Source organism: Chlorocebus sabaeus, chromosome X (assembly GCF_047675955.1).
Source record: "Chlorocebus sabaeus isolate Y175 chromosome X, mChlSab1.0.hap1, whole genome shotgun sequence".
NCBI lineage: Eukaryota > Metazoa > Chordata > Mammalia > Primates > Cercopithecidae > Chlorocebus > Chlorocebus sabaeus.
Window position 1 is genome coordinate 7,995,091 of NC_132933.1, and position 144,179 is coordinate 8,139,269.

Below are 144,179 nucleotides of genomic sequence, written 5' to 3' on the forward strand. Positions count from 1 at the left end.
CTTCTGACTTCCTACCCTTCTTCTGGTCTCTTCCACTTAAGACCTCTGGGTCATTTTGGACTTTTTATTGCTCATATCCAATTAGACGCCTGTTGATTTTGCTTCAAAATACTTCTCAAGCCCATTCCTCCCTTCTATTCCTGTATCAACAGTCCTGGATCAGACCCTTGTTATTTCTTCCCTTGGCTAGAAAATGGTCCCTAAATAACCTCTCAACCAATAGGGTCTCATAGTTTGAATCTACCCTGCTCATTGCAGTCAAATGATTCTTCCTACTTGAATGTCTTTTCTGGCTCCCTGAAGTCTACAAGAAAAATGATGGAAATAAATCTGCTCCCCCCATGAAGCAGTCGCTCTCTCTTTGGTGTTTTCAGTTGTTTATCTCCTTGCTTTCTTACATATCTGGCTGCATTTTTCATTTGCTTTCATGAATATTCCTCTTCTACTTGGCATCTAAGTGTTGGGTTTCCTCAGGACCTTCTTTTAGGTCTTCTTCTTTTTCCTTCTTCACTCTACACTATCTTCCCAAATGATCCCATGCACTCCCATTGCTAACTTGCCATAATATCCCGATGACTTACAAAACTACAGCTTACATGTATCTCTCTACTGATCCCCACTTAAATATCTCTGTTTGGATAACTTGAAAACGCTTAAAACTACTCATATCCAAAATTGAATGGTTATCCACCACAATCCTGCACTTTCTTCACCTTTCTCTAACCTAATCGGCAGTGATATCCTTTATCCACTTGCTCAAGTGAAAAATCTGAGTCATCCTTGATTCTTCCACATTCCTCAATCTCCATTCATTCAATCAGCAAAACCTGCCTATTCTACCTCCAAAACTACCTGCAATGGTTAGTTTTAAATGTCACCTTGGCTGGGCTATAGTGCCAAGTTATTCAAACATTAGACTAGGTATTACTTGAAGGTATTTTTTAGATAAGGTTAAATCTACAATCAACTGAATTTTTTTAACTTTTGTTTTAAGTTAAAACAAAACTTGGGGTACATATACAGGTTTGTTATATAAGTAAACTATAGATACTGGACATTAGACTTTTGTGAGATATGTGGTTTGCAAAAAATTTTTCCCATTCTGTTGATTGTCTGTTTATTCTGTTGATAGTTTCTTTTGCTCTACAGAAGGTCTTTATTTTAATAAGATCCCATTTGTCAATTTTTGCTTTTGTTGTGATTGCTTTTGGCATCTTAGTCATGAAACTTTTGCCAGTTCCTATGTCCAGAATGGTATTTCCTACGTTGTCATCCAGAGTGTTTATGGTTTGGGGTTTTACATTAAGTCTTTAATCCATCTTGTGTTAATTTTTGTATATGGTGTAATGAATGGGTGCGGTTTAAATTGATTTCAAGTTAAGGATATTACTGTTGATAATTTGGGTTGACCTTATCCAATTAGTTGAAAATTTTGGGTTTCCTTGAAGAAAAAGAAATTCTGCCTGTAGACTCCAGCATGGAGTCCTGTCTGAGTTTCCAGCATGCCAGTCTACCCTATGAATTTTGAATTTGCCAGCTCCCACAATTGCATAAGCTGATTCCTTAAATAAATCTCTGATCTAATATGTATACAATATATATTTTATACATTATATACTTTATATTTTATATATATATATACACACACACACACATACACATACACACACACACACACACACACACACACACACACACAAAATACTGGGTCTGTTTCTGTAGGGAACCCTGACTGATACACTTGATACACTATATCTCTAATTAATTCAGGGCTCTGCACTCTCTCCTCCTGTGGTCTTGCTCATTCCAATCCATTCACCACACTGAAACTCTTGTGTACTTGTAAAATTGTAAACCTGATTATGTCACTCTCTTGCTTAATATCCTTCAACTGCTGGTGATTGCCCCAACAATCCAAATTCCTTTCCCTGGTTTATGAACACTCACTTTCTCTGTACCTTGCTTACCACCCTAGCCTAAGCTCTTGCCCCCTCTCCCTCATTCATATGTTATGACCATACCAAACTTCCCCAGACTCCTGATGCTGTCTCCTGCCTTTGTACATGCTTTCTTCTTCTTTTCACGTAGCTAGCTCCTCTTCCTCCTTCAGGCCTCAACTTAAATATCATCCTCAGACCAGGTTCAATCCCCATCTTATACTTTCCAATAAGGTTTGGTTACAATATCATTAATCCTATAGTGCTTGAATATGAAAAATAATTCAGTTAGTTTAAATGAAGAGATAAATATATGCTCAATATTTACTGCCTCCTCTATGAACTGTTTGGGAGCTTTTCTGAGTCACTATGTCTTTAAGTGGCCATACATCTGCCTGGCGTTTTTTCTTTGTTTATATTGAGCTGGGATTCCTCTGTTAAGCTAAGTTGCTGCCAAACCTTGCCCCTAATTTTGTCATCCCATCAACAAGGTAGGAGAGGTAAAGAGTGCCCATTTTCCCTTATCTGGAGGTTGGCATGAGACATGAACGTGTTTAGAATAGTCCCCAATTCTTCAGGGTTTCCAAGTGTGGCTAAAGATGATGAAACTCCAAAATCTCAGTGCCTTAAAGCAGCAAAGGTTTGTTGCTTGCGCATGATACAGGCCCAACACAGGTTGGCAGGGACACTGCTGATCGTCCCTGAGACCTTTGCTGACAGAGATATCACCATTTTATGATGCTGCCGTCCCAACTTGAACTTCCAAATTGTTGTATCAGGGGAAGAGTATGCAGAGAATCAAACCATACTGCCTATTCAATGGCTCCAGTCAGAAAGGACATGTATCCTTTCCACTTCCACTTTATTATCCAAAGGAAGGTACAGGGCCATGTTTTCCCAGGGAAGTATGTACCTAGAAGAAAAAGAGAACCAGGAAATTTGGGGGGCCCTGGAAATGTCTAATACCAGTATTATTACTAATTGCTATCCATTATTGAACACAGGCCATGTGCTGAGCATTGTGCTAAGGACTTTACATTAATCCTCATAGGAACTCTGAGGTAAATGTTAGTATCTCCATTTTGGAAAGGAAACAGGTTCAGAGAAGTTTCATGAGTTGCTCAAAGCTACCATTGATATTTAAGCTGGGATCTGAACCTGTATCAACAAGACTGGCAGTCAATGCTCTCCACACACCTGGAAGGTAAGTCTGTCCCTTCTATTGCATATCCCATGCTACACTACTGCATATCTTATGCATACACTATAGTACGCAATACCCTTCTAGAACTCTGTGCTTATACAGAGTTTCGATGATGCCCTTGGCCTGGCAGAAGTGAGAGATGCATAGTTTGGGCAAACTTCTGTTCACATCTCTTGATCCAATTTAAATCATAAGCCCTCTGTGAAACCCCTCCTGACATCCCCCCACAGAATTTATTGCTCCAGCTCAGCTGCTCTCAGCTCAAGTCCAGAGCAGGGTACTCATCACATGGTTTTATTATTGTCTGTTAACTTTGTTATTTTTTCCCACTACACTGTGTCTTCTTGAAAAAGGAGGCTGTGTAACATTTCCCTCTGTATTCACGGGACACAGTGAAAATAGCTTAAGTACAGCCAGCATTGATGACACATACATGCCAGGCATGAGCCTAAGTGCTTCGCATATGCTCACTAATTTCACCCTCATACCACTTCTATGGGGTAGGGGTTATTATAAGCATCGTCCACTTTACTCATGAGAAAATTTAATTTGTAGAATGCTTAAATAACTTGCCCAAAGTCTCATAGGTAGCAAATTGCTGTGCTGGGGTTAGAATCCAGGTAGTTTAACTCCAGAGCCTAAGCACGCTTGGTTGCTCTGCTACTGCTTATGCCTTCTTTCAGCCAATATCTCAGCCTTTTCCTTCTAAACACTTTAGTGTGTATTTCCTAAAACCAAGAACATTCTCTTACATAGCCACAGTACAATCTTTGAAATTAGGAAGTTAGCATTGTCGCATTGTGTAATCTGCAGACTTTATTCATATTTGGCCAATCGTTCCAATAATGTCATTTATGATAAAAGACAACATTTTCTGGTTCAAAGTCCAATCCAGGATAATGTTACACTTAATTACCATATCTTTTTAGTATCCTTTGGCCTCAAATAGTTTCCCAGTATTTCTTTGTCTTTTATGACTTCAATAATTATGAGGAGTGCAAGCAATTTATTTTGTAAAACGTTCATATATTTGGACTTATCTGATGTTTCCATAGGATTAATTTCAGTTTATTCATTTTTTAGCAGGAACACTACAGAAGTGAGGTTGTATCCTTCTCAGTGCATCATATGAGGAGGCACATTATATCTATTTGTCTCTGTAATTGTTCTTTTATTTTATGTTAATTTTTGTCTCCCAGTGTATTTTTCTTCTGTATCCCCAGCATCAAACACGCTGCCTGACTCATGGTATACAGCCAATAAACATCAGTTGAATGAATAAATCTATTTCTCCAAAAGAAATTGTAAATCATAACCCTAATTTCTTCCCTTCCCCTTTCTCCCCACATAATAATCAGCAAGTCTCACTGATCCCATCTCCTAAATGTCATAAGAATCCCGTAATTCTTTTCCATTCTCACTACCTTAGCATTGGCTCATAATTTCAACAACCTGATCTTTCTGCCTCTAGTTTTGCCCATTTAGTCTGTCTTTGAAAGGTGAGTGGAAGAATACACTATTGTGTTATATAGAATAGGCATATGAATAGGTTTAATTGGGAGTAACGTAAAGGCCAAAGTGTTAGTAAGATGAAGTACATGGGTTCCTGTTCTTCTGGGAGATGTGCCTGCCCACTGGGACTACACATCAATTGGATTTTTCAATGGGATTTCTGGAGTTTGTGACTATGCCAAAGGAAATTGTGTAAAATAAGGAAGGTCCTAAATAATAGTACAAAGTTTAAAATAAAAACCTGTAGAGTTCTCTGAGACCTCTAGTCATGGAGCGCAGGCCAAACTATGAGAAAAAGATCCAAGGCTTAGATTGGGAGTGTTTTGGAGCCGTGTGGCTAACTCCACCAGTTGCTGAGTGATAGCTCTACTTGTATTGAAGTATTCACCCAGAATCGAGTTGACCACAATGCACATTGCCTAGTTAGTAAACAATCCAAAGTTATGCAGATGTCTAACAATCTGAGTTAGAGAGTCCACATCTTTGATAGTGAGCTCTCCAGCTGTCTCATCGGTAATCTCTCCTGGTAAGCCTTACGAAAACCTCTTGATGAGAGAAAAACCCATGTAAAATAACAACAAACTGTGTCCATAATGCTCCCAAGGAGAACCTACTGATGGTGCCAGAAGCTGAAGATATAGTCTGCGCCCACTCCTTCTTTGTTTTTTGAAGAGTTGTATGACTACCCTCAGGAAGTGGACAACCCTTTAAAGGGAAAGGCAGGGAGGCAAAGGAAGCTATCTTGACTGCACAGAAAAACTAATCCTGAAAGCGGGCAAGAGGTACACAAATGTTACTTGGAGTTGGGTCCAAGATGATCCTCTGCATTCGTTTGGCATGGACATCACAGGGGATAGACACATGAGTGTAGAAGGCCAAGGAAAATGGTGGCTGAGGCCTCTTGCCTATAGGAGCAATACTTGAGGCATCATTTGATAGTGGGATGCTAATATGGTTCCCCATAGCCAAATCCAGTTGGGAGTGACAGATATAGCTTTGTAATAGTTGGCACTAGGGGTCACTGCCTCAGACAGGTATAGTCTGTCCCTTATCTGGAATAGGAAAACAGAGAGGTTTTTTGCCCCTTGATCCTCTACTTGCTTCTCAGGGTTGAATTCGCCCCCATGCCCAACCAGTCAGGGTCTGTCAGCTACCCTCAGGAAAGAACCAGACTTTCTTTTATTTCCTAGAATGAAAATCTCTGCAGAGACCATGGGGATAACAATCCCTTTATCAAAGGCAACCTCTTAAGATCCAGGAAGATGGTTACAGCACAGAGGTGACTAATTACATGAGCATGAGAACCACAGCGGTGTTCTCAAATTGCAGACGAGGTGTGTGGCAATCCCAGATTCAGAGTTGTCTGGGGATGTGGGGGGCAGGGGAAAGGTCACCAGATGCCATTTCAATGAAAAAAGAAAAAAAGAAAAGAGCATCCAAATGTATGTTCATCCACATTTCTGTGATCCATGCAGTACAATCCTCGCAGCTATTCATCATGGTTAATGCGGGACCAAAAAAGAAGGGAATTTGGCCGGGTGTGGTGGCTTATGCCTGGAATTCTAGCACTTTGGGAGACCAAGGTAGAGAATCACTTAAGCTCAGGAGTTCAAGACCAGCCTGGGCAACAGAGTGAGACCTCATTTCTTAAAATAAAAAAGAGGGAAATTATTATTACATAATGTGGTGGCCACCAAAGTGTACCACTTCAGTCTCCTATTGTGGAGAGCATAATTGACTGACAGCCCCAGATGCTACCCTTCTGGATCCACCACTGTGTATGCACCAAGGTTGTGCTTCCTTCAGGCTACTTTCAGCCAATAATTAGCCACTAATTTAGCATAGTGGAGGTACTAATGCAAATGCAGAACGATTCTTGTAAGTAGAACTTTTTAAATAGATGACTTCAGCACTCCTCATCAACCTGGTTGAAACTTACTTGAAACTGCACTATAGTTGAGGATCTCCCTACCCAGTCCTTCTTTCTTCCCTATCCTTCATCAGTGTTAGATCTGTATCATGGTCTAAATTCTCTCTTGATGTTCTCTGGCTCCCTCCCCTTTAATCTGTCATGGACTCTCACCCCAAAATATCTTGCACATTTAATTCTGTCTTGACATCTGCTTCTCAGAGGACCTGAACTAACACATGGAATATGGCAGTATATACAGCTAATGAGAATTGTGCTAGTCAGCCTTACAGAATTTGTTCTTAAAGTGGCCAGTGTGATTGTTCCTTAAGCTGGTCATTCTAGCACTTTATTTCACCTGCTGAATGAGAGTGGAAAGAAGCATAGGAGTACCAGTGAATTCCATGCCGACAGACTCATTGGCCCATTGTTGTTTGACACTGGCCATAAATGAGTTGTCATATTGTATCATGTAAGAACATGTCAACACATGACAAAGGTAGTAAAGTCAGTCACACACTTTATGTGTGCTATCTGACTGGCACAGGTGGAAAGCAACCCCATACCTAGAGTGTATCTAAAGCAGTCAGGACCCACTATATGGCCCTACATAGGGGCGGGGGAGCCTATAAAGTAAATCTGCCAGTATGAGTTAGTTCTGACTTCTGTATGACAGCCCTTCATGATGGTTTTGTTTCTGTGGTGGGTCTAAATCTGGATTTAGTAGGTCACCATAAATAGGATGGCTCACAGGCTCAATTGACTTTCTCATTCCAAATGTTTTGCTTTTCTCAGGATGTGGCCTTTTTTAAGAGACAAATACATATGTAACTTATTAATTGAGCCTGTGGATGAGTTGCATCTGTTTCCATAGGGAGCACCACATGAGTCTGACTTTAATGGTCTCATCCTGGGTGGTCCAACGTCCTGACCTAAGAGCAAAGCCAGTAGCAGCAGCCCATGTCTACGTAAAGACATTTTCATTCAAGGAGCAGAATGTTTTATTGCCCAAAAGCACCACTTGAAGCACTTCTATTAATTATGCAGAGCAGCCAGTGCCACGGGACATCAACACTTATCATCATTATAACCAATCGCTTAGTATTCCATTGAAATTGAAGCCATCATTGAGCCAGTTGCTCAGGCAAAGCTGGAGTAAAGCTTTCTCCATACCTACTGCATAGGCAACCACTTATCCTTGCAGTTGGCTTGACTCTCAATTGGATGTACTATTTCCATTTCACATTTCTTTAGCTTGTCACACTCTGCCAATTATTAAATTATTGTCTCTCAGTTCCAAACTATCCTTCCATAATCTGCTCTGTGATGCTGGGGCTGAGACTCTGCACATCACATTTTTCCTTCACCAGCTGCTTCCTATTAGGTTCTGACAACAAGGGGTTCTAGAAGGAGACTTGAAGATGATGGTTCTTCACTCTGGTAGAAACAGTTTGTTTAGTAGCATCACTTGAATCCAATTCCCAGATTTTTCCCTCCACACCTCCACACTCTCTGAGCCAGTATCATCACGCCTCCTCAGACACCAGCGTCAGCCAGTTGGCTGGCACCCTCTCCTCAGTGGTCTAAGTCCAATCCCCATGAGGGTCTGCCTTCAAGATACCAGTACTAACTAAGCAGTGTCCCTTTCCTAAAGGTCTGGAGTTTTAATTCCATGGGCCTCTCCTTTGAGCTTTGGGTTCTCATCATACCAGCTTCATCCCTTCATTCCACCAGGCCTCAGGATGGTAGATGCTTCCTGCAGATCCTACCTCTATTACCTTAATGTTCTTGTTCTGCATTTTCAGCCCTATAATATCTGTTTAACCAATCCCTACATCAAACTCTCTGTTAAAATTAGTGGTGTGATTTCTGTTTTCCTGACTGCTCTGGGGCAGGTGGATACACTCACTGATACACTCATCTTATGAAATTTGGTTCAGTGAACCCATTGTAGAGTGGGGATGTTAGATCTGACAATCACTTCCCTTCAGTGAGACAACAGTCCCTGCCAGGGATTTATAATGGACAAATAATTGTCATTTAAAAGGCACATACCATTCAGCAGTGGAGGTATTTCCCACCGCAGTATTGGCAGTCTTTTTGCCAGGTGTATCAGATGTAAGACCTGTAATAGATACATAAAACTCCATGGGAATCAGGTTATATTTTATTGTATTGCTTCTGAGGCTTCCTGCTGTAGGGGTCTCCACTTAAATTTGGCTACCAGTCTGGTGACTATGTACAGATGCTTGAATAACATTTTGAAATGTGAGATGTGCTGCCTCTAATACCCAAAGAGGCCAAACAGATCATAGGCTTTTTCCTTTTTTTTTTTTTTTTTCGTAGTGTTTGTAAGGCCAATAGACTTTCCTTATTATGCTATGGGATGTCTCTTTGGGCTGTTCCTAATATAGCCCCCAAGACATGTAGTTGGGTGGCCTGGTTCTGGTATCTATACTCATTCAAGGGCCAGGCCACTTGTGGACACTTGTGCTTAGATTAGAGAGCATGCATTAAAGTGAGGACTACCAAAATGTCATCAATATAATGGAATGGGCTTGCCCAACCCATTACTGATAAATTGCACTTATTTGCTGGAGGAGTGTGAAATTCCCACAACAAACCAGAAATTAATGTTCTGTCAGGTGAAAGCAAAATATTTCTTCTCTTTCTGGAGAGATTTGAAGAACATTAGTAATATCTAGAGTAATTCTGTCCAATTGAAATATAATGTAAGCCACATATGTAATTTTAACTTATCTAGTGGTCATTACTAAAAAGAGTAAAAAAGAGATAGGTATAATGAATTTTCATGGCATATTTTAGTTAACCCAAGAGATTTAAAATATTTATATTTCAACAGCTAAATATAAAAAATAGAGACATTTTTCATTCTTCTTTCCAAACCAAGTCTTCAAAATCTCTTATGTATTCTACACATTCAGCACGTCTTAATTCAGATAAGCACATTTCAAGTACTCAACAGCCGTATGTGGCTTAGTGGCTTAAGAACTGGACAGCATAGCTCTAGGACATACCACATTGCCAGTAACGGCTGCAATCAGTTCAGTCATCTGTTAGTGTATCAGGCACTGTGAGTGCCATGGCGGCCACTGTTAAAATCACAATGATCCATAATGATCTGTAATCTAGGGCCAAGGACACTGGATTTGCTCACTGGTTTAACAGGGTTGTGGAATTGGAAGGTAGTGTAGCCTACCATTCCCTCCTGGCAATGCCAGTAAATCTTGTACAAGGGGAATGTTTTCTCATCTTCAGTATGTGCCAGCTTTAACTGTACAATCCCGACAGGCTTTGGAAGTGCAGGGAGTTCTGCAAATTCAATAAGACTGATTTATAGTATTCACTAAGAGAGACTGCCATGCTTGCATCCATTCAGATGCTTTGCTTTGCTGGGCTGAGGGGACTCAGCATGTCCATATCAATTGTGGAGTCTGACAAAGGGATGGTGAGTGAGCACGGTCTTATCAAAGCAGCCAACAGCATCTGCAGGAATTGTGCTGAGTCTCTTGGTTCTAAGTAAAACCAATCCCAACTCTGGCCAGGGAAATTTACTGTGGACTTTATCAGGTCCAAGAATAACAGCTTCTTGGGCTCTTGTGTTTTATTAAGTCTAGGTCTGTTAAGTCCTTCCCCTACCTATGTTCCAGGCTACATGGATTGGGACATGAAGTTAGCATCTCCTTGTAAAGGGCAGAGGAACTGGCCCTGGGCCAAGCTTGCTTTTAGTTTAAATGGACTTGGATTGAACAGCTCCCCAGAAATCGGCCTAGAAAATCAAACTCTCAGGTGACACAGAGGCCTCTGGGGGTAGGAAGTGTCTGAGAGTCTTGTTTCAGCAGTGTTAAGATGTGGTCAACTGCTTAGCTTCCTCTAAACCCTTCTACAAGGACGCAGGAGGCGTTGGAGCTTTGCTGGCCACGCAGTGGGGAAAGCTAACTGCCTCCATCTCCAAAGGTAACCCTCCCATCCAGAACCTCCTTGCATCAGCTCTCCATAGGGGGGTCCTTAATGCCTACTGTAATACCAGCGTTGTTTCCTGCATCCTTCTCTCTGCAAGCTCCTTAGAGTGATTCTACTTTTCCTATCTGTCTCCTTAGCTAGTCATCACTTTCTTCCAGACCAAGAGTCATAATGTACTGCCTGTGCGAGCCTAGGAAAAGTCTGGAGTGATGCTTTTCCCTTTTCATTTTTGCTGAGACATATTCTTTCCAGGGTCCCTTATCTCATTACCCCGCTTTGGGTGGGGCATACATCAGCTCCAAAGGATTATTTCATCCTTTACATTCTGGCAGAAGGAGCAAAGTTAGGGATGTCTCCGTATAAGAAACCATCAACTTTTCCAACATTCTCTGAATTAAGGTCATTGGGTTACTACTTATCCCAGATGCCTAGGATTTTCATGCAAGCATGCAAAAATGCCAAGTTGTCTCAAAACAGCTTTAACCTCAGTAGAGTGGGTCCACCTTGCACTCAGTTTCTCAGGAAGTCTCCTCTTGGTGGTTAGGTGAATCTGATTTCCATGAACATCCAATTCAAGAACAAGGCAGGTCCATTTGCTCCCTCCCCGTTGGTCAGCCTAGCACATTCATCTGGCAAAAGATAATCTCATGATAAACCCAAAGTGTTTGCCATTCAGCTTCACTACTTTGTGGGTGTAGCCTCTTCATCATATAAGCAATTAAAGCCTCAAGTTACTCTTGTGACCATTGCTGGGAGTCCAATTCCCTGTTAGTGTTTTTGAAACCCCACAGGATACACCTCAATTCCTCCCAAAGGCCCCTGGGTGGTACACTGCACAATGACAAGTCTCAAATCTAAAAGTTGTGGCTGTGTGCGGTGGCTCAGGCCTATAATCCCCGGACTTTGGGAGGCCAAGGCAGGGAGATCACCTGAGGTCAGGAGTTCGAGACCAGCCTGGCCAACTGGGCGAAACTGCATCTTTACAAAAAATAGAAAAATTAGTTGAGCATGATGACACGTGCCTGTAGTCCCAGCTACTAGGGAGGCTGAGGCACAAGAATCGCTTGAACCTGGGAGGCGGAGGTTACAGTGAGCTGAGATCACGCCACTGCACTCCAGCCTGGGTGACAGAGACTCTGTCTCTAAAAAAAAAAAAAAAAAAAAAAAAAAAAAAAAGTTTAGATTGCATCAACTATTCTAATGGCACTTAGGGGCTGGGGCTGAGGGTTTTCTCCCAACTTCTTTTTTCCTTAGGTCTTAAAAAGTCTGCCAGACTTGGAGTGCTAAATGATTAAATTGTCTCAATCTCCCATACACAGACTTCCCAGGATCTTTGTGGCACATGGACACCAATAAGCACCACACTAACATGCAGAGCAGAGATGTTAGCTTGGCTGGGTTTCCCATCACCAGCCCCAGCAGGGATGCTGTCCATCCCTAGTATTGCTCAGTTGATCCCTTTTGCAGTTTCCAAAAAGCCAGAGGTGAAATAAGCGGATTTTACCTCATGTTGGGCACCATTTTTGAGGTAATGGGTTATGGCAAACTGCACAAAGACACACAGAAGAAAAAGGTTTTAATGAGGGAAACTTGTCAGCAAAGGGTCAGGAAGAGACACAAGGATACCATTCTCTCATGCAAAGGCTAGAGCACTGCTGGCTGCACCCTGGGTCTGTATTCTAGGGGAAGGATTTTTCTTCCCTGTGAGTTTAACACAGAGCAAGCCTCTCCCACTAACAGAAAACTCCTTAGTATATAAAAAAATTAAAATAAAATGGATTTTCTCAGTTTCATTATGGTACATAGAAATTGAAAGAAAACTTTTTAAATGACCTCAGGTAAACAGAGAAAAAAAAGATGCTCAAGATTTAAAGTCTGGTACATTAAGCCTTATGAGCAATCAAGAGTAGCACATGGTAATGACTATTTCAGAATAACTGGTTATCAGAGGCATAGAGGTTCACAAGGCTGTTTATCGCCATGAAACTGAAACTGGCTCAAAAGGGTCAGAATCATTTTGCTGCCTCTAAAAGACGTATATTCTCAGTCACCAGGAATTCTAAGACCATGATCAGGTGAGAGAGATGGCTCTGAGAGAGCTAAGTTGAGTGTTAAGCTGGCTGCCTCCAACAGGCTGTTCATGTGTAGTGCTGAAAATTACTGTGAAACAAGGAAAATCCAAACAAGTTACTTGAGTATGGTTTCAGCCTACCCACCACTAATGATGCCCAGTTAGACAAAATGGGTAGCAAAGAACCACAAAAGTATCAGAATGAAAAACTAGAAAAGCAGAAAATAAAGAGTTATTTTTCTGGGAAAAAAGACTCATCAATGTAGAGGAAGCTAACATCATTTTGGATTCTAACACTGGGTAGAACACTGACACCGTCACCTCTCCATTTGTACCTTTTAAGCGGGTAGGCTGTGCCAGAGTTCCTTGAAGTGATTACCATAGTCAATTCCCAGGCACATTCTACCTAAAAACCTGTCATTTATTTTATTACTGAGATGTTTAAATCATTTTTGTTTTACTCCACAGACACACTTTTTTCCAAAGGGCAGGGTATGTTTATGTGTGCACAAATAGGAGTATATGTTTAATATGGTTTAGTGGCACCCTATGCAATAAATGTGTTGAAATTTTATGTCTGGGAATATGGAGAATTATTTTCAAGTATCTTCGTTTTTGCCTTTTAAGGGCTCATAAAAGATTATTTGCGACATACATTTACTTTGCACAACTTCCCCCCCCCCCCCACATCATTAGTTTTTGTCAAATGTAGAAATTTAAAACCAGGAGCAAACATCTGTCAGACTAATTTTTTGCTTTTTCATAAGTGCAACTTTTTAATAAAAATTTACATCTAGATAAACAATCTTCAGATTTTTGAAACTTTAATAAGATTTTAAAAACATCATGACTTTGAACTGAAAAACATACACGTTTAGCACACAAATATTGTAATATGAATCAACTCCAACTCCATTTGAAAACATGTGAATCAAAGTACAGTTTTAGAAGTTAGTAATTCACATTTAAGCAAGTTAGCGCCTTGCTGAATTCAGCCTTTGTAAAAAAGAGACTTAGTGCATAATGTAATGGTACACTGTGGTTTTGTACCATTTGGTTGAGTTTTTCACTTTATTAAACAAGTTCTTGAAAGTTGGTAGATAAAGGCTAACTTCCTATGACGTGAAATTTCCAATGGTAACAGTTACATTTTGTAACAGAACACTTTCTATAGATTTCTTTTCCTAGCTTAAAATTTTAAAAGCAATCATTTGTAAGGATTGCATCAACATCAGTTTAGCAGAGGAAGATCAAACTTTATTGAAACTGCTTGCATACAAAATATATTGCACTATAACCAAACAAATGTCAACATAAAATCCAATCTGTTGTCGCTAATATGTACAGAGAATATTGCCCAAGAGCAGTTACATTACAAGGTCATTCTACCTTGGTTAATTATCTACAGTATTTTAAAACCAAACAGCTTACAGATGATGTGTGCAAGGTACCAATTTCCGTTTTCAAATACTATACATTCCCAGAATAAATAACTAGAAATCAACATTAATGTTTGGCAATACTTTTTAAAAGACTTTTTAATATTTGTGAAATCATGTGCAGTTTGTTGCCATTTTTTATATGCTTGTTTGTATGCAAGGAAAAGTAACTGTAAAATGAAAATTCAAAGAAACAAACTCACAAAATACATCAGAGGCAGAACTTCAGTTTTTACGGCTCTGTACAGATTCAGTGGTACCCCTACTAGGAGTTACTTTTTAAGAAAAATATAACATCTTAGAGTGAAGGTCCTTCACATATTTTTCCTCAATAAATTTCACTAAAAAAAAAAAAAAAAAAAAAAGACTCGAAAAACCAAACCAAACCCCAACACTTCAAAAAACAAAAGAAAAAAACGTATTATTTGTTAACCGATCTTAGTCTTTTCCAATTCTGCTTATACATTAGACCATATATTTCAAAGTTTACAAAACATTTAACCTGCTTCCAATGTTTCTTAGACAAAGTACCTGTACTTCGCAGGATTGTTATGCATACATGGAAATGACCTTCCTATCTCTCCAAACTAAGCTTGAAATTAAAATATGAAAAATTTCACAAAACTTGGGGCAGACAAAATTAAAAAAAACCTCTAAGTTAAAATTGGTCATCAGGCCAAAGAGCAGGCAAATCCTACTAACTTTCGACCAGGAAGATTTATTCCTAGCTGAAAACATTTTAGCCTCTCTCAAATGAAAAGATAGTTCTTTCTTCTCCTGTCTATACAGAAAAATTACACATCTCTCTCAATAACACTATTTATCAAACTTCAGTGCAACAAAACAAAAACAAAAACAAGTCCTATTCTTTATACTGCCTAACCTGATGTTTATGTAAGGAAAAAAATATGGAAAGCATGCATTCTTCTATAAAGTACTAATGTTTGACAGGGTTTGCTACATCTTTAACATTTAGTGTTTCCAACTTATCTTCCCTGAACTCTGCATCCAAATATAATATTCCTACCTGCCAAGATATAAAAAAGGCACAGATCATACAACTTTTTTTGCTAATGAAAATGACAAATGTCACATCACACACATTTCAGGGTCCACTAAAATACTGGAAAAGTGGACCAAAACATAAACTGACACAGGACATGAAATGACATAGCATTTCATGAAGACTTCTATACGAGATAGAAAACAGAAGTCTAATATGATTACCATAAATGCCATATATTACGAAAAACTGAGAATGTACTGGTGAATTATCACCCAATGCAGGAAAATGGTTCAAATTAACAAAGAATATCACTGCTCAGTACTTTAGAAAATAAAACTAAAATCTGCCCTGAAGTGCTAAGTAGTTTTAAAAGCAATGTTTCAAATTTTAAGGTATCTTTTTGTGCAAATCTGAAAATTGTTGCTTATGGCCAATACCAAAAAATAAAAAATTCTTAGCAGAATTTGTGTTCATTTCATGCCCTGTGCCATCTTGCCTACTATTTATCTTTGGCCTAACAAAGTTTTCTAATATGGAATACGAATTACGGAAATGGTATAGGAAATATAACTTCAGAATTATGCAGTTTAGGGTACTCCATTCACGAGTGGTTGCTGACCATCCACGGTGTCTGGTTTTTCCTTCTTCTGGTTACGATCTTTACCCGTGCGCAGCCGATTACCTTCACTGGAGGTATTCTGTAATGTTTTAGTGTGGACACTCCTTTCATTATTGCAGTCAACTCTGATCTAAAACAAGTTATAGGTGTTATATACACAGACCATATCCTACTGTAATCTGTAATTGGCCTGAGAAGAAATTTAAACCTGAAGTGTAAACTCCACATGTTAAAAAGAGAAATGGAGATGAGAACAGAAGAAGTGCAAGAAATTAATGTAAGGTAGGATTCTTTATTTGGTTTATGATTTTAAAACACTCTTCTTCTTTAACTGGAACACACTGGTCATCTCACTGCATCCAAAGTTAGAGAAAAACTCACAATCCTATCATGTCTTCTTCTAAGTAGAATAAAACAGTGAGAAACAAACAGGTAAAATGAATTACTATTACTGATTACCAGAAGACATACATGCCTCTAACACTAGAGTTAAAATAAAATGAGTTATTCTCCAAAGATTGTGAAACCTAGGAAACGAGACACAAAATGTTTTCGTATTCTGGCTTTACCCTCAAATAACTCACTAACTAGACTTTAGTTTACATCTTTGTATCTATCACAGGTATGATCAAGTTTCTCTATACCGTGAGCTCCCATAGTCATACAGTAGAAAAACACAAGCTTTGGTTTCTACTGGCTTGTATTTCACTAAGAAAATTCGGATGATCCTACAACCTGAACTCTGTCTGAAGAATGGAACAGTATAAAGAAAATTGAATATAATAATTTGTGGAAGGACTGGAATCCTAGGAGAGTATAAAGATTAATATAATTTAAAAAATAGTGTTCTAAGAGCTATACAATATTTTAAGTGCCAATGCTGAATACAGCACTGTTAATTCCAGAGGTACAAATGAAAGTTAACAGTGACAAATGGAACTAAAACAACTATAAATATTGATCTACTTCAAGCACAAATGCTAAAAGCATCCCCAAATAGTTGTAATTTCAAAGTATGTTTAAGTAGCGGGTATGTGCGTGTGTTTTAAATGTCTGGTTACCAAGGATTCAGTACTTTGATTTGTATCTTTTTTTTGAGACAGTCTGGCTCTGTCACCCAGGCTGGAGTGCAGTGGCATGATCTCGGCTCACTGCAAGCTCCGCCTCCCGGGTTCACGCCATCCTCCCGCCTCAGCCTCCCGAGTAGCTGGGACTACAGGCGCATGCCGTCACACGTGGCTAATTTTTTGTATTTTTAGTAGAGACGGGGTTTCACCATGTTAGCCAGGATGGTCTCGATCTCCTGACCTTGTGATCCGCCTGCCTTGGCCTCCCAAAGTGCTGGGATTACAGGCGTGAGCCACCGTGCTCAGCTTTTTTTTTTTTTTTTTTTTTCTGAGATGGAGTTTTGCTCTTGTTGCCCAAGCTGGAGTGCAATGGCGGGATCTCAGCTCACTGCTACCTCTGCCACCTGGGTTCAAGCGATTCTCCTGCCTCAGCCTTCCAAATAGCTGAGATTACAGGTGCCCACTAACACGCCTGGCTAATTTTTTGCATTTTTAGTAGAAACAGGGTTTCACCATGTTAGCCAGGCTGGTCTCAAACTCTTGACCTCAGGTGATCAGCCTGCCTTGGCCTCCCAAAGTGCTGGGATTACAGGCGTGAGCCACCGTGCCTGGCCAGATTTGTATCCATTTTCATAACATCACCTTTTTAATTCAGTATTCCATTTCATTTAGAAATATAAATGTGCATCCTGGTTAGACTGCCAAGTTCATCAAACATGTCGATTAAAGTGGAGAATTACAAAACTGGTACATAAATATCTTATAGCTTTGTAAAAGACAGGTACATACACTAATTTGCCAATCTATCTATGTCCAAGGGATTTCTGTGCTGGTCCTTAAGAACCCATCAATAGTTAACACTCACTTTGAGCTGCTATGAATTCCAAGAAATATTCCATTGTAAACTTTGTCTTAAAAAGTATCTCTCACTAATCTTGGGTGATGGTCCCAGATGAATCCATAGTCAGGAAGGAACCCTAACTACTTGTCTTGAAAATTAAAAGTTACAGAAAAAGTAGACAACAACATGGATTCGGAGAATCAAACATTAAGGTTTGACTATCATTTGGACATATGCTAGCTATGTGACTGGGGGCAAAGGACTGAAGCTTCAGTGCACTCACCTATAAAGTGGAATAATAAAACTACCTCAGTGGGTTGCTGTAAAATTAAATGAGACAAAGCACTTGGCAAAGGTGCCTGGATGTGCTCAGGAGATAATTTTAAAATTATTTAACAATTGGTTTAGCACTGGTGACAGCCAACTGAGAAGGGATCCTCAGACTAGGTCCTGGGTGTAAATAAGCGGATGACTGACCAAGCATGGAGACTAGCTGAATATCATCAGCCCTGTCTATCATGATTATTAGTTGTGAGAGAGACATCTTCTTTTCCTTATTTTCTATTCAAAGAGAATACCCTATCCCTGTATCTCGGGGGAGCAAAGACACATAGAGCTTACTGAAGTCTCTAAGTACATCCCAGGATGTTCCTTCTCTAGGGGATTGTAGGTCTACCAACACAGTATTAAAATCATAGTGTGGCTGGGCACGGTGGTTCACGCCTGTAATCCCAGCACATTGGGAAGCCAAGGCGGGCAGATCACCTGAGGTTGGGAGTTCAAGACCGGCCTGACCAACATGGTGAAACCAGATCTATACTAAAAATACAAAAATTAGCTGGGCGTGGTAGCGGGTGCCTGTAATTCCAGCTACTCAGGAGGCCGAGGCAGGAGAATCACTTGAACCTGGGAGGCAGAGGTTGCTGTGAGCTGAGATTGCGCCATTGCACTCCAGCCTGGGCAACAAAAGCAAAACTCCGTCTCAAAAAAGTAAAAATAAATAATAAATAATAAAATCATAGTGTGTCTGTCAAGGTCTTTACTAATACTCAGACTGCATATTCTCTAGAGAAATCCCCTGATTTTTATACTTGTCACAAAGAACTAAGATTGACTACAACTGTAATGTTGAAGGTAAAATATTTCATATAAACTGGATTTGTAATCTTTGAACATGTTTTTAATAAAGTAAAATAAACTCATAAATCTCAAACTACCATATTCAAACAATTAAGATGAAAAGAGGCAGACAGGTTTTACCTGAAGGGATCCATCCGTTGTTCTTCCTTTAGCCTCTCTTGGATTACGTGGACGATTATCTGTTCGGGAGTGATCGTCGTTTCCTATGAGAATATTTTCAAAAGGTTCAACAGTTACTGAATTCTGAAACGCTTACCGGAAGTTCTTTATCCCCACATCCTCTATTTAAACCAACCATAGAATCTGAAATGTAATCAACCCCAGTGATTCCAGTTACATAATGATCAATAATCTAGCCTGCTGTCAAGTAACAGAAAATATTTCACAGGTATTATAATTCTGCATCTACAGGTCAACGTGAGTTAATGAAGTGATGCTGTTTAGACTCACAAAGGTGCTGAATTAGTTATCAGCATTTATTCATGTATCTATATGAACTATAAGGAAGGCTGCCTAATATTCTTTCTTTCTACACAAGTGGAAGGCTGATCCTTTCCTATGGTGATCAGCACAAAATGGGAGAGATGGGATCTTGATAATAGTTCATTGCATCAACAGGATTTTTCATGGAACTTCAAGACAGCTGCTACAATTCACTTTGATTTCTTAATGAAGATCTCCATACCTTTGAAGCCTCCTCCACGTCCTCTTCCTCCTTGTCCTCTTCCTCCCCCTCCACGCCGCCGTCCGTCTCCTCTGCGCAGGAAGTTCTCCCTCTCTTCCTCTGTTGGAGCTAATGACCAATCACTGAGTTCGTCTCTGTGGTCAGATTCTGTTTCAGAAGCATTTGATGCTTCAGAATTAGTTCCTATCGAGAGTTAAAAGTTATATACCATTGTCTGACTTAAAAAAAAAAAAAAGAGGTTAACAGAAGCTTCCAGAGACGTTTCAGGGGTAATCCAAAACTCTTCCCAATTTATAAGCCCACAAAGAGTATTATCACCTTCCATTTCATAAAACAAAATTTTAAACTCAAAATGAAGGGCTTTGCAATATTTGAGGTAATTTCGGTTATAAACATGTTTCATTCTCATTTTTAAAAAGGTATTTTATTAGCCACCTAAGTTCAAACCTTAATGTGCCATATCATTAAACAGCTGTGTTCCTTTAAACATCTATGCTCTCTGGAGGAAAGATTATCTACGACAGTTAAGTGTGATACCTTGATAAAACCTCTATAAAGAGAGCTCCTTTTAGCAAGATTTGGCCCAGGACAGAGGGGAATGTATATAATCTGGTCATTTCTGAGAGGGTGGCAAAGGAGGCCACCATGGCAACTGCTTCAGGGAAGGGTCTTTTGTGGGGTCACGGATTGGATCTAGCTGAAGGCAGATACACGCTTGCCTGATGTTTGGTCCACAACCTGCCCCCCCAACTCCCATTACAATAACTGATCATCAATAAAGAATTACTATAATAAACTCATTATGCCTGAAGGGGTTAATGACTTAGAGGACAGGAGTGGAGAAAAAGAGCCCCACGGTGAGGCAGAAATTCATAAGTAAAAAGAATAGACTGTTGGGAGAGGGGTTAGGGGTTAGGTTCAAGGTTGGCCTTAGGAGTAGGTAATTCTCCCCAACTCCAGAATATCAACTCTACTACCTCTCTCTTCCTCTGTTGGAGCTAATGACCAATTATAGCTTCACCATTATAGCTTCATTCCTGTGGATCTTGAAGGCTTTTCCATCTTAAAGAGTTCCTTTTTGAAATGCAAATATGCGTGAGATGGATTATATCTTATACCACCATTAGCAAGTTACAAAGTAGATACACAGTTGAGCAAGAAAGACAGTAGGCACTGGCAGGTGGGGATCAGGTTCACTGAAAGGTACTGGGAGAGAAGAAAGAAGCACGGACAGAAAAGCTGGGAAGGCAAAGAGAAACTTTGCCTACTTCTTGACTGTGCCTAGGGCTGACTTTGGCCATGCCACTGAAAATCACCTTATGAGCCACAAGAGGCAGACCCCTGATTTACACAGTCCATCCAGCAAGTATGACCAGCACATACCTGACAAAAAAATGAGCCACAGTACACAAATGAAAAAAGTTTTGACTATACAGTTATAAAATCAGGAGAGGCCTTAAAGAAGTCATCAACACACAAGGGCTTTGCAGATTTACCCCCAATCAGAGCATGAACAGAACTTGCACCTGCCCTGTGAACTCTACGTGTTTATTATCAGGTTTTTATTCTATGTCTCTTGTAACACAATTTAACCCATTGCGAACTGGAAACCATGTAGTGACAAATTGTTATAATGGGGTTCTAATGAATATTAGAGATTAGCAGCTATAAGTCTAGGAACAGATAAAGTTACTGAGTAAAATGCTTAGTTTGTACCTGAAGTATATCCAGGACCGCGTCTGCCGTGCCCCCTATTTCTGTAAGGTCTACTACCTCGACCCATTCCTTGACCATCATCAGTCACATAGCTTTTTTCCTTATCTGTACGATTTGGTGGTGGTCTAGAACTAGCTCCAATCTGTCGCAACTGCTCATCAATTTGTAATCTCTCCAAACGCAACTGGTCTACTTCCTATTTAAAATATACAAGATAACAGTAAAAATAATTTGACATTTTACTTAATAAAACCTTTCTCCTTTTCATCAGATAAAAAATATACTGGAATATTTCAATTTCAGCTCTAAATTTACAGTAACCACTGTTACACAGAATTATCAGGAAACTGAATGATCTCCTTAAAAAGAAAATCACTACAGATAACAGATTATCGATGTCGAGAATTAGAGATATAACAAAAACACTCAGCATTAAAGTTATACTGAATACAATTTAAAGTTGTCTAATTTGGCACTATTATCCAATTATTCTACTGCTAAGGCACAGATATGCTATTTTGGGGGCTTCTTCATGATAGAATATTAAATAAAACAATGCTAAACTGTATGAATACAGATAAATGACATTTAAGGTTTAACCAGTTAACCTTAAAAATCACACATTGTAAATAATCTTGATTAAAATAGATTTGCCAGTTAATACCTTAATTTACAAAGCATTGAGTTTGGGCCATCTTTTGTTTTAAAAGAACATATACTATGGTTAAGGAACAATGATTTTTTTATGAACTGAAAATGCTGACTATTCCTCATGAGGGGAAAACAAAACTATTTAATACCTGACCAGACACCTAGGTCTTACATCAGGCCTTGAAAACTTCTTAAAGACTACAACTCTGCTACAACAAGTATGAGAAACAGTACACATTCAGTTGGTAGAAATATACACCTGGGGTCCACTGACAGACCCTTACAAACAGTGCTTCCAGTATGTTGGGTTCTGTTAAAACCAGATGAAACCTCATTTCTAACCACTGTCCTCCCAATCCACTCATAAACATCTCATTTACTGGCTACAGGGAATCAGATTCATAACTACAGTAGTAGTAGGTGTCTCAGTGAAGCAGAGGTTATCATAGAGACTGTCTATATCAACAGTCATTGGAGAACCCCCTGTACAGCTAAGTTTCTAAAATCTTGGTTGTGGCAGCTTCTGGAAAAGAAAGGTCAGGTAAGGATTTGGTCAGTTTCATCTGTGCTCTGCCATCATTAGCAAGTTACATAGTTACACCAGAATCTGTTTTACATAGAATTTGAGCAAAGGAGAGACTGCAGCTGAGTGACTTCTTCCAAAGGTATAGTAATAGCTCATAGAATGGGAATATCTTGCAAAACAGAACAGTAGTCCAGGTTATCCCACTGGGGCAAAGCAGTCACCTTTTGGTGAGATGCCAGGCCCAAACAAGGGAAGTTCTGGTGATGGAAAGAATGGCAACAGGGCAGCTGCTGATAACCAAAGAAGATATTCTTGAGAATAAGTCAAAGGATCTAAGAAAGAACATCAGTCAAAAGAACAAGGGATTTGATACAATGCAATCCTAACTCTCCAGGCCTTCATAATGATTTAAGCTAAGAATATGAAGAAACACACACACAAGATTACACATAAACATACTTAAAAAAAAAATCAAAGAGGTATCCTACCCATGTAAACCTTGCTGGATGAAACCTTCCCACTTCTAATTAACTGGCCACCATAAGAATGAATGGCATGCCCAGTATTACACTTTTTCTTCCTTTCATTCTTATTTACACACAAGCAGAAATCATGTACTTTTTCTTTCAAGAAATCAGCAAAAAAAATTCTTAATGCCATAAATAAGAGTTGAAATGCTTTAAAAACATTTAATACCAGCTACATTATAATTTTGATATGTATGGATACAAATAAAACATTATGAAAATGAAGTAGATCAATTTCCATTTCATTAAATTATAGAACATTTTGGCCAAAAGGAATTTCAAGAAGCATCTAATGTAGGGAAGTGACTTGCCTAAAGTCACACATTGGCTGAAGTCTTATAAGTAAATTGCTGGATTGTCAATCCAGTGCTTTCTCCATTACACCTTGTAGCCTCCTGGTTCCTATCTTCCAGTTTGAAATTTAACGGAGGCATAACTGCATCACACTAACTAAAATGAACATTTACGAGAAGACACAAATAGTTTGTATTTTGAATAACAGTAAAGAGAAAAGTAGAGAGGGTAAACATTTAAGCAAAGAACTTCACGAAATGCTTAGATTTCCTTGATAAATGACATAAAAGGAGCAATAAAGGCAAGAGTTACAGACACAAATTTTGGCCTGGAAAAAAGCAAAATGCTAGAAAGGATCAAATGGATTAATAGGCTATGTACAAGATTGCCTAAACTGAGTGTAAGGGTTTAAGAGAAGAATAAGGGGAAATATAAAACTTTATTGAGAACTGGTATATTGGTACTTAAATTTATAAAGACTTCCATTTTTAGAAAAATTATAAGCTAAACAATGTATTTTCTCTATTATCTTTGACAAGTCATACAGTGTTTTGCACAGGCTAGAATGAGTCCTAACTGCTGAAAGATCTACTATAAAGTTTGTATATTTTAGTACAAAAGGATTAGAAGTTAAAGTTCTTTCTGTTCTCACCTTTAAATAGTTCAGGTGATAATCCAAAAGAACAGTGGCATTAGCGATGCTGTCCTTTGTTCCCACAAAAACAAATGGTACCATACCCTGAAAAAGAAATTGCAACAATGATCCTATAAAATTAATGACAGATTAATCTGAAAAATGCAAGTGACGACTAATTCCCTAGCACAGGATCTGGTGAATAGTAGGTACACAAATGTTTGCTGTAAATATAAATCAATATATGAAAACAAAAGTAGTTGATATACTACTTTATACATCTACTATGAATATGAATAGATCAATAGCAACCTCTTAAACATATCAGATTATTATAAAGACTAGTATTCAGTATTAGCAAAATCACAAAATGTATAATTCAAAATTATACAAACTTTAGCATGAGATGTATGAACAAAATTAGTAGTATAAGATGCTCTAATTCATTTACGAAAGGCCTTATCCTGATCAATTTTTTTTGTTTTTTTTGTTTGTTTTTGAGACAGGGTCTTTTTATTCTGTTGTCCAGGCTGGAGTGCAGTGGCATGATAATGGCTTGCTTTAGCCTTGACCTCCTCGGGCCCTAGGTGTTCCTCCCACCTCAGCCTCCTGAATAGCTGGGACTACACATGCATGCCACCATACCCAGCTAATTTTTGTATTTTTTGTACAGAAGGGGTTTCGCCACATTGCCCAAGTTGGTCTCGAACTCCTGGGCTCAGGCGATCTGCCTGCCTTGGCCTCCCAAAGTGTGGGGATTACAGGCATGAGCCACTGCGCCTGGCCGATCAAATTCTTTAAAAAAATCAAAATGAAATACCAAGGGTACAAAAGTAAAAAGTAAATCATTTCTGCTAACCAAGTAAAACAGTACACACAAAATACAAACAAAAACATTAGGATAAAAATGCACTGAATAATCTGTGAGACAAAAAAATAGGTACACTGACAAGCGTAAGTTTTATTAAGCCCATACACATTTCAATAATGTACTCAGAAAATTTTAAAAGGCTGAATCACAAGGAAAGTTTGAACTTCTCTCTATGGACACTACTTAACATAAGAACAGATTTTTAAAAGGCATATGCTAAATGTCTGTACTCCTAGCCCATATATATATATATAATGAGGAAAAAAAAAAACTACTTCTTGTCACAAGTTATAGGGAAACCTAGACACAATTGTGCAAATTATTAACTGGCAATTCATTTCTGCATGTTGGGTTTTTCTCCAACAAGCTTTATTTGTTACAAAGTCTTTAACTGTATTATTTCCCAAAATACCATGTGATGGAATGAATGCTACACCCTTCCCTCTGGGTCAAATATCACCAAACTAAGCTTTAAAATCCTATGTAATAGATTTAGTTAGACTGACTTTGGAGCAAATTATTTACGAATATCTTTTCTTGCAACGTTTAAACTGTTAGAGTACCCCAACGGCCACTCTAATTTAAGCACTTCACGAGTAGACCTGAATAGTAAATTAAAATGAAGAAAGGCAAGAATGGACTGATGGCCTTCAATATGGACACCAGAAAAAAGTTACTCCTTGTTCTGCGATAATGGGCTGCCCGGCAATGAGACATATCCAATCCACTTGCCGTTATAGTCCTCTTTGTAAAATGGCACCTTTGCTTTTAATCCATGAGTTCACAACATTTTTTCCATAAACAGTTCTCACGAGCTCTCCCTGCCCTCAAGAAACTTACAATGTGGTTGAGGAGATCAACAAATAAACATCTATGTTTAAGTGCTATGCTAGGGGTGAGCACATTGCAAAAACAGAAGGGGAAGGCTCTTGAACCAGCCATGGCGGTGGGGATCTTTGGCAAGTACACAAGGAAAGCTTTGTGAGGAATAAAGTCAAAATGAAGTGACAAGTGGAGGAGAAAAAGCGTTCCAGGCAGAGTAAACCTCTATATACGTCTAGAAGCAACATAAGCATGAGAATGTTCAGAGAACTCAAAGTACTTCAGTATGGCTTAAGCTTCTCTAGAGTGCAAGGGAGAAGATAATTTAGACATGATACTGGACAAGTAACTGGGAAAAGCCTTACAAGCGGCATGAAGGTGTTTAAGCTTTAACTCCGGGGCAATGGATCCACATACCCACAAACACTCCTCCCTCCAGTCCCTAATCCTGATGATCATTTGTAATCTTTCTTAACGAGGGGAATAAACATTAAAATATAAACTGAAAGTGTACTTCTCAAGGAATGTTCTCCTACCTGCCAAGCCTTGAGTTCAGGTTTCTGGGATTCCCCTGCTACAACTGATGAAGCCACTAACACCTAAAGCAGTATAAGGAATGTAAGGGATGTCATTAACTATAACAAATGATACACAGAAGCCTGAACGCAGGACTTTCACTGCAGGACTTTTAAACCGATTTCTAAATAGATTAGTTCAGAAAATTAGTTTCTAAAATATGGTTTTAAGTAGTAACTAATGCATCTAACAGAAGGTGTATTTTGAGCTACAATACCTGGAAAATTTAAAGAAAGAAGGCATGGAAAAAAGACAGCCCACTGTCAAAAGAAAAATGTGACCACTAAATGCAACCCCATTATTCTGTGTTTACAGCATAAGATTTGTCACTGTGAATAAATTGAAAAGTATGTATCACATTAATTTGTGGTATCTCATAAACTGGCAATCACATTTGAAAAAAAAAAAAAAATAGAACATAAGTAGCCTACAAGTCTAACCAGAGAAAAAAACCCAAAATACCAATTGTGACATCTGAGACAAATTTCTTTTATTGTAATTCAAAGTGACAAGTAATTCTTACCCTCTGGACTTTTGTACTGTTAGGTTGAGAAAAATGGGTGCTGTTTTCCTTTATATCTAAATGTTTTTTTTCTTCTGGGGCATTAGGTCCAACCCTTGAATTATTGGAAGGAAGGGAATTTGGTGGCATAATTTCCTTGGTAAAAAACAGAAAACACAAAAAAGAAAAGAGGGCCAATTTAAAACTTTATTTAGCTCTATTAATGTTATCAATCATATTTTTTAAAAATGTAAGTTATTATAAACAGTTTTGGTTTATAAAATTACAGAATACAAATTATATACAGAAAAAAAGATTTGACTTTAGCTAAAAGAATCTTTCAAAAAGAAAGCTAGACAATATGTGAAAATTATGGCTCTTTGAGGAGACAGTATCTTAAGAGTACTATTGCACAGAAAGGTGCATCCTCACCTCTCTACCCCATGCAAATACTTTAAAAGCTGCTACAAAAAGCATATATTTATGAAGATAAAAGGGTTATAGAATTTAAAAGTAAGGAGGATGGGGAAGAGATATTAAGCACAGAAATAAATTTAAAGCACACAGAATAAACACATATACTACACAATCCCCAAACTAAAAAAGTGAAAAGATAAAAGCCAGAAAACCTATGTTCCAATTTTGCCTTTGTCAGCAACATTAACATTTACAAAGTGCTTTAAAAAGCATTTATATATATATATTATTTTACTAAATTGTTATTAACACTTAACCCAGTGATGTATGTCTCATATTTAAAAATTTATAACTACCCATTTTAAAGATTAGGAAAAAGGAATTCAATAAAGTGACTAATCCGAACTCACAGCATTAGAGGACAGAGAGGGGCCATTATCTACAACTATGACATTAATTACAGCAGGTATGCTTGATAATCAGAATATTTGCATTTACTTTATGCACATATTAGAGGTCTTCAACATATCACATAAAAAAACTTTTACTTTTATTGGACAAGCCACAAAATATTTGTACTGGAACATACCTCTTCTTGTGGAACATTTTTCTCATTTTCAGCCTCAATCCTCACCCTCACAACTCCTGACTTATCCACAATCTCCTGAATCAGCTTTCCGTTTTTTCCTATTACTTTGCCTAAGAAATAAATAAATAAAGTTTGGTTTTAAAAACACATACCTTAAAGCAGTAAGCACAGCCCTACTGTAAACTATTACATTCATATAGATAGATATTTTTATGTGTATGTGTACGTATTGAATTGTAAGATTTCAAAACCAAAGTAGAGACTCTTTTCAACAAGATGGTTAATCTGGTTTTCTGTTTCATTAGGACATCATTGTTTAAATTCCTTTGGTCAGGTACCAGAGTCGATTAATGCTTGCAAACTGATTGGGTAATTTTGAATTTTTAAGGCAGTTCAAAGATAGCCTCTTATTTTTGCACAAAAGGGTATGCTTTAAACTTGCTGGTACTGTGGTATGTATCATTCTTTCTGCAAAGTTCTATAAAAAGAATTAAGAAAAAAGGAGAGATAATGGGAAATATATTCACTTATTCAATACTTTCCATTCTTATCTGTACCTGATTTAAACCTGCTTCTTTGTCCATGGTAAATATTTTCAGAATTCTGTATGGAAGGCACATTTATAAAAGATAATCTAAGTTCGAAAGTGGCTTAAGCAGCTATACATACATCCAAAAGGAATACAAATTCTTCAAGGTCAATGTGTTAACAGAGTATCACTCCTGTGCATTACTTATAAACTTTAGCAATGTATTAAAAAGTGAAGGGATTAGTCACAGAGTAAAAGATTAAGAAAACCCACTTTAAGATAACTCAAAACCACAATGAAAAAACTTAAAACCAGTTTAAGTATTTTTCAGTAACATCTATTAAAACTTGGGATTTCAAGTACCAGTAAAAAATAGGTACTTGATCATTTTCCTTATTTTGTAAAATTCAATCATATACATTACTGGAAAATGGCTGCTTTCATAAGCATCATCGCACATGAGTGTTAAAGCAAGACATTACAAACTTAAGAATTACTAACTCTAGAAATGTATATGTGAACTACGTCTGATTCTGAGGGCTCACCCAAGGTACCTAAGTACCCTTATATTGGCCACATCCACCAAATGCTTGCCCTCACCATCTCATCTTCCATGTTTTCCTTTTTGCCTTTAAAGGCAAAGCTCAAGGCAAAGTTGGGGGAAAAGATGGAAGCGAAAATTTGCTCTGAGCCAATGCTAGATAAGAACTCAGTGAAAAGCCTTCTCAGAAAAAATTCTTGTGGCTCTTGTAATCAGAGCATAGCTTTGACACTCTTGCTGTGTGTGGCTGCCTCATTCATCCCTAGAAACTCTTTGACTAGTCATAGAACAGAACTGACACCATTAAATCAGGATTCTTGGTCTAGGTCCTGTCGATTATTTCTGCTCCTCTATAATGAAAAGGGGAAAGGTGAGGTGAGAGAAGCTACTTGGAGTCTTCACACAGTTTGATTTTAATCTGCAACACTTATATTTTCATGAATTAATGTCAACTTTAATAAAGATCTAAGTGAGTTACCAAAATGAAAAATGAGATTTTGGGATGTTTTTATTAAGATAATGTCTTAACTATCCTAAGTACTGTGTGTTAACTATAGCAGACTGGTTATACCAATTCATTCTGAGTGAGTGAAGAATCATGAAAAGAAGATACATTAGTGCATATACTAAAGAGAGTTTGTGAAAAAGAGATCACAAATAATGTTGGTTGACTCAAACAAAACGCATGCAAAACTGATTATGACACCTCTCTAAGGATCTGCCTTGCCCAAAATCTTACATAAAATGCTTTCTGAAAATTCCCAACATTCCCAGTGTTGCAGTGGACCATCTCTAAAACAGAATTATCTCATTTTACTAACTAGAAACAACAAAACAAAAACAAGGCTGATTTACTTTAGCAGTCTTTCTGGTTATTTCTGAGATCCTCTTCTTTCCAGGTAACCACAGGTAGAATCTACTTTTAATATTTAATAGCAAATAATCCAATTCTACATTACACACTTATTTCTAAATCCCAAAGGGCAATTTACTATGATTCTGTTCTACTGAAATGGAGTTCTTTTGAATAAGCTGAAGAACAGAGTCCCCTACTGTGTCCAGAATTGTCCCCTACTATATCTTCCCATTTAATTATCACATCAACTGTATGAGATGGATAACATTATCACATTTGATAGGTAAAAAAAAGAAGTCTCAGGGGGGCTAAGACAGTGACCCACAGTCACATTGCCACCAAAGAATAAAGTAGGACTGAAATCCGGATCCAGCTCCAATGCCCAAGCACTCTCCCCACTACCATCATGCCACCTTCAAAACCAACTTTAATGAATCTGACACACAATTCTCTACTCATTTGCTATTAAAAAAAAAAAAAAAAAAAACCTACCGGCTCTTTTTCCATAAGAATTCCTAAATTTACAATAACCTTTCTAACTACAAAAGGTATGCAACTGCTTGACAAGCTGTAAAGAAGAAAATAAATATTATTCATCACCCGACTGTCTTGAGATTACCACTTTATCTTGTGCTATGCATACATTCTGTACACATACAATTGGTATGCAAGTTACCTTAGTAACATTACAAACACATTCTCCAGTTGTCTGTAGTATACAGTTGAGCTAACACTTCTGCATTATATCCCTACTATTTGTACTTTATCTTCAAGCTAATTTTCTTTGGGAGATACCATTTCTAGTGTTTGTTAATGACAAGGAAGATGTTTATGATTCTATGCTGACAAAAAAGCAGGCTAAATTAGCATCGAAACTACGTAAACAGAATGTATGAGAAGTCCTTGCTTTCTTCTTTAAAGTTTCCAAAGAAAATGTATTACTTTATATAAAATGGCCATGATCTCAAGTTTAAAAGATAAAACACATATAGGCAGTATGTCCCAATTTTATTTACAAATTAAAAACATATGTAGCTTTCTTGATAAAACTGCACCTGTTTTTGATATGTTCTACTAAAGATATCTGCAGCATTTAGGAGTATTGGTGAAGAGCTCCTAAATATTTGCTGATACTCACGATGGTGATGGTCATAAAACAGTACTCAAGTCAAAATGAAGAATTACTATTGACTTTGCAGAAAGTCCCAGAGACATTTGAAGTTTCTTCTAGCTTTGGAACTTTTTAGATTTAAGTAACCTATGTTCAGATCTTCAACCCTGAGATAATTAAAATGAATGCTATCATTTTATAGTCCCATGAGAAGGATCAAACACAATCTACTTCAAATCATAAAGCCCCCAAATATCATTCACTTTGAAAAATTATTTAATTTTAAGATATAAAAAGTATACAGTAAGGAGGCTGGGCAAGATTTACCCTTTCAGGTATTAGTAGGTTTGAATTAGAAAAGCAATCTCTTTTGAGTATCTTCTGAAAACGTAACCTTTGAACATCATACTTACCAAATAATTTTTTGTATGCTAGAAGAACAGACCATATTTCAAAGACTATGTTTCAATTAAATGATACCCTCCAGTGAGAAAAAGTGGAATTCTATCACCATAAATAAACTAAAACACACCTAAACTTTGTTTTTGTACTATATGTCAACAGATACTTCTGACTTACCTACTAAGTTCCTTGGAACTTGTATGACATCTTCAGCAAATTCGAGAAAGCTTCTAGCTTTTTTCACTGCATCCTGATCCTAATAAAAGGGGAAAAGTTTTAAGACAAAAGATTAGCTAGCTGAAATACTTGTTTTGGGGAAAAAGAAAAAAACTATGCAGCAAAGTATTTACCTCTCCATAAATATGAAATGTGCAGGTATCTTCATCTAGATCAATAGCAGTGACCCCAGGTACTTTTCTAGCTTGCTGAATATTAGCACCATGAGTACCAATAGCTAGACCCATCAGATCTTCTCTTACGATAAATTGTTCATGAAATCTCGAGGCAAGCTGTCTTGAACTCTGAAGAGAAATGCACGTCTGATAAATACACTTTATCAACTATCATGACAACTATATTGAGGCCAGCCATGTAAATTATCTTGACCCTGTATATGAGGGGTCCATAAATTATTAATAGTTTTAGTTAAAAACTAACAGGTTTTAGAAAATACCTCTCACAGCCTAAGTACTTTTTAGGTTACTAAAGGTCTATGACATTTTATGTTTTTGTTAATAGGAAAGAACTTATTGACATTTTCCAAGGTAACTGCTGAAAACTTATCTGCAAGGCTGCCTTAGTTAACCAATGACATCAACAATATAATAACTAAGAAGCAGGTCAAATGTTCCCCAATAAAAACCAGCTCACTCGGTCTGACAAACTCAATGTTACTTATTTAGGTAAAAAAAAATGTTTAAATATCATCTTTATAGAAAATTTTATTTGCTTCATTTTTATTAAAAGGTATCAGTATATATTTTCTGGAAATAGTGCTATTTTTCATTAGGTACTGTGGTCTAAACAGTCCGCTGTTGTGAAATGACATTAAAATGACACCTCCCTCAAAACCTAAGGAATCAAAAATTGTTGGTACAGTAAACTGAATAATCAAAAAATGTCAAAAATTAAAAACTTAGTAAGTAAGCATCTGAAAGCTAACATGAGACCAGAATCTGTAAGACCTTGTGATCTGGATCCACAAGTATGATGAGCACTTGTAAATATTCAGTGATGACGAAACTAAGTTACACTGACATCCCAAACTTGTGGATAATCACTGTCTTTAAATACCATTACCAAAATTTAGTGTTTAGTTCTAGCATGCCATTAATGAAAACCAAACGTATTAGTGGCTCATGTTGAAAAATGGGAATTTCTTATAGGAACATGTAAATCTCTTTAATATTAGTAGTGAACAAAGACAGACATGCAAACTAGTTTCTCATTGTTCAATAGACCTGATAATTTGAATGAATGAATATAACTAGTATAAATAATTTAAAAGTGCAATATCCATTTTTTTTAGAGTAATAAAATCTATAAAATAATTCTAGGACTTTTCAAGAAGTCATGTTTTTGGAGTCCTGGTTCATTAATCTGGTTCATTCTTTTTCATTGATAATTCACTGATAAATGGTTAGCCAAAAGTATAATAGATCATTTAAGAATAATTTCATGTTTAAGAAGAGGCATATGAGTATATTTTCATAATATTCACAATCAAAGTAAGGAGGCAGTTCTGGGCTAAAAGTTATGAGAGACTCACTAAAGAAACCACAAAATTGTGAACACAGGGACATCAAGAAAGAATGAGAGCAAAGACCAATGAAACAGCCCTCCATGGCCTTAAGAAAAAACAAAGTGGCAAAAGGAGATTAAACTATTCCTTCTTCTAAGAGTTAAGCATCATACATCAAGTTGGCAGGTGGCAAATTTCACAGGGTTTTTATAAGAACACAGTCTTGACTACCTTTTCTCTTAAAATGCAGTTTGGAACTCCTTTTTATCTTTACTATTTCAAATGTGTGGTGTTTTCCTTCTAATGAATAATGATGAGGAACTGTGGAATTTGACAGTAATATAGTAGAGCTGGCACATTCTTCTAAGATCCACTTAGTTTCTCTAGTAATGGATGGACGTACCAGATAGTTATCAATGAAAACAAATGTATGGTGATGAAAATTATTGGAGGATTAATAGAAGTAGATAAAATGCACCTTAAGAGACGAAATAGTAAGTTAGGGAAATAGCCTCTGGCGGGAATCTGAAGACAGGAGTTTTAAAGAATGACAACCAATTAGAATGAAGAAGTTCTATATCCTTTTAAACAAAGATAAACATACATAATGAAAGGAATATGATTAGATATTTAAATATTCTCTAGTATTTTTAATGACAACATGTTATATGGAAGAAGCATTGCCTCATTTTATTAGCGGCTTTGATAAACTTCTAGTAAAAGTGAAAGGACCAGAAGTCCCTTAATATACATAAGCTGCTGCTGAATTTTGAAACCTCAGGCATGGAAACTTTAGTATGATTATGCTTTGTATAATTTTCCAACTATAGAACCTAAGGAATTGTTAAGAAGCAGTAAATAAATAACAAGCTCCCCATATTCAAGTTGTAGAACGATACAGTTATCGTTCCCAGGTAGCCTTACAAGCAGTGCTAGGGAAAGTGACATACCTCCAGCTGCTTACTAGCTTCTTCATTTCTCAGTATCAGAGACAACTTAGTGCGCAGACTCCGAAAGTGCATGTCAATCAGCATATGCGCTCGCTTTGAGGTGACTTCACTGATGGACTAAATGATTTAAATTAACGACATTATTATTAAGGCAATTGCCCCAGACGAATTAAACTAAAAATAAACAACTCGAAAATGCTCACCAAAATGACAAGCTGATAATTTTCTGGATCATAAGTTACAGAAAAGGCACCAACTGCCTTTTTAAAGTCCTTATGTGCCGACTCTTTGGCACACCTAGAAATTAAAAAAAAAAAAATTTAAGTTGAATAATTACCAACTACTGACATAAATAAATGCAGATAGATTTACATGTGTAAGAATCATGGATTCATATTAAATTTGATTTACGTAAAATAAGCTATATCCATTTAGAAGCTTAGCTCCTTTTTCTGTATACCTCTGAAGTACAGCTTAGATTACCAAAGGAGACTTACTCAGGGGAACCACTCTACACTACAGGTTTCCTGATTTCAGTTACATACAAGTCAGTAGTTTTCTTAAGTCAACTATTGAAAACTTTTGGAGATAGCTACCTACAGGGTAACTGATTTCTTTCTTTTTTTCTTGTCGCAGGCCTTTTTTTTTCTCTTTTTTTAATTTTTAGTTTTTGTGGGTACATAGTAGGTATATATAGTATACATATATATACACACACACACATAGTAGGTATATATATTTATGGGGCATATGAGAGGTTTTGATACAGGCATGCAATATGAAATAAGCACATCATGGAGAATGGGGTAAGAAACTGCTAAACAACTTGAGGGAGAGAAGGAAACATGAACCAGAAGGCACAAAAATTTACACACAAACACAATCTCTAGAAAAGGGAGGATTTCTATGTATTCTGAACTGCAATTTAATGTTCAACAACATGTCCAAATCAAATGTACTGTATTCACTTGATAAAATCTGCAAAAAAAAAAAAAAATGCATCTCTTCTATAGTCTTTAATCATTATTCCAAATCAAGGATTGTAAGATGAGATGACTTTTTAAAGCTTCTTTGGCTCTACTTATTACACATTTATCTGAAAACATTTTAGGTAAAAGAGAAAAAAACAGGAGAAATTATTTAGTCTATAATTTAGTTTGTGACTTATGACAGAATTATCACATTTGTTTGATCCATTTTTATTTTTATTTTTATTTTTTTTTTTTGAGACGCAGTCTCGCTCTGTCTCCCGGGCTGGAGTGCAGTGGCCGGATCTCAGCTCACTGCAAGCTCCGCCTCCCGGGTTTACGCCATTCTCCTGCCTCAGCTTCCCGAGTAGCTGGGACTACAGGCGCCCGCCACCTCGCCCGGCTAGTTTTTTTTTTTTTTTTTGTATATTTTTAGTAGAGACGGAGTTTCACCGGGTTAGCCAGGATGGTCTTGATCTCCTGACTTCGTGATCCGCCCGTCTCGGCCTCCCAAAGTGCTGGGATTACAGGCTTGAGCCACCGCGCCCGGCCTGATCCATTTTTAAATCTTAGAATGAACAAAGTTAGTTTAGAAAACAAATGTACATTATGTACATCAGCCATGTGTGTAGCCAAGTAAGTTTAATCAAGTGCAAGGTTGCCTTGATTCTATAAGTAGGAAAAGCTAAATAAGTTTTTCCCCCACTGCTCTTGCAAACCAAACCATTTTTGCCAAAGTCCACCAAATTTAAAATCAATTTCTAGTATTTTAAAATTTATATTCTTTTAAACTAATTGCATATTACTTCCAAGTTCTCAGCATTTCTTGTGTATCAACTTACATTTGTCGTAAGTCTTCTGGCACATCCAGCTTGATCTTATGGAAAGTATCTTTTGTGGCAGGTTTGTTGGGATTAACTGATCTTAGACGTTCGATTGTGACAATTTCATTGTAAGTTGCATCACATGCTGCATATTCTATCACATAAAACTGAGAAATAAATAAAAGTCACTTCTAATTACAATTTTTAAAGTAAGAGTAAGAAGAGTAAGATGTTCTCCCTATTCAGTTATTTTAAAATAAATTATCTATGGGAAAAAATTTATAACCAACTGAAACATACTGAACACATAGTGAAAACATTTTAATTACTCAAAATTAGATATTACTTCAAAATAGAAATCCATATGGAAATGTACAACCTGGGTTTAAAAAAAGGAAATAGTATAAGAAAAAAATTTAAATAGGCATTTTCCTACCTCACCCTTTATCATCCTCACTTTAGCTAACCACCAACAGCAAGGCTCTTTTTCATTTGCTCTGGAATACACCTACACAAAAATTACAACACAGAATATTTCATGATTAACATAATTTTGAAATCTGCAGATTATCAGACAGCGAGGAAATTTTTTTAAAATGCCCCTAGGTGTCTTTAAAATCACGTCATGTATCTTTAACCAAATTGTAACCCTGTCTATGTACCCCTAGGCAGAGATACATAATCAGAAACTACCTGAGATTGCTTTGAAGCTCCTCGTAAAAATCAGTTTTCCTATATTTCTGTTCTAATTCAGCAATAGTTAGTGCTCTGAAAATAGACGCTAACACAACCACACTTTCCTTGGGTACTCAGCGAGTTACAAAAATGTATCTCAAAATGTATAAACTTATTTTTGTTTTATTCTAGTAACCAAAAATTGACTGAAAGTTACTGACCATGCCCTACTGTCTTGTTGCTTCGTCACTAAATAAGTAAGACCACTGAACATTCAGCCCACTAAGGACACCACTCTGGCATTCACATCTCCTGGAACTAAATGGACAGATCCTTGGTTACTCTCTGGTCTCCTGCTTCCTCTCCACTAAAACGGACAACTTCATGGTGGCAATCCTCTGGATATCACCTTCCTGGTCTGTCACACACTGCAGATCAGTTCTTCTAACTCATCTCTTTGGTGACCACTTTAAAGTTCACTTAAGACGTATAGCATGGAATCTTTCATGAAGACCCTAACAAATCAAGGTTAATAGGAAAAGAGACAATGGAGTATATATGGAGAGAGAGACAGAGATACTCAGAAGCAGAAAACAGAAACAGGAAAGACAAGGGAGATGAGGACATGAGGTCAAGAAAGGTACAGAGTCTAGGGGTGACAAGTGAGTAAAAGCTCGAACTTGCCTCCCTTTTACAACCAAAGTTAATGATCACACAATACAGTGACTGAATACAACTTAACATACCTTTCCCTCTTGTTTCCATCTTTCTCAACTACTCTAGCCAGAGAAATTACCTCAGCAAATTGGTGAGGTCATCCTAGCAATGGTATCTCATTGGTCCCCATTTGTCAAGTGACCAAGCAGGGGAGAAAAAGTCCCTTTCATCTCTCCATCAAATTCTGGGTACTCCTAATATAGACCAAAGACCTGGGCCTTGCCTTCAGAGAGCTTACAGTCTCCTGGGGAAGTGGACAGCTAAGTATACAAAGTGTTTCTGTTCCCTATTAAGATCCCTTGCAAAACCATGCCCAGCTGCTTAAACCTAGTAGAGATTGCTTACATTTTTGGAAAATAAATAACACTTTATCCTATGTCCACTTTAAAACTGTAGAGAGAAAAACACAGGCCTGGACATTGACAGACCTTCCCTGACTACTCTCTAAAACAGCAATCCTGCCCTATATCACCTTTCATTCTCTCGCTTTTTTTTTTTTCTTTGTTAAGACTCACATCTGTCACATTAGCTATCCTCACTGGAACGTGATTTCATCAAAGGCAGAAGATTCTGTCCTGTTTTTGCTACACCTTTACTACCTAGTGCAGCAAATAAGAATTCAAGCACCAGCCGGGCACAGTGGCTCACGCCTGTAATCCCAGAACTTTGGGAGGCTGAGGCGGGTGTATCACCTGAGGTCAGGAGTTCGAGACCAGCCTGACCAACATGGTGAAACCCCGCCTCTACTAAAAATATAAAAATTACCTGGGTGTGGTGGTGGGCACCTGTAATCCCAGCTACTCAGGAGGCCAAGGCAGGAGAATCGCTAGAACCCATGAGACAGAGGTTGCAATGAGCCAAGATTATGCCACTGCACTCCTGGGGAACAAGAGTGAGACTCCATCTCAAAAATAAAAATAAAAAAATAAAAATAAAGAACTGAAGGACAGGACTTAGAACCACTCTGCCTCACCTGCACAAATGTCTACTTAGCCACATCCTTCATACTACAAATATTCATGGAACGACAACTACTATTAACTAATAGTAAGGCATTATGTTTATTATCATGGAAAAAAGAGAGAAGCAGCTCAAAATGGAGTATGTGAAAGGATACAAAGGAGACAGGATACCACACAAACTATATGAGGCACTGTTAGTGCCTTAAATACAAAACCAATTTCTAATGGAGAAAGAAATTACAAGCACAACATTTCTGTTCACATGTTAGATCTCCATCGCACATTTTGGTCAAAGAGCTTAATGGGAAATAAGCAGGTAGTTCACGATATGCCCTATGAAAAAGAGATTTTACTAATATGTATTAACTAAAGCTTGTAGGTTTTTAAAAATACACCAAGAAGATTCACTGCTACTTAAAGAAATTCTAGTATATTACTCTTAGCATGATTTCTTTCCTGTGTAAAATTAATTTTCATAATCCATTTTGCTTACAACGGGGACACAGTTGTAAACAAACAACATATTCAAAGATTCAGAAATTAAGGGAAGGAGAAAAGAATTACTAGTGGGCAAAGGAACTTGAGGCAGTGACTTTCAAATATATGCTCTGAGTACTGCTCAAATAGCCAAATGTAAGCATCATGTATCATTTTGAATTATTAATGAGATGAGTCAGTCAAAAGCACATGTCCATTCCAACTGTAATTCTCAAAGTAATTTAAACAGTGTTAAAGACAAGGTATCAAAAAAAAAAAAAAAAAACCACACACACCACACACACAGATAAATTAAATAACCCCACTCCTTCAGTGCTAAATGACTTTATGGCAGGGAAAACTCACCTCAACTTCATCACTTTCATTTATATCTTTATTATAACCTACAGGAGGTGGGAATCTGACATCATGGAATGGAATCTGCCTTTCAGGCTGCCAGCTGTAAATAAGCAAACATACAATTATTTAACATGCTTTTCATGTTTAACTGAAACAGTGACCACTCTGCCATTAACTTTTGGTTAAGCGTGACCTCTCTTTTTCTACTTTCAAGAAGCAAAAGCTTTAAAATCATCAGTTTTTGCTAAGTGGGACATAATGGCAATATAGTAACATTTCAGCAAAGTCTGCATGCAGCACAGCAGCCTACTCCCGTTTGGAATATTTCTCTAAACACAATACAGCAATATTATGATTTTCAAAACAAGTCTTCTTTCCAATTTCAACTTCTAAGAGCTTTAAACATAAGTCCACAACAGAAATTTCCTTCAATATTTGAATATTAGTACCAGTAATTGTTAGTAATATAAACATACTTCCACTTGCAGAAGAATTTTAACCACATTCCAAGGACCACAAAAACTGTCCTCTAATTCCCAAGCAAAATGGGGCTGTCAGCATATTAGCAATTCACAACTCACTTTTCCCCCTTTAAATTTTAGATCCCACGAGGTGGTCAATTCTTGCTGTGGGTAGCTGGATGCTGATCAGTATGACGTTATCAGCATGCACTGGGATGGTGGGGTCTCCTAAACCACAGAAACCCGATGGAGACAGCCTATAGGAGTTTAAGTTGCCTATGTTTTTAAATTTAAAATGATATTAAACAACTCTGAAAGATACCAAATTATTTTTTATATCCATAAAAATACAAAATATTAGGGCACGGTGGCTCAAACCTATAATCCCAGAGCTTTGGGAGGCTGAGGTGGGAGCACTGCTTCAGGCCAGGACTTCAAGAGCAGCCTGGGCAACAAGGTAGGACCTCATCTTTACAACAAATTATTTAAAAAAATAAAATTAGGTGTGGTGGTATGTGTCTATAGTCCCAGCTACTTGGGAGGCTGAGGTGCGAGGATAGCTCAAGCTCAAGAGTTCAAGGTTACAGTGAGCGATGAGCATGCCACTGCACTCCAGCCTAGGTGACAGAGTGAGACCTTGTCTTAAAATATATATATATATTTTTATATATATAAAATATTAAAAGACAAACTTTGCAAAAACGCTGAGGATTCAACTTCCGGAGCAGTCACATCTGGGTTCTTTTTGGTGTTCTTCATTAGCAGATACTGAGATATGTTCTATGCATAATGTCGACGTTTTACCAAAGAGCTTTCTTAGTAAAATTCTATCGAGAAAAGTACTCGTTTTTGTTTAAAGAAGAGCTGTTATATAAGAGGGCAAATATTAAGTCAGAATTTGTGGAAATCTGATTAGGGCCTAAATTAACTAAACCCTCCTCTGAGTTATTATACATACTTAATAGATGTTACAGATTCATTGCTAAATTTGATTTTAAGGCATATAATAATGTATAATATAACTTCTTGGTTCCAAAGAAGAAATAATTATTTTAAGTGTATACAGATAAAAATTCAAATTCCTTATTAAAAAATGTGAAATATGAAAACAGCTTTATGCTTTATGGAAGGTTTAGGAAGCACCTAAAAACAAAGCACCTAAAACAATATGGTATCAGTAACAGGAGCTTCTTCCTGATTGAAAGGAAAGAAAGGGTAAATACAATCTGGCATTCTACAAAACACTGTTTTCGTTTTGTTTCTAACAGAAAACCAAAAAGGAAACACACAAGGAAGGGCAAAGAGATTACTTCGGTAGAGACCTATTAAATCCTATTGATGTGCTCAAACCCAGTGTTGTATCGCAAACATACTCCATGAACACAAGTTTAAAAATCAATGATCTATTTCAAACTCCCAGGATGACAAAGAGCTTGAAGAGAAACTTTCATGCACATACGGTATAGGAGATAAATAATTAGAAGGTCCAAAGAGGAAATAATTTTAAGTTTATGGTAGAAATCTGACTGAAAACCAAAAAGAAGTGATCTGATAAATCAATGTATAAACTAGACAAATTCTTAAATGCATAGAGGAAATGAGTGTTTGTTTAATACTTGAGATTATAGACTACGAAAAACTAAAAGAGTAGCAAATAAAGACAACTCTCCCTTTATGGGAAACAGCATTTACCTAGTGATGTAAGTAAACAGATAAAGTGTATAATTGTAAGAAAAAAATACCCTCCAAGTTATCAAAGATTCCTCTGTTGGTATGATGCTGTTGCCTATTGTATGGCCATGGATACATGAAACGGCAAAGAGACAAGTACTAAAACTTTTGGCTTTATGTGTTCAGGGAAAGGTATTCTATTATTCAAACTTGTATTTTGGTCTGTGATTATTAGTCCAGAGCCAGAAATAGGGTTAGATACTTTCAATCTTTTTATCTCTGTCCCCCTACATGTGTTTCAGGCATCTAAGGATACTACTTTGTGCTACTGCTAGCCAAAAGACTCTGCTAAGTTCAATTACAAAATTTGTTTTCTAGACACTGAAACACAGACCTGGTTTTAAACTATTATTTTTATTTAGAAGCAAGATGTGTGTATCTATTGCTCAGTATGCCTAGGTCACATACTACATTTTAGCAGACATAATCCACATATCATATAATTCATCAATTTAAATGTATAATTCGATGGTTTGTAGAAGGTTTACAGTTATGTGTAATAATTATCAGTCAATTTTACAACATTTTCATTGCCACATACACAAAAATCCTGTACTCTTCAGCTATGGCCTCCCTAACAGCCCCAGCACTAAGCAATCACTAATCTACTTTCTGTCTCTATAGATTTGCAGCCTGCTTTTGATATATTATTAATTTTCTTGGTACATAAGAGCCAAAAAAAAAAATAATAATAACTGTTAACCATCCATCAGAGTTTAGTAAAAATCCTAAGATCACAGCCACATCTACACTTTGACTAAGGAGTTTATATGTACTTTACAATCTTAAACAGCTACCCTGAAAATAGCCTTTATTAGCATTCAAAAAATTTAGTCAAGAGACTTGTCTTCTCCAATAAAATGTTAACATCTATACTATTGATGTTTTCATACAGTTAATATTCCTAGGCCTATGACTGTTTTTATTTCCTCATCTAGCAAAAGGGAGCAGAAAAGATCAGCTACTGTTATTGCTGAATATATGAAACACAAAAAAAATCAGATAATGGGTAAACAGGACTGTTTCCATAAAATATACTAGACAACTAAAACCATCAGTTTTAGATTTAATGTTAAAGAACTCACATACAGCTTTTTAGCAATACCCATGAATCCCTTCATTGCTATCTTTTTAAAATTTACAAATATTCCTATGCAAACTTCCAGTTACTAATACACAAGAATCTCTGGTTTCTTTCCTCACATTCAAGGTAATTAAGACGTAAGGACCAATATCATACAATAACGGACCTTCAGGTCATTAGCAGAAACAGTCATTCCATTAGTTTAATACTGAGTTGTTCAGAAACTTCTAAGTCAGTAACATGAAGATCCATTCCTGACAAGCACTCAAACTAGACTTGAATTTTTAAAAAATGACGAGTAGAATTAGCATAAAATATTAAAGAACCTCATCATTAAAATTATGTAATGAGACACTTACTTGTTTTCAAATGCAACTGTTATTGAATCTTCATGAACATCCTTTACAAATGCCTGTGTAAGAAAAAATGTTAAATTAACTTGTGAGCTTAAATATAGTTTTTGTTTCTAGTCAAATTTTACAGAGATACCAAACGTTTTATGTGTTTATGAATAAAACAGAACTTCAAATGAAGGTCAGTTTTTGAAGATCATTTACTCATTAAGCACATTTATATTGCCACCTTGTATGTGCTACACCCTAAAGACACAGATAGCTAAAACACTAAACAAGAAAAAAACTGCTGCATAGCCTTCAACATCTCAAAAAATAGACAAGTATACTGAAAATTACAATGTGGTGGTGAGTGCAAAGCTGGACGTACATTTTAGGATAGAATTACTGAAAACTAAGAAAATTGTTTCAGAACCATGTATCAGCCACATGTTGTAAACTACCTTTTTCTCCTTAAAATCTTAGAAGAATACCAATAGTCAATTATTAAATATAACCTCAAGTCTATATATATATATATATATACACACACACACAAATATACTAAACTTTCTTTAACAATCATATGCTGCAAACAACACTAAAAAGTCCAGTTACTAGAGTTGAATTAAGTTCTCAATCTCACAGGCACTTGTAGAAAAAATATATAAAGTCCAGAGGTTTAGATCTTTTAAATCTGATGACACAATTGTTAATAATCTACACAAAGACTGAACAAAATGGCCAATTATCAAGAATTCTTTAATCAGCATACTGTCCGTAATTTTACAAAATTAACCTTTTAATAGGTACAGAAAAGGAGAGTTTTTGTTTTGGACAATTAGAAGAATAGGACAAAGCATAAAGAAACCCAAAGGCTTTTTAACTTAATTCATTTTAAAAGGGCTTGGGGAGATTTAAGCTTCTTACTCAAATTTATTCTGTATGTGTTTCTCCCCTTCAGTGGTTTCTCCCTGCCTGCAGGACCACAGCCAAACTTCTTCTCCGGCCATAAAAGGCTCTACAGGAGTTGTCCTCCCCAGTCCCACCACTTCTCCAACTTTATCTTTCACATCCTTAGAGTTTGTGACCCAACAATGCTAAACTACTTGTGCCATACTCTGTAGTTTCTGGGCCTCTCTCCATTCCTTCTTTACTAGTTCTTCCCCTCTTTTTACATAGCTATCTCTTATTGTTCTTCCAGATTTCAGTTCAGATGTCATCTTCAATGGGAGAACTGAGAAGTCTAGGTTAAATTCCTGCCCTCTGCATTCTCATAGCATCCTATGCTTATCCCTACAATAAACTTACCCCACTCTATTATTATAGCCCATTTTCTCACTAACAGTAAGTTTCCTGAGGGTGGTGTCAGGTTTTACTTCATTTATGGTCATACTGCAGAGTGCCTAGTATGAACTCAGTGAGCAGTTATCAAATAGATCATTGCCTAAGAGGTTCCTATCCCAGCCTTAGGGAAAAGGTATGTGTGTGGGTGATGGCGGTAGGTTAATAAGACAAAGGAAAACATACTGAAGAAGGTGAGGTTCCTACTGACCCCTTAAAGGATAAGGAAGTATTAGGTAAACAAGAGAGGAGGATGGAGAGGCATTCCACTAAGCCTAAGGGGCAGCAGGCATAAAGGTTTAGACAGTGAGAAACAGCTGGGTTGTGGCAGAAATAATAAATCCTTTGTCAACAAAGAAGCCAAGACAATTCAATGGGGAAAGAATAGTGTTTTCAAAAAATGAAGCTGGGACAAGTGGATATCCACATGCAAAAAGAGTACGTTTCAACCTTTACCTCACACTACATTAAAAAAAAAAAAAATCAATTAATATACATCAAAGACCTAAATATAAGAGCTAAAATTATAAAACTCTTGGGAGACAACACAGTAGTAAATCCTCATGACACTGAATGTCTGATACGCATAATGGATAGTGAGACGATAACTGGTTCGGATTAAGACCATTCTCTAACTTCTGTGTCCTCAGGAAATGGCATAGTTCCTGGTATATAGAAGATGCCCGATACATGTTTTTAAAAACAAATGGTTCAATGCAGATGTCTTGTTAAACAAACATGTCTGTCTTCAAAGGCCTGAAATAAAAAGATTCTTTTAAAAAATGAAACTTCCCAAAATATCAAATTAAAGCATACGGAGTGAAGCATTAATTAGCTGCTCTTAAGAAAAACTATGGAAGCTGAGATGAGGCCCTGGAAAACACTGATAGAGAAGCAACTTAAGCAACTTAACAGAGATACCAAGCTTCTTCAATAATGCTTAAATAAATAAAAGTAAAGCTACGCTAAAAGAAAGCTTCCTTATAATATCAAGGTGGACTATAATGGCATCCATATGTTGTGCTATACCCAACGTGGCTAAATAATTATTTTTAAGTTAAGCATGGGTATATATCCTTATAGTTACTGGTTCAAAAGGGGAGAAATCAACATTTTCTTACGATTTTGATCTTGGTTATTTTTACTCAGCTATATTTAAATGAACAATATTTTCTACAGCATATTTTGAGAACTCTAGCTTAATACTGCCAATGATACTTTAGAATTATTAGATTTCATAAGGGTTCATGCCCCAGTGCTTCAAGGGATTGTCTGCTGCACTATTACTTCAACAGAGAGGCCTAATTTTGAGTTAGGTTGCAGGAACTGGTCACTCTTAGGCTCTTATTTCTATAGGTCATAAAAATTATGGAGAATGGGAAAGAGGATTCTCCTGGCCCCCATTTCTCCCTTGTCTTTACAGGATGGCTAATAACAAATTAAGTTTGGTTTTTGGGGGTGCTATTAGATTACTAACTAAAATTAAGACACCTATTAGGAAGTAACTGATCCCTTATTTACAAAGAAGGGCCAACGCTTCTGTGTTCATCCTTGTCTAAAGTTTTATAATGTTTATACATCTTGGCAGTAATTAACATTAGTTCCTTACTGTATACTACATGCTAAAAATGTTAAGTCCTTTAACCAGCTATTAGAACCCTGTTACAGCTAGGTAAAGAAATGTTCTAAGTAAATCAAGTATCTATCCAAGACTACTGCCCTTGTCTAAAACTATGCTATCTGCCATAGTAGCCACAGGTCATTTGTGACTACTTACATTAAAATTAAATAAAATTAAAATCAGTCTCCAATTCACTCTTGCCACATGTCAAGCGCTCAATAGCCACATATGGCTTAAGGGCTACTGCAGTAGACAGAACCGATTTAAAACATTTATAAATGTTGGAGACTGTTTTCAGACTCATCATAAAAGCACTATAATATCAGCCTTATTACTACATTGTTATATTTTCCTTTTTTCTCTTTGCCTAAAAGTTATTGCCCAGTTGAATCATACTTATTCACCACATTTGCTTACTTCCTAAAATCAAATATTCTCTCAAAGGAGGAAGATCTGCAAGTGCTGTGACCATTCAAAAAAAAAAAATAAGAAAGAAAGAAAGAAAAAGCTTTTGCAGGCTCTGAATGCATTTCCAGATGTAGTGTCAGAAATGGTTTGAATAATCATCGGGGCCCAAGAGGGCCACTGCCTTTGAGTTAATAAGGCTTATCTGTAAATGGATGCTTGCATGACTTTTTCAAAATCAGTCATTTTAAGTGAATACAGAAGGTATATAATACCTTTGGCTGGTGCTTTAATAAGTGGAATAAAAGAAACTCATAGGTTGCCTTTGGTCTACACTTGCGTGAAAGACAAATACCTCCTGTTAATTCTAAGGTCTTTCACTAAATCTTCATTCCAACAAGGTTCCATCTTCCTGTTTCTCATCATAGTTTTTCCAATAGCCCCCTTTGGGCTCTATCTTTCCCCTTATCCACCACTTACCCACCCACAGATACACTCATACCTTTCTTCTTTGGCCATCTCCAGAGCACTATCATTCCACCTATCACCACCTTGGAAAATTGCATTTTCCTGTGATCTCTACCTATCAGGCAAAGCTGATGTCTGTAGAGAAGGCAGGCTGAGGAGGTTCCTGAGAGGTTTCCAAAGGTAGCAAATTCAATGAATTTGAAAGAACACACAGGGGAATTAAAGTGTATTGCGTGAGGGCTAGGGCTCTTGTTGGAGTCAGTGTACTTAGTGGTTAACGGTTTTGCTGCGAATCAGACCTACGTTCGAAATCTTGGCTCTAACACGTAATAGCTGTGAGACTCTCACCAAGAAGTGATCTCTGGACCTCAGATTCCTCATCTGCAAATAAGGAACTCGACCAGTCTCCCTAAGACTGTTGTGGGTAATGAAATTACACACATGGGGGGCACCAAATAAATGAGAGCTAAAGTAGAGAGCGTCATATTTTATAAGAGATGCAGAATCATAAATGCTTTTGCATTTGGAAAATGTACATTCCAACAAAAGCACGCTTAAAAAAAAAAAACTTTAAAAATTGGGGTAGAAAAAGAAAAGAACGTTTCCACAAAGATACTTAATACTAAAAGGTTATTTAGAGTTTGGGAAGAAAAAAATGTGATGAAAATCTTGGGGTTTGAGAAAGGTGATAAAGTACAGTTTAAAAGAGATACAGGTTCTTCATCAGGGTGAATACACAGGAAATAAATCATTAAGGGGTCCCCAATTTACTGGCAACTGGGCCAAAGAGGTAATTACAACAATCATATTTACGAAAGTATGTAAAGCCTAGTGCTATCCATTCACACATTCTATTACCAGGACTGATAAAACAAAAACAGAAAGTCCATCCCTATTTGGGTAAACTCTCCCCAGCAACATCTCACATTCCCTCCCTTAGTAAAGTATCTTACAAACAGGAACCATTGCTCACAGGAGAGGATACTGTGTATTAAAGTTTCCATGTACACCCGACCAGCAATGAACACAACTACAACATCATCAGTAAGCTTCCATCATTTACTGAAGGCAGAACATGTAGTGCTATGGTAATTCTCGTTAGGAAAAACTTACAGCATTGTAAAATATCCCTCCTAAAGAAAACCTGCCGGAGGCCGGGCCCTGTGGCTCATGCCTGGAATCCCAGCACTTTGGGAGGTTGAGGCAGGTGGATAACTTGAGATCAGCCTGGCCAAGATGGCGAAACCCCATCTCTACTAAAAATACAAAAAATAGCCGGGCATGGTGGCACATGCCTGTAATCTCAGCTACCTGGAGGGCTGAAGCATGAGACTGGCTTGAACCCCAGAGGTGGAGGTTGTAGTGAACTGAGATCCCACCACTGCACTCCAGCCTGGGCAACAGTGAGACCCTGTCAAAAGAAACAAAGAAACAAACTAAAGAAACAAAGAAACGAACTAAAGAAACAAAGGAATGGAAAGGAAAGGAAAGGAAAGGAAAGGAAAGGAAAGGAAAGGAAAGGAAAGGAAAGGAAAGGAACGGAGGAAAGGAAAGAAAGGAAGGAAAGGAAAGGGAAAGGGAAAGGGAAAGGGAAAAGGAAAAGGAAAGGAAAGGAAAGGAAAGGAAAGGAAAGGGACACCAAGAAAGAAAACGTGCAGGAGACAGGATAGGGACATAAGAAATGTGATAAAAGTATGATGCAAACCCAAGGCTTCATATATAAAGCAAGTTATCATTTTGTCCCCATCCCCCCACCCCGTTGTATGGGGACACTAACAACATAAAAGAATAAACAGAGACAATAAACCTCATCAACAGTCCTTCCAACCATACCACATGTCCAGGACTTCATATAGGCATCTGCTACAAATTATGAGAAAAACACATTCTGCTTCATTCTGACCAAAAGACAACAGAGACATGTGCAAAGAAAACATTATGAAATTAGTTATTAATTTTTCTTGTGTGTATGTATTCTAACTTTTGAATACTTCAGTTTTATGAGTTCCCAATATAACAAAGGCAAATTTCCTAGCAGGGTCAAAGATTTCTAACCTTATCTTTCCTTAACAGGCATCCATATGAAGAAGTACAGTGTCAAGGTTCAAGAGCTAATAACAAGAGAAGCTGGCACATAAACTGAATTATTTCATGATGGCTTTGTATTAACAGTAAAAAGTCATAATATAACATTGTAACTATAGTTATAGGATGCTAAGGCAGTGTTATAGCACAAAATACCACAAATCAAAGACCACAATGAAATTGAAAACTGAGCAGGAAATCAAACCAATTTCTTCAAGCTAAATTTCATCATTTCAGGAATTCAGAATCCTGACCCTTAATGGCCCTGAAACTTGGTAGTTAAGTCACTTACCTAACCTCTCTGTGCATCATTTAAAGAATGAGAATAACAACAATACATCAAATAAAGTATCAGAGGTAAAGCACCTAGAACAGTGCCTGGCACCTAGAAAGTACTCATCCCCTGTTAACTATTATTATAATCACGATCCCAATCTTCTCAGGAAGCACATTCCTACAGTGGGCAGAAATCAGAAACTCCAGTAATATACCACTGAACGTTGCATCTAATTAATAATTTGGAGGTTATCAGAATATTTAATATGGAGTTAGAAAAAGCACAGTTCAAAAGGGGAAAAATGATGCAGCCACGAAGATCCTAAAAACTAAAAAGGGCAATTAGACTCTAGGAAGGAAAAAAAAATGTGGTTGACCCCAATAATTCACTTCCTCGAAGTACAGAATAACACCTTTATGCAAAGTTATCTCAAAAAACTTCAGAGAAACCATGAGTGCAAGTTTATTTACACTTTACACAAGTTGATTTATAAACTTATAAATTTACATACCTTATGCAAGTTTATTTGTAGCAAAACTGATTTTACTACATTTCAGCTATGCATCTGAAATGACACGTTAGACCACTAATATCTTCATTAAAAATATCCTTTTGATTGTACACTTCACCATATTTAGCTGCTAGCTGCCATAATACTACTAACCAAATGAAAGTCTGTCCTCAAACACTGAACTTAAAAAATAAAGTATAATCTAACAATAAAATTACAATCAAGTATAATTATACCATATTACAATAAGGAATCAGAAATCAGAGGCTGTATTTTCAGAAAACAAAAAAGGTTTGTATCTTATGTCTCCAACATGTGATTTATCCATCTTCAGTAATTTTCATACTAGTACACAAAACCTACAAATCTTAGGATTAGGGCATTCATACTGGAATGATACGCATTCTACATTTAAAATGGAGTTAATTCATTACCATTCTCAACACATCAAAACTTCTAGTCCAAAGAAAACAAATTATGTGGGGCAGATGCACCTAGAATAAAGACTTTATTTCATCATTATTCACTTGGAAAATACTTTGTAAAGATTTTATGAGGTGTAAGTCAAAGTGTCTTCATATCTTAACACCTGCAGGGCACTGTAAAGTGGTACACGTGACCAATTATTTCTAAGTCAAACAAATACCTAAGCATAAAAGTAGTGGCTCTGGTGATTGCTAAATCTAACTTTTAAGTTTTTAAGAATAAACACCAGAAGATAGAGAGATGTCCTTGGAAATATGGTGGTTATGTCAGGCAAATCAAAGTTTGAATTCAATTATACTCAAGTTGTTTGTTTAGTTTTTAAAGTTTTTCTATCAATTTGATGAACAAGGTTCCTATTTCTTTTTCCATAAATGTAACACTTCTCCACAGCAGTTCATTTTTAATTGGTTTATATTTCACATCTTTCCTGTCCATCCCACTGGACAAGTAACTCAGCTTTACTTTTTAAACTCACAGCAAAATTATAAGTCATATAAAAATTGCAAGCTTTTTTGTTACAGAAACTATTTTTCCATCAGTACAGACCATTTGAGATTTTCTTAGAAATCAAACTTAATTAAATAAACGTAACAGCAATTTATCTGACACACACTTGATCAAGTATTACATTTCTCCTCAGGGAACTAAGGGGCAACCAACCTATTCTTCATTCACCTTCAAGTTAAACAACTTCGTTACAAAACGAAACAAAAAAGGAGGAAATTAATAGCAAAATAGGAGGTATCTCTTATATTCCAGTCAGTTTGCAAGCAAAATCACTGGAGCAAATCATAAGTTGCTGGAAGAGAACAATAAGTACTTCAAGGCCATAATGTGCTACTTGCCCTCTGTGGTAAGCAAACTTTAGTGGCATCCAATCTAAGTTTATATCACAGATCAATCAAAACCTTGCTTAACCATTAACCCTTACTCACACATATATATGTATATGTATTATAGTTATTAGTGCCAGAAATCTAGTGACCAAAACCACTAATCTAGGACCCTGAACGATTCTACGCAAACTCACCAGAAGAAATTATCGATCAATGAAATTAAAACTTCGCAGAGTCAACTGAAACAATTTTATATTTATGAGAGTGTTAAGAACATAAACGTGGGGTTACCTTTTGCCTCCTTTTACAGCAAAAGGTTTTAACTCTGTGCTCAAAGTATGGAACGGTTTACATACTCTACTCATTTATGAAATATACTGATCTCCAAATGTCTTCATAAAATTGGTAAACACAGAATAAAGTCAATTGTTTATTTTCCTATAGCCAAACGTGTCCTGTTTGAAATATTCAAGTCATTCTATAACACATTTAAGAATTGTGCTGGCCACTGGTAATAGCTATTTTCCAGGCTTCCTTCCACATGCACCTTCTATTGCCAAAATACTGTAGTAAGGTGGGATATTATTTCAAGAGGTTATAGACATTCAAAAGGAAATGAGAATCTATAGATTAATAGATCTACAGCAACTACGTACCAACAAACGCACAACTGCTACATCAAATTTGTAAATCTTTTTTAAAACTGAAAGGTGTTAGTTGATCTGCAATGGTGTAACTTTATAAAGTACAATAAACCCATGAATGCCTATATAAAGCCTCAACAATTCAGTACAATTCAGTCCACTGCAACACCACAAATTCAAAGGAAATGTGGTCAAGTTCTTAGGGGCACAAAAATATTTTCGCTCAGTTAAAAAAAAAAAAAGCCCTATTTATAATATACTCTCAGTTAATTTCCTGAAGTTTCATGGCATATATTTAGGTCTTTGGAAACTTAAACATACACACAAGATTTTTAAGTAGCAGAGTTGCTAATGGTTTTAGACGCTGAAGCATGTGCATTCCTGAATTTATCCCGTTTAACAAAAAGGGGGGCGCGAATATTCACGATGATCAACTTCTTCAATGCATTGCTGGGCCATGTTCTGAAACTTTTGGTTCTAAAATCTCCTCCGAAATCCACAAAGAGAAGCCACTAAAAATCAGTTGCCATTGTGATTCGGTGCCGACTACCGCTTCTTACTACTCTTTCTTCACAGCCCTCGCCCAGAACAGTGGAGCTCTCCGAAGTCCCAATGCTAGACCGGAAAAGAGAAGCCAAAGGAGACCTGAAACCCTCTTGGCGCTGCAGGAGGCGGTCCGGCTGAAGCGTCCCCCGCTCCTCCACAACTACCCACACGTCAGGCCCGGATCCCGCTGGGAGAAGATATTTAGGAAAGGAGGAATAAGCCGTCGCCGTCACTTAGCGCCGATTTCGGCCCTTCCCGCCCGGCTCTAGTACCTGCCGCCGGCCCTCGCCCATCCCCATCTCACCCCGGCGGGGCTCGGCGCCGAAAGGGAACCCTCTCCTCGCTGATCTCTCATTCCGATAGGCGCTAGGGCCTCTCGGACTCGGAGCGGGGCTCGAGGGTCTTCCAACAGGCCCCAAGTCCAGTCCTTCCCTCCCAAACAACATCCCGCCGAGCGTGCCCTGGCACGGCGCTTGGGAAGAGGGCCCCGGGCCTGCCTCCCGCCGACACCAAGAAGAAAAGGGAGGGAAGGAAGGGCGAAGATGGGGCCTGCCCTGGAGTCAAGTACCTTGTAGAAAGCGCCATTGGAGCCCCGCACTTCCACCACCAGCTCCTCCATCTTCTCTTCAGCCCTGCTCGCGCCGGGAGCCCGCCCCCGAGAGGTGGGCTGCGGGCGCTCGCCGCCGCCGCCGCCGCCGCCGCCGCCGCCGCCGCCGCCGCCGCGCTGCCGCACGCCCCCTGGCAGCGGCGCCTCCGTCACCGCCGCCGCCCGCGCTCGCCGTCGGCCCGCCGCCCGCTCAGAGGCGGCCCTTCACCGGAAGTGAAACCGAAACGGAGCTGAGCGCCTGACTGAGGCCGAACCCTCGGCCCGCTGCGCGTGTAAACACTGAAACCCCGTCACGTGATCAACGCTGTTCCCTCCCCCAGCGGGCTCAGCCCCTCGGCCCCGCCCTCTCTCTTCAAGTGGCTTGGGAGCGAGCGCATGCGCGCTTCTGGGAACCGGCCGGGGATTCGGGTCGAACGTCAGACGCGCGGGCCGGGCGTGCGCGGGCTCGGCGGAGGGCGGGAAGGCTGAAGGGCGGTGACAGGTCGCACCGCCTCGCGAGGGTCGGAAAGCCCATCTCTGCAGAGGTGCACTCAGTGGCGTGGGAAATCAAATGCATCCGGTTATCCCAGTTCGGCCTCGCTAGGATTCCCGGGGGATGTCTGGTTTGGTTTGGTTTGTTTCAAAGTAGCGGAGAGCCCGACTGAGCGGGAGGTGGAGTGGAAGGCGAGAATAGGGGTGAAGGATTAGACAGAAGAAGACTTTGAACTAGGAACGGTGGCAACCAGGGTGACCCAGGCTTTTGTGACCTGTAGAGGCAGAGGGTGAGGAGTCACGCCCTCTCTCACCAGATTTTGGGTGGCCCTGTGGAGACACCCTGTGCCCTTTAAGGGACATGGATTGAGTCAGGACCTCAAAATGTTAGCCTTTCCTCAGACCCAGCTTTGACCCACGTACTCACCTTTCCTCAACTAATTTTCATACTTTCACTTGACCATATATTTTTGAAAAATTGGGTTAAGCACTTCAGGTTCATTTCTGCCCCTACTCTATGTGCACCCTGTACCAGAGGGTGGGGTGAACACGTGTGTAGCAGTCATGCGTCCTGTCTACAGGGGCCAATGCACCTACTTGCAACCCTTTACCTTCTACTGTGAAACAAACCTCAACTTTTTCTTATTCCTGTTTTGCACTGTGCTTATAGCTGCCTTAATCCATGTTCCCTTCGGGATGCTGGTATCCAACTGAGAAGTTTATGTACCTATCATGTGCCAGGCACTGTGCTAAGTGCTAGCGAGAAGTCGGTGAGCAAAACAGAAAAGAAAAAAAAAAAAAAGAAGAAAAGACTGCCAGCATTGAACTTAGAACCTAGCAAAGTAGATGGACATAAATCAAATTATCAGACAAGTAAATGAGGAGTTGCAGCTGTGATAAGGGATATGAAGAATAGGTGCTTCCATGATGGCGGAACATGACCCAGTCTGGGGTGGAGAAGGGGAAATGATCCCAGCTGGAATATGGCAGGTGAGAGTTAACTGGTAGCACTGCGTTCGCTGAGGCAGGATGACCTGCCTCAGGCAGTTGCCCCAGAATGAGAGGATGTTGCTGCTGGTGGAACTCCAGCTTTAAAGCAGTGGTTCTAGGGCCACATTCCTCAAGGCCATAGTAAACAGGAAAGACCTTTTGGACTAGAGTCTTTGAAGTAGTCACATGAGGCCAAGACCCCAAGAGGGCTGAAAGAGAATCTCATCAGGCTGAATGGGAGCAGAGCATTAGCTGTAACTCCAATGTATTATAGTAAAAGGGTACATATTGATTAGAATGATTATACCCCTCCAAGTGTAAGATGTTGTTCAATTTACCCAGGACTTAAAAATATGTCAACTCTTCACAACCATTTTTACTACAAGCCACACTCAACCTGTGTTGTTCCCTGAACCTGTGATGCACTTTCATCCGTTCATGTCTCTACATATCCTTCCTGGGCCCCGTAGAGGCCCTACCCCTTAAGGTTTTCAGCTGGATTCCCATTAGCTAGTTATTTTCTCTCAGGTACAGAGAGTTAATTTTGCTCTTCAATATTCAGCACATTGTCATATCAGTCCCTACAAGGTCCTTGTTTATATCATTTTATATTTTTTATATTATTTTTTCCTCATCTTCCTCAATCCCCACTCATTCTTCTAGACACAAACTGCAATGTGTTTGATAGAGATTCTTGATAATTTAAGACAGACAATATTTTGTTTATGCTTCTTGCGTTTACAGAGATGGTATTGGACTGTAAATCTCTCTTTACAACTGTTTTACTCAACACTCTGTTTTTGAGCTATACCCACATTGCTGTGTGTACACCTAGTTTGCTACTGAGTATGCCAGAAATTGTATTCATACATATCCCTACTGATCGGGCATCTAGGTTACTGCCAACTCCCTGAGGTCATACTGTGGTGAAAACCCTTGTGAATGTCTTTACAAACCTTTGCCAGAACTTATTTTGTGCTCTTGTAGAACTTTGTGCATACCTAAACTGCTTGGCATATAGCAGGGACTCAACAAATGTTGAATACCTCTACTATGATGGTTAGTGTACCAGAATAATTTATTTATATTTCTGTTTTCCTTATTGGATTATTAGTACCTTCCAGACAGGGCAAATGTCTTTTCTATTTTTGTGTCCCTGGCACATTAAAAGTGGTTGATTTCAAGGTATGTCCAATGAATGAATAAATACTTATCCTCACTGCCAGTACATACTGCCACTTAGTCTTGACCACATGACTCTCAGTCTCAGCCTCACTCTGATCTCTAGCTTTTGATATTTCTCCTTTCAAGATAGCTTACCTGAATTCAGACACTGAGCTCAGGCCTGCTCATGAGCCTGCTCATGAGCCTGCTCTTCCAAAATCCTCTCTCTCTCTCTCTCTCTCTCACACACACACACACATTCTCTCTCTCTCTCTCTCTCTCTTTCTCTCTCTCCCTGCCTCCCTCCTTTCTCTCATTACAGGCAGCTCCTGCCCTCCAGTTCATTGCTCAAGCCTAAAACTGAGACGTTTTGACCTTCTTTCACGCATCAAATCCATCAGCAAATCATTGTAGAATCCAGAATCTGTTTCTCATCATTTTCTCAACTAAAACCATAGTCCAAGCTTCCATTCTCTTACCTGCATTATGGCAACAACTTCTTTGCTGGTATCCCTGCAGTCACTGTTCACTGTGGTCCTCTCTCTGACAGTTCTCAGCACAGAAGACAGAATGACCCTGTTCAGGTGTCAATCAAGTCACTCTGCCACTCAGAATCCCCCAGTGACTCCCTACATCTCTCAGAGTAAAAGCCAGAGTCATTATTTATTCTGGCTTCAGTGCCCTATATACTATGACTTCTGTTATCTCCTCTATCTCACCTTCTGCTTTCCCCCTTCACTTCATTCCAGTGAATGAAATCTATCTAGTTCACCTAGATTTTCTCCTATGTTATCTTTCAGAAGTTTTACAGTTTTGTGTTTTGCATTTGGGTTCTACGATCCATTTTAAGTAATTTTTTTTGAAAGATATAAGGTCTGTATCTAGATTATTTTTTGCATATGAATGTCCAGTTATTCCAGCACCATTTATTGAAAAGGTCATTGTTTCTCATTCCAGTCAATGTTTTCTTTGTTGTTTCTTGAAAATACCAAATAGGTTCTGTCTGTCTCCTCTCACTAGAGTGTAAGCTCAGTGAGAACAAAGATTTCCATTTGTTTTATTCACTGCTTGTCCCCAGCGCCTACCACAGTGTCTGGAACACAGTGAATGTTTACTAAATATTACATGAATGAATGAATATGTGTTGAGGACCCGGCCAAGGTTGAGTCAGCTCTCATGCCTATATTTATCTGATATTGGAATGATGCTCCAGTGTTTCTAGCCTAGCCTTGGCCCCTGGTTTCCATTAAATTGCTGCCTGTTGTCTTCGCATTGATTTATTCTGTGCTATTTCCTGCTCCTTCGCAATTTGAGCCCTCTGAGTCTTTTTCATGCCTCAATCCCAGCTGAAATGCCTTCTGCCCTTTCCGACTCTCAAATCTTATGTATCCTTCAGGACCCAGCTAAAGTCACACTTCTTTCTTGACACTTTCTCTGACAATTTCCTTTAACCGTGACCTCTCATTCAAATGAGACATTAGAAAAAAAATAATTAATTGGCTTTATTTTTTAGAACAGTTTTAGATTGATGGAAAAATTAAGTGATAGTGGAGTTTCTATGTACTCCCTAATCTCCCCACCTCCCCTACAGTTCATCCAATTATTAACATCTTGCATTCGTATTATACATTTATTACAGCTGATGCATTATTACTAACTAAAGTCTATAGTTTACATTAAGACTCTTTGTGTTGCACAGCTCTGTGGGTTTTGAAAAAAGCATAGCATATCCACCATTAGTGGGTCAGCAGAACAGTTACACTGCACTAAAAAATTCCTTGTGTTCCACCTATTCATCTGGTCCACCTGCAACCAACCACTGGCAATCGCTGATGTTTTTACTTTCTGTAGAATTTTGCCTTTTCCATAATGTCACAGAGTTGGAATCATATAGTATGTAGTCTTTTCATACTGCTTTTTTTAAACTTAGCAATATACATTTAACATTCCTCTTTGTCTTTCATGGCTTGATAGTTTGTTTTCTTTTATTGTGCACAATATTCTACTGTATGGATATACCATGGTTTGTTTATACATTTATTTATTGAAAGACATCTTAGTTGCTTTCAGTCTTTTAAAATTATGAATAAGCTTACTGTAAACTTTCTTGTACAGGTTTTTGTATGGACATGAGTTTTCAACTCATTTAGGTAAATACCAAGGAGCATGATTGCTGGATTATATGGTAAGACTATGTTTGGCTTTATCAAAAATTACCAGATGGTCTTCCAAAGTGGCTGTAACAGTTTGCATTTTCACCAGCAATGAATGAGACTTCCTGTTACTCCACATCCTTGCCAACATTTGGTGTTGACAGTATTTTGAATTTTGGCTATTTTAATAGGTGCATAGTAGAATCTTATTGTTTTAGTTTGCAATTTCCTAATGACATATGGCATTGGGCATCTTATGCTTATTTGCCATCTATCTATCTTCTTTGATAAGGTGTCCGCTCAGATCTATTACCCATCGGGTTGTTTTTTTAATGATGATTTTTAAGTGTTCTTTATATATTTTAGATATCAGCCCTTTATCAGATTATGTATTTTGCAGATACTTTCTCCCAGACTGTGGCTTGTCTTTTCATTCATTTAACAATGTCTTTCATAGAGCAGACGTTTCTAATTAAAATATTTCAACTGTTCAATTTTTTTCATGGATCATGCTTTTAGCATTGTACCCAAAATGTCATCACCAAACACAAGTTCACCTAGATTTTCTCCTATGTTATCTTCTAGAAGTGTCACAGTTTTGTGTTTTGCATTTAGGTCTATGATCGATCCATTTTGAGTAAATTTTTGAGAAAGATATAAGGTCTGTGTCTAGATTATTTTTTTGCATATGAATATCCAGTTATTCCAGCACTGTTTGTTGAAAAGACCATTGTTTTTCCATTGAATTATTTGCTCCTTTGTCAATGATCAGTTGACTGTATTTGTATGGGTCTAATTCTGGCATCTTTATTTTGTTCCATTTATCTACAGTTGGCCCTCTGTATCCATGGGTTCTGCATCAACAGATTCAACCAACGACAGACCAAAAATATTCTTTAAAAATCCCCTAAAAATGGCCAGGAGTGATGGCTCATGCCTGTAATTTTGGCACTTTGGGAGGCCGAGGCAGGGGGATTATGAGGTCAGGAGTTTGAGACTAGCCTGGCCAACATAGTGAAGCCCCATCTCTACTAAAAATACAAAAAATTAGCTGGGCATGGTGGTGGGCACCTGTAATCCATAGTGCTCGGGAAGGTGAGGCAGGAGAATCACTTGAACCCGGGAGGCGGAGGTTGCACTGAGCCAAGACCGCACCACTGCACTCCAGCTCTGACGACAGCACAAGACTCAGTCTCAAAAAGAAAATCCCCTAGAAATAACAATATAAAAAAAAATACAAATAAAAAATCAATAAAGTGGAACAACTGTTACATAGCATTTACACTGTATTAGGTATTATATATAATCTAGAGATGATTTAAAGTATACAGGAGGAGGATATGCATAGGTTATATGCAAATACTACATCATATTGTATAAGAAACTTGAGAATCCACGGATTTTGGTATCCTTAGACATCCTGCAACCAGTTCCCCCCAGATACTGAGGAACAACTTTATTTCTCTTTTCTTTCATCAATACCCTACTGTCTTGATTACTGTAACTTTATAATAAGCCTTGAAGTAAGATAGTGTCTGTCTTCCAACTTTGTTCTTCCTCAATATTATACTGCCTATTCTGGATCTTCTGTTTTTCCATGTAGACTTTACAGTCAGTTTGTCAATATTCACTAAATAACTTGCTAGGATTTTGATTCAGATAGCGTTGAATCTATAGATCAAGTTGGGAAGAAGTGACAGCTTAACAACATTAATCTTGCTATTTATGAACATGGGATATTTCTCAATTTATTTAGATTTTTCATTTCTTTCATAAGGTGTTGAACTGGATCCTGTACATATTTTGTTAGATTTATACCTAAATATTTTGTTTTTCAGTGCTGATTTGAATGACATGTTTTTAATTTCAAATTCCAATTGTTCATTGCTGATATATAAATTTCCCTCTCATCACCGCTTTTGCTGCATCCCATAAATTTTAATAAGTTTATTTTTTCATTTTGTTCAAAATATTTTTAATATCTCTTGAAATGTCTTCTTTGATCCGTATATTATTTAGAAGTGTGTTGTTTAATCTCCAAATATTTGAGGGCATTGCCCAGCTATATTTCTAGGTTTCTAAAAATACCTACTTTGATTTTATTGTAATCTGTGAAAATATATCTTGTTTGATTTCTATTTTTTTTAATTTTTAAGGTGAATTTTATGAAACAGAATGTGGTCTATCTTGATTAATGTTCCATGTGAACATGAGAGAAATGTGTATTCTGTCTCTGTTGGATCAAATAGTCTATAAATATCAGGCCAGGTGCAGTGACTGATGCCTGTAATCCCAGTACTTTGCCAGGCTAAGGTGGGAGGATCACTTAAGGCAAGAAGTTCGAGGCCAGTCTGGCCAACATAGTGAAATGCCGAGTCTACTAAAAACACAAAAAATTAGCTGGGTGTGGTGGTGTGTTCCTGTAATCCCAGCTACTCAGGAGGCTGAGGCATGATGAGAATCGCTTGAAACCGGGAGGCAGAGGTTTGCAGTGAGCAGAGATTGCCCACTGCACTCCAAGCCTGAGCGACAGAGCGAGACACACACACACACACACACACACACACACACAAGTCTATAGATGTTGATTAGATCAAGTTGATTGATAAGGATGTTCAGTTCAACTATACCCTTACTGATTTTTTTGGCTATATGTGTAAATTACTGACAGAGTGGTGTTGAAGTCTCCAAATATGACAGTGCTTTTGTCTGTTTCTCTTTGCAGTTCTGTCTGCTTTTGCCTCATATATTTTGACACTGTTGCTAGATGGATACACAATAAGGATTTTTATGTTTTCTTGGATAATTAACACCTTTATCGGTATGTAATGCCCCTCTTTATACCCGATAATGTCCTTGTCCTGAAGTCTGCTTTGTCTGAAATTAATATAGCTACTTCAGCTTTCTTTTGATTAGTGTCATCATGGTATATCTTTTTCTATCCCTTTACTTTTAGTCTAGCTATATCTTTACATTTAAATTGGGCTTCCTGAAGACAGTACATAATTGGGTCTTTTAAAATAATTCATTCTGACAGTATTCATTTTTTAATTTATGTATTTAGACCATTCACATTTAAATTGATTATTATAATAATATAGTTAGATTCATATATACCATATTTTAACTGTTTTCCATTTATTTCACTTGTTCTTGGTTTCTTTTTTAACTTTTCCTGTTTTTCTGCCTTCTCTGGTTTTAATTGAGCATTTTATATTATTCTCCAAGAAAAGAGATCTTAGATATTGATTATAGTTTTTAAAATATAGTAGTTTCCCTAGAATTTGCAGTATATATTTACATCTAATTAAGTCCACTTTCAAATAACACTATAGTGCTTCATGGGTAGTACAGGTATCTTATTACAGAGTACTCCCAATTCCTCCCTTATGTCCCTTATAATTTTGTTATTATTCACTTCACTTATCCATATACTATAATCACCCAAAACATCATTAGTTTGAAAAAAATAGTTATATTTATTAGATCAATGAAGGTTAAGGAACATTAAAGAGTTTATTTTACGCTCATTTACTCCTTCTTGAAAGCTCTTCTTTTCTTTATGTAGATTTCAGTTTTTGACCTATGTCATTTCCTTTCTGTCCGAAAAATTTCTTTTAACATTTATTTCAAGGCAGGTCTACTGGTGACAGATTCAGCCTTTGTCTGAGAAAGCATTTCTTCTTCGCTTTTGAAGGATAATTTCACTGTATCCAGAATTCTAGTTTTTTCCTTTCAACACTTTAAATATTTCACACTACCTTCTTCTTTCTTGCATGGTTGCCAATGAGATTTCTGATGTAATTCTTATCCTTGTTCTTCCTTAGGTAAATTTCTCTTCTGTAGCTTCTTTCATGTTTCTGGTTGTCTTTAGTTTTCTGTGATTTGAACATAATATGACTAGGTGTGGCCCGGTTTTTTTTTTTTTTTAAATTTATCCTGCTTGGTGTCTTTTAAGCTTCCTGGATGTGTGGTTTGGTGTCTGTCACTGATTTTGGAAAATTATCAGCCTTTATTATTTCATATATTTCTTCTGCTTCTTTCTCTCCTACTTCTGGTATTCTCATATAAGCATATTATACCTTTAGTAATTGTTCTATAGTTCTTGGATATTTTGTTTCTTTTTTTATTTCTAAGTTTTGCATTTCAGTTTGGGAAGTGTTAAAAGAAAAACTTCATCCAAATTAAATTTAAAGGAATTTAATTGAGCAACGAATGATTGGTGAATCGGGCAGCTCCCAGAATCACAGCAAATTCACAGAGACTCCAGTGCAGGCATGTGATGGAAGATTTATAGACAAAAAGGGGAAATGACATACAGAAATCAGAAACAGAAACAACTGGATTGGTTACAGCTTGGTGTTAACTTTATTTAAACAGGGTTCAAACAATTGGCTACATTTGATTGGTCAAAACTCAGTCATTGGCACAGGTATAAACTGTGGTCAGTTTATACCTCCACTTGTTATAGTTTAAGATGTACAGAAAAACCTTTAGGCCGAACTTAAATATGTAAGGAGGCAGCTTTAGGATAAACTTGATTAACAGAAGTTTCTATTAACATATCTTCAATCTCATTGATTCTTTCCCCTGATTCTTCCCGCAGCTCTTTCCAGTCTACTGGTGAACCCATCAAAGGTATTTGTGTTTCTGTTACAGTTGTTTTCTAAAAAAATTTCTATCATTTTTAAAATTCTTTCTTGGAGATTTTTTTTCTCTCTCTCTGTTTACATTACCCATTTGTTCTTACATGTTGTCTACTTTTTCCATTAGTGCTCTAAACATATTAATTATAATTATTTTAAATTTTCTTTCTGATAATTCTAAAATCACTGTTATATTTAAGTCTGGTTCCTATGCTTGCTTTATCTTTACAGACTGTGTTTTTTCTTGCCTTTCTGCATTCCTTGCAATTTTTTGTTGAAAGTCAGGTATAATGTATTGGGTAATAGGAACTGAGGTAATTAGGTTTTAGTTTGAGTTTTTATGTTAATCAGTTAGGAGTTGGGGTGTTTAATGTTTGCTGTAGCTGTAGGTGCCAGATGCTTTAGTTCAGTATCTTTGGTTTTGTCTCCTTTGTTGTCTTTGCGTTTCCCTATCAACTTCTTCTTAAATGGTCTGGGTTTCTCAGCTCTCTCATTGTAATCTATTGCTATTATACTGGAGCACTGTTGATGCAGTGGCATGGTGTTAGGGAAGGGAAATGTTCTATAATTGATGATTAATTTTCAGATTTTTATTTGAGTTCCTGGGCTGCAATCTTCAGAATTATTTGTTAGCTTTTTTTCTCCCTTTAGGTGAGATAAGAAGGCTAGAAAGGACTAGCACCGGCTAATAGTCCCTTCCTAGGTCAGGAATGGTTCTGGAAAGGTAGTTTCTCTTGTAGGGCAGGCATTTGTTATAAAGAATATTCTGAATATATTTCAAAGTGGTTGCTTCCTGCTCCTCCTTCAGGAAACAGGAAGCAGAAATTCTCTGATCTACACTGTCAGAAAGTGGTGGGGTTCCTGAAGGCAAAACCCATGAAAGTATAGCCTTTGCCACCCATTTGTCCCCCAGGAATTTTCAACTTTCAAACTAGCCCACACCCAGTCGCAAGCAATTCACCAAAACCACAATTTAAGTTTTCCTACCTAATTGGCTCCAGTGGCTGCTGCTTCAGGAAATCTAAGTTCTGCTCTGATTCTCTGTATTCACCTATTGCTCCAGATTTGGTGCTGGCAGGTTGCCCTGGGACCTCAAATCTCTTGGTCTAAGATAAATCACTGCTTTTCTGTTTGTTCAATGTTTTGTTGTTGTTGAAAGGAGTGCCATTTCCAAGCTCTGTACATGTCAGAGCTCAATATTAGACATTTGTGTTGGAATTTCTTTCTTGGCTTGGAGTCGAGTGTCAGGACTGATATTCAGAGCCCAAACATCACCAAGAAGCCTGTACAAGTAGAAGTATTGACCCTCAAGGTCATTTTAGTATTGATTTTGTTATGAGATAATCACATTATTTTCTCTTTATCCATTGAGAACAAATAGCATGCAATCTGTCACAGTCACTGGTTTGGCTAACTTGACTTCCATGCCCAGCCTTATTTTCTCTTGCCTGCCTCTAACCTAGAGACTGGAAAACCTAAATATGCAAGTTTCCAGCCAACCCTGAAGCCACAGCGGCCACATGACTATTTTTCTTTTTTTGCAATTGTGATCTAAACGTAAGTTTACAGGGAAGTTTCTAGAAAAGCTTTTGCTTTTTTGAGAAAAGGGGACAAATTTGGCTGATGTTGTATCTTCTTTTGTAATGCCTGCCTTGGTTATGGATGTGACACCTAAAGTTAGGGAAACCTTGAGGCTGTGGTTAAGAGAATCGCAAGCCATCCTTCCACCTCACCCTCTCGAGTAGCTGGGACTACAGGTGTTCGTCACCACACCCAACTAATTTTGTATTTTTCTGTAAAGCCGGGGTTTCACCATGTTGCCCAAGATAGTCTCGAACTCCTGAGCTCAAATGATCTGCCCACTTTGGCCTCCCAAAGTGCTGGGATTACAGGCATGAGCCATTGTGTCCAGCCACCACCAGACTTATGTGAGAAAAATAAACCTCTGTTTGATTAGGTATTGCTAAAGTGGCTTTTCAATAACCTGCAGTCATATGCATTTCTGATAGAGTACCAAACCTATATGGAATCTGAGGTACAAAGCAAACAACCAGACTAATAGATAACAACTATGAAGAGCAGGCGTCAACCTGGCTACAATGAGTCATGTTGAGGCCCACCCATTCAAAGAATTAAAGCAAAGATCAGTTTCAACATTGTTGAAATTCCAAGTACTAGAGTTTTGCTGGTTGCCATTTGTTATGCACATATGTCACATGAAATGTGGAGGGGATGTTGTCTCTGTAAACTCAAAGTGCCAGTTTCATTCCTGTAATCCCAGTGGGAGGCCAAGTTAAGAAGACTGCTTGAGGCCAGGAGTTTGAGCCATGCCTAGACAACATAGTGAGACTTCCCTCTGCACCCCCCACCACTCTATAAGAAAGTAAGAAAATTAGCCTGGCATGGTGGTGCATGCCTATAGTCTCAGTTACTTAGGAGGCTGAGGTGGGAGGATCACTCCAGGTGGGGAGTTTGAGGCTACAGTGAGCTATGATCAGGCCACTGCACCCCAGCTTGGGCAACAAAGTAAGACCCTGTCTCTAAAAAAAACTTTAAGAAAGGAAAAAGAAAAAGAAAAAGCATTAAACCGAGGCATCAGTGACCAGTAACATGAGAAAATGGCAATTTTCAAGGAGGTGGGAGCCTTAGTAGTTTCCCTGAGCTGCACAGATGGATCTGAGAAATAAAAGTAAAATTCTAAGCCTTCATCTGAATGAACAGACCCCCTCTTGGCCAGGAGAACTGCAGAGAAACCTTGAAAGCTGAATTCATGGCCATGACAGGATGAGAGATTGGACACGCCTCATTGTACTCCCTCCCTCGCTAACAGTCATAGGTTTTATTTCCTAAGGGCTAAACAGAAACCAGCCCTTTCGAAAGACTACTAGATTATTGTCCCAGGTACAGAACAAAGACAAGATGAGATTAATCATTTATTTACCTCTCCCCAAGAAATTTGCTTTCTCCATTCCCTTTTTCTTCAAATGTTAACCTTGTTTTATGTAAGTGTGGATTTACTGGACACTAAAGTCTCACAAATATATAATTATTCGTCTCACTGCCACTCCTCATTTTTTAAGAAAAATGTGTAAATACTAAACCTCCTGTTAACTTCTTTGAGAAAAACACAGCCACAGATGCTTCTGTGACTCACATTTTTCCTGGGTGCACCCTCAAGCTGGCTCAATAAACCTTGATGTTTTGAGACTTATGGCACAATCACTCATTTTGATTATCAGATCCAACCAAAGGATAGATTTCTAAGGTTTTTATGAATTAGGAATGAGGCTCTTCTTTAACCAGTCTTCTTGGACAAGTTACTTGATCTCTCTGTGCTTCAGTTTCCTTATCCATAAAATAGGGATAATAAAAGCGTGCATCTCATTGGAGGTGTTGTGAGCATCAAATGAGATAATCTATGTAAATAACTCAACCAGTGTCTGCACACATTAAATGTCTTTTCAACGATGTTAAAACTGAATTATGGACCTAGCCCTCTGCATGTATTGCCCTCATCATCCACAAACCCACACAAAATTTTGCCTCTGAGAAGTAGCACTTATGACTAGTTTGTTCTGATATCAAGGAGTGCTTTAAGAGAGCGCTTAATACTGAAGCAGAGAAATATTTCTAAGCTGCAATGGACCTTGGCTTGAGCATTAATTTGGGCTCAATGAACTGCCAAAGTTAAGTGAACTTTTACCTGAAGGGCAGTAAACAAAGTCTTTCAGAAGTGTGACTCTGTTTAGAAAGAATAGAGTTTAGAATTTTTGCAGGAGTTGATTGAGTTTGGAGGTCTGTATGTTTCTTTTGAAATGTGGAAATGTGGAATATTGTCTATCTCCAATCTCCTGACATCTTTCTCAGAGATTATTTAAGGTAGTTACCGACTGTCACTGTCTACTGCACTTACTGGGTCAGTACATGTCACAAGTGTGGCTCTGTTTATTGATCTGGTTACATTTGACTATATATTACTTAAACCTGAAAAATATTGACTTAAACAAGTAAAGAGTTTATTTTATTTTATTTTATTTATTCTTTTTATGTAACAAGAAGTCTGGAGACAGGCAGTGAGGATATAGTCTGGTGGCACCTTCTTCCCACTAATCCTCCTTGAAATTCCCATGCTGGGAAGTTGACTGCCCGTTCTCTAGACCATGAGTTTACATTTTATGCAGGAAAAGGGGTTTAAGAACAAAGTTCAAAAGGCATATGCCAGCTGCTCCTTTAAAAATAATAATCAGGAAAATACTTGCTCTTCCTGCATTCAGAAATCTACATTCAGTAGATTTCTGCTTACATCTCATTGACTAGGACCATGTTACCTGACCACACATAGCTACAAGGAAGCCTGAGGATTGTAGCCAGACACCTTTCTGTCCTAAACAGAACTGTATTTCTTTTGGAAGAAGGGGATGATGGTCTTGGGCGTGCAACTTGCTGTGAGCGCTGCACCCTTCATCCCGTTACTCAAAATGGCAAACTAGTTGACGGAGCAGAGAATATGGCTTAAGTGCAGAGATGTTTGCTCCAAGTCTGTATGAAAAGGTTGCCTGTTTTAAAGAAGTAAAGGAAAATCCAACCTCAGTAGCATAATCCATGATTATATTATGAAGCAACATTCTAGAGCTTTCTTGCTTCTCTCTGTTGACAAATATGCCTTTTTAGAATTAGTGGGAAATAACATTTTTCACAAATTGTAATACCTTGGCAGAGCAGGCCTCAGATCATTCCTGTCAAACTGACATAAAAATATCCTAACCATAGCCTGGGCCACATGGGGAGACATAGTCTGTACCAAAAAAAAAAAAAAGAAAGAAAAAAAAAAATTAGCCAGACATAGTGGTATGTGCCTATAGTCCCAGCTACTCAGGAGGCTGTAGTCCCAGCTATTCAGGAGGCTGAGGTAGAAGGATCACCTGAGACCGGGAGGCAGAGGTTCCAGTGAGCCAAGACTGCACCACTGTACTCCCACCTGAGCAACAGAGCAAGACCCTGTCTCCAAAAACAACAACAACAACAACAACAACAACAAAAATCCAATCATTTAAAAATTAAAGTGACAAGACTGAAAAATGTCAATAGACCAAAGGACACTAAAAAGACATACTGACAAAACACAATGTGGTATCCTGGATTAGATACTGGAAGAGAAAAAGGAAGGTAGTGAAAAAATGAGCAAAATCTGAAAAAAATCTGCAGTTTAGTTAATAGTAACATACAGATGTTGCTTTCTTAGTTGTGACAAAGTAACATGCTAATGAGAGGTGACAACGTGCTAGCAGCCCTTGCTTGGTGTCCCTCTGGGGCCTCCTCAGCCTCCGTGTCTGCTCTGGCTGCGCTCGAGGAGCCCTTCAGCCCACCGCTGCCCTGTGGGGGCCCCTCTCTGGGGCTGGCCAAGGCCGGAGCTGGCTCCCTCTGCTCATGTAGAGGTGTGGAGGGAGAAGCACTGGTGGGAGCCCAGGTTGCACACAGCAATCGTGGGCAGGCATGGGTTCCAGGTGGGCATGGACTCTGCGGGCCCCTGGTGCCTGCTGGGCTTGATCAGAGCCTGGGTCCCGTAGGTGGACTGCCGTTCTCTCTTCATGGGGTCATTGGCCATGATGGCTGGTCTCCTTCTCTTTGTTGCTTCCCCTCTTTTCCTCTTGGTTGTCTGGGTTGAGCTCCCTCTGGGCTGCCAGAGTGCCAGGGCTAGGTGCCAGCAAAGTCTGGCAGCGAGTGCCAGTGAGAGGTGAAGCCAGCTGGGCTTCTGGGATGGGTGGGGACTTGGATAACTTTTCTGTCTAGCTAAAGGTTTGTAAATGCACCAATCAGCACTCTGTGTCTAGCTAAAGGATTGTAAATGCACCAATCAGCACTCTGTGTCTAGCTAATCAGGTGGGGACTTGCAGAACTTTTGTGTCTAACTGAAGGATTGTAAACGCACCAACCAGCACTCTGTGTCTAGCTAAAGGTTTGTAAACGCACCAATCAGCACTCTGTCAAAACGGACCAATCAGCTCTCCATAAAAATGGACCAATCAGCAGGATGTGGGTGGGGCCAGATAAGGGAATAAAAGTGGGACTCTGGAGCCAGCAGTGGCAACCCTTGGGTCCTCTTCCAGGCTGCAGAACTTTGTTCTTTTGCTTTTTGCAATAAATCTTGCTGCTGCTTACTCTTTGGGTCTGTGCTGCCTTTATGAGCTGTAACAGTCACCACGAGGGTCTGTGGGTTCCCTCCTGAAGTCAGCAAGACCACAAACCCACCAGAAGGAAGAAACTCGGGACATGTGCGAACATCAGAAGGAACAAACTCTGGACACACCATCTTTAAGAACTGTAATACTCACCATGAGGGTCTGCGGCTTTGTTCTTGAAGTCAGAGAGACCGAGACCCCACCAATTGCGGACATGCTAATATAAAGTGTTAACATTAGGGGAAACTGGGTGAGGGGTGAGGGGTGGAGGTTATATGAGAACTCTGTATTAGCTTTGTACCTTTTTTGTAAATTGAAAATTATTCTAAAATAAAAAGGAAAATAATTTTTCTTCCAACATTTCCTCATTAAAAAAATTAAGGGGAGCTGAGCACAATGGTTCACACCTGTAATCCCAGCACTATGGGAGGGTGAGGCAGATGGATTGCTTGAGCCTAGGAGCTTGAGACCAGTCTGGGCAACATGATAAGACCCACATCTCTACAACAAAATACAAAAATTAGCCAGGTGTGGTGGTGTGGTGTGTGCCTGTCATCCCAGCTACTCATGCGGCTGAGGTAGAAGGATCACTTGAGCTGGAGAGGCGGAGGTTCTCCGCCACTGCACTCCAGCCTGAGTGACAGAGCCAGACTCTGTCTCAAACAAACAAACACAAACAAACACCAAAAAAATTAAGGGAATGCTGGAGGAAAAATTTTTACATGACGAAATAAGTATTTACATAGAAAAAACAGCAACTGTAATTAGAATGAATGAGATCCAAATGTACTAGTATGAGCCTAAGGTATTTTCACAGCTGGAATTTTGGCATGTCCACAAAACTGCTGGTAGAATGATCCGCAGTAAGTCTATTTTTTTTCATGAGGAATGGGAGGCCTATTAAGAAATAATGTATAGAAAGATCCAGCAAATGTGGTTCAAGAACAGAGGCCTGCATGGACAGGAGGACTAATACTAAATATCTTATATTATCAGGTTTTTAGAATGAATCCTGGCTGCAGAACCCATGGCCTCCTGCTGGAGTTCTCCATATGAAAGAACCAGTAAAAGCATTCATAAAGCTGGCATACCGAGGAGGCAAGGAATTGATTGCACTGGGACAAGATCTTTATTATTATTATGATTATTATTATTATTATTATTATTTTGTAGAGATGGGGTCTTGGTATGTTGCCCAAGCTGGTCTCAAACTCCTGGCCTCAAGCTATCTTCCTACCTCAACCTCCTGAAGTGGTAAGCTACATTTTAAACACACTGTTATTATTCATGGAAACTGACCAACTAATTATTCAGAAGAAATTAATTTTTCAGCATTAGCATTTGGAGCTAGGATGTTTTCAATAAGCCCAGATAGTTACCGAATACTTTTTCCCAAGGCCACAAGTCTTGGGAAAAGAATAGTTTGTTTGCTTTTCTTTTATTTTCTTTTTCTTAGACTTAAAATCTTGGCTTGAGGCTGTGGTATCTGAGCTGGCAAATGGAAAATTTGGACTGTCTAATAAAAGTTGGGAAAGTGCAGATTGTAAAAGATGGGAGGGGTTGTTAAGTGCACAGTATTATTGGACAGGAGGGAAATCTACAGTATTAACAGTACAGTGGTAGTTCTGGCATTAGGCACACCGAACAGGAATAAACTGAGCAAGGCGTAGGAGATCCTCTGCCTCCCTATCACTGTCAGGTCACAATGAACTCCTCCTGCATGAACAGCCAGAACCAACCACAATGAAGGATGCCATGAGTCAGATAAACAAAGGAAATCAGAAAGACCTGTGGAAGAAAAGCTGCACTGCCTAGCTTCAGAGCTCAAAGGGTCTGACTGCAGGCACAAGGAAAACATAGAATTAGAAAAAAAACCTTTTCAGAAAGCAACTCTGGGGAGACAGGCTTGACTGAGCCCTGCCCCCAAGTTAAATTGCTGCTGAAAACAGGTGCTGATTGGACATGCAAACTGAGAACTGCTAGTATTACCCGCCAGAAGAAAATAGCTCATCTGAAGCAGTTAAATTCCTGAAGAATATATTATTGGCATTGGTCCCACCCAAGTCTGAGTAGGAATTTCAACTTCTAGTTGACCTCTCATGGTTCTGACAAAACTATACACCATTCTTGAGGATTTTATGAACTCTATCCACTAGATTATTTGGAAGGAACAGACTTGGTGCCTTATCACTGTATTGATCATGAGGTAACCACAGAGTGCAAAATTGAGTTATTTTGGATTTTTTTTGTCCTTTTCATTGAAGTGTAATTTACATAAAGTACAATTTACAGGCTTTGATATGATTCTATGAGTTTTGATAAATCATCACAGTTGTATAACCACAGTCTCTCCCTCTCGTACCTAGCCCCTGGCAAAGACTTACCTGCTTTCTTTCCCTATAGTTTTACCTTTCCCAGAATGTCTCATTAATGGAATCATATACAATATGTTTCCTTTGGAGTCTGAATTTGTGCACTTAGGAAAATGCTTTTGAGCTTTGTCCATGTTGTTTCATGTGTCAGTAATTTGTTACTTTGTATTGCTGAGTAGTAGTGCATTGTGTGCATATATGGACAAGTACCACAGTTTAATCGTTGTTTAGAAGACACTGGGTTGTTTTCCCTTTTAGAAGATTATGAATAAGCCTGGAATAAAAATTTGCATAGAAATATGTGTGTAAATACAAGTTTTTCATTCTCTCAGGTAAATGTACAGAAGCAGGATTGCTGGGTTGTATGGTAATAGTGTGCTTACTATTACGAGAAATTGCTAGCCGATTTTTGAAAGTGGCTATTCTGCATTGCCACCAGCAATATATGTTGCTGAACATTTTTTCCAGCACTGGGCATTGTCATTAAAAAAAAATTGCCAGCCCGATAGGTGTGAAGTGATACCACATATGGATTTTAATTTGTATTTTCCCGATGAGTAGCATGTTAAATTCCTGTATTTATCTTCTACAGTAAACTGCCCAAAAATCTTTTGCCCATTTTTAAAAGGTTGTTTGTTTCTCTTAATATTCTGTTTTGATGCAGTACAATTTATTTATTCTTTATAGATTGGGCTTTATGTGTTCTACCTAATAGAATCTTTACTTACCTCAAGATGGTAAAGGTCTCTTTCCTATATTATATTCTAGAAGTTTTATAGATTTGATTTTAGATATAGGTTTATCATTCATTTCAATTTTTAAAATGTTAAATCTATTTTTTCTTTTCTTTCTTTCTTTTCTTTCTTTTTTTATTATATATATATATATATTTTTTGAGACAGGGTCTGGCTCTGCCACCAGACTGGAGTGCAGTGGTGCGATCTCGGCTCCCTGAAAGCTCTGTCTCCTGTGCTCAAGAGATCCTCTCACCTCAGCCTCCTATATATCTAAGACTATAGGTGCATCACGTCACCACACCTGGCTAATTTTTGTGGGTTTTTTTTTTTTTTTTTTTTTTTTTTTTTGGTAAAGACAGGGTTTTACCATGTTGCCTAGGCTGGTATTGAGCTTCTGAGCTCAAATGATCTGCCCACCTTGGCCTCCCAAAGTGCTAGGATTACAGGCGTGAGCCACCATGCTTGGCCTCATCCATTTCAGTTTAACTTTTCTATAAAATTGATGGTGTGGGTCAAGCTTCAATTTTTTTTCAAATAGATATCCAATTGTTCCTGCACCAAATATAGAGGTTAGGCTGAAAGATGGGAGGTAAGGAGAGATAAAGGCCTTTTTAAAGGATAAGGAGACGAGGGTAGGGTAAGGTGAAAGTATTCTAAGTGTTTTATCTTACTTGCATTGGAAAAAAATGGGGAAGAAATAGAACATTTTGATGGAGGCCACATTTGATATGCTATTTTAAGTAAATAGTAAAGAAATGTGTGTATTAGAAGAAAGGAAAAATAGCAAACAGCAATACAAAAAAATAGTAAATATAAAGCAAGCTGTAAAACAAAGTAACACGTGATACTTTACATTATATTTGAATGGACTGATCTCTCTTGTTAAACTACAGAGACAGGAGATTAAAAATACACTTAAATAAATTGATACGTATTTAACTTAAAAGGTTGGCCAAAAATATTAGGCAAGTGCAAATAAAAAAAGATGCAAGTGGAATTTAAAGTTAAAAGCACTAAACAGGACAAATAAGAACATTATATAATTGTAAAAGTCAAGACTCTAATAAACATAAACATAAACCTACATTCAGTAAACAACATATCAGCTAAAGAGAGTGAAGGGAGGTCATTGATTTAAAAACAGAAATTATTGAGTGAGGTTTTAGGAGAGATATGTAAAGAAGGCTGACTCACCTGGAAAATGTCTTTTGCCCCTTCCCTTTATTTCTTCTGTCCATAATGTTGGATATGATGGCTGAAATTGCAACAGCCATCTCATGACCATGAAGCAACTTTGAGGATACAAGATAGAATTCAAGATTGCAAAGCTGAAAGGAATCCAGATTGTTAATGACATCATAGAGCTGGCATATCTTTCCTAGACTATCTGTTGCCAGATTTGCTTTGTGTGTGCTTAAGAAAGAAAATAAATATCTTTCTTGTTGAAATTACTGTTGTGTTGGTTTTCTTTCTAGCAGCTGAAAACAATTCCTGTCTGATACATAGAGGATTTAAATAACACAATCAATAAACTTGAGTTAATAGGTATATGTGGATTGATGAGCATACTATTTTTGAGGAAAAGGGAGAAAGCAATGGAATATTTAAAATATCAATCAGGATTTGGTCCAAAAAGAAAGATGAAACAGAATTTTAAAAGTAGTTCCCTTACAGATTATATTTAATCTGTAAATATAATTTACAGATCCAATTTAAATAAAATAATAATATAAAGGTGGCCCTTATCTGCTTATATTAAAAACACATTTATAAATAAACTTTGGATCAAAGAAAAAAATTGAAAACTGTTCAGAAAGCAATGGGAGTAATTTAAGCCACAATATACATTCTGAGAGGAAAAGTCATAGCCTTAAATATCTTCAATTTAATAATATGATTAACAAATTAATTATTCATCTGAAATATTAGAAAAAGAACAGTGAAAAAGCAATTCAGAAATGTAAAAGTTAAAATTAATGAATTAAGAAACAAAAATGTTAGTTCATAGGATAAAATGCAAATGCTTTTTCATTGAAAATACCTGTAAATTAGCTAAACCTTTTGCAAGATTAAGAAAAAAAGTAGAGAAACCAAAAATTAACAAAATTTGCAAGCAGAAAGGAGATGTAAATGCATATAAAATATATAGTGAGAATTATAAGTAAATAATTACATACGTGTTTTTAGCAGCAGATCTGAAAACAGAGAGGGCTTACTGATTTCCTTTTAGTATATGATAACAAAAATTGACCAAAGTAGAAGTTAGAAAAAGGAAAAGACCAATTTCATGTAAGAGATTGAAAAAATAATTTACAATGTACCATGGCAAAAACCACCAGAAAAATGTTGGATAAACTATTCCTAACATCTCAAAAGTGTTAGCTGAGCTCAAAAGCAAATAAGGGCAATTCCCAGGGGATGAACCAAATGAAATTGAAAACCACTGGTGTAAGCTAGAGCCGGAGCTGAAGCTCTAGCTGTCATGCTTGCCAATCTCAGTTTAAAAAAAAAAAAAAAAATGTGGGGTTAGAATACAATGACTGTGGCAGGACAGAAGATAAACTCATGAGTCTTCACATAAAGCTGGGGTATTCCTAATGAAAAATGAACTAAAAAATTGTTTTCCAAAGTGTTTATATGTGTACATACTCCCACCAGTACTTCCTAATGATATTCATGCTGAAAAACATTTGATATTATGACTTCTTAATTTTTGACAAGCTAGTGGATATAAATTTATATTTGTATTCCTCTGATTATTAATTTATTAATTAAGATGAAGATCTTTTTACATGGTTATATGACATTCATTTTTCACCTTCTGCGAAATGTTTGTTCATGACTTTTACCCAGTTTTCTATTCAATTGTTTGTTTTATTGATTTGTAGGAGTTCTTTATGTATTCTAGATATTAATGTTTTGACAGGCCTATTTGTTGCAAATATCCTCTCCTAGTTTGACTTGTCTTTTTAATTTGTCTTTATTTTGCTTTTTGCTTATTTTTTTTTAAACACTCTTAATCCAATGACAGATTATGGGTTATCTTTTTCTGTGAACAAAAGTTAATTTTAATGAATTCAAAGTTATTATTTTATTGTCATTGCTTTATGTGTCTTAAGAAATACTTTCTTAGTGTGAGTTTGTAAAGATATATTCCCATGGTATGTTTTACATTTTAAAATTTGTTTTGTCACATTAAAATTTTAATCCCAAAAATGGGAGAGGGGCAGAGCGAGATGGCCAAATAAAATGCTCCACCAACCATCCCACCCACAAAGACACCAATTTAACATCCATACAAAAAATGAAAAAGCATATTCATAAGAATCCCAAATCAGGTAACCAGCTTGGGCACAGTGGGGCAGAATACCAAGCAGGCTCTTAGGATTCCTTATTCCAGGACTTGACTCTTTGATGGCATTCCTGGACCTGCCCTGGGCCAGTGGGGAGCCCACTGCCCCAAAACCTGAGTCCTAGGCCAGGCAGCATTCACCACACATTAACTGATGATCCTTTGGGGCCTTAAGGGAACATCTGTGGTACTCTGGCAGTAGGTCCCATGACCTGTGGTGGCACTGGCTATGTGGTGAGGCTCCTCTGACTTTGGAAAGGGAGGAAACAGTGGAAAAGGCTGCATCTCATGGTTTGAGTGCCAGCTCAAACACAGTACAGTAGAACACCAGGTAGACTTCTAAGGTTTTTGACTCCAGTCTCCAGCTCCTGGATGGACAGCACCTCTGGACCTGCCTGTGGCCCAGGGGAGCTTGCTGCCTTGAAGAGACGAGCAAGAGGCTAGCTGGCTTTACCAACTGCTGATTGTAGAGTCCCAGGGCCTTGAGCAAATGTAGGCGGTAGCCAGGTAGTGGTTATAGCAAGTTTGGACAATACCTACACCTAGTGCTGTGCTGGCTTCAAGTCTGACCCAGTGCAGTTCTGGTGGTGGTGGATGCAGGGATGCTCGTATCACTCCACCCCTAGCTCCTGGTAGCTCAGAGCAGAGAGAGAGACTCCATTTTTGGGGGGGAAAAGTAAAGGAAGAGAACAAGAGTCTCTGCCTGGTAATTCAGAGAAATCTTTCAGATCTTATTCAAGACCATCAAGGCAGTACCTCTATGAGTCTCCAAGAACCACGGAGTTACAGGACTTGGGCTTCCCCTAATGCAGATATGGTTTAGATCACAACGCTCAAGTCCTTTTGAATACCTGGAAAGCCTTCCTAAGAAAGATTGGTACAAACAAGCCCAGACATCGAAGACTACAATAAATACCTAACTCTTCAATGCCCAGACACAGATGAACATCCAAGAGCATCAACACCATCCAGGAAAAGAACCTCACCAAATGAACTAAATAAGGCACCAAGGACCAATCCTGGAGAAACAGAGACATGAACTTTCAGACAGAAAATTCAGAATAGCTGTGTTGAGGAAACTCAAAGAAATTTAACATAACACAGAGAAGAAATTCAGAATTGTATCAGATAAATTTAACAAAGAGGCAGAAATAAATAAAAGGAATCAAGCAGAAATTCTGGCCTTGAAAAATGCAGTTGACATACTGAAGAATACATTAGATTCTCTTAATAGCAGGATTGATAAGGCAGAAGAGATAATTAGCGATCTTGAAGACAGGCTATTTGAAAGTACACAGTCACAGGACACAGAAAATAATAAAAAACAATGAAGCATGCCTACAGGATATAGAAAATAGCCTTGAAATGGCAAATCTAAGGGTTTTTGGCCTTAAAGAGGAGACAGAGAAAGAGGAGGGTTAGAAAGTTTATTAAAAGGGACAATTACAGAGAACTTCCCAAACCTAGAGAGAGGGATCAACAATCAATTACAAGAAGGTTATGGAACACTAAGCAGATTTAACCCCCAAAAAGACTACTTCCAGGCATTTAATAATCAAACTCCCAAAGGTCAAAGATAAAGAAGGGATCTTAAATGCAGCAAGATAAAAGAAACAGATAACACCAACATGGCACAAGTATACATATGTAACAAACCTGCACATTATGCACATGTACCCTAGAACTCAAAGTATAATAATAAAAAAAAATTAAAAAAAAAAAAGGAATGGACAAACTATAGAAAAAAAAAAAGAAACAGATAACATACAATGAAGCCCCAATACATCTGGCAGCAGATTTCTCAGTGAAAACCCTATAGGCCAGGAGAGAGTGGCATGACATATTTAAAGTGCTAAAGGAAAAAAATCTTTTATCCTAGAATAGTATATCCAGTAAGAATAGCCTTCAAATCTGAAGGAGAAATACTTTCCCAACAAACAAAGGCTGAGGGATTTCATCAACACCAGAGCTTTCCTATAAGAAATGCTAAAGGCAGTACTTCAATCAGAAAGAAAATGATGTTAATGATCAAGATGAAATCATCTGAAGGTATGCAACTCAATGGCAATAATAAGTATATAAAAATGCATAATATTATAACACTGTGACTATGGTGAGTGAACTCTTCCTATGTAGAAAGACTAAAGGATAAACCAATTAAAAATAATAACTAAAACGACTTTTCAAGACATAGTACAATAAGATATAAATAGAAACAACAAAAACGTAGAAAGTTGGGGGTAAGTTAAGATGTAGAATTGTTATTAGGTTCTTTTTGTCTCTGTTTACGCAAGCAGTATTAAGTTCTTATCAGCTTAAAATAATGTATTCTAAGATTGTACTTGCAAGCTTCATGGTAACCTCAAATCAAATACATATAATGAATAGACAAAAAACCAAAATCACCAAATTAAAACCACCAGAGAAAATCATCTTCCTGAATAGAATACAGGAAGGAAGGGAAGAAGGAAGAGAAGACCACAGAACCACCAGAAAACAAATAACAACAAGGCAGAAGTCATTACTTACCAATAATGACATTGAATGTAAATGGGCTAAACAGTCCAATAGAGTGGCTGAATGGATAACAAAAAAAACAAGACACAATGCTTGGTTGACTATACGAAACACATTTCACCTATAAAGACACACATAGACTAAAAATAAAGGGATGGAAACAGATATCGCATGCAAATGGAAACCAAGAAAGAGCAGTAGTAGTTATACTTACATCAGAAAAAAAAACATATTTCAAAACAAAAACAATATGAAGAGATGAAGAAGGACAGTATTTAATGATAAAGGGGCCAATTCAGCAATGGGATATAGCAATTGTAAATATATATGCACCCAACACTGGGGCACCCAGATATGTAAGGCAAATAGTATCAGAGCTAAGGAGAGAAAATAGACCCCAGTACAATAATAGCTGGAGACTTTAATACCCTACTGTCAGCACTGGAGAGATCTTCCAAACAGAAAGTGAACAAAGAAACATCAGAATGAATCTGAACTGTAGACCAAATGAACCTAATACATATTTACAGAACATTTCATTCAACATCTGTAAAATACACCATCTTTCCTCAGCACATAGATTTTATCAAGGATAGACCATATTTAGACCACAAAAAACTCTTTTTTTTTTTTTTTTTTGAGACAGAGTTTCACTCTTGTTGTCCAGGCTGGAGTGCAATGGCACAATCTTGGCTCACTGCAACTTCCACCTCCTGAGTTCAAACGATTTTCCTGCCTCAACCTCCCGAGTAGTTGGGATTACAGGCATGCACCACCATGCCCGGGTAATTTTTGTATTTTTAGTAGAGGCAGGGTTTCGCCATGTTAACCAGGCTGGTCTCAAACTTCTGACCTCAGGCAATCCGTCCACCTCGGCCTCCCAAAGTGCTGGGATTACAGGTGTCAGCCACCACACCCGGCCAAGAACTCTTATAACATTCAAAAAAACTAAAATCATATCAAGCATCTTCTCTGACCACAATGGAATAAAACTAGAAATCAATAACAAGAGGAATTTTGGAAACCATACAAACACATGGAAATTAAATAATATACTCCTGAATGACCAGCGAGTCAGTGAAGAAAATAAGGAAATTGAAAGATTTCTTGAAGAAAATGATAATGGAAACATGACATACGAAAACCGATAGGACATAATGAAAGCAGTAATCAGAGGGAAGTGTTTAGCCTACGTCAAAGAAGAGGAAGAACTTCAAATAAACAATCCAACAGTGCATCTTAAAGAACTAGGAAACCAAGGGTAAACCAAACCCAAAATTAGTAGAAGAAAATAAATAATAATATGAGCAGAAATAAATGAAATTGAAATAAAAAATATAAAAGATCAAGAAACAAAAAGTTGTTTTTTTGAAAAGTTATACAAAATTGACAAACCTTTAGCCAGACTAAGAAAAAAAGAGAGAAGACTCAAATAAATAAAATCAGAGATGAAAAAGGAGACATTATAACTGATACTGCAGAACTTCAAAGGATCATTAGTGGCTACTATGAGCAACTATATGCCAATAAATTGGAAATCTATAAGAAATGGACCAGTTTCTAGACACATACAACCTACCAAGATTGAACCATAAAGAAATCCAAAACCGGAACAGACCAATAACCAGTAATGAGATCAAAGCTGTAATAAAAGGTCTCCCAGCAAAGAAAAGCCAGTGACCTGATGGTTTCACTGCTGAATTCTACCAAACTTTTAAAGAAGAAATAATGTCAATCCTACTCAATCTATCCCCAAAAACAGAAGAGGAGGGACTACTTTCAACCTTATTCAATGAGGCCAGTATTACCATGATACCAAAACCAGATAAACACACATAAAAAAAGAAACCTATAGGCCAATATGGACTGATGAATATTGATGCAGAAATTCTCAACAAAATATTAGCAAATGGAATTAATTACCACATTAAAAAGATCATTCATCATGACTACATGAAATTTACCCCAAGGATGCAATGATGGTTCAACACATGCAAATCAATTAATGTGATACATCATATCAACAGGCTGAAGGACAAAAAACATATAATCATTTCTTTTTCTTTTTTTCTTTCTTTCTTTTTTTTTTTTTTTTTAATGTGGAGTCTCGCTCTGTGCCCCAGGCTGGAATGCAATGGCACAATCTCAGCTTACTGCAACTTCTGCCTCCTGGGTTCAAGCGATTCTCCTCCCTTAGCCTCCCAAGTAGCTGGGATTACAGGTGTGCGCCACCACACCCAGCTAATTTTTGTATTTTTAGTAGAGACGGGGTTTCACCATGTTGGCCAGGCTGGTCTTGAACTCCTGACCTCAAGTGATCTGCCTGTCTCGGCCTCCCAAAGTGCCAGGATTATAAATGTGAGCCACAGCTCCTGGCCTCCATATAATGATTTCAATTGATGCTGAATAAGCATCTGATAATTTCAACATTTCTTCATGGTAAAAACCCTCAAAAACTGTGTATGAAAGCAATACCTCTATATAATAAAAGCCGTACACAACAGACCCATATAGAGTATCATACTGAATGGGGAAAAACTGTAAGCTTTTCCTCTAAGATTGGGAATGCTACAAAGATGCCCACATTCATCACTAATATTCAACATAGTACTGGAAGTCATAGCTTGAATGATCTGACAAGAGAAAGAAATAAAATACATCTAAATTGGAAAGGCAAAAGTTAAATCATCTTTATTTGAAGATGATATGACCTTATATTTGGAAAAAACCTAAAGACTCCACCAAAAAAAAAAACTAATTGAAATAATAAATAAATTCAATAAAGTTGCAGGAAACAAAATCAACATACAAAAGTAGTAGCATTTCTATATGCTAACAGTGAACCATCTGAGAAAGAAATCAAAAAAGTAATCTCATTTACCGTAGCTACAAATAAAACAATACATGTCTTAATTAACCAAAGAAGTGAAAGATCACTATAAGAAAAACTTAAAAACATTGATACAAGAAATAGAGGAGATCATAAAACAATGAGAATATACTCCATATTCATAGATCGGAAGAATCAATATTGTTAAAATGTCCATACTACTCAAAGCAATCTATAGATTCAATGCTACCTCTATCAAAATACCAATGACATTCTTCACAGAAGTGGAAAAAGAATCCCAAAACTTCTATGAAACTGCAAATGACCCAGAATAGCCAAAACTATCCTCAGCAAAACCAACACAACTGGAGAAATCATATTACCCGACTTCGAATTATACTACAGAGAAATATCCAATATGGCATGGTACTGGCATAAAAATAGACACATAGATCAGTGGAATGGAATAAAGAACACAGAGATAAATTCATACATCTACAGCGAACTCATTTTTGACAAACATGTCAAGAACATAGATTGGGTAAAAGGACATTCTCTTCAATAAATGGTGCTGGGAAGACAAGATAGCCATACACAAAAGAATGAAAGTAGACCCCTACCTCTCACCATATACAAAAATCAAATCAAAATGGATTAAAGTCTTAAATGTAAGCTCCCAGACTATAAAAATAATAAAAGAAAACATTGGGACAAATCTCCAGGATATTGAATTGGGCAAAGATTTATTAAGTAATACTCTACAAGCACAGGCAACCAAAGCAAAAATAGACAAACAGGATGACATCACGTTAAAAAGCTTCTGCACAGCAAGTGATCAACAAAGTGAAGAGACAACCTACTGAATGGGAGAAAATATTTACAAACTACTTATATGACAAGGGATTGATAACCAGAATATATAAGGTGCTGAAACAACTCTATAGGAATAAATCTAATAAACTGATTTAAAAATGGGCAAAAGATCTGAATAGTCATTTCTCAAAAGAAGACATACACATGGCAAACAGGCATATGAAAAGGTGCTAAACATCATTAATCATCAAAAATCAAAACAAAAACTGCAATGAGATATCATCTCACCCCAGTTAAAATGGCTTTTATCCAATAGGCAACAACAAATGCTGTCAAGAATGGAGAGAATAGGGAACCCTCGTACACTGTTGGTGGGAATGGAAATTAGTACAATCACTATGGAGAACACTTTGGAGGTTCCTCAGAAAGAATAAAAATAGGGCTACCTTATGATCCAGCAATCCCACCCCTAGGTATATACACAAAAGAATGGAAATCAGTGTATCAAGGTTTCCATGTTTATTGCAGCACTATTCATAATAGTCAAGCTTTGGAAGCAACCTAAGTCTCCATCAACAGATAAATGGATAAAGAAAATATGGCACATATAAACAATGGAGTACTGTGCAGCCATAAAAAAGGAATAAGATCCTGTAATTGGCAACAACATGGATGGAATTTGAGGTCATGATGTTAAGTGAAATAAGGCAGGCAGAGAAAGAAAAATTTTGCATGTTCTCACTTATCTGTGGGAGCTAAAAATCAAAACAGGTGAACTTATGGACATAGAGAGTAGAAGGATGGCTACCAGAGGCTGCAAAGGGTAATGGGGTCCTGGGCGGGTGGGAGTTGGGCATAGTTAACAGGTACAAAAAATAGTTTGAAAGAATGAATAAGACAGTATTTGCTAGCACTACAGGGTGACTGTAGTCAAAAATAAAGTTGCACATTTCAAAATAACTAAAAGAGTACAATTGAATTGTTTATAATATAAAGAATAAATGCCTGAGGGGATGGCTACCCCATTTACTCTGATGTGACTATTATGCATTGCATGCCTGTAGAAAATATTTTATGTACCCCATAAATATATGTGTATCTACTGTGTACCCTCAAACACTTAAAAACATGGGAAAAATTCCATGCAGATGCTTTTTTATATATATATATATGATAAAATAAACAAAATTTTATTTAAAATAAAGTTTTAAAATAAAATTTTGATTCACCAGCAACTGATTTTTGAATAGGGCATATTGTCCCAGAGCCATTTATCGAATAATCTATACTGTCTCTGTAATATCACTCTTCCATATATCATTTCTCTACCATGCTGAGTCTATATTACTCACATTTACATTCTGCCCAAGAGATACTATCAAAAAGTTGATACAAGGCCAGGCACAGTGTCTTACACCTGTAATACAAGCACTTTGGGAGGCCAAGGCAGGTGGATCTCTTGATCCCAGAAGTTTGTGACCAGCCTGGGCAACATGGTAAAACCATGTCTCTACAAAAAATAAGAAAACTAGCCAGGCATGGTGGTCCATGCCTGTAGCCCCAGTTACTCGGGAGGCTGAGGCGGGAGAATCACTTGAACCCAAGTGGTCAACACTGCAGTGAGCCCTGACAGCATCACTGTACTCCAGCCTGGGTGACAGAGTGAGACACTATCTTAAAAAAAAAAAAAAAAATCAATACAGCTAGAAATAGAGATGTAACTATATGTCAAGTAAGAAGGGTCAAAACACCAGAGTGCAATTCAGTAAGACTAGGCATTTGAGGTCTTTAAAGTTGCAGTTTGAGAGACACAGATTTGGCTAAGAGCCAAATTCTTTTCCAAAGAGAAGGAGAGTAGGAATTTTTCAAAGGATGCCGAGAGTGATTGCACAAGTTGTTTTGAAAGAATTATCATTGGTGGAGGTGGCTGGCTTAGTACATGAGTCCATGGTACATTGGTTGTTGCTATGCAGGAGTTGCAGTGCTGATGAAATTCAGCTGCTTTCTAAGATATGGGCATTGTAGTTTAGCCCAGTTCAAAGGTTCAAGGCAAGTTCCTGTTCCTTTTTTTTTTTTTTTTTTCTGCAGGATTGCATGTTGTGTAGGTAGTAATAGAGTGGCTTCTTGACTCCATTTTAGAGCTCTGAACCAAGTGATACTGTTTTGTATATCACATTTCACATTTCTTCATTTTGATAAAGATGTGATGTGAGGGCTGATAAACATCAGTTGGTCAGCCAAAGATTTGTTATCTTTTCCCCTTGGAGGTAGAAATGCGTTTCTAGAGTGTCATGTTCCACTCTAAAGGTGTTTCTAGAGTTTGGGTTATTGAAAGTCAATGTGCATCCAAGGCATTAGAGATTCGTCTAATTCAAGTAACAAAAAAGCCTTTCTAATAAGGAGGTCTGCATTAGTCTATGGCGATTAGCTGTATGTCAGGAGAAGGGTATATTTGATTAGCCATGTCTGTAGGTCATTACTCAGTTTTCTTGTCTGAAATAGATTATGAGATTTCAGGGATAGGATAAAAGGCAAGTTTACCAGGCATGGTGGGGCACATCTGTAATTCTAGCTACTTGGAAGGAAATTCTAGAGAGAGTACCTCCTTGGCCATGCAGTGGGAGGAACAAGACAAGGTTAGATGGACTTTGATTCTGAGGACGTATAAAATTGCTAGCCTAACATCCTATTTCTGATGCCTTTCAATTTTCAAAAGTACTCAGCGTGCCAAAGTGCCATATTTTGGAAAATCATTTTCTGCAGCCCAACATTCTCCTTCCTGAAACTTCCCTAGACGTTTTACACACTAAAAACTGAGTTGGTGGCTGTGGAGAGAAAAACTGAGTTTATAGCTGAGTAGCAAAGGATACCATTAAATTGGTCTCCCATTTCTGGGAATAGGCCAGTGAATTAAATAGTTGTGTCTCATTTCAGGAGATGGTGTTGCAGTCAGGCTCTCAAACTGAAGAAGAAGAAAGGTTAATGTTTGAAACACTTTTTTTTTTTTTTTTTTTTTGAAACGGAGTCTGGCTCTGTCGCCCAGGCTGGAGTGCAGTCCATCTCGGCTCACTGCAAGCTCCGCCTCCCTGGTTCATGCCATTCTTCTGCCTCAGCCTCCCGAGTAGCTGGGACTACAGGTGCCCGCCACCACGCCCGGCTCATTTTTTGTATTTTTAGTAGAGATGGGGTTTCACCGTGTTAGCCAGGATGGTCTCGATTTCCTGACCTCGTGATCCGCCCACATCGGCCTCCCAAATGTTTGGGACACTTTTTAAGTCAGTTTCTTTAGAGTTTGGGGGGCAATCAGTTGAAGTGCTAGACGTTAGACTCAAACCATCTTCAGTTAAAGTGGAAGTAGACAGTGGCAATCTGACATATTTTTCTGGTCTGTAGTTTGTATATCACAAGGTAGTTTATATATGAGCTTCAGCTTGCAGGGCCTCAGGAACAAGCTGCAATTTCACTGAGTCCAAGTCAGAAAAATGGAAAAATATGAAAATGTTAGTTTGGAGATTTGTAGCCAGGAAAAAATTCAGAATTCAGTACAAATTGTTGTAATCAAATAATAAAAACTCACAAAGGACAAGGCTAGAGTCTAATAATGTGTACTATAGTTTTCTTCTGAAAAATATATCTCTCTTTAGTCTCCCATTTCTACCAAAGCTAAAACATAGGAGGACCAATTTATTTGCAAAATAACTTTTAGTCTTAGTATACTTTGCCTGATTGTTTGCAGTAAGAATAGTGATTGGCCATATAGGCTATTTTTAAGTTGGCCTTGCTGGAACTTTTAAATAAGAAATCCCAGAATAGACTTTTAAAAGCCTCTTGAGGCTAGGACACTAAGCGAAGGATTCATGTTCAGACTGGGCTTGTAATACCTGTGTGAATTTCTCTCTTCTTGAGGTCCCCAAAATATCTGAGGTAGCTTATTTCTGTCAGAAATTGACAACTTTTACTTACCACAAGGTCAGGAACCCTGTAAGGGAATAGTGTAGATAAGGTACCCAGCCAATCTTTTTCCAAGAATGTCAGCTTTAAAGTAAACTGCAATTCCTCAAAGCAGCTTGGTCACATTTGAAAATATGACACAAAATTACCAAAGCTTTTGTTAACATAACCAGTGTTTTCATTTGTGTCCTGTTAAAGAAGAAAACATTCCTATGAGATAAATGTTTCCATTTTCTTACAAAACTATATTTCACCCAATTACTATAAGCTATGAATAGCTTAAGAGGGAAAAAGATGTTTCTTGATTATAGAAAAGAAAACAGATAAAGAATCATCCATGTTGAAGCAAAAAGTAATGAAAAATCATTTCAGCCCTTCATCACTTTAGTCTCATGTTCTTGTTCTACTTGATGTTAGGTTAGCAATTTTCTAATTTTATGTCTAATTTTTCATTAGAGTTTTCTTTTTAACTTTCTACCCCCCAGTGCAATTGTGTAATCTCAAAGTCGTATGCAGAGGACTGTATTTCAGATTACATAGCAGTCTTTTCCATGAACTTCCTTGAAGACACATCACTTTAGAAGTAACAAAGAGCTTTTAGAAAAAGAGCATCAGAATTAAGCAATTTACTGAATATGCCAAGATATAGAATTTTGGAATACATTAATAACATATCCATAAGGATATAACTCAAAGAAAGTTAGACATCACTTTTTATTTAACAATGCTTCCCATATAATTTTAACATACCAAATTAGCCTAATATGTCTCTGTTGGACTTCTAGGGGCTCTTTTTGGAATGTTCAAATATTTAGTTCAAGCTTAAATAACACTTAATTTAGAATTTGAAATTTGATTTTGGGATGTTTGTCAAATGTCAAAGGTTTAAAAACTTGATATCAAAATAAGATCACAAATCACTATAAAATATTAGTCATTCATTTAGTCAAAATGATAATTAAAAGATTTCAAAAAGTGAAAAAAAAAACCCTTTACTATTTGATAGAGAGGAGATTAAGTTTTCCAAACAATCAAAAGACCTAATAAAGACAGCATGAGGCAAAGTCTTCTTCCTTTTTTACTGAAAAGGTGAACAAATATTTTACCATTTCTTGTTAGTGCTACATGAAAATCTTGTTCAAAAGAGAAAACCAAATTGTACTTTTCCTCAGTGTATTATTAACACTAAAGTTAATTTAATAAAATATTATAAACAAATCCATCCAATCTCAATCAGCTTTGACCACAGAAAAGATTTACATGAACATTTTATAATCTCTCACAATTTTTCCAATTCTCTTTCTTTCCCCAATTTTTTATATCCATTCAGTTTTTCCTGTCATTCCTTTTTATCCTTTCAACTTAAAGAAGCCTTCAAATAACCTCTAAACTAGAAAAAAAATACTTTCCCTTTAACAAAAACCACAGACTCAAGTTGTGTGTGTGTGTGTGTATGTCTGTGTGTGTGTGTAGAGATGGGGTCTCCCTATGTTGCCCAGGCTAGTCATGAACTCCTGAGCTCAAGCAGTCCTCCTGCCTCAGCCTCCCAAAGTGCTGGGATTACAGGCATGAGCCACAGCATCTGGCTTCACGTTTTTCTTATAACCTTCCTCACCCCAAACACATCCTACATTCTTTGTACACTCTTTTTATAGAATCATTTCTCTTATGTCTAGTAGATTTAATTACATATATTATCTACAGTTTTAACTCTAGTAACCCCAATTTCGAATGAGAAAGCTAGGAAGTAAAGCAATTTTAATTGTTATGTATCAAATGCAAATCCCAGGACAAATGACGGAGCTGCAAAGACAGTTAATGGAGGATCTATCCCCTTCCAGCATGGCCAGGAGGCAAAGCTGGGCCAGGGAGGATGTATTGGGCTTGACTCTGCCCTGCAGCTAGTGGTCTACGTGCTGTGGAAGCCTCACCATGACGACCTGTCGAGACTCTGGAATCTAAAGGCTCAAAACCAAAGACATATGCTTAAAGACAAATCAAACAATTATCAAAAATATCACAGAAACAAGTTTTTTGACCTTAAAACATTTAGCAGAAACAACATACATTTGTTTGACCAGTAGATTAAGACAAAAATGTCTAAAGTTCTAAAGATATTTCTATTTTATTTTATGAACAATGTAAAAATTTGCTTTTTATATCAAAGATTACTAAAGTCATACGAATTTTTAAAATTTGGGATTATTTAATTTGTGAGTACTCATTTATTTATAAGTCAACTCAGTACCATGTAGACAATATACAAACACAGACATATACACATTTATACATAAAAAACAAACAGACATAAATAAAGATTTTATAGCTTTTTTGCTAGGCTGTTTTATAAAGAAATACTTGAGACTGGGTAACTTATAAAGAAAAGAGATTTCATTGGCTCATGATTCTGCAGGCTGTACAGGAAGCATAGTGCTGGTATGTGCTCAGCCTCTCGTGAGGCCTCAGGAAGCTTTTACTCCTGGCAGAGAGCAAATGGGAGCAGGCATTTCACATGCCAAAGCAGGAGCAAGAGAGAGAGTAGGGGAGGTGCCCCACACTTTAACCAACTAGATTACAGGAAAACTCAGTCACTTTCCTGAGGACAGCATCAAGCCATGAGAGATCTACCCCCATGACCCACACACCTACCACCAGGCCCCAATTCCAACATTCGGGATTACAATTCAACATAAGATTTGGGTAGGGAAAATATGTAAACTATGTTTCCTTTTACTTTAAAATTTTAGTTATGAGACAGATAAAACTCACTAGTTTAAAAGGACCGTTCGATTAATTTATGCCTCTGTAAATGAAACAAGTTAAAGATTGTCTGGGCTGGGTGCAATGCCTCATGCAGGAGGGTCACTTGAAGCCAGGAGTTCAGTACCAGCCTGGACAACAAGGCAAGATCCTGTCTATACTAAAAAGTAAAAAATAAAGAAATTAGTTAGGCGTGGTGTGTGCCTGGAGTCCCAGCTACTTGGGAAGCTGAGGTGGGAGGATAGTTTCAGCCCAGGAATTTGAGGTGACCCCAAGCTAGGATCATAACACTGCACTCCAGCCTGGGTGACAGATTGAGACCCTGTTTCTAAAAAAATAAAAAATAAAAAATATTTTTAAATAAAGTTTATTTGTCCCACATAGTTGAAGTCCTTATTGAGTTTTAGAGAAACCAGGGTTGCAAATTTACATCTCAAAGAATGAAGAGAGAATTTAAGCTTTTTGAAGAAAGAATTTGGGTATGTTAGAGGAAAATTAAAATGAATGCTAAGGTAACACAAAATCACTGAGAATCACCAGATGATTTTATAAGGAGACCAATTTTAGTTAGATAGCTGGCTTTTAATTTAGTCTCCATTTTACAGCTGTACCACTGACCTCAGGGTAGAGCCCATTAGTGAATAGGGCAAACAAAACATTTGCAGCTTTTGAGGTCTTTTCACTTATATAGTGAAGAGCAGAAGCAGTGGGAAGGCAAATCAACTAGGTCCTCAGAAATCACTAACCCCATTTTTTTTTTTTTTTTTTTTTTGAGACAGAGTCTCACTCCTCGCCCAGGCTGGAGTGCAGTGGTGCAATCTCGGCTCACTGCAAGCTCCGCCTCCCAAATAACCCAATTTTTTCACTGAATCCTGGGACCTAAAAAAAAAAAAAAAAAAAAAATAGGGAATGCCAGAGGACCAAGCTGTGCAACACTTCCACACTGCAAAAGGTGACCCAATGTCAATCAGCCCACTCTGTGATCAGTTCGTCCCCCATGGGAGTCTTATCCCTTGATGATGGTGATGTAGCCATAGCCTCCAAGTTTCCAAACCTCACTTTTCTGATTTAAATGCACAAACAAATGAATAGCCCCATACAGAAATAACCATTCATTGTAACTGCTCTCAGCCACCCCCAGAATTGCAGCCTTTGCTAGTGACCCACTAGCTATAAGACACACAGAGATTAAGTTTTCTCTCATGGTACAAAGTCATTCCTCGTACCCCTAGAAGTTAGATAGATCATGGAATTTAATGCAAAAGAGCAGAGCCTTAGAACTGAGAGGAACCTGTCCACAACTCTTGGGGATCCATGAGAAAAATATATGACCCCAAAAAGGGGATGTGTGGGACTTTTTCTGTGTTCCATAAGGGGTCTTAGAGCTACTAGAAGTCCTTTCTAGATTTCTTTATGTGGAATTGAAGATGGCAAAATGAAAGAGGAGTAGAAGTGAAGGAAAATGAAAGTACAAGTCTTAGATGTACCAATTTGGAGATTTTAAGCTTTCCAGAAGGGACAATGAAGTTTTACATTTTTCTTAGCAAAAATCATGGGAAAAAGAAAAAAAAAGGAAACAGAATAACCAATCATATAATTAAAAGGGAGTTTCAATTGACTGAAAAGTAAATCCCACTAGCAGAATCCAAAAGAGAAAAAGTAGAAAGAACCTTTATTTTTTTAAAAAAGTATTATAGTCTGAATATCAGCCTTTAATTAAGCTGACTTCTGACCATAGAGCTTTTTTTTTTTAAAATTAAATCTCTCATGATCAGATTTTAGTTGGGACACACAGCCAATATTCTTGGCTTTCAAACTTCCCCCCCAAAGTTATCTTTCAAATAACTCACCAAAACCAAAACCTCTTAACCAAGGTTATGACTTAACTAAGAATGCATGAGACATCTCCAAAGAGGTGCAAAGCAGTCCTCATAAGATCCAGAAGCATCTCAAAGGCAGCTAAAGAAAGTTCAGTCACGTATAAAGTACAACCCATATTTCTTTCCTGCCGAATTATCTAGGATCTCAGCTTCTCAGCTGACCATCTACACACAAAAGTCAACCATCCCATGTGCCCCATAGATAACAGATTTTAAAAGTCAGTTAGTGTCTGTTTTGCATTGCTATAAAGGAATACCTGAGGTTAGGTAATTCATAAAGAAAAGAAGTTTATTTACCTCACGGTTCTGTAGGCTGTACAAGAAGCATGGCACCAGCATCTGCTTCTGGCAAGAACCTCAGGAAGCTTCCAATTATGGTGGAAGGTGAAGGGGGAACAGGCGTGTCACATGATGAAATAGGGAGCAAGAGAGGGGAGGTGTGCCACACTCTTTTAAACAACTAGCTCTCACGTAAACTAATAGAATGTGAAGTCACTCATAATTGTGAAGACACACCAAGCCATTCATGAGGGATCTGCCTTTATGATCCAAATATCTCCCACTAGGATCTAGCTCCATATTGGGGATCAAATTTTAAAATATATTTGGAGGGAACAAATACCAAAACCATATCAGTTGGTAAGACAGAAAATCAAAAGTTGCCCATAGAAGGAAAAAGGATCAATAACAAATTAGTGCCCCAAAATGTTGAGTCACACAAATATCAAATGAGTTTTTAAGTAAATGTTTCTTCTGATTTAAAAGACTTAAATCAGCAGGGAATGGTTTCCTGATTGGGAATTAAACCAGGGCAAAAGCACTAAAAGTGCCAAATCCTGGCCCCTAGACCATAGGGTGGAGTGCCCGTTCTATGTAAATCCCACAGGGAATCCGAAGCAGGCAGTTTGAGCATACAAAGGATTTTAACTTTGTTTTAGATTAGATCTTTGCTCTTTAATTTTGTCAGAATTTGTAAGGCTAGCCATGACATTATTGTGCATCTTAATTTTTTTAATCCTCCCATAAATACAAATAATAGTTTAGAATGAGAAATCTCTAAACTATTTTTCAAATAAAGGAGTCTTTCTAATTTAAAGGATTAATCTTTTGACCACTGATGATTAGAATTTCTGATGGTGTTCCTATTCCAATGGTGACTCCCTCCAACAAGCCTCTCCATGGAGCCCAGGAGATAATTTTTCCAGTTTAGAATAGATTGTTACAACATAAGCAAGAGAATGCAGAGGGTAGTAGTGGGATGGAGGTTCACTAGGAGCGGGAGGCAACACAGGCCAAAGACAAACAGAGGCATGCACAATTCTGGATTTGTTTATTATTATTAATAGAAGCTTCTACTTTTTATTCCTCCCGTTTAGGGTCTTTGAGCTCATTTGGTATCGTTACCTCTTAGGGACACCAGTTTACATTCCTGGAGTATTTTAGCTGCCTCAAGATACCGAATTAATGTAGATGTCCCATTTTGACAGTTTAATCTTTTAATATTTCTTTTTAGCCCTTCTAATTGTCCATGGAGGAAAACAAGTTCAGGAGATCAAAAAATCCTCAGGTTGGCCATTATAATTCCAAATCATTTTTAGTAATGTTGATCCATCAAGAAAGAAATTTATAAAATGAAGGACCATAAATTTTTTTTGTACGAAAACCCAGCAGGGCTTCCAAAAGGGAATGACATAACCTATACCCTTAGAAGTAAATGTCTCTATTAGCACTCACCAAAAAGGGAAAATTTCCTTTGTCGACAGCCAGCAACAAAAGACAGGGCTGAACTTAACCGAGGAGGGAGGTTCAGGGACACAAGAAGACTCACCAATAAGGTCCTGGGCTGTTGGGGAGACGATGGAACACAAAGGGATCCTACAGGTACCATGCTTGGATCCATGGCAGTGCCAGAATGCAGGGGAAAGTTGCTTTGTACCCCACTCTATTCTGACACCATTTAATGTCAACCAAGAAGAGGCAAAAGACCAGACAGCAAAGCAGTAAGACAAAGTGTTTATTGGGGTCTTAGGAATTGCAATTCAGGAGACACAGATTGGGCTAGAAGTGAAATTGTATTCCAAAGAGGAAAAGGAGAGTAGAGATTTTTAAAAGAATGCTGATTGTGCAAGTTATTTTGAAAGAATTATCATTGGTGCAGGTGGCTGGCTTGCTACATAAGTCCATAGTTCATTGGTTGTTGCTGTTCAGGAGTTGTAGTGCTGGTGAAATTCGGCTGTTTTCCAAGATGTTGTGGTCATTGCAGTTTGGCCCAGTTCAAAAGTTCAAGGCAAGTTTCTGTTTTGTTTTTGTTTTTTGCAAGGTTGCAAGCTGTGCAGGTAGTCCTTCTTAGAATGGCTTTCTGACTCCATTTTAGAGCTCTGAAGCAGAGTGATACCATTTTGTATATCACATTTCACAAGTATTTAAAGTTACCTAGGCAACCAGAGGAGAATTAAAAATAACAAAGATCAAAAATCAGGAAGATGAGAGAGGACCAGAGGGATCGTGTGAATTAAGTGCTTGTTTTTCATATCAGGACTATGAGAGTCTCAACAGATACAAATCATGAAATAGTGGTCTAAGCACATCATCCATACTTAGAGAGCTCAAAGTGCAAAACAGTAAAAATTGACTGCTTTAGAACAGTGGGTTCAGGGTTGGAGAAGAGTGAGGTTGGAGAGAGTCTGGGCCTTTCATCATAGGATTTTCTGTACCTTTTGGTACCATTTGCATTCATTACTTTGATAAAGTAAAAATTAGGACAGGGAAAGCAGCAGTTTGTTATGTGTTGAATAAGCTGTATTAGTCTGTTCTCATGCTGATAATAAAGACATACCTGAGACTGGGTAATTTATAAAGGAAAAAGGTTTAATTGACTCACAGTTCAGCATGGCTGGGAAGACCTCAGGAAATTTGCAGTCATGGAGGAAGGGGAAATAAACATGTCATTCTTCACAAGATGGCAAGAAGTTGAAGTGCTGAGCAAAAGCGGGGGAAAGCCCCTTGTAAAATCATCAGATCTTGTGAGAACTCACTATCACCAGAACAACATGGGGGTAAAAACCCCCATGATTCAATTACCTACCACTGGGTCCTTCCCACGATGGGGATTATGGGAACTACAATTCAAAATGAGATTTGGGTGGGGACACAGCCAAACCATTTCATAAGCCAATATGTCTGAATTACCGTAATTCACTCTAAACTGATTGTGAAGAGAAGTAAATTTGATTGCTTTTTAAATATTAAAATACAAATTATTTTTATAAATACTAGATTGTAATTAGACTTAGAAGTTTTATTATGCTAATGGATTGGATATTTATACAAATGACATTTCTTTATATTGTATTTTATATGCTAAAACTGGTTTCATCTGAAGAGATCTTTACTTATTAAAAGGAGATATTATTCTATTAGGTGGCTGGTATTTTCAACCTTTACATTAAATAAGTGTGGCTCTTCGACAAGATTAAACAAGATTAAAAAAAACTGGACATTTTTGTGACAATTAAGTGTGGTAAAATACATACCCTTGAGTTAATATGTTTATATCAAACTTAGAACACATCCATTTAAGAATCTGGCTTGATAGAATCATAATTACGCAAAATCTTTTGCTTTCTACTTTTGCACCTGAAAATTTAAAATTATGCTTATAATTAACAAATGATTCAAGTACTAGTTATTCTTCCCTTTGCCTATGTATGTCCTTTTCCTCCCTTCTTCTCCTTCCTCTCTCCCTACTTCCATCCCTTCTCTGTAAATGAAAATTAATATATTCAATTTCCAAAAGAAAACACCAAAGTAAAAACTCACACTAATCTGAGTCCCACACAAACTCATTGTTTGCCAATAGTAATTGAAAACGTTTTTCTCTTTTAATTCTGAAAATATGCTCTAAGGAGAATATATGTATACATACAGACTATAAAGAGTAAATTATAGCCGGGCGCGGTGGCTCACGCCTGTAATCCCTCCACTTTGGGAGGCCGAGGTGGGCGGATCATGAGGTCAGGAGATCGAGACCATCCTGGCTAACACGGTGAAACCCCGTCTCTATTAAAATACAAAAAAACTAGCCGGGCGCGGTGGCGGGCGCCTGTAGTCCCAGCTACTCGGGAGGCTGAGGCAGGAGAATGGCGCGAACCCAGGAGGCGGAGCTTGTAGTGAGCCGAGATTGCACTACTGCACTCCAGCCTGGGCGACCAGTGAAGACTCCGCCTGAAAAAAAAAAAAAAAAAAAAAAAAGGTACATTATAATGATTACAAATAAGACTCCGCCTAAAAAAAAAAAAAAAAAGGGTACATTATAATGATTACAAATTAATGTTTAAAAACTTTAAGAGATTGGAAATTATTTGTGAAATTTATTTTTTGATAATTTTTCTTTTTATTTTACTTTAGGTTCTGGGATACATGTGCAGAACATGCAGGTTTGTTACATGGGTATACATGTGCCATGGTGGTTTGCTGTACCCATCAACCCGTCATCTAGGTTTCAAGCCCAGCATGCATTAGGTATTTGTCCTAAAGCTATCCCTCCCCTTGTCCCCCTTTTTTGATAAATTTTAATTTTTTTGCCATTTTTAATTTTGTGAGTACATAATAGGTGTATATTTGTGGAATACATCAGATGTTTTGATACAGGTATGCAATGTGAAATAATCACATCATGGAGAATGGGTTATCCATCCCCTCAAGCATTTATCCTTTGGGTTACAAGCAATCCAATTACACTCTATTAGATGCTTTGAAATGTACAGTTATTATTGACTATAGTCACCTTTTTGTGGGATCAAATGGTATGTCTTATTCATTCTTTCACTTAGCATAATTATCTCCAGTTCCATCCATGTTGTTGCAGATGACAGGATCTCATTCTGACTGTTTCTGGCTGAACAGTATTCCATACTCCATTGTGTATGAGTAGCACATTTTCTTTAAGCATTCATCTGTTAATGGACACTTAGGTTGCTTTCAAATCTTAGCTATTGTGAACGGTACTGAAACAAACATGGGAGTGAAGATGTCTCTTCAATATACTGATTTATTTCTTTTGGGTATATACCCAGCAATGGAATTGTTAGATCATACAATAGCTCAATTTTTAGTTTGTCGAGGAACCTCCAAACTATTCTCCATAGTAGTTGTAGTAATCTCCATTCCCAAAAACAGTGTACAAGTGTTTTCTTTTCTCCACATCCTCTCTAGAATTTGCTATTGCCGATTTTTTGGATTTAAGCTATTTTAACTGGCATGAGATGATATCTTGTTGTAGTTTTGATTTGCATTTCTCTGATTATCAGTGATGTTGAACACCTTTTTATATTCCTGTTTGCCATTTAGATGTCTTCTTTCGAGAAATGTCTGTTCAAATCTTTTGCCCATCTTTTAATTTGATTATTAGATTTCTTCCTATAGAGCTGTTTGTGTTCTTTATACATTCTTGTTATGAATCCCTTGTCAGACGAGTAGTTTGCAAATATTTTCTCCTGTTCTGTGGGTTATCTCTTCACTTTGTTGATTGTATCCTTTGCTGTGTAGAAGCTTTATAACTTGATAAGATCCCATTTGTTCATTTTGCTTTGGCTGCCTGTGTTTATGGGGTACTGCTCAAGAAATTTTTGACCAGACAATGTCTTGGGAGATTTTCCCCAGTGTTTTCTTGCAATAGTGTCATTGTTTGAGGTCTTAGATTTTAGTCTTTAATCTATTTTGATTTGATTTTTGAATGTGGCAAGAGATAGAATGTGGCAAGAGATAGACTATCTGTCTATCTAGAAGAATGAAGGATATTCATTCTTCTGCAGATGGATATCCAGTTTTCCCAGCACCATTTATTGAAGAAACTGTCTCTTCCTCAGTATAGGTCCTTGGCACCTTTGTTGCAAATGAGTAAGTGTGTGAATTTGTTTCTAGGTTCTCTAGTCTGTTCCATTGTTCTATGTGTTTGATTTTATGCTGATACCATGCTCTTCTGGTTACTACAGCTCTGTAGTATAATTTGAAGTCAAATAAAGTGATATCTGCAGTTTTGTACTTTCTGCTTAGGATAGTTTTGGCTATTCTGGGTCTTCTGTGGTTCCATATAAATCTTAGGATTATTTTTTTCTATCTCTGGGAAGAATGTCATTGGTGTTTTGACAGGGATTTCATTGAATCTGTAAATTGCCTTGGGTAGTATGAGCATTTTAACAATATTGATTCTTCCAATCCATGAACGTGGACATTTTTTCAATGTTTTGGTGTCTGCTTCAATTTCTTTCATCAATGTTTTATAGTTTTCATTGTAGAGATCGTGCATGTTTTGATTAATTCCTAGGTATTTCATTTTATTTGTGGCTATTGTAAATGGGATTACTTTTTTATTTCTTTTTCAGTTTGTTCCCTGTTGGCATGTAGAAATACTATTGATTTTTGTATGTTGATATGTATTCTACAACTTTACTGAATTTATCACTTCTCATAGTTTTTTGTTGCAGTCTTTAGCTTTCTCCAAATATAAGATCATATCATCCACAAATAAGGATTATTTGACTTCTCCCTTTCCAGTTTGGATGCCCTTTATGTGTTCTCTCAGATTGCTCTAGCTGGGACTGCCAGTACCATGTGGAATAACAGTGGTGAAAGTAGGCATTCTTGTGTTCCAGACTTGAGAGGCAAGGCGTTCAGTTTTTCCTCATTCAGTATGATACTAGTTATGGGTCTGTTGTAGATGGCTTTTATTATATAGAGGTATGTTCCTACTATCCACAGCTTTTTGAGAGTTTTTTTCATGAAGGGATGCTGAATTTTATCAAATGTTTTTTTCAGCATCAATCAAAATGATCATATGATTTTCATCATTAATTCTGTTTATATGATGTATCATGCTGATTTGCATATGTTGAACCATCCTTGCATCCCAGGGCTTTGTTGTGATGAAGGATTGTTTTAATTTATTATTAAATTTGGTTATCTAGTATTTTGTCAGGATTTTTGTATCAATATTCCTCAGAGATATTGACCTGTACTTTTCATTTTCATGTGTGTTTGTCTGGTTTTGGCATCAGGGTAATACTGGCCTCATAGAATGTGTTTGGGACTATTCCCTCCTCCTGTATTTTTCAGAATAGTTTGAGTAGGATTGGTATTAGTCCTTCTTGAAATGTTTGGTGGAATTCAACAGCAAAGTCATTGGGTTCCAGGCTTTTCTTTACTGTGATAATTTTTACTACCACTTTGATCTCATTACTTGTTATTGGTCTGTCCAGGTCTTGGATTTCTTCAGGAGTCAATCTTGGTAGGTTGTATGTGTCTAGATATTTGTCTATTTCTTCTAGATTTTCCAGTTTATTGGCATATATTTGCTTATAGTAGCCATCCTTTGAATTTCAGCAGTATCAGTTTTCATGTCTCCTTTTTCGTCTCTGTTTCTGTTTATTTGAGCCTCTCTCTTTTTTTTCAGTTAGTCTTGTTAAAGGTTTGTCAATTTTTTTAACTTTTGCAAAATCCTTTTTTGTTTCATTGATCTCTTTTATTGTTTTCTTCATTTCAAATACATGTATTTTTGCTCTGATCTTGATTATTTCTTTTCTTCTACTAATTTTGGGTTTGGTTTGATCTTGCTTTTCTAGTTCTTTAAGATGTATCATTAGATTGTTTATTTGAACTTCTTCCTCTTTTTTTAATGTAGGCACTTATAGTGAAAACTTCCCTTTTAGTACTGCTTTTGGTATATCCCATAGGTTTTGGTATGTCATGTTTCCTTTACCATTTCTTTCAAGAAATTTTTCAATTTCCTTTTTAATTTCTTCATTGACCCAGTGGTCACTCAGGAGCATATTGTTTAATTTCCATGTATTTGTATAGTTTCCTAAATCCCTATTAATTTCTAGTTTTATTCCATTGTGGTCAGAAAAGATGCCTGATATTATTTCAATTATTTTGAATGTTTTAAGACTTGTTTTGTGACCTAACATATATTCTATCCTTGAGAATGGTCGATGTGTTGAGGAGAAGAGTGTGCATTCTGCAGCTCTTGGGTGAAATGTTCTGTAAATATCTATTAGATCCATTTATTCTATAGGTCAGATTAAGTCCAATGTTTCTTTGTTGATTTTCTGTCTGGAAGATCTGTCCAATGCTGAAAGTGGAGTGTTGAAGTTGCAATCTATTATTGCAGAGGGGTCCATCTCTCTCTCTTTAGCTCTAATAATATTTCCTTTATATATCAGGGTGCTCCAGTGTTGGGTGCATATATACCTTTAATTGTTATATCCTCTTGTTGAATTGACTCCTTTATCATTATACAGTGACCTTCTTTGTCTCTTCTTACACTTTTTGTATTAAAATCTTGAAATCTATTTTGTCTGATATGATACAAGTACTCTTGCTCCTTTTTGGTTTCCATTGGCATGGAATATCTTTTTCCATCCTTTTATTTTCAGTCTACATGTGTCTTTATAGGTGAAATATATTACTTGTAGGCAACAGATCAATGGGTCTTGTTTTGTTCATCCATTCAGCCAGTCTGTCTTTTGATTGGAGAGTTTAGTTCATTTACATTAGATGTCACAATTGGTAAGTAAGGACATAATCCTGCTATTTCATCATTTGTTTCCTGGTTGTTTTGTAGTCTTCTCTTTATTCTTTCTTTCCTCCATGTCTTCCTCTAGTGAAGGTGATTTTCTCTGGTGATATGATTTAGTTTCTTGCTTTTTATTTTCCTTGCTTCCATTGTATGATTTTTGGTTTGAGGTTAGCATGAGGCTTGCAAATGCTATCTTATAAGCCACTATTTTAATCTGATAACAACATAACACTATTTGCATAAACAATCAAACAAGCAAAAATACAACTAATGAAAACTCCATGTCTTAACTTTGTCCCCGTTTTCTTTACACTTTTCTTTTGTTTCCATTTATATCTTCTTTTACTATGTTTTGAAAAATTGTAGTTATTATTTTTGATTGGGACATCACATAATCTTTCTACTTAGAATAAGAGTAGTTTACACACCACAGTTACAGTGTTATAATATTTTATGTTTTTCTGTTTACTTACTATTACCAGGAAGTTTTATACTTCAGATAACTTCTTATTGTGCATTAATATCATTTTATTTCTCATTGAAGTACTCCCTCTGGCATTTATTGTAAAATAGGTTTGATGTTGATTAAGTCCCTCAGGGTTTGTTTGTCTGGGAAAATCTTTATTTCTCCTTCAGGTTTGAAGGATATTTTTTTTGCCGAATATACTATTATAAGGTAAAATATTTTTTCCTTCAGAACTTTAAATATGTCATGTCACTCTCTCCTGTCCTGTAAGGTTTCCACTGAAAAGTCTGCTGCCAGACATATTGGAGCTCCATTTTATGTTAACTGTTTCTTTCCTCTTGCTACTTTTAGGATTTTTTTTTTTTTTTTGGGGGGCGGGGGGATGGAGCCTTGCTCTGTCACCCAAGCTGGAGTGCAATGGCACCATCTCAGCTCACTGCAAGCTCTGCCTCCCAGGTTCACGCCATTCTCCTGCCTCAGCCTCCTGAGCCTCAGCCTCCTGAGTAGCTGGGACTACAGGCGCCTGCCACCACACCCAGCTAATTTTTTGTATTTTTAGTAGAGATGGTGTTTCACTGCGTTAGTGAGGATGATCTCAATCTCCTGACCTTGTGATCTGCCCACCTTGGCCTCCCAAAGTGCTGGGATTGGATCTTTTCCTTATCTCTGATCTTTGGGAGTTTGATTATTAAGTGCTTTCAGATAGTTTTATTTGGGTTACATCTACTTGGTGTTCTATAACTTTCTTGTATTTGGAGATTGATATCTTTCTTTATGTTTGGAGAGTTCTTGGTTATTACTCTTTGAGTAACGTTTTTATACCTATCTCTTTCTATACCTCCTTTTTAAGGCAAATAACTGTTAGATTTGCCCTTGTAAGGCTATTTGCTTCATTGTTTTTCATTCCTTTTTGTTTTGTCTGGTCTTATTGTGTATTTTCAAAGAGCCTGTCCTCATGGTCATTAATTCTTTATTCTGTTTCATCAACTCTGCTTTTCAAAGACTATATCCATTGCATTATTCATCTCCAGAATTTCTGCTTTATTCTTTTAAATTATTTCAATCTCTTTGTTAAATTTATCTAATGGAATTCTGAATTTCTTCTTGTGTTATCTTGAATTTATTTTAGTTTCCTCAAGAGACCTATTTTGAATTCTTCATCTGAAAGGTCACACATCTCTGTTTCTCCAGGATTGGTCCCTGGTGCCTTGTTTAGTTCATTTGTTGAGGTTGTTTCCCTTTTTGGTGCTGATGCTAGTAGATGTTCTTCAGTGTCTGGGCATTAAAGAATTAGGTATTTATCATAGTCTTTGCTGTCTGGGCTTATGTGTACCTGTCCTTCTTGAGAAGTCTTTCCAGATATTTGAAAGAATTTGGGTGTTGTGATCTAAGCAGTATCTACTTTAGGGGGCACCCCAAACCCAGTAATGCTGTGGTTGTTTCAGACTTGTAGAGATACCACCTTAATGGTCTTAGACAAGATTCAAGATAATTATCTGGATTACCCAGCAGAGCCTCTTGTTCTCTTCTCTTACTTTCTCCCAAACAGAGTCTCTCTCTCTGTTCTGAGCCACTTGAAGCTGGGGGTGGAGTGCTACAAGTACCCCTGTGGATACCACCATTATGACTATGCTGGATCAGGCCTGAAGCCAGCACAGCACTGGGTCTCACCAAAGGCCTGCTGTAAGCACTCCCTGGCTACTGCCTATTTTTGCTGAAGGCCCTGCGGTTCTACAATCAGCTGATGAAAAAGTCGGCTACACCTGTGTACTTCCATTCAGGGCAGCAAGTTCCTCCAGGCCCTGAGTGGTTCCAGAGGTGCTGTGTGGGAGACAAGGACTAGAGTCAAAAACCTTAGAGTTCTACCTGGCGTTCCATTGTACTGTGTCTGAGCTGGCACTCAAACCACAAGATGCAGTCCTTCCCACTGTTCCCTCCTCTTTCCGGAGGCAGAGAAGCCTCACCCCATAGGCACCACCATAGGCCATGGGGAGTTTTGCCAGACTACTGCCGATATTCCCTTAAGGCCCAAGCTTGTGGAGAATGTTGCATGACTTGGGACTCACTATTCAGGGCGATGAGTGTTGCATGACCTGGGACTCACCGTTCAGGGCAGTGGTTTCACCTCTAGCCCAGGACAGGTCCAGAGATGCCGTCCAAGAGTGAAGTCCTGAACACAAGGACCCTAAGAGCCCACTTGGTGCTGTATTCTCCTGTGGCCGTGCTGGTAATGAAGGTGTAAGGCGAAGTCCCTTTTACTCTTCCCTCTGCTTTTCTCAAGCAGAAGGAGTTTCACGCCATAGCCACCACATCTGGTAATGTGCTGAGTCTCACCTGAAGCCAGCAAATTTCAGAATCTCACCCAAGGCCCTTGATGTAGTACCTGGTATTGCTGCTGGTTGTTCAGGGCCCAATGTCTCTTCAGTTACCAAGTGATGACTGCTGCCAGGGCTGGGTTTTTACCTTCAAGACATCTGGTTTCTTCTGGCCCAGGACATATCTAGAAATATCATCTGGGAGCTAGGGCCTAGAAAGGGGGCTTCATGACTTTGTCTAGTGCCCTATCCTGCTGTGACTGGGTTGGTATTCAAGATGCAAGGCATACTTCTTCCTACTCTTCTCTCTCCTCTCCACAAGCAGAAGGAAGAGTTCTCTTTTGCGGCTGAGAGCTGTGCAGCCTGTGGTTAGGGGAAGGGTGATGCCAGCACTCTTTTAGCTGCCCTGGCTGGTGTCTTAGTAGGTCGTGTGCACCTTCCCCAGTCTGCTGTCTCTGGGCATATTTCAGTCCTAGGACTCGCCTAAGTGTTGCAATATTTATGGCCTTGGCGGCCTTTCAAGTTTTCATGGAGACCTAGAGTGCAGTTGCCCTCTGTGCGAAGTTTGCAGGAACTCAAGTTCAGACCCCTGGGATCAGCAATTCCCCTTTGGCTAGGGATGGTTTAAATGCTCCCTCCTTGGGCAGTCATCAGCTGAATTTGGTCTGATTTTCTTTTCTGCTCTAACAGGACAACACTGGGTTCAGTGCCTTATAATTGCTGTGCTCTCCCTCCCCTAGCACCCAGAGATACTCCCCACCCCATGCTGCTGCTGCAGGGTTGGGGGCAGTGTTGGCAATTCCAGGCTGCTTTTCTATCCCTTCAGTGCCTTTATCAGTTATATGAAGTTAAAGCCAAGTACCCGTGAGAGTGCACCTGATATTTGATTCTTGTGAAGGTATTATTTCTGTGTAAATAGTTGTTTACTTGGTGTTCTTGAAGAGGGGTTGATTGGTGGAGCCTTCTAATGCACCATCTTGCTCCCTATTTGTGAAATTTAGGTTAGAATTATAAACTCTTTTTATCATGTCTTCAACTGTTTCATGTATCTTATAGCTCAAATTTAAGACATTTGCCGTTTTTGAAAAAGCACTGCTTTTTAAAAATTAACTTTTTGTACACATATTGCTAATGCTGAATTACAGACACAATATTATTTGATTGCCGAATAGGATCTCTATTCCATTAAAAGCTCATTGAAGTATGAGTAAATCCGGGGGCAGAAACTTTTATAACTGATTTTTTTTTTTGATTGTCTAAGAAATCCTTGCTACTATTGGAATCTACCTTTGTGAAACTGACAAAATTAGCATATTCTGGTGATGACTGCTTTTATTAGTCTGTTCTCACAATGTTTTAAAGAACTACCTGATAATGGGTAACTTATAAAGAGAAGAGGTTTAACTGGCTCACAGTTCCACAGGGTGTACAGAAAGCATGACTGGGGAAACCTCAGGAAACTTAACAATCATGGCAGAAGGTGAAGGGGAAGCAAACATGTCTTGCCATGGCAGAGTAGGAGAGAGAAAGAGAGAGAATGGGGGAAGTGCTAAACAACCAGATTAAGATCTCATAAGAACTCACACACTATCATGAGAACAGCCAGGGGGAAATCCACACCCATGATTCAATCACCTCCCACCAGGTCCCTTCCCCAACACCGGGAATTACAATTCAACATGAAATTTGGGTTGGGACACGAAGCAAGACCATATCACTGCTAATATAGTTATTCTGCTCTGAAATACCAATGCAATGAATTATTGGATTAGTCAGGACTCTTGATTTTGACAAAAACTTATCTCAAATGAGCTTAAGAAAAAAAAAAAAAAAGAATCTGATGAATGTGATTGCTCACATAATCTTGCATGGCCAAAGGTGAAGCTAGTTCCAGGCATTCAAATAATATCATTTCAAGTCTGTTTTTCTCTTTCCATGTCTTTGCTCTAATTACCTTAGTGTTAGCTTCATTCTTAAGCAGTCCTCTCACACTAGGCTGCAAAGAGAGCTTCTGACAACTCCAGGCTTACATTGTCCCTGGTGCTTACAGTCTTAGAAGAGGCACTTTTATAACCAATGTCTATGTTAATCCTGAAAAAGATCTAGGCTTGGCTTTATTTGTACAATGTTAGGAAACAACCAGCATGATCAGGAGGATAGTATATATTGATCAACTTGGGGCAAGTGAACACTCTTGAGGCAAGCAGAGTTGTGTGATGATGGATTTTCTCCCCAGTAAAACAATGGAAGGTTTCAAAAAGAAAAGATGTAGGGCAGTCAATTCTATATCTACCACTAATTTACTTTCTATCATTACGGTTTTGCCTATTCTGGACATTTAATGTCAATGGAATCATAACATATGTGACCTTTTGTGTCTGCTTATTTTAACTTAGCATCATGTTTTCAAAGTTCATCCATGTTGTAGCACGTGGTTTTGTCCTTCATGAGTAGTTCCTGCTTTCCCTGAGTCTTTGTGTTTGTTCGCTTTGGATTATATCTTTCATGTTGGAAGTGTTCCACAAATGTCTGATAAGCCTTGGATATCTGCCAAGTTTTAAAAGAGGGGGACCAGAAGTCAACTGGAATATCTAAGAGTGTGTAGGCCTTGTCAACTTAGAGTCTCTCTGCAGCATGCATGCATGGTAAAGCCATTTCAGGGAGAATTCTGGCATAGTACTGTATTAGTTTCCTAGGGCTACCATAACAAAGTAGCACATACTGAGTGGCTTAAATAACAGAAATTTATTTTCTCACAATATTAGAGGTCAGAAGTCCAAGGTAAGGTGTTGTCAGTGTTTGTTTCTGCTAAGGTCTCTCTCCTTGGCTTGTTTATGGATGTTTTCTCCCTGTATCTTCACCATAGCCTTCCCTCTGTATGTGTCTGTGTCCAAATTTTCTCTTATAAGGATACCAGTCATATCAGAAAAGGGCCTAACCTAATGACTTCATTTTTACTTAAACTACTTCTTTAAAGATCTTATCTCCAACTACAGTCACATTCTGTGGTAAGACTTCAGCATATGAATTTTTGGAGAGCCCAATAAGCCTATAACAAGTACCGTTATGTCTCTCTTCTTGGGCTACTCATATTCCTCCAAAATTTCTTCCTGGAAGATTATAAACCAGGCAAATACAGCTCTGGAGACTGAGTAGGGAAAAAGGAGCTAGAGATCTTGGCCTTAACCAAATCCATCCACTATTAGCACAGCACCGTCAGTTCACAACTGTGTCTGGTGACTCTGTCTGGAGACACTTTATTTTATTCTCTTCAGAAAATAAACCAACTCCTGCTGGGATTGGGGAAAGAATATGGAGCTTTAACTGCTTCCTAAATAAACTTTCTAGTGATCTTTTCTTTCATCCCTTCCAGAGGTATCCACGTCTGCTAATTAGTTTATCATAAAGGATGGGAGTTTTGCATTGTAAATTTGCTTACCAACCACTTTTGGTTTGAGATTCAACTTCATTCTACTAAGTCACCATTCAAATGCTTTCTAACTTCCAAAATTCCGTTGGTGTTCCTCCTCCCCCAAGTTATATTTTCCTCATCAGTTTGCACTTTTTAAAATATCTTTTTATTGTTGTTTTAGTGGAGTTTCAGGAGGAAGTAAAAGCAAATGTAGGTGTTCAATCCATCATCTTTACGCAGAAGGCCCACACATTTATATTTTTAAATGAGCTCATGCTATACAGACTGTTCTATAATCTGCTTTTATCATCAAATTCTAGTGAATATTTATATTTTTTCCATGTCAATAAATAGAAATCTACATAAGTATTTCTTAAGCTTGGCTGCACATTAGAATCAGTACATGGTTGGGGAGAGGGTAGATTTAAAAAGTACTGATCCCTGGGCCCCACCTCCAGAAATACTGCTTTACTAGATATGAGATAAGGCTGGCACTAGGAATTGTAAAATCTCTCTGGGTGATTCAAATGAGCAGCAAATATACAGAGCTAATCTACTCCATTTTTCATCATGCTGATACAGTGTTCCATGGAAGGAATACATAGAAATGCATTTTAATCAACCACTTTCTGGACACATAGGCTGTTTCAAATGTTTTAATATTATAGGCAATGCTGTTATGAACATCTTTGGACACAAAACATTATCTACAATTTTGATTATTTTACTGGCTGTATTCCTAGAAGTAGGATCACTTTGTAAAGTGTATAAACTTTTGAGTACAATTGACCATATTTCACTCTAAAGTGGCTTGGCCAGTTTAGACTGCCCCCAATAGTATGTGAGAATCCCTGTTTCCCCACACTCAGAACCAGCAGACCATCATTAACAAAATTCATAAAAAATGTTTAAATGTAGTCAGTTTTAAAATTGAAAAATAGTATTAATTATTAATTTAAAATACTATTTTTTCTGATTTTTAGCTTTTTTATTGTGGTAAAATATATATAATACAAAATTTACCAGTTTTACCATTTACCATTAAACATTTTTAAGTGTATAGCTCAGTGGCATTAAGTACATTCATACTGTTGTGCAACCATCACCAACATCCGTCACCAGAACTTTTTCACCTTTCCCAGCTGAAACTCTATACCCATGAAACACTAACTCACCATTCCTCCTTCCCTCAGCCCCTGGCAACCACTCTTCTACTTTCTGTCCCTATGAATTGGACTACACTAGGGACCTCATACAAGTGGACTCATACAATATTTGTCCTTTTTGACTGGCTTCTTTCACTTGGCATAATGTCTTCAAGGTGGCTATCTTATTTTTAATATATTTTATTATTTGTTAAGTTGTATTAGTTAGGTTCTCCAGAGAAACAGAACCAATTATACACACACACACACACACACACACACACACATATATATATAAATTCAATACCAATAAATGAAATTATACATCAATGTATATGTGTGTGTGTGTCTGTGTGTGTATGTGTGTGTGTGTATGTGTATGTGTGTATATATATGAGGAGATTTATTACAGGAATTCACTTACGTGATTATGGAGACCTAGAAATCCCATGGTCTGTCATTTGCAAGCTGAGGAGTCAGGAAAGCCAGTGTTGCAATTTAGTCCAATTCAGTTCAAGTCTGAAGGCCTGAGAAGCAGAGGAGCCAATAGTGTAAGTCCCAGTCTGAGCCCGAAGGCCCAAGAACTAGGAGCACCAATGTCCTAGGGAAGGAGAAGATGGATGTCTCAGCTCAAATAGAAGCATATAGATATCTTCTCTGCCCTTTTGTCCTATTTAGGCCCTTAACAGGATTGGATGATGCGCACCTGCACTGGTGACAACAATCTTCCTTACTGAGTCTACCAATTTAAAGGCTAATCTCTTCTGGAAATACCCTCGCAGAAACACCCAGAAATAATGTTTCATCAGCTATCTGAGCATCCTTTATCCCAGTCAAGTTGACACATAAAATTAACCACCACAGAAGTGAAATAATATTCATAATTATTATCCATCTGTATCTCACTTTTTGTGTGTTACTTGCTTAATCATGTGAGGAACATCCGTGAGAAATGTTTTTGGCTCAAAGGATCTGAAACCTTATTAACAGTGGCTTAAACTAATAAGGGTTTATTTTTTCCTCACACAAACAGATGTCTTGAAGTAAGCAGCTGCTGATATCGTTTTATTTGCAAGCTGTGGAATCAGGAAAGCCTGTGTTGCAATTCAGTTCAAGTCTGAAAGCCTAAGAAGCAGAGGAGCCAATGGTGTAAGTCCTGGTCTGAGCAGCTCAATGATATCATGTTTGCAAGATGACTGCCCCAGCTTCAGCCATCCCATCCTTGTCCAAGGCAGGAAGAATGAGGTGGTAATATATGTGATGTCTGTATTTTTAATCAACATAACCAGGTTTCCTAGAAATGCCTCTCTCCTCCAGCAGATACTTGCTTGCAAGCTTGTGTCACATGACTACCCTTACCCTTGTGTCATTTTGCCAGTGACTCACAAAAAGGGTTAATATTGTTAATATACAAATAGCTTTTACAAACCAATACAAAAAAGTTTTATATTCAAATAGATAAATGGGCAAAAAAACATGTGCTGTTGTTTGGCTAACTTACTAAGTTATGTTTTTATCTATTATCTTTTCACATATCACATATGTTTGGTAAGTATATTTTCCCAGCTTCTTGTTTACAATTTAGTTTTGTTTCAACATACAGAAGATTTGTATTTTTTAGTTGTTAGGTGCACACATCTTTTATTTCATGACTTTTCTTTTTTGCTCTTGTGTTTACAAAAGCCTAGCCCATTCTGATAAAAGATTAATATCCTTCCATATTTTCTTCTCGATCTTTCATGGTTTTATTTTAACTTAAAATAACTGGAATGGTACCGTCTTTCACTTCTTATCTGACACTGGGGAAGGAGTGATTCAGGAAGGTGGGTACAAACAAATAGAGGAATCAAACTTAATCTACTACCACTGAACGTGGGAAACAAGTCCTGCCAACTATGTAAAGAAATATTTTATATTAAAATGTTTATTGGTGGATAGTGATGGCAGCTAGATAAGGTAAATCCCGGGGGGCTTATTTAAAGACAGTAAGTGTTTTGTGGCAAACAGACCTCAAATGCTGATGAGAAAGCATATGACTGGTTCAATTTCAAAAATGAGAGATGAGTATAAACATACAAATGGAAAGATAACACAGAAATTGATTTTGCAAGCAATTGTGTCATGGAAAATCCTGTATGCCTGTTTTAGGGTCCAAAGTTTGCTGAGAGAGAGGCACCAGAAGAGTGCAGCTGAAACTGCCCTGAGCACATTGGTCAGAAGTAGTTTTTATGAAGGGTAGAGAAAAACAGGCTGCTTAGGGAAGTTGTTTTATATATTTTTCATTTTTCCTGTGGTGGAATTAACCTAGGCCTAGATACTCTCTATGTCCCAGATGAAATTACTTTTAGGTGACAGCCAAGTGACAGTCCTGTATACTAATGAGAATATACACAAATATACAAGACATTTTAGGCTTAGAAAAAAAAATCTTCCCATATGTTTGCATCTAATTCCATCTGTCTTTGATACAGAAAGATGACAAATGGAAATTGAGAATGAATTTTCCAAATTATTTTTCTCTAATCCAAATAGAAACTACAGAATGCCCTAAAGAATAATCTGTAAATCCCTGTCCCTTAGCATGAAAAACAGTATCAGTCATAATATTTTCCAGTTATTCTGAAACAGCAAGACTAAATTTGGGGAAAAATTATAAGATAGTTCAAGAATTGTCCTTATTTAAATTATCTTTTCTTTGTTGGATCTATTATATCTGGTATTTGGACTCATAGATGCTTTAATATGAATTAGTGGATTAGCCTTAGAAGAAACCTTTGGTGAATATTAGCCTTAGGTTGGTCCTTTGAGTTCAACCACTTGTTTACTGAAATCTGGTCATCATCCTTGCATTAGATAGCTGTTCCTTAAGGCTTCTGCTCACTTCAGAGGTGCTTGTTTATCAAGGTGAAGGTAGAAGAAAACACTCATTTAACAAATTATTCCACTCCGACTGGCTTTTCATAACACTCACTACTTCCTCAAGAGTTGGTTTGTGCTTCTTGCCGTGTTTTAGCCAAATATTTTCCTGTCTACCGGACTGGCTACTTTTACTTCAGGTCATTCTAGTAAGTTGCACAAATTGAGTATTGTTCATAACTGTAAACCTTTGGATTCACAACTACACACATTTTTGCTTTGTTTTTCTCAGTACAATAGTCCTTGAAAAGATGGGTTAATTTGACATCACACAATGTATCTATCTTATTACATTTAGTTCTCCCACAGAATCTATTAGTAACTAATGTTACAGGCTTTGAATAATCTGTTTCTTTCTGCTTTTGTCCTAATAGCACTTTCAATCACAGTTAGATCCAAAGAACAACTGGCTTAAGATGATTTCTTTTTTTAATGTATTATTTTTCATCTGTACACAAGAGGGTCTGAGGCACTTTAATACTGAGCAAGGAGAAAATTGAGACCTGATGATTCACAAGGGTATTAGCAGCAGGTCTCTTATCTGATACCTACTCAACATTTCAGCAACTTCAGGCGTGCTACCATGGTTATCAAGGCTGTTGCCTTGGTAGATCTTGCAGTGTATATCTGTGGATCTTACCTTCAGCAAACATTTTTTTAAATGTGGGGCTTTGGGGTTTGTTGGATCAAATAGCACTTCCTGCAACAGAACACATATGTGCACAGGTACATTTCCCAGGCACAGGAACTTTATAAAGTTGTATAGCAGTTGTCCCCAACCTTTTTGGCATCAGGGACCGGTTTCATGGAAGACAAATGTTCCACAGACTGCAGGATGGGAGAAGATGACTTTGGGATAAAACTGTTCCATGTCAAATTATCAGGCACCAGATTGTTATAATGAACATGCAACCTAGATTCCTCCATGCACAGTTCACAGTAGGATTTGCACTCCTCTGAGAATTTAATGCCTGATGATCTGATGGGAGGTGAAGCTCAGGGGGTAATGCTTACTTGCCCACCACTCACCTCCTGCTGTGCGGCCTGGTTTCATTATCCTAAAAGGCCATGGGACAGTACCGGTCCATAGCATGGGGGTTGGGTACAACTGCTGTATAGGACATTAACTCCTTTATATTTATTATATTTACGGGCTTTGGATCTATCAACTTTTGCTGGCTGGGGACTTTGGAATAGATGGAGCTTAATATGACTTGGTTCTGTGTCCCCACCCAAATCTCATGTTGACTTGTAATTCCCAATATTGAGGGAGGGACCTGGTGGGTGGTAATTGGATCATGGGGGTACATTTTCCCCTTGCTGTTCTCATGATAGTAAATTCTCATGAGATCTGATGGTTAAAAGCATGTGGCACTTTCCCCTTTGCTCTGTCTTCTCCTGTTCCAGCCATGTAGGACATGCCAGCTTCCCCTTCACCTCTGCCATAATTGTAAGTTTCCTGTGGCCTCCCCCGGCCATGCTTCCTATATAGCCTGTGGAACCATGAGCCAATTAAATCTCTTTTTTAAAAAATAAGTTACACAATTTCAGGAATTTCTTTATAGCAGTGTGAGACCGGACTAATGCAGAGCTTCTGTTTCCTGATGCTTTAAACAGGCTTCACACTGCTTATGAATGCAATTTGTATCATTGTCTTTTTACACATTTTTATTTTTTAGAGACAGAAGTCTCACTGTATTGTCCAAGTTGGCCTTGAACTCCTGGGCTCAAGTGATCCTCCCACCTCAGCTTCCTGAGTAGTTGGGGTTAGAGGTGTGTACCACCATGCCCAACAACTTTTAAAATACAATGTTCAGCCTGGAATGATTTTACACTATTAATGATCATGCCCTAACAGTGGCAACACAGCCTTCTACTTTGTGGAGAACTGGTGTGTTGTTCTATTAACAACATTAAAGAGGTCATATACTGAGAAGATTGTGACAGCATAACAGATCTCCTGTGATGTGGCGAGGGGGTCAGATAATTGATTAGAAGAGTGCTGAGTCTCTTTAACATCTGTTTTTATTCATGACCTTATTTGCAAAGATGAAATTCAACTCTTGCTGCAGTATTGATTCATTCCATGTAACCCTGAGAGAGACAACAGTAAGCTTTATGGTGATGGATGGACACTTCAAGATGATGGACACTTCAAGCCTTTTTTAATAGCTTTTATTCTTAATGATTTCATTGTCTTCAGGCTCAATTGATGATGGGGCTGAGCTCCAGGAAAAAGAAGGTTGAGAGGGGAGGGAAGATGTACCTTAAGAGATAGATCAGTGCTCTGGTACATGTTTCACTAGGCTAATTTCTCAAAGCAATAATGAAAGTAGATAGGGCATAAATGTTGAAATGTACCACGTGATCACAAATATGTGAAAAAATATGCATTGAAAAACAAAGGACAAAATACATCAATATGTTAACAGTTGTTATATTGTGCATGAGAATAGAATTAACTGGCTTGTGTTTTCTGCAGTTTTTGAATTTTCCATGTTGATTTTGAGTTACTTATTTATTTTGATATATAAGAGAGGTTTAATTGACTCACAGTTCTGTGTGGTTGGGGAGGCCTCAGGAAACTTACAGTCATGGCAGAAGGCAAAAGGGAAGCAAGGCACGTCTTACATGGTGGCAGGAGAGAGAGCGAGCGAGGGATGAAGTGCCACACTTTTAAACTATCAGCTCTCATGTGAACTCTATAATGAGAACAGCAAGAAGGAAGGCCACCCCCATGATCGAATCATTTCCCACCAGGCCCCTCCACTGACACATGGGGATTACAATTTGACATGAGATTTGGGTGGAGATGCAGAACAAAACCATATCAGAGATTTCTGAGATCTGATACACTGTTATACATTTCAAGAGTACAACAGCCATTGAAAGAAAAATGAAGAAATTTTAAAAAGATGAGAATCAGATGGTGAGACTATCATTCATCCTCACCTTACAGCTTTAACACAGACTGGCTAGCCTCTTGGACGTTTACATTTAGGTGAATGGGTGAGTGACCCCAACCATATGCCATTCTCAGTTATTTCTTGGCCTCCACTGGTCAGAATTCAAAGTGCAACATTTCTCTAGGATATTTTGTTTTCCTTGTTCTCTGCATCTTGAGCAGAAAGTTCCAGAAGGGTGCAGTAATTGCTCAATGACATAAAATTTTCCAGAGTCAGAGAGCCAACGTCAGCCCAGTGAGAAAACAAATGAAGCAAATACTAAAATAGCATTGAGGACAGAGATCCCCCCCCGCCCAGAACCTGCCAAAAAGATATGATGTTTGATTGGAATAATTATTTTAATTGAATTATCATTTTAAATCAATGAAAGGAAATGATTTCAATGGATAAATGCCAAATCGTATGCATGGGATTCTTTCGTTGGGCTGTGTGTTGGGAGCCTAAATGGTCTGCATGATGGCTGGCACACTCATGCCCTCTTTAATAAACACTCTCAAAACCTCTCACAATTGAGCTTCACACCCAGAGCTGCAGACCTGGGCTCTGCTGAGCCCTGTAATGGGATAACTCAGGGTGATTATGTGGTTTAGTAACTATCCATAAATTAAGAATAGTGTTTGAAGGCTGCCAATAAAGACCTCAGTTTCCCATTATCTCCCAGAGAAGTGAATTAATTCTTTTAAGAGTTTGGGGCAAAGGAAAGCCAGGACAGAGAAGATTAGCTCCTTCTATTTCTTCTTTCCCATAATTGGTTACCATTATGGTCCCTCACAGGGCACTGGAAGTGTTTCACACAATCTCTGGGTCGCGATAATAATGTACTTCAAAAAGGAGGCTGATTATGTTGACTGAAATCCATCCTGGCAAAAGGTTTTTGCTATGCATTATTTTTTAGTGGGAGAAATAATTTTATGAATTAAAAATGTAAAGAAAAATCTTCCACGTGTTATAGATAGGTGACGCAAGATGGCAGAATAGAAGGCTCCACCACTCACCTGCCTCTTCAAGGACACCAAGTAAACAACTATCTACACAGAAAAAAAATACCTCTGTAGAACCGAAAATCAGGTGAGCACTCATGCCACCTGGCTTTAACTTTATATCACTGATAAAGGCACTGAAGAGATTTTTTAAAAATCTTGAATAGCCAATGTCACCCCTCCCTCACCCCCAACAGCAGCAACTTGGTACTGAGAGGATCTCCGGACGTTGCAGGGTAGGGAGAGCACAGCAATTATGAGGAACTGAACTTAGTATTGTCCTGCTAGAGCAGAAAAGAAAAGCAGACCAAACTCAGCTGACACTTGCTTACTAAGGGAGCATTTAAACCAGTGCTAGCCAGAGGGGAATTGCTGATCCCAGTGGTCAAACCTTGAGTTCCTGTAAACCTCACCACCAAGGGCTACAGTGCTCTGTGTCTCTAAATGAACTTGAATGGCAGCCTAGACCATAAGGACTGCAACTCATAGGCAAGGCCTAGTGCTGAACTAGGCCCAGAGTCAGCGGACCGGGGCAGGTATGTGACATACTGAGACACCAGCTGGGCAGCCAAGGGAGTGCTGGTGTCACCCCTCCTATAACCCCAGGCCACACAGCTCCAGTCTTCAACACAAACCCATTCCTCCCGCTTGAGGAGAGGAGAGGGAAGACTGGGGAGGACATTGTCTTGCGTCTAAGACACCAGCCAGCATGAAGCACCCATACCAGACCCTAGGTCCCAGATGATATTTGAAGACACACCCTAGGCCAGAAGAGAACCTGATACTTTGGAGGGAAGGACATAGTGCTGGCAGCACTCATCACCTGCTAACCGAGGAGGCCTTGGGCCCTAAATAACCAGCTGCAAACCCCAGGTACTACATTAAGGGCCTTTGGTGAGCGTCTGAAACTTGCTGGCTACATGTGAAATTCAGCACATTCTCAGCTTTGGTGGCTATGAGGCAAAACTCCTTCAACTTGAAAAAAGCAGAAGCAAAAGTAAAAGGGACTTTGTCTTGCACCTTAGGTATCAACACAGCCACAGCGGGACAGAGAACCAAACAGGTTCTTGGGTTCCCCAATTCCAGGACTTGACACCTGGACTGCATTTATGGACCTACCCTGGGCCTGAGGGGAGGCCACTGCTCTGAAGGGTGAGTCCCAGGTCAGGCAACATTCACCACAAGCTGACTTAAGAGGCCTTGGGTCTTAAGAGAATGTTGGCTGGTAGTCTGGCAGTACTCCTCATGGCCTGGGGTGGCAGTGGCTACAGGGTGAGGCTCCTCTGCCTGTGGAAAGGGGAGGAAAGAGTGGGAAGGACTGTGTCTTGTGGTTTGAGTGCCAGCTCAGTCACAATAAAATGGAACACAAGGTAGACAGGTGGCATTCTTCAAAGAAATAGAAAAAAAAATCCTAAAATTTATATGGAACCACAAAAGACCCAAAATAGCCAAAACTAGCTTAAGCAGAAAGAACAAAACTGCAGGTAACATTTTACCTGACTTCAAATTACACTACAGAGGTATAGTAACCAAAATAACATGGTACCAGCATAAAATCAGACACATAGACCAATGGAATGGAATAGAGAAACTAGAAACAAATCCACACACTTACAGTGAACTCATTTGCAACAAAGGTGCCAAGAACGTATACTGGGGAAGAGACAGTTTCTTCAATAAATGGTGCTGGGAAAACTGGATATCCATCTGCAGAAGAATGAAACTAGACCTCTATCTCTTGCCATATTAAAAAATCAAATAAAAACTGATTAAAGATTTAAATCTTAGACCTCAAACAATGAAACCATTGCAAGAAAACTTTGAGGAAAATCTCCAGGACACTGGTTTAGGCAAAAGTTTCCTGAGCAGTACCCCATAAGCACAGGCAACCAAAGCAAAATGAACAAATGGGATCTCATCAACTTATAAAGCTTCTGCACAGCAAAGGATACAATCAACAAAGTGAAGAGATGACTCACAGAATGTGAGAAAATATTTGCAAACTACTCATCTGACATGAGATTCATAACTAGAATGTATAAGGAACACAAACAGCTCTATAGGAAGAAATCTAGTAATCTGATCAAAAGATGAGCAAAAGATTTCAACAGACATTTCTCAAAAGAAGACATACAAATGACAAACAGGAATACAAAAAGGTGCTCAACATCACTGATCATCAGAGAAGTGAAAATCAAAACCTCAACGAGATATCATCTCATGCCAGTTAAAATAGTTTATATCCGAAAGACAGGCAATAACAAATGCTGGAGAGGGTGTGGAGAAAAGAAAACACTTGTACACTGTTAGTGGGAATGGAGATTACTAAAACCACTATGGAGAACAGTTTGGAGCTTCCTCAACAAACTAAAAATTGAGCTACCATATGATTCAGCAATCCCATTGCTGGGCATATATCCCAAAGAAATAAATCAGTATATTGAAGAGATATCTTCACTCCCATGTTTGTTTCAGCAGTGGTCACAATAGCTAAGATTTGGAAACAACCTAAGTGTCCATCAACAGATGAATGCATAAAGAAAATGTGGTACTTATATACAATGGAGTGTGGAGTACTGATCAGCCAGAAACGTGAATGAGAGCCTGTCATCTGCAACGACATGGATGGAACTGGAGATCATTATGTTAAGTGAAGTAAGCCAGGCACAGAAAAATATCATACATTCTCACTTATTTGTGGGAGGTAAAAATCAAAACGATTGAAGTCAGAAACATGGAGAGTAGAGGGATGATTACCAGAGACTGGAAAATACAGTGGAAGGCTGGAGGGGGAAGGGTGGGGGCGTGGATGTGGGGATGGTTACTGGGTACAAAAACAGAAAGAATGACTAAGGCCTACTATTGGATCCCACAACAGGGTGACTATAGTCAATAATAGCTTAACTGTACGTTTAAAAGTAACTAATAGAGTATAATTGAATTGTTTTTAACTCAAAGGATAAATGCTTGAGGGAATGGATAACCTCTCCACCGAAAAGCTAATACATAGGTACAGAGAATAGAATCATGGTTACCAGGGGTACAGAAAGGGAAAAATGGAGAGATGTTGGTCAAAGGATACAAACTTGCAGTTGTGTAAGATGAATAAGTCTAGAAATTGAATGCACAGAAAAGTAACCTATGTGAAGTGATAGATATGTTAATTGCTTGACTGTAGTAATCATTTTACTGTGTAGAGTTTTCTCAAAACATCATGTTGTACACCTTAAGTGTATACAATACAAATAAATAATTAAATAAAAACTTCCCTATGCCAAGATAGATTTACCTCTTGATTTAATATTAATATATTATGAAATATAATTACTAAATATTTTTTCCTGTTCTTCGGAATAAATAACAACATAACATTTTCACTTTACTCAGCACCTTTAGAAGAACACACACTTAAAGCAGCAAAAGTTCATTGCTGACTATAACTCCAAAACCAACAGCGTTTCATAAGCAATTTACAAAATTCAGTAGCAAATAAGCTGAATGTTGAGTCCTTCAGATATGCAGGTTGAAGAAAAATCCTATCTTCATATACATCAGCATTATTGAGATATGATTCAAATATCATATAATTCATCCATTTAAGGTGTACAATTAAGTGTTTTTTAGTGTATTCAGAGTTGTGAAACCATTACCACAATCAATTTTAGAAGATATTTATCACCCCAAGAAGACACCCCGTACCACTTAGCCATGACTCCCTATCCCTCCCATCCTTGAAGTACCCTAGCTGCTGGTAACCTCTAATCTACTTCCTGTTGTTACAAATTTTCCTGTTCTGTGTTTTGTTATAATTGGAATTTTATAATATGTGGTATTTTCCGACTGACTTCTTTTACTTAGCATGATGTTTTCAAGGTTTGTCCAGATTGTAGTATGTATCAGTACTTCATTCTTTTCATGGCTGAATAATATTCTGCCATATGAATATACCACATTTTGTTTATCCATTCATCAGTTGATAAACATTTGGATTGCTTCCAATTTTGGCTATTATGAATAGTGATGCTATAAACTATTTTGTGTGGATATTTGTTTTCATTCCTCTCTAGTTACACATGGAAGTGAAAGTGCTGAGTCATATGGTGACTATGTTTAATATTTTATAGAACTGACAGTCAGTTCTGCAAAGCAGTTGCACCATTTTACATTTCCAGCAGCATGTATAAGGGTTCCAGTTTCCCCACATCCTCATCAACACTTGCTATTTATTTTTTATTTCTTGTAGAGATGGAGTCTTACCATTTTGCCCAGGCTGGTCTCAAACTCCTGGGTTCAAGCCATCCTCCTGTTTTGGCCTCCCAAACTGTTAGAATTACAGGCACAAGCCACCACACGCAACATACACTTGTTATTATCTGTCATTTTGATTATAGCCATCCCTTTCCCAGGGTTATATAGAACAAATCTATACCACAACCATAATTCAATTTCTACTTTGCAAAGGAGGTCATGAATACAAATGGAAGCTCTAAGGTGTGAAGTGGTATCTCATTCTGGTTTTGATTTGTATTCCTGTGATGACTAATGATGTTGAGTATCTTTTCATGTACCCCTTGACCATTTCTATAATCTTTGGAGAAATTTCTAATGAAATCCTTTGCTTGCTTTTTTTTGTTTGTTTTTTGTTTTGTTTTGTTTTGTTTTTTGTTTTTTTTGAGACAGAGTCTGACTGTCGCCCAGGATGGAGTGCAGTGGCACGATCTCAGCTCAGTGCAAGCTCCGCCTCTCCGATTCACGCCATTCTCCTGCCTCAGCCTCCAGAGTAGCTGGGACTACAGGCGCCCGCCACCACTCCCGGCTAATCGGCTAATTGTTTTGTATTTTTGGTAGAGACGGGGTTTCATCCTGTTAGCCAGGATGGTCTCAATCTCCTGACCTCATGATCCGCCTGCCTCGGCCTCCCAAAGTGCTGGGATTACAGGCGTGAGCCACCGCCCGGCACCTTTGCCTGTTTTTAATCAGGTTTTCTTACTGTCCAGATGTTGTGTAATGGGAAGGGTTTGAAGCCTGACCATCCTGGATTTGAACCTGAACTCCAGCACTGATTATCTGAGTGAAGGGACTCAATAATTGAGAACCATTCTTACCATTTATTATTGAACTATAAGGGATACATTATTCTCTGTGAGGGAATGGAATATTATCGATGAAGGATTGGGGTAGTCTCTGTAAATGCATTTTCCCATCATAACTAGTGTCTATCCCTTTGTTTACCCAAAAGTTGGAAAATTTCTAAAATGCCTCAAGCACTTTCTGTGCTTTACTCAACATCAAGTACCTAACCTGATTTAACCCTTTCTTGATTATTCCTTGGTACATCATAGATTGTATTTTATCTGTAGCCCTGTCAGGGCTCTCAGGGTTCACTTAGAGTGTTTGCTCAGGCTTCTGTGGCTCATCTAGTGACTTTTCTCTCTCTTTGTGGTTCATTAATGAACCTTCTTCTCACAGTTTTCTTTCTCAACCCCCTCATTATTACACAGAGTTCAAAAACAACAATTTTAGTTGAAAGGCTGGAGAGTAGCCTCCTCACCTACTACTTACTAAAGTGCATGGCCTTTGTTACAGTTTCATTAAGGGCTCAGGGACATTTTCACTTACTTTCATTGTCCAGTTTGAGCTTGTTGTTTAAAGTTACTGGAAGTTAGACTCCTAGGCAATTGGAATATTATACTCACTTCATATTGAATAAGAGCTTTTGCTTCCTTGTCAATATTCTTTCAGGGAAATGAAACTTTCAAAATTCAAAACCACCTAAGATCAAATTTTAGGTAAGATTTTATTTTAAAAAATCAACCTAAACAGACTTCCATTAAATGAGAGAGATTTCTTTTAAACATTAAATGAGAGACCTTTCTTTTTTAAAAAAATCAGACCCTTCTGTTAAACTTTTAATCATCCAAAGGTAAAATATTTAGGCTTACTGAAGGCAAATACTACCTTCAGTGTATCTTGTTTAGGTGTTTCGGTCAACTAATAGCATTCTTTGTTGAAAATTAACCCTTATTTCATGCAGCATTATTTATTGATTTTTTTTTTTTTTTGCATGTAACCTGCACCCTAGCAGAAAATATTTAAAAAGATTATAGTTCCAAGGAAGGATTAGAACCCTGATTGGCATGAAAGGGTTAACTGTATTGGATGGGGCCCACTAACCAGACCAGACTGCTGTGAGGAGGCTTGTACTTTGGGGGATGGGTTGGCCTGCAGGTGCCTGGCTGTGTCAGATACTATGCTGTACAGTTTATCTGTTCAAAAATATTTTTCAAGGATTATAGGATTATGTTTTTGGTCATGAGAAACCAGCTTGAAACTTTTTTGACAGTTTTAGTAGATGTGGGCTTAATAAACAGGCCAATAGAATGCAAGGGAACTCAGCCTGGGATCCTGCTAAAACTGCAGAACCAGGTGTCACATCCCTTGGGGGAAACCGTGACCTGTAGGGTTAATTGCTGGCACCAGCTTGCCTGGAGTGAATTCAGCTGCAGGCAGGAGATGGCTGAAGAGGCCCCCACTGCTGAAATCACCCAGAGTCAGCTGAGTGGGGATGGTTTAAGAGAGCAGTATCTGTTGGAAGAGTGTTCTCCTGGGAAGGTTATTTAGGAATCTCTTTTGTCAAGAAGTCCATGCCCCACCATTGCAGGCACACTTTGCTCCAGGTCCTGGTTCTGTCTGTCCTACCTGATCACACTGGACATATTTTTTTCATGCCCTGACACATCATGAAACATTAAAGTGGTAGGCTAGGTTTCAATTCTGCTTTTTGTTTTAGTTTTTTTTTGTTTTGTTTGTTTGTTTGTTTTCTTTTCCCCCTTGACAGCATGTGCTATCCCTACTTTGGATATCTCATTGGTACTTGCTAGTGGACATTTGGGGCTCTCAGATTCCTGCTGCAGTTTCCTAGTGTCTTTGATCCTGATGCAAAATTATATGCTTTGTGTTCTAGTTTTTCTGCTGCTCTTCCTGCTGCTGTTCCTGTGGCTACTGCCATTTACACTGTTTTCTCTTGACCTCTGCATATTTGTTCTTTGTGCTGTTTTTTGGGATCATATTTCCTCGTGTCTCCATTTTTTGTCTACATCATCTTTCAGTACTGCACAATTCTCCCAAAAGGTGGGCTGTAGGTCACATGATCCTTCTGAGAAACTCCACCCTTGGTTGCATGACCACAGTGTCCCACTCTTACTGGGAACACTGACTTTCTGAGTGATAGCCCTGACGCCCACGCTGTCCTGCCCAGGTTCCACTGACTGACCATTACAGCTTCCTGGCCTGCGTTACTCTCAAACCGGACATTCTGACTTTGCAAATTGCTGACATCCATGAAGCTCTGTTTCCCACCACAATTCCACTCTGTTTGTTGGCCTCTGCCTTTCATCTTCCCTGTGGCTTTAGCCAGGAAGGAATAGCAGTATCTGGGCAGCATGCCACGAGAAAGACTACTCCCTCAGGAGCACCACTTTTTCTCCTTCTCATTTTCAAATGTTCCTACTTTAAATCTTCTTTTTCTTCCCCACTACTGCATACAGATTACAGAAAAGGAGATTCAAATGTAATCTGCATGTGGTAGTGGGGAAGAAAGATTTACATATGTTTTAAAGTGTTACCCAATGCAGTAGTCACGATTACATGATTAGTATCTCTTAAGAAATGTTCCCATTTTGGTATATGTGAGAGATATATATAATGTATTACCTAGTACATATATACCACAAGGGGAAAAATTCTTAAGATATGTTAATCATGACTACTGCATTGGGTAAAATTTTAAATCATAAATTTTAAATCATAAATTAACTAATGAAGAGCAAAGAAGGTGTTCCAGGAGTTTCTGATAACCCTGACCAAGGAGTTATACTGAATGTACCCACTTCGTATTTGGGAAATATGCACATTAGTTTTTGAGAAACTATCACCCAGAAACTAATTTGCAAGTGTTAATAAAATGCAGTAGTTCCATCACAAGATAGCCAACTATTTGATACAATTAACTTTAAATTCCTCCCTGTTACGTGAACTTGCTGTATTGTGTTTACTGAAAAGCTTCCAATGGGACAATTTTGTATTTTACATCTTCAACATGAGTTTTCACTTCAAGTAACTATAAAAATTATTGGATACACAGTGGCAACTTAAGATTGCACAGTTTAAATATAGAGGAGCCTCACTTTACAAAACATGTATTTTCCTGAAAAGCTTTGTGTTGATACAACTTTGGAAAATCCAGTCACATCTTAAGAGCACTGAGGGAGCAGGCTATTTAAAGGAACTGCATTCAGTGAACTTTTTTGTAACATGAATAATCCTCATCTAATATGTATAATTTCTGAGTTTTGGTTTTCTGAAGACATGGAGCACCAACATTTTTCTTTTACATGGGAAAACCTTTAAAGAATGAAGAGTCAAGTTTTAATTATTTGTTGATTAATTTAGAAGCAAATGTACATAAGAATGCTTTAACAAACCTGTGTACAGCCCGAAGGAAAAGCCATTTAATTGAATCCATCAACAGCAGAGCTTGACATGTAGCTTTCTCTTTAGTGTTTAGAGTACTTAGTCAACTTTCTTAAGAGCCTCAAGCCACTTTTGACTGCTCTCAAAAATCTGTTCCTTTAGCAACCGACATGAATTTTTGTTGCAAAACATTCTTTACTGAAAGCTTTTGAATGACCACAGCAGTCTTTTTCTTGAGTAAAAAGAATCTGGACAGGAATGCAGCATGGTTATAAAAACGCACACACAAGCACATGTACAAACACACGTATGCGCATATACACAGCCTTGGCCAAAATTTCAGCACTTCTCTGGATAAAGAAACATCTCAACAGGGTCTCTAAGAAATGGAGGCTAGAATAATTTAATTTTTCACTCATTAATTCATTTACAAATATTTGTTGAACATCTGTGTAGAGCCAGGGACTGTAGTTATTCAACATTTTCCACCTTCTGTATGGAGAACAACAGAATATAGATAATAGAACTCTAAGGTGAGAGAAGATGGGAAAAAGAAAGGGCCAGGTTAGTATTATCCTCATCCCTACCATGTTAAGTCAGTGGGCAATGCTTGTTTTTCATTATCGCAGCTTATAGTGTTAATGTTGAAAAGAACTTTTGCAATCCCAAGATGAAAGTCTGCATTTTACAGAGGAGCAAACTGAAGCACCAAGTGGAGAAATGACTTGATGAAGCTCACATGGTGAGAAAGCAATAGAGCCAGAGCAAAAATTTATAACAATATCATCCACCTTATAGGGGGCTTGAGAGGATTCAATGAGTCCATATTTACAAAGTGCTTAGAAGAGCATTTGGTACTTAGTAAACACAATATTAGTATCTGTTTAATAATAATAATAATAAACTAGGTGTGGTGGTACATACCTATAGTCCTAGCTCCTCAGCAGGCTGATGTGGGAGGATTGCTTGAGCCCAGGAGTTTGAGACCAGCTTTGGCAACATAGTGAGACCCCCATCTCTAAAAATAAATAGTAATAACAACAATAATAATATACAATGTAACATACTGCATCTCAAACAGATCAAATCTTACCTCCTTAACTCCTTCTGATGCCTTCAGAGTCATTTACAGAGGCCTTCAAAAACTTGAAGGCTCCACCAAAATGGAGTAAGCTCCTCATTTTGGTGGAGTTTAACCTGTCTTATGCAACGGGATATGATAAATGGTGTTTGGGTCAGAATTTGGAAGCGTGGAAGGCCACAAGTAAGAGAATCATGTTCACACACCCTGGGTAGTGCAGATCATTCCTGATTTCACCTTCTATCATGGTATCCCTATAAGAACATTTGCCCTTTTCAAACCACATGTAATGTATATATGTATGTATGTATGTATTTATACTTTAAGTTCTGGGATACATGGGCAGAAAGTGCAAGTTTGTTACATAGGTACACATGTACCATGGTGGTTTGCTGTACCCGTCAACCTGTCATTTAGCTTTTAAGCCCAGCATGCATTAGGTATTTGTCCTAATGCTCTCGTTCCTCATGCCTCCTACCCCCGACAGGCCCTGGTGTGTGATGTTTCCCTTCCTGAGTCCACGTGTTCTAATTGTTCAGCTCCCACTTATGAATGAGAACATGCGGTGTTTGGTTTTCTGTTCCTATGTTAGTTTGCTGAGAATGGTGGTTTACAGCTTCATCCATGTCCCAGCAAAGGACGTGAACTCATCCTTTTTTAGGGCTGCATAGTATTTCATGGTGTATATGTGCCACATTTTCTTTATCCGGTCTATCATTGATGGGCATTTGGATTGGCTCCAAGTCTTTGCTATTGCGAATAGTGCTGCAATAAACATACGTGCACATTTGTCTTTATAGTAGAATGATTTATAATCCTTTGGGTATATACTCAGTAATGGGATTGCTGGGTCAAATGGTATTTCTGGTTCTAGATCCTGGAGGAATCGCCAAACTGTCTTCCACAATAGTTGAACTAAATTACACTCCCACCAAAAGTCTAAAAGTGTTTGTGTTTCTCCAAATCCTCTCCAGCATCTGTTGTTTCCTGACTTTTTGATGATCACCATTCTTACTGGCATGAGATGGTAATCTCATTGTGGTTTTGATTTGCATTTCTCTAATGACCAGTGATGCATTTCTCTAATGATTTGCATTTTTCTAACGACCAGTGGTCACGAGCCCAAAACCTCCTTAAGCTAATAAGCAACTTCAGCAAAGTCTCAGGATACAAAATCAATGTGCAAAAATCACAAGCATTCCTATACACCAATAATCCAAACAGACAGCCAAATCATGAGTCACCTCCCATTCACAATTGCTGCAAAGAGAATAAAATACCTAGGAGTACAACTTACAAGGGATGTGAAGGACCTCTTCAAGGAGAACTACAAACCACTGCCCAAGGAAATAAGAGAGGACACGAACAAATGAGAAAACATTTCATGCTCATGGATAGGAAGAATCAATATTGTGAAAATGGCCATACTGCCCAAAGCAATTTATAGATTCAATGCTATTCCCATCAAACTACTGTTGACTTTCTTCACAGAACTAGAAAAAACTACTTTAGATTTCATATGGCACCAAAAAAGAATCCGTATAGCCAAGACAATCCTAAGCAAAAAGAACAAAGCTGGAGGCATCACACTACATGACTTCAAACTATACTACAAGGCTACAGTAACCAAAACCACATGGTACTGATACCAAAACAGATATATAGACCAATGGAACAGAACAGAGGCCTCAGAAATAACACCACGTATCTAGAACCATCTGATGTTCGACAAACCTGACGAAAACAAGCAATGGGGAAAGGATTCCCTATTTAATAAATGGTACTGGGAAAACTGGCTAGCCATATGCCATATACAGAAACTGAACCCTTTCCTTATAACTTATACAAAAATTAGCTCATGTAATATTTTTAAATCAACTCGCTGAGTGTTTCTAAGTGCAATGGATGTTTCATACTCCTCATTTTATTTGACCGCTGGGCAGCTTTTCACTGTTTTGATTGTTGTCTCTTGCTTAAAGAATAGTTTCTTTGACTTCACGTTATGTTTTCCTCCTATCTTTCTGGATGATATCTCTCATCCGTCGTCCCCCATTCATCATCCCTTTCCCTCTCCCTCTCCCACTCATAGAAAATTTAACATGTATACAAGAATAGACTTGCATCGCTTTTTTTTTTTTTTTGAGGTTATGCCACCACTCTGTAAATGATTATGCTCATTTTCTTTGTTTTGCTTTAGAATGCCTATAATCCAAACACTTTGGGAGGCCGAGGCAGAAGGATCAGTTGAGGCTAGGAATTCAAGACCAGCCTGGGCAACAGAGTGAGACTTTGTCTATACAAAAAAAAAAAAAAAGAAAAGCAAAGAAAAGAAATTAGCCACATGTGGTGGCACATGCCTGTGATCTCAGCTACTCAGAAGGCTGAGGTGGGAGGACCGCTTGAGCCTGGGGGTTTGAGGCTGCAGTGAGCCATGATCCAGTCACTGCACTGCAGCCTGGAGAAAGAGGGAGACCCTGTCTCAAAGAAATAGAGTTTTGTGAATTGCTTTTTTAAAATTTAATTTTGCGTTATAATTATGTAAAAACATTACTGTAGTTCCACAATCAAATTTACAAAACAAGGCATATTCAGAGACATGTAGCTTCAACCCTTGTTTCCTTCTACTTGTTCCCTCTCTCTCCCTATATGTAACCATTTTACTTTCAATTTTTGATTCGTTCTTCCATCAAAAAGTACATTATTTTTATTCAGGGTTTACACTCATCTTTATATATGTGCTTACATCTGTTTTCCTGCTCTCCTCCACACCCATATACTACACTGTTAATATTGAATTATTTGAAGTTGTTCTATGTGTACATGTGTGTAGATATGCATACCTATCCTGTCTAATTTCTTGCCTTTAACCTCATCTTTATACCTGTGTTTATATCTGCCTTTCTCTCTCCTCTCCATATGATACTTCAGCCATATTGAATTATTTAAAGGGCTTAAATGTACTATGTTTCCTATTGCCTCAGACACTTTATTTTTGAGGCGGAGTCTTGCTCTGTCACCCAGGCTGGAGTGCAGTGGTGCAAACTCAGCTTACTGCAATCGTCGTCTCCTGGGTTCGAGCGATTCTCCTGCCTCAGCCTCTCAAGTAGCTGGGATTACAGGTGTGCACCACCACGTCCGGCTAATATTTGTATTTTTGGTAGAGATGGGGTTTCACCATGTTTGCCAGGCTGGTCTCGAACTGCTGATCTTAGGTGATCCACCTGCCTTGGCTTCCCAAAGTGCTGGGATTACAGGTGTGAGTCACCATGCCTGGTCTCAAGACTTCTTAAATGTGGTTCTTTCACACAGAATCCTGATTGGAAAGAGTTCAAGAGAGAATGGAAGGAAAAGCTGTAGGGAAACAGACACTGTCATACATTGCTAGTGGGATGAGTAATAGCATAACCTCTATAAAAGGCTATGCCTACTAAATTGCAATACTCAGTACTTCATTTGTCAGCTGCACCTCCCCTTACCTGTACAGTTATACTTCCATATATATATATGTATACACACACATATATATACTTCCATATATATGTATACACACACATATATACATCTATGTATATATCTATATATATACATAGATGTATATATATGTGTGTGTATATATGGCATTGTTTGTAATAGTAAAAGAGATCAAGAGGTCTGCTATTGTAGGCTATTTAAATAAATTGTGAAACATCTAGAAGATAGGCTAGAATATAGCTGAAAAAATAATGAGAGTTGTCTCTATGCAGTGATGATAAAACATCTCAGATTTCTAGCATATTTTGCTAGTTGCATAAAGCAGTGTGTAGAACAGTGCATTGTTCTGGGATAAAAATGGCGGAGAAGGATAAGACTATATATTCGTAATGCTTTATTTTTATAAATGCTGGAAGATTAAGAAGGAAAATAACATGCAGAGCTTCATCTGGGGAATGGGGGAGGTGGTGGGAAAGGGTGAATGGGGCAGGGGAGGGTTACTAAAACAAACTTATGCAAGAAGGAAGAGGAATTAGAATGGAAAGGAGAGGAGCTTGACAGACTATTGGTGACTCTTTTTTATAATGGAAAAAATCTTTTATTTTATTTACTATTTCAAGAGAGGGATATGGATTTGGTCTATTTATACCATACCTTTGCTGCAAGGCAGATATGAAGTTGTATTTATGAAAGGAAGGTTAAAATTATTATTTTCATCAAATTTAATTTTTAATTTCTTCTATAATGCTTGGTATTTTATTTTTTCCTTCCTTCCTTCTTTCCTTCCTTCCTTCCTTCCTTCCTTCCTTCCTTCCTTCCTTCCTTCCTTCCTTCTCTCTCTCTCTCTCTCTCTCTCTCTCTCTTTCTTTCTTTCTTTCTTTCTTTCTTTCTTTCTTTCTTTCTTTCCTTCTTTCTCTTTCGAGATGGAGTTTCGCTCTCATTGCCCAGGCTGGATTGCAATGGCGTGATCTCAGCTCATGGCAACCTCTGCCTCCTGGGTTCAAGCAATTCTCTTGCCTCAGCTTCCGGAGCAGCTGGGATTGCAGGCATTCACCACCACACCCAGCCAATTTTGTATTTTTAGTAAAGATGGGGTTTCTCCATGTTTTTCAGGCTGGTGTTGAACTCCTGACCTCAGGTGATCTGCCCACCTTGGCCTCCCAAAGTGCTGGGATTACAGGTGTGAGCCACCGCACCCAGCCTTCTTAACATATTTTCTATCATTATATAACATAAATGTAATGTGTGTTTTGAAACAACTCCCTCTTAATGCCCCTGAAGCCCCCCACTTTACTCTAGTGCCCATTGCAAATATTACTTCCTACAATTGCTCTGGTACACAATAGGTGGGAAGCAGTGCCTTAAAGAACAGGGTTCAAGTGAGGCTGTTCATATATGGGTGACGTAATTCACAGCACAGGCTTTGGAAGGTCTGGGAAAGCACTGCAGTCGTTTGCATAAAAATCCTTGGACCTCTTAGAAAGAACTGTAGAGAGGACCTTGAAAGCTGCAGTTAGATCTCAGGGATATTCTGACTCTCAAAGCAAATAGGGGAGATGACGGCAGCAAAATCTTTAGAAAAGGGTGTCCCTGGAAGACAGAGAACTTACCATTATGACTTGAGGCTTGTAGGCAGACTCAAAGGTCTTGAGATTTTATAAAAGGTTTTTTTATACAGATAGGTACAGTTTGGCATTTTTTTCCATAAGAATATATCATTGCAGCAAATTAGCAGTTTTATTTAATCTAGGGTAGGTAAATTCCAGTCTACTGATATTTAGTCCTTTTCTCTGTGAACAAGAATCTATTATTCTCCATTGAAGGGTTGGAGGGGGGTGTGAAAAGCAAACCTCTTAATGGGGATCTAGGAGCAATGAAGCACACATACTAATTTTGGGAAATATTAAATCATAAATCATGAAATTCTGGGCAATGAAAGAAATTAGCATCACCAAAGGATACATAGATCTCAGTCCTCTTAGGATGAATAGATGGTGCAACGTGTTATAACAAAGTGAATTTTCTGTTGAGAAGTGCGTTTAAAAGTAGAAGTGACCAATAATCCATGTGTCTTATCCAACCTCTGGCATTTTGAGCTCAGGGCTTTTTGTTTGTTTTGTTCACTAATAGCTTCCAAGCATTAGAACAACTATGAGCACAAAGTAGGTACACAGTAAATATTTGTTAAACGAAAAAAGTAATAAAGAAAGGTTTTTTGCTTAAAAGGCTCTTTGCTATTCCTGATCAAGACTTTTTAACAGATCATCTCTTTAAATTCTTTTTTCGTTTTTTTTTTTTTTTTTTTGAGACAGGGTCTCACTCTGTTGTTCAGACTGGAGTGCAGTGGCCAGACCTCAGCTCATTGCAACCTCCACCCCCTAGGTTCAAGCAATTCTCCTGCCTCAGCCTCTCGAGCAGCTGGGACTACAGGCACCCACCACCATGCCCGACTAATTTTTGTATTTTTAGTAGAGACAGGGTTTCACCATGTTGGCCAGGCTGGTCTTGGACTCCTGACCTCAACCTGAAGTGACCTACACACCTCGGCCTCCCAAAGTGCTGCTATTACAGGTGTGAGCCACCGTGCTCTTTAAATTCTTGATAGTTCTCATAAGTGAGACAGTTCAAAATGTAAAATCAATGTTTGCATTTCCAAATGTACAATAGTTAAAATGATATAAATATTTCAATAACTCTTTTATTTCATTAACAAATGTGACACTGACATTTTTGTAATAAGATATTTTTCTATCAAGTTGAATATTTTTATATATAGTTTTTCAAAGTAATGCAGAACATCTATACATTCTTAGAGCAATCAACTTGCATCTAGCTTGGACACCACCAAAAGCTCATGTAAGCCACAAATGGACAGAAAAATCCAATCCAATGCATGTTAAGGACAGATATTGGGGCCAATGCTTGGAGATGTGCCAGCCAGAAGCCTCCGCCTGGATGCTACTCCACTCACAGCCCCCACCACCCCGAGTGCAGGAAGGGAATGGCAATCCCTGTCACTGCATACCATATCCTATTCCTGCACACCAGTAGAGGTTCTGGGCTATAAGAAATGCTCCTTGGGTTATAAGGAAGATTAGGCATGACTGTGACCATGGCTACAGGTATAATATCTCATTTACAAATGATCTCAGCAAAACTGGGTCTCTACTAGAATTCATTAATATTTAAATGCTCTAGAGCAGTACTGTCCAATAGAAATATAATGTGAACCACACATATAATTTTAAATAATCTACTAGTCACCTCAACAAAGTAAAAAGGGGTAAAATTAATTTTAATATTATACTTCACTTAAAATATATTTGAAATATATTAACATGTACTCAATATAAAATTATTGATGAGATATTTGACTTTTAAAATTCAGCACTTGAAATCTGTATATAGTTTATACTTACAGCACATTTCAGTTCAGATGCTAAATTTTCAGTGGTTACAGTGATAAGTAGTTCTACCAAATAAAAGTTTAACAGATGAATTGTTGTACACTGCTTCAATTTTTAAATTAATTAAAATCAAATACAGTGGAATAAAATTTTAAAAATCAGTTTTTCAGTTGCACTATACACATTCCAAGCTCTCATGTGGCTCATGGCTACCATATTACATAATGCAGATCTAGAAATATGGTACCTAACTGCAAATCAGGTACAAATGTTATCTAGAAGGCAGTTCTATTGTGATATACTTTATGACGTTAACATAATTACTTAAAAAGTGAATCAACAAAATACTGTCCTCAAAAATATATTTCTCAGACTAAAGTTCCCAGGCTTTCAAGTGTTGACTTATTGTATCTTTTACTATTTACTTTTGGAAAATCTCCAAAATTGTGTTATCTAGTAGATCCAAACTGCAATAATTGAGTTGTACCACAAGAGGACCTGCAAAGACAAGTTGAGCTCAAATTTCAGCCATGCTCATGCTATTAAACCGAAGTGTTAATTAGCAAAACATCTCACTGTCAATATTAGAATCTTCACATCTGCATCTGCCTCAGTTAAAATTGAAAAAAGTTATCCATTTCAACCTAATTTTAAATTAACACATAGTATGGGGGCTATTAGTGGTAATATGAGGCTACATGAAGTGACATTTTGGGAAGAATTAGGAGAGGGTATGCTGTGGTTAAGAACATGGAATGAGAAGTCGTACAGGCCAGACAAAAGTCTTGGTTCTGTCCCACACTAATTGTATGACTCCAGGCAAGTCTCTCTTAATCCAAAAATAAAGCCATTTATAGTACCCCATCCTAGGATTTGTTGAGGAGTAAGTGAAATAACACATATAAAGTGCTTATCACCATATGCATAGTTAGTACTAAAAATTGTTAACTGTAACATTGATAGAAAAGACTAAGGCGTGCCATGGTTAATTGATATGAATTACAAAAGGATTTAATGGATAACCTCAAGGTTTAATGACATCAGTTTTTGTCTTCTGTCCATATCTGTTAGTCTTAGCCACCTTTTGAACTAGAAAATTCTAGTTGCCCTAATTGTTTCCTTTAGCTAATGAATAACTACAGGACACTGTTATATACATAGCAACATTTATTTATTATTTCCGTTTATACCAAAATATAATTTTGGTCCTTAAGAAACTTTTGGTATTAATTTATTGTGGGAGACAAAATAGACATACATAAAAAGTTATATAATATGAAAATTAATTATACTGTTGTACTGGTGAAGTGGGTCTCTGCAAAAAAGCCTGATTTATAGTGTTTGGTGATTCCATGGGGTAAATACTCCCACCATGGCCAATTAACTACAAGCTACCAATGGTTCAAACCAGCTTGCAAAACTCCTGAGTAGTTAACAACCAAGTCTTGTAAGCTGGTGTGAGCTGACTGTAGCACACCGTTGCTTGTATAACATGGTATAGCAACATAAAAGGTCATGAGAGGATCTATAATTATAAATAAGTTGTATGGAGAATGAGGCTAATACATCCAGAGATTGAAATCCCAATGGAAGTTTGGATCAAGTATGCCAATTGAGCACAAATAGCTACCTCCCTTCTATTCCAAATTTTATAAAATTAGTAAAATAGTGATGTAGAAGCAAATCCACCTTGGCTTTCTTACTGTTCTTATAGAACTCCAGGAAATTTCTTTATGAGTGTCTTTGTACTTGCTGTTCTGTCTATCTGGATCACTATCTTTAGCTATCTGCATGGCTCCCTTCATCTCTTCCTTTACTTCCTTCAATCTATATTGCTACACAACCTACCCGTCCCGTGACCCAAGCAGGTACACAGATACTCTTTTTTCCTACTTCTTGCTAAATTCCTCCGCTTCTAACCCCAGCAGATATCACTATCTGATAAGCTACGCATTTTAATGATGTATTTGTTGTCTGTCTCCCTCTACTAGAAGGTAAGCTTCATGACAGCTGAGAATTTCTTGTTGTTGTTGTTCATGGCTATATCTCTGGTACCTAAAACAGTGACTGGCACAGTGTAGGAGCTGCATAGCATTTGTTGAATGCATAACAATGCTGATAAGACAGTATATCACCAGTGAACCAGAAATTATAAGAAATTCCCAGAGGTTAGAGAGCAGACAGGATCAGATAGAGAAAACTGCGTTCCAAAACACATGGGAAAAAACTGCAGAGGTAAGAACAACCTCCCCCCACTCCCCGCCAAAAAAAAAAAAAACCTTCAAACTCAGAGCAATAAATGCTGCTGGGCAAAAGGGGCCCTGTGGAAACCATCAGTGAAATTAATTAAATACCTAAATTAAAATCACGGGGCTGTTTCTCCATCTTTTCCAATACCTTCTCACAACACCCACCTCTTACTGAGCTGAAGGCTGTTATACACTTAACCATGGAGCGGTGGACAATAAAGAAACAGCACTTTTAACAAGTGAACTAGCCCCCTAGGAACTGCTTTCAGTGTGGGTATCGAAGTATGAGAGAGAAGTAGAAAAGAGTTTCAGATAGGCAGTTGAGTTAGATAGCTGAGAAAGATACTGCCACTCAGGAGAGAAATAAACCCTTCAATATATCAGCAATTGCAGTGGTGATGGTCCACTTTAGGTTGACATTCATTTAAGCAACGATATCTAAACACACTTTATGCCCTATCTATTTACATATAGTTGAGTTTACAGACAATACTGCCCATTCAATGGAACATCCTGTTAGCGAAACATATGCAACTGCAGAGAAATCCATGAAAATTACCTGTATTCTGAATCTAGTCCTTCATTCATAAACATGAACAGATAGCCAAGTACCTCTAGAGAGCTGTATAAAACAGAAAGACCACTACAAACCACGAGAACAACTGATCTCAGAGGAAATAGAAATAATGCATGCAACAGATGAGGAATACAACAATAACAATAACGTTGTTGAGAAATTTGAAAAAATAATTTTCATTCATAAAACAAAATAAGCTTCACAGCAACCAAAGGGTTAGAGAACAAGAAACCATTCTTGGAAAATATGCTTTTAGCAAAATATGAAAAATGCAAGAAGAGTATTAAATAATAGAATGTGCATGACTGAAGAGCAAATTGGGGCTCTGGAGAACAAAGTCAAGGATTTAAAAAAATGAAATATAGAAAACAACAAATGAAAAACTCCTACAAGCTAAACAGATGAAAATTTGAGATAAAAGTTAAGAGATGTTGTCAATCAATTCTAGAAGTTTAATAAGAGACAACATAGTAAGAGGGGAGAAATAATCAAATAAATAATAAAACAGAAAAATGGTTCCCAAGTTTAAAAAAGGAATCTTCAGAATAAAGAGATTTATCCAATGCTGACCAAGAAGAATAATAAATGACCCACATCTGGGCATATTCTTATGTATTTCGTAACTCCAAGGATAAAAGAAAATTCCAGAAACTTCTACAGAGACAGAGCCAGAAAGAAAATTTTGTCCAAATGAGTAAAAATCAGATTTGTATAAGAAGAAAAAGAAACAATACCTTCAAAGTTCTGAGGGAAGACCATTTTTTAACTTACAATTCTATATCTAGTCAAGCTAACACTATAGTGAGGCAAAATAAGGATTCCTTCAGACATGGAGAGAGTCAGAAAGTTATTCCCTGCAGACCTCACTGAAAAAAATTACTCAAGAAGCTACTGTAGCAAAATGAAAAATAAATCCAAGGCAGAAAATTGGAAACACAAGAAACAAAAGTACACGAAGAGGCTAGAAATAGTTATATATATGCTTAAATAATAATTGATGCATAACTTAAAAAAATCCCTAGGGCTAAATTTCCAGATCACTATAATATGGGAGATGGACAGGGCAGGCTGAAAGGGTCATGGAGTGCTAAAGATCTTATCTTTTTCAGGGGCAGTGTATAGATACCTATTAATTGTATATGAAGAAGGAAAATGTTAATTTTTAATGTTTATTAACAGTTTAAGGGTAGCCACTAAAATAATAGAAATAGGATGTGTAACAAAGCTGTATAGGGGCAAAAAAGAAAAAGTCAACAAAGTGCAAGAAAGTAAAAGGGAGGGGAAGGTAAGGAAAGGAAGGGGAATAGAAGGGGAAAAGAAAAAAATAAGGAAAGAAAGGTAAATATAAGACATAAAATAGAGCATCAGTAATCATATAAATATATATGGGTTAAATTCCCTGATTCAAAGAAAAAGACAGACATTTAAATAGAGTTAAACACAACTTCCCTTCTAACAAGGTCTAGCTATATATCATAAAGAAATATAGTAGAAATAAGCCAAATGAATTAAATGACACAGAGAAGTTGAAAATAAAGAGATATGGAAATAAGCACCAGGCAAATGCATGTTTTAAAAAAGCACACATCAATACTAGATATAACTTAAGGCCAAATGCTAAATGTTGTTGTTGTTGTGTGTGTGTGTGTGTGTATATATATATAATTAAATGAGACATAGAGATCTATCTTATATTAGTTTATTAGTACAATCTATTATCCTTCAAGAGAATATATATGTATCTTGTCAACTAAGATACATATTATATATTATATATATATAATATATATATCCACACATATATCCATCAAAGAAGGACTTCACATCTTTTCCAGGCAATTACAAAAGATTTACAAAGACTGATAATGAATATGGCCACAAAGGAAAAGAACATATTCTCCAAAGCAGAAGTTAAGCAAGTCATTTTCTCTTAACACAGAAGCAAAATCAAGAATTTAACAAAAAGACAGTAGTAAAATTAGTCTCTATATTAGTTTCTTATTATAGCTGTAAGAAATTGCCACACACTTAGTGATTTGAAACAACATAAATTTATTATTTGGAGATCAGAAATCAGAAGTAGATCTTACGAGGCTGAAATCAAGTGTCAACAGATCTCTGTTTTTTCTAGAGGCTCTAGGGAAAAATTATTTTCTTGTCTTTTCCAGTTTCTAAAGGTTACCCTCATCGCTGTAATCTCTATTGCTTCATCTCCTTCTCTGACTCTGCTGCCATTCTCTTTCATCTTTTAAAGACCCTTGAAATTAAATTGGGCCCTCCGTATCTTAAGATAGTGGACAATCACATCTGCAAAGACCCTTTTGCCATGTCAGGTAACAGGTTTTAGGGATTAAGACAGGACATCTTTGCAGGGAGATTGGGGGAGGAGGTTGTCCTATCTACCACAATCAGGGAGTGAAATGACACCCTTCTAAATAACTCTTACCCACAAGAGAAAGCAGGAAAGATTTAAAATTGACACCCTCACATCACAATTAAGAGAACTAGAGAAGCAAGAGCAAACACATGCAAAAGCTAGCAGAAGGCAAGACATAACTAAGATCAGAGCAGAACTGAAGGAGATAAGAGACACAAAAAACCCTTCAAAAAATCAGTGAATCCAGGAGCTGTTTTTTTTTTTTGAAAAGATCAACAAAATTTATAGACTGCTAGCAAGACTACTAAAGAAGAAAAGAGAGAAAAATCAAATAGATGCAATAAAAAATGATTAAGGGGATATCACCACCGACCCCATAGAAATACAAACTACCATCAGAGAACACTATAAACACCTCTACAAAAATAAACTAGAAAACCTAGAAGAAATGGATAAATTCCTGAACACATACACTCTCCCAAGACTAAATCAGGAAGAAGTTGAATCCCTGAATAGACCAGTAGCAGGCTCTGAAATTGAGACAATAATTAATAGCCTACCAACCAAAAAAAGTCCAGGACCAGATGCATTCACAGCCAAATTCTACCAGAGGCATAAGGAGGAGCTGATACCATTCCTTCTGAAACTATTCCAATCAATAGAAAAAGAGGGAATCCTCCCTAACTCATTTTACGGGGCCAACATCATCCTGATACCAAACCCTGGCAGAGACACAACAGAAAAAGAGAATTTTAGACCAATATCCCTGAGGAACATCGATGCAAAAATCCTCAATAAAATACTGGCAACCTGAATCCAGCAGCACATCAAAAAGCTTATCCACCATGATCAAGTGAACTTCATCCCTGGGATGCAAGGCTGGTTCAACGTACACAAATCAATAAACGTAATCCAGCATATAAACAGAACCAAAGACAAAAACCACATGATTATCTCAATAGATGTAGAAAAGGCCTTTGACAAAATTCAGCAGCCCTTCATCCTAAAAACTCTCAATACATTCGGTATTGATGGAACGTATATCAAAATAATAAGAGCTATTTATGACAAACCCACAACCAATTTCATACTGAATGGGCAAAAACTGGAAGCATTCCCCTTAAAAACTGGCACAAGACAGGGATGCCCTCTCTCACCACTCCTATTCAACATAGTGTTGGAAGTTCTGGCCAGGGCAATCAGGCAAGAGAAAGAAATAAAGGGTATTCAATTAGGTATTCAAATTGTCCCTGTTTGCAGAAGACGTGATTGTATACTTAGAAAACCCCATCGTCTCAGCCTAAAATCTCCTCAAGCTGATAAGCAATTTCAGCAAAGTCTCAGAATACAAAATCAATGTGCAAAAATCACAAGCATTCTTATACACCAATAAAAGACAGAGAGCCAAATCATGAATGAACTCCCATTCACAATTGCTTCAAAGAGAATACAATACATAGAATCCAACTTACAAGGGATGTGAAGGACCTCTTCAAGGAGAACTACAAACAACTGCTCAATAAAATAAAAGAGGACACAAACAAATGGAAGAACATTCCACGCTCATGGATAGGAAGAATCAATATCGTGAAAATGGCCATACTGCCCAAGGTAATTTATAGATTCAGTGCCATCCCCATTAAGCTACCAATGACTTTCTTCACAGAATTGGAAAAAACTACTTTAAAGTTCATATGGAACCAAAAAAGAGCCCACATTGCCAAGACAATCCTAAACCAGAAGAACAAAGCTGGAGGCATCACGCTACCTGACTTCAAACTACATTACAAAGCTACAGTAACCAAAATAGCATGGTACTGGTACCAAAACAGAGATATAGACCAATGGAACAGAACAGAGCCCTCAGAAATAATACGACACATCTACAGCCATTTGATCTTTGACAAACCTGACAAAAACAAGAAATGGGGAAAGGATTCCCTATTTAATAAATGGTGCTGGGAAAACTGGCTAGCCATAAGTAGAAAGCTGAAACTGGATCCCTTCCTTACTCCTTATACAAAAATTAATTCAAGATGGATTAGAGACTTAACTGTTAGACATAAACCAAAAACCCTAGAAGAAAACCTAGGCAATACCATTCGGGACATAGGCATGGGCAAGGACTTCATGTCTAAAACTCCAAAAGCAATGGCAACAAAAGCCAACACAGCCAAATGGGATCTAATTAAACTAAAGAGCTTCTGCACAGCAAAAGAAACTACCATCAGAGTGAACAGGCAACCTACAGAATGGGAGAAAAATTTTGCAATCTACTAATCTGACAAAGGGCTAATAACCAGAACCTACAAAGAACTCAAACACATTTACAAGAAAAAAACAAACAACCCCATCAAAAAGTGGGCAAAGGATATGAACAGACATTTCTCAAAAGAAGACCTTCATACAGCCAACAGAAACATGAAAAAATGTTCATCATCACTAGTCATCAGAGAAATGCAAATCAAAACCACAATGAGATACCATCTCACACCAGTTAGAATGGCAATCATTAAAAAGTCAGGAAACAACAGGTGCTGGGGAGGATGTGGAGAAACAGGAACACTTTTACACTGTTGGTGGGACTGTAAACAAGTTCAACCATTGTGGAAGACAGCATGGCGATTTCTCAAGGATCTAGAACTAGAAATACCATTTGACCCAGCCATCCCATTACTGGGTATATACCCAAAGGATTATAAATCATGCTGCTATAAAGACACATGCACACATATGTTTATTGTGGCAGTATTCACAATAGCAAAGACTTAGAACCAACCCAAATGTCCATCAATGACAGACTGCATTAAGAAAATGTGGCACATATACACCATGGAATACTATGCAGTCATAAAAAAGGATGAGTTTGTGTCCTTTGTAGGGACATGGATGCAGCTGGAAACCATCATTCTCAGCAAACTGTTGCAAGAACAGAAAACCAAACACCACATGTTTTCACTCATAGGTGGGAACTGAACAATGAGAACACTGGGACACAGGAAGGGGAACATCACACCCGGGGCCTGTTGTCAAGTGGGGCAAGGGCGGAGGGGTAGCATTAGGAGATATACCTAATGTAAATGATGAGTTTAATGGGTGCAGCACACCAACATGGCACATGTATACATATGTAACAAGCCTGCACGTTGTGCACATGTACCCTAGAACATAAAGTATAATAAAAAGGAAATTAAAAAAGAAAAAAAAAGAAATAAAAACTCAAGTTACAATTTATTTCAAAATCAAAAACAGTTATTGTACTATATATTCACACCCATGGAATGCTTCAAAGATGTACTCAGAGGACAAGGTATAGCTTTAAACATGTGTATTACAAAACAGTAAATATTGGGAAAAAATTAAGTGCTTAATTCAACAAACTAGAAAATTAATAGAAAAAGTATACCCAACGAAATCAGAAAGAACTGACACAGATAATGCTGTAGAAAATGGTAAGACAAGCCAACAATACATTAAATAAATAAGCAAAACTGAAATTTGGTTTTGGAAAGAACAAGATAAAAAACTTGACAAGTGTGATTATGAAAAAAAGAACAAACACACAAGTTATGTTAAGAATGAGAGAGCAGAATTAAATATATGGAGCATATTTTAAAATTTGTAAGAAGAATTCTACATGTACAATTTTATACCCTACATTTAAACTCATGATTACAGAAAATACCCGAAGAAATAGTAGAAAATTTGAATAGGAAAATAACAATATAGGAACTGAAAAGATATTCAAAAATTTTACCCTTACCATGTATCTGACTCCGATGATTTTACAATAGAGTTCCATCAAATCTTCAATAGACATATCATTGTAATACTATACAAATTGTGCTGGTCATATAACAAAAATGAAAAACTTTCTAATTCACTCTATGCAACCACTGCCTGTACTCCCTAAACAATCACACTTCCTGTTTCTTCTTTTCTCTCTCCTCCCTACGCATTGGTTAGAACAATATTCAGTGTTTACATTATTGTGATGCTGGGCATATTAATGTGTACGGTTGTTTTTGTTTTTGTTTTTGTTTTTGAAGTTGTCATCTTCCTGAAACATCACTTTCTTCTTCAGGCTATTCACCTCTGTTTGCTTGTTTTGGTTTCTCTCATGTCAGAGTTTCCTCAGATGTCTGTGATCTTTAGATGTCCATTCATATTTATGAGGGAGATACTAAAAAGATTACTAGCAACGCTGAGCATGTGGGTAGGGTTTTTGGGCTGTAGGGTTCACTGCCAATGGTATAGCTGCACTGTTTCATTGGGGAACCCCTGATTGTCAGTACCTTTAGACTCAGTGTTTTTAGATTTTTCTTCTTGTGCTGGTTGTATTCTGCAGAGAGACATCCTCCCATCTTCTGCCTGGAATGTAAAATCTAGTGTTTTGGGATCCCAGTTGATGAAGAAGGTTTAAGGTCTCAATAGTCAGTGCTCAGAGAATTTTACTTAACCCCAGTTTTCAATATGGTATCCCGACCCTCATCTGTGCTTCATATTCTCTAGTCCAGACATCTGTTTTATCTTCTCCATGGGCTATACCTTTGGTCCTCTGATGAGTCTGGGGAACAGTAGTCAACCACACAGCCAGGGTTTAAAGGAGTATACATCTGGGCCTCCAGATGTTCAGACTTTCAAGCACTCTGTTTTCAACCTCTTGTTCCCTCGCTCTTTCCAGAGGTACTTGGTACAGTCAGTTCCTGGGATTTAAGGAGACTCTTCAGTACAAGTCATGTTGTTTCTTGGCTTCCCCTACTATCCGCTTGAGGTTCAGGTTCCTTTTTTTTTTTTTTTTTTTTTTGAGACGGAGTCTTGCTCTGTCACCCAGGCTGGAGTGCAGTGGCGTGATTTCGGCTCACTGCAAGCTCTGCCTCCTGGGTTCACGCCATTCTCCTGCCTCAGCCTCCTGAGTAGCTGGGACTACAGGCACCCACCACTGCGCCTGGCTATTTTTTGTATTTTTAGTAGAGACCGGGTTTCACCGTGTCAGGTTACTTTTTAAATTTTTAGTTCTGGGGTACTGGTGCAGGATGTGCAGGTTTGCTACATAGGTAAATGTGTGCCATGATGGTTTGCTGCACCTGTCAATCCATCACCTAGGTATTAAGCCCTGCATGCATTACGTATTTTTCCTATGCTCTCCCTCCCCTACCCACCCACCGACAGGCCCCATTGTGTGTTGTTCCCCTCCCTGTGTCCATGTGTTCACATTGTTCAACTCCCACTTATAAGTGAGAACTTGCGGTGTTTGGTTTTCTGTTCCTGCGTTAGTTTGGTGAGGATAATGGCTTCCAACTCGACCCATGTCCCTGCAAAGGATGTGATCTCATTCCTTTTTTTGTGGCTGCATGACCACCTTTTCTTTATCCAGTCTACCATTTATGGACATTTAGGTTGATTCCATGTCTTTGCTATTGTTAATAGTGCTGCAATGAACACATGTTTGCATGTATCTTTTTAATAGAATGATTTATATTCCTTAGACTGTATACCCAGTAATGGGATTGCTGGGTCAAATGGTATTTCTGCCTCTAGGTCTTTGAGCAATCACTGCACTGTCTTCCACAATAGTTGAACTAATTTACACTTCCACCAACAATGTAAAAGTGTTCCTTTTTCTTCACAACCTTGCCAGCATCTCTTGTTTTTTGACTTTTTAAAAATAGCCATTATGACTGGTGTGAGATGGTATCTCACTGTGGTTTTGATTTGCATTTCTTTAATGATCAGTGATGTTGAGCTTTTTTCATTTTTTTATATATGTTTTTCATGTTTCATACATATATGCTTTTCATATGTTTCATACATATATGCTTTTCATATATATGTTTTCATATGTTTCATACATGTTTTCACATGTTTCACACATACATGTTTCCATGTTTCATACATCCATGTTTTCATGTTTCACACATGCATGTTTTCATATGTTTTACACATGCATGTTTTTCATATGTTTCTTTCATATGTTTTTCGTATATGTTCCTTTCATATATATTTCTTTCATATATGTTTTTCATCTATGTTTCTTTCATATATGAAGTTCATTCATGATTTGGCTCTCTGCTTGCCTGTTGTTGGTGTATAACAATGCTAGCTGTTTTTGTACATTTATTTTATATCCTGAAACTTTGCTGAAGTTGCTTATCAGTTTAAGAAGCTTTTGGGCTGAGACAATGGAGTTTTCTAGATATAGCATCATGTCATCTGCAAACAAAGATAGTTTGACTTCCTCTCTTCCTATTTGAATATGCTTTATTTCTTTCTATTGTGAGATTGCCCTGGCCAGAACTCCCAATACTAGTTTGAACAGGAATGGTGAGAGAGGGCATTCATGTCTTGTGCTGGTTTTCAAGGGGAATGCTTCCAGCTTTTGCCCATTCAGTGTACTGTTGGCTGTGGGTTGTCATATATGGTCCTCATTATTTTGAGGTATGTTCCTTCAATACCTAGTTTATTGAGAGTTTTTAACATGAAAGGATGTTGAAGTTTATCAAAGGCATTTTCTGCATCTATTGATATAATCCTGTGGTTTTTGTCTTTAGATATGTTTATGTGATGAATCATATTTATTGATTTGTGTACGTTGAACCAACCTTGCATCTTGGGGATGAAGCCAACTTGATCATGGTGGACAAACTATTTGATGTGCTGCTAGATTTGGTTTGCCAGTGTTTTATTGAGGATTTTTGCATCTACATTCATCCAGGATATTGGCCTGAAGTGTTCTTTTTTCATTGTGCCTCTGTCAGGTTTTGATATCAGGATGATGCTGGCCTCATAAAATGAGTTAGGGAGGAGTCCCTACTTGTCATTTTTTAAAAATTGTTTTAGTATAAATGATGCCAGCTCTTCTTTGTACCTCTGGTAAAATTTGGCTGTGAATCCATCTGGTCCTCGGCTTTTTCTGGTTGATAGACTATTTATTACTTCCTCAGTTTCAGAAATCGTTATTGGTGTATTTAGGGATTCCATTTCTTCCTGGTTCAGTCTTGGGAGGGTGTATGTGTCCAGGAATTTATCCATTTCTTCTAGATTTTCAAGTTTATGTGCATAGAGGTGTTTACAGTATTCTCTGATGGCTGTTGGTATTTCTGTGGGTCAGTGGTGATATCCCCCTTATCATTTCTGATTGTGTTTATTTGAATCTTCTCTCTTTTCTTCTTTATTCATTTAGCTAGTGGTCTATTTTATTAATCTTTTCAAAAAACCAGCTCCTGGTTTCATTGTTATTTTGAAGGTTTTTTTGTGTCTCTATCTCCTTCAGTTCAGCTCCGATCCTAGTTAATTCTTGCCTTCTGCTAGCTTAGGGATTTGTTTGCTCTTGCTTTTCTAGTTCTTTTAGTTGAGATGCTAGGTTGTTAACTTGATATATTTCTAGCTTTTTTATGTGGGCATTTAGTACTATAAATTTCCCTGTTAACACTGCTTTAGCTGGATCCCAGAGATTCTGGTACATTGTCTCTTTGTTCTCATTAGTCACAGAGTTTCTTGATTTCTGCTTAATTTTATTATTTACCCAAGAGTCATTTAGGAGAAGGATTTTCCATTTACATGTAATTGTGTTGTTTTGAGTCAAATTCTTAATCTTGAGTTCTAATTTGATTGTACTGTGGTCTGAGAGACTGTTAGGATTTCAGTTATTTTGTATTTGATGAGGAGTGTTTTACTTTTAATTATGTGATCAATTTTAGAGTAAGTGCCATGTGGCAATGAGAAGAACGTATAGTCTGTTGAATTTGGGTGGAGAGTTCTGTAGATATCTATCAGCCCCACTTGATCCAGAGCTGAGTTCAGGTTTTAAATATCTTTGTTAATTTTCTGTCTCAATGATCTAATATTGACATTGGGGTGTTAAAGTCTCCCAATATTATTGTGTAGGAGTCTAAGTCTCTTTGTAGGTCTCTAAGAACTTGCTTTATTAATCTGGGTGCTCCCGTATTGGGTGCATATATAAGATAATTAGCTCTTCTGGTTGAATTGAACCTTTTACCATTATGTAATGCCCTTCTTTGTCTTTTTTGAACTTTGTTCGTTTAAAATCTGTTTTGTCAGAAATTGATATTGCAACCCCTGCTTTTTTCTGTTTTCCATCTGCTTGATAACATTTCCTCCATCCCTTTATTTTGAACCTATGTGTGTCTTTGCATGTGAGATGGGTCTCTTGAAGACAGCATACCAATGGGTCATGACTCTGTCAAGCTTGCCATCTGTGCCTTTTAATTGGGATATTTAGCCCATTTACATTTAAGGTTAGTATTTTTATGTGTGAATTTGATCCTGTCATCATGATGCTGGCTGGTTATTTTGCAGGCTTGTTTTTGTGGTTGCTTAATGGTGTCACTGGTCTGTGCAATTCAGTGTGTTTTCATAATGGCTGGTAGTGGTTTTTCCTTTCCATATTCAGTGCTTCCTTCAGGAAATCTTGCAAGGCAGGCCTGCAAGTGTTGAAAAATTCACTAAGCATTTGCTTGTCTGAAAAGGATCTTACTTTCTTGTTTGCTTATGAAGAAAAATATGGAATCCTTCACAAGTTGGCATGTCATCTTTGTGCAAGGGACATACTAATGTTCTCTCTACCACTTCATTTTAGTATATATGCTGCTGAAGTAACCACCAAAAGATTTTCTTAGTGCTTGCATAATAGTCTTCAGTCATTCTTCAACTGGTAGTTGTCCAATTTTCTTTCACCTTTTTATATTATCAAAAAAATTCACAGGGCACATATGTATATCCATTGATATGGAGTTTTCTGTTAGACATAAAAAAGGAATTGCTCAATGTGTGCTGCTTTTGAGTGCAAATAACAGAACTCAAACCAGCAATGGTTTAAACCAGGAATATATTAGTTGTTTAGTGAACAAGAAATCTGGTAGAAGATAGTCACAGTTTGAGTGTTCAAAGTCATAGTCCACAAGCCAAGCTCTTTTCATAATTCTATTCTTCCATTCCTGGGCATATTGTCTCTTGGTTACAAGATGTCTACTGAAGCTCCAGATGTTCACACAACAAGATACAAAGTATAAGGGGAAGGAAGAGGGCAAACAAACCCTGTTTTATATAGTTCTCTGTAAGTTAGAACAGTATGGCCGCAAATAAACTTTCTCTTACATCTAGAAGGCCAAAAACAATTTCACATATATCCATCTCTATACTAGTCAATGGTCAATGGGAATGGCATGTCATGATTTATTTGGACTGGGTGCATTGCTCCCTAAACAAGACCATGCTCCTATCAGTGAAGAAAAAAATACGTAGAGAAAATAACCCTTCGAAAGGCAACCAACAACATCTGCCATGTTATGATATGGAATTGATTAATGTGCTACTTAGACATCCTTAGTAAAATATCTGTTAAGGAAACAGGAGCCTAGCAGTACCAGGGTAACACCATTTTAAGTTCAGCTCCATCTTGAGACTAAAAAGGTGCTTTCCATTCCAGCCATGACTCATGGTTATAAAGTGTTTATAGTGGAGGAAAACCTACAAGGACACACTCCTACAATAGCAGAAAGTCTAGATGTCCCAATATCCATGACAATATATGGTTTCAAAATAATTATAGTTATGCTTTGATGTACTTACCCACTAAAATGTCAAGGATAGTTTTCTTTAAATCAACAGAATAATAAATTTTCTCATGTTGTCTGCTCTCCTGCACATAGTCACAGCTTAGTTTAGTCTTTACAAAGACAGGACACTTACATAAGAAAAGCTTAAAGATAATGCATTCCTCTGCTTAATTTCTGAGAATGCCCTACTCGGTAACAGTGTAGCTTTCAATATCTTATCACTGCACTCTGCAACTCACCTTGAATTATTTCTTCCATGAGATTCAAGAACCCTCTCTGCAGATCTGGATTGAGACCCCTTTTTCCATGTCCCTACAAAGGACATGATCTCCTTCCTTTTTATGGCTGTATCAGGTTCATTGTGTTTGCTAAGTCAGTTATCACCTGTCCTTTTTGCTTTCCAACTTCTAAAATTTTGATTCTCTTGTCTCTTCCTATCCTGACTCTGTGTGTGTGTGTGTGTGTGTGTGTTTGTGTGTGTGTGTGTGTATGTATGTTTCTGTCTATTACTTTATAATTTTCCTGATGTTTCATGAGGAAGTGGAGGTATACATCTTCAACCACCATCTTTCTTAAGTCCTACACTCTTAGCCAGTATGTAGCATTGCCTTGCAAGTCAGGCTGAAGAGTGAGCTGAATGCACTTGAAAGTCTGAATGAAATTGTTCTGTTGGGAAAATTATCACAGCAACAATGTACAGGATGAATGAGAATGGGGGGAAAACAGAAGCAGGTTATTTGTCCATTTGCCTTGCCTGTAGTGTCCTTCCCCTTACTTCTCATTTTTTTTTTTTTTTAATTATACTTTAAGTTCTGGGATACATGTGTAGAATGTGCAGGTTTGTTAAAATAGGTATGCACGTGCCATGGTGGTTTGCTGCACCCATCAACCCGTCATCAACATTAGGTATTTCTCCTAATTCTATCCCTCCCTTAGTCCCCTGCCCCCACTCCCCGGCAGGCCCAGTGTATGATGTTCCCCTCCCTGTGTCCATGTGTTCTCATTTTTCAACTCCCACTTATGAGTGAGAACATGCTGTGTTTGGTTTTCTGTTCCTGTGTTAGTTTGCTGAGAATGATGGTTTCCAGCTTCATCCATGTCCCAGCAAAGGACATGAACTCATCCTTTTTTATGACTGCATAGTATTCCATGGTGTATACATGCCACAGTTTCTTTATCCAGTCTATCATTGATGGGCATTTGAGTTGGTTCCAAGTCTTTGCTATTGTGAATAGTGCTGCAGTAAACATATGTGTGCATGTGTCTTTATAGTAGAATGATTTATAA

The 144,179-nt window shown here is 37.8% G+C and overlaps 1 protein-coding gene, 1 long non-coding RNA gene and 1 other non-coding gene across 10 annotated transcripts; 1 reads left to right on the forward strand and 2 right to left on the reverse strand.

Annotated features, from left to right (window-relative positions):
• Positions 1–13,852: 13,852 nt before the first annotated feature.
• FMR1 (fragile X messenger ribonucleoprotein 1) lies at positions 13,853–52,178 on the reverse strand. 8 transcript variants are annotated; one of them, XM_073013380.1, is made up of 16 exons: positions 52,052–52,178; positions 42,288–42,340; positions 38,659–38,752; positions 35,898–35,969; positions 35,480–35,628; positions 33,873–33,966; positions 33,670–33,786; positions 31,329–31,499; positions 31,156–31,234; positions 27,540–27,649; positions 26,555–26,689; positions 23,781–23,867; positions 21,131–21,326; positions 19,415–19,522; positions 18,850–18,932; positions 13,853–15,760 (listed from the first exon to the last, which is right to left on the reverse strand). In XM_073013380.1, the coding sequence occupies exons 1-16, from the start codon at positions 52,100–52,102 to the stop codon at positions 15,650–15,652; spliced, it is 1,710 nt and encodes a 569-aa protein (XP_072869481.1). In that variant the 5' UTR covers positions 52,103–52,178; the 3' UTR covers positions 13,853–15,649. The 8 variants fall into 8 exon arrangements, with proteins under 8 accessions (XP_072869481.1, XP_007991097.1, XP_007991098.1 ...); XM_007992906.3 differs by having other exon boundaries at positions 13,853–15,811; XM_007992907.3 differs by having other exon boundaries at positions 19,415–19,561.
• A 260-nt stretch (positions 52,179–52,438) lies between these two features.
• Positions 52,439–54,780, forward strand: LOC140710729 (uncharacterized). Its single transcript, XR_012091830.1, has 3 exons — positions 52,439–52,614; positions 52,845–52,947; positions 53,232–54,780. It is a non-coding gene; the product is annotated as an uncharacterized lncRNA (long non-coding RNA).
• An 87,051-nt stretch (positions 54,781–141,831) lies between these two features.
• Positions 141,832–141,933, reverse strand: LOC119620990 (U6 spliceosomal RNA). The gene has a single exon (XR_005237533.1). It is a non-coding gene; the product is annotated as a U6 spliceosomal RNA (small nuclear RNA).
• Between the last annotated feature and the right edge of the window lie 2,246 nt (positions 141,934–144,179).

Excerpts from the sequence above, each read along its gene's own strand:
- FMR1 (XM_037989242.2), bottom strand. The coding sequence starts at position 52,102 with ATGGAGGAGCTGGTGGTGGAAGTGCGGGGCTCCAATGGCGCTTTCTAC. Across the intron at positions 27,650-31,155 it reads AGTTCCAAGGAACTTAGTAG|GCAAAGTAATAGGAAAAAAC; the intron begins GTAAGTCAGAAG and ends TTTATTTCTTAG. Across the intron at positions 15,812-18,849 it reads CAACGGATGGATCCCTTCAG|ATCAGAGTTGACTGCAATAA; the intron begins GTAAAACCTGTC and ends AACTTGTTTTAG.